The sequence below is a fragment of the Lynx canadensis genome, chromosome D3 (genome assembly GCF_007474595.2).
Source record: "Lynx canadensis isolate LIC74 chromosome D3, mLynCan4.pri.v2, whole genome shotgun sequence".
NCBI classification, from domain to species: domain Eukaryota; kingdom Metazoa; phylum Chordata; class Mammalia; order Carnivora; family Felidae; genus Lynx; species Lynx canadensis.
The window spans coordinates 16,689,704-16,830,963 of NC_044314.2; the positions used below are offsets into that span (position 1 = coordinate 16,689,704).

A 141,260-nucleotide genomic window follows, 5' to 3' on the forward strand; every position below is an offset into this window, starting at 1 on the left:
GTGGGATCTAGCCCCACGTTGGGCTCTGTGCTGACAGCATGAAGCCTGCTTGAGATTCTCTCCCTCTCTCTCTGCCATCTCTCTCTCTCTCTCTCTCTTAAAATAAATAAATAAACCTTAAAAGAAAGGAAAGAATCAAGAGTGTTCCTGCCCTTGTAAGAACAGAAGATCAAATTAAATGGATGAGAAGTTGGTTTTCATAGAACTATCCAACTAATAAAGGACGTAGTGATGGAGTTAGAATATCGCCATCTCTCAGAATGTACCAAACGTGAGACATTTGCTGCCAAAGAAAAGGACACCGATGGTCCCCTTTCATTGCTCACTCCTGCTCCCAGTACCTCTTGAGAGCAGACTGTTTTCCTGCTCTGTGGTGGGTGCTGGGGGCATGTGAGAAGTCCAGTCGAGTCCTGCAGTCCTGGTCTACAGGGGGCGGTGCTGTGAGGGGGAGGACCCCGTGATCAGGGGAATCACAGAGTACACAAGAGGAGCACCGTGGGAGGTGCTCCTGAAACCTCCTGATCAGAGAAAAGCTTTGTGGAGCCAGGCCAGAATTCCAGGCCAGAATTAAGCAGAAGGAGGAGAACCCCAAGGCCCAAGGGTCTACAGGAGGACCTGTGGGCAATGGTAGAAGGAACTGACGATTTTCTGGAGAAGAGAAGCTCCGGAGTTCAGAGGTGAACCCGGTGCACACCGGGAAGGGGCCAGCTTCCTGGGGACCACAGAACTTGGGCAAGTTCGCGAGGTTAAGTGGTAGGTTTGGATAGACAGAGGCCATCTTGCCTGGGCATAGTTTTCACATTCTTGCTTTTGTCATACTTCATTTTGCCTCTAGATGGTTTCGACAGCATTACTTACCATTTACTCGTGGGTTGGGTTTCTTTCTTAATTTTGATCAAAATATTTACTAAACACGTTCTATGTGCCGACAAAAATATCACCAGCTTATCACACCCGATGAAATACTGGATGGGATGGCGGAAAGAATCGTCAGTGCCTTCTCAGAACCAGACCCCATTCGTCTCCTGGTAAAAGGACACATTCCTCACTGCCTATGAACTGTCCTTGCCCCAAATTCCAATGAGACCGGCTGGTGCTTCTGATGGCTCAGCGTTCTTAAAGGTGACCTTTGTGCAGGCCTCAGGAGTTCTCACTGTTTTGCAATAAACCCCTAAGTGGCCCTCCAACATCTCGTGGTCCTCCCATTTCCTCATCTCAAACCCCCAGAGCAATCCATGTAAAATATGTATTTACGTGCGTCTCTCCCCTGGTCTTAAAAGGCCAGTCCCTGCCTTAGGTTGAATTGTATCTCCCCCACCTACAACGAAAGACATGTTCTAGTCCCACCCCCCAGCCCCGTACCTTTGAATGAGACCTCATTTGGAAATAGGGTGTTTTCAGATGTATACAAGTTAAAATGAGGCTATCCTGGGTTAGGGTGGACTTTTGTTTATTTTTAAAAAAACACTTTTTTAATGTTTATTTTATTTTTGAGAGGGAGACAGCGCATGAGCAGGGGAGGAGTAGAAAGGGGGAGACACAGAATCAGAAGTAGACCCCAGGCTCTGAGCTGTCGGCACAGAGCCTGACGTGGGGCTCGAACTCACAAACCACGGGACAATGACCCGAGCCAAAATTGGCCGCTTAACCCGCTGAGCCACCCAGGCGCCCCTAAGTTTATTTATTTATTTTGAGAGTGACAGAAAGAGTGCAAGTGGGGGAGGGGCAGAGAAGGAGGGAGAATCTCAAGCAGGCTCCATTCTGTCAGCACAGAGCCCATGCGGGGCTCGAACTCACGAAACCATGAGATCCCGACCTGAGCGGAAATCAAGAGTGGGATGCTCGACCGACTGAGCCACCCACCAGGGTGGACATCAATGACTAGTCCCCTTATAAAAAAGAATCCAATTGAGACACAGAAACACACAGAGAAGCGGGCCATGTGGACAGAGACTAAAACGGACTGATATAACCACAAGAAATGCCAAAAACACACTGGCAACCACCAGAAGCTGGGAGGGCCGGCTTTCCCGCTCATCTGCAGGGATGACCCCCTCACACTCTGTGTCAGCTGCACTAAACCAATCACAACTCCCCAAGGAAGCTAGGTCTTGCACACCTCTGACCTCTGCACATACTGTCCCCTCTGGCTACAACGACTGCCATCCCTCTCCTGATCTACTCGGATGTCCCCCGGTCTTGGAACCCTCACATCTCCCCCCGGGCAAAACTAAAGTCCCTCTGGGACCCCAGAGCACCTTGTGCCCACCTCTTCCTTTGTGTTTGGCAGGGGGCACTGCAGCTGGTTCCCTACCAGATGTGAGCTCTGCCATCGCAGGGAGAACATCTTACTCTCTCCATGATCCCAGTGCTCTGCCGAGTAGAGGTAACTGTCAGCTAATGGGACCAAGTGACTCCGGGGTTCCAAGCATTTCTCCGAGTCTTTTCCATGCATTGACTCAATTCCTTCTCACAACTCTGAATCGGAATCCCGTGTTTTACAGTTGAGAAAACAGAGGCGTAGAAGGTTAAGTGACTTGCCCCGTTATCACACCCAATAAACGGTGGTGGCATTATTCAAGACCACTCTAGACCCAGAGCTCTCATACTCTACTCCCTCTCAGGACACGGAGCTGTGGCAGGTGACCAGGAGACTGGGCGAGGGTGGAGGACCAATAAGTGAATGGATTTGCCAAACTTCTCTTCACGGGTGTTCATAATCTAAATCTAACCAATGCATGGTTCTCCTGTGCTTCCCATGTTACCAGCCCCAGCATTGGAAACGCAGTTCGAGAATGGGTCTGAGCCATGTTGAATGGAATGACGATCCAACCGGATGGTTTCTGTGTGATCTGTAGTCTACCCACCCCTACATGAATCCAGTTACCAAAATTGACTTTCTGTCCCCAGAGCTCCCTCTGGCCATGGCTTCTAACTCCCTGATTTTTTTTTTTTTTATCTCTTTTACCTTTTTTCAGTTCCTCTGCTCGACCTTGTTGAACTGCATGCTACTTGATTCAGATCTAATTTAGGCAAGAACATTCTAATTTTAGCTTCCAGCAAGTTACTACCAGGTCTGTTAGCGTGTGTTTTCTCAAAGCAATGTATGTGCATTTTGAAGTTTCACTATCCTGGGGCACCCGGGTGGCTCAGTCGGTTAAAGGGTTAAGCAACTGACCCTTGATTTTGGCTCAGGTCATGACGTCACGGTCTGTGAGTTCGAGCCCCACAGCCGACTCTGCAGTGACAGTATGGAACCTGCTTGGGATTCTCTCTCTCTCTCCCTTGCTCTCTGCCCTGCCCCCACTTGCTCTCTCTCTCTCTCTCTCTCTCTCAAAATAAATAAATAAAGTTTTAAGTTTATTGTTAAAAAAATAAAGTTTTACTATCCTGATCATTCATGAAATGTTACAAAATCAAAATACAGTTTCGCAACCACACACTACACCCACGAGTGGCCCTTGAGGAAATACGATCTGATGTGTCTTCCACTCTTATCCTTTACAGTTCTTTTTTTTTTTTTTAAATTACGGTACAACGCACGTAACATAAAATTTGCTATTAGTGACAGTTAGTACACTTAGAGGGTCGTATGACCATCCCCACTATCTAGTTCCTGAACATTGTCACCACCCCTAGCTGGAATCCTAGACCCATTAAGCAGTCGGTCTCCATTCGCCACCACGGCCTTCCCCCACCCCCGCCCGGCCCCTGGTAACCACCTGTCTGCTTTCTGTCCCTGTAGATTTGCCTATCTTGAATGCTTCATATAAATGGAGTCACATAGTATATGACCTAGCGTGCCTGGCTTCTTCCATGTAGCATGCATGACATTTTCAAGGGTCGATTGTATTATGGCCCATATCAGCTCTTCATTTCTTTCATGGCTTGGTAATAATAACCCATTGCATGGATTTGTTTCCCCTTGGCCAGTCAATGGACATTTGAGTTGTTTCCACCTTTTGGCTCTTGTGAATAAGTGCCATTACAAACATTCACGGACAAGTTTTCCTTTGAACACCTGTTTGCAATTCTTTTGGGTATGTGCACTCAGGAGTGGAGTTGCTGGGTCATATGCTAACTTATGTTTGAGTTATTGAACGGCAGCCAAACTGGTTTCCATGACGACCGCAGCATTTCACATTCCCACCAGCAATGAACTAGCGTGCCCACTTCTCTACAAGCTCACCAACACCTTTTTTTTTTTTTTTTTTTTCAATTATCGTCCCCTTAGGAGGTGTGCCTCGGGGTCTTTTAAAATCACAAATACGATCACAGCCGTGCTTCTCAAAGTTTTACCTACACGTGCAGCGCCCGGTGATCTTGTGAAAATAGACAGTGTGGGGGGCCCCTGGGTGGCTCAGTTGGTTGAGCGTCCAGCTCTTGATTTCGGTTCGGGTCATGACCTCATGGTTCATGAGAGAGAGCCCTGGGCTGTCAGCACGGAGCCTGCTTGGCATTCTTTCTCTCTTTCTCTCTCTCTGCCCCTCCGCCACACGGCGTGCACGCACTCTCTGTCTTTCGAAACAAATAAATAGAACTTTAAAATATAGATAGGTGGTAGGTAGATGAATTCCGATGCCCTTGTTCTGGGGTGGGGTCTGCGATCTGCGTGTCTAACAAACTTCCAGACGATACTGGTGCCACTGGTCCATGAGATTCATTTATTGGCACAGATCACAGAGGAAGATGATGGTAGTCCCTTTCTGGAAACACGTCAGTAGCTTCCAGCAACAATTTGAATAAGATTCAAATTCCTCACCGTGTTCAGAAAGCCCCTGCAATCTTCCAGCATCTTCTACCCTTTTCCAACTTCTGACCATACCCCAGTCATTCTTGGTTTCTCTTCTGCTCCCTGAACAAGCCACAGCTTTCCTGTCCCATGGACTTTGCACTATCTGTCCCTTCTGCCTGGGACACTCTGTCCCCTGATCCTCACTTAGCCCCCTCCCTTAGTCCTCAGATCAAATGTCTCCCCATGGTGAGGCCTTCTCACAGCCCTCACCAGCTCACCCAATCCTGCCACTCACTCTCGATCCCTTTCCGTTTGTTTTCGGTATTGTTGTTGGTGGGTGTTGTGGCATTTATCAATATCACAATTTGAAATTTCCTTTTTAAAAAATCTGTTGAGGGGTGCCTGGATGGCTCAGTCAGTTGAGCACCTGACTTCAGCTCAGGTCATGATCTCACAGCTTGTGGGTTCGAGCCCCGCGTCGGGCTCTGCGCTGACAGCTCGGAGCCTGGAGCCTGCTTCGGATTCTGTGTCTCCCTCTCTCTCTGTCCCTCCCCTGCTCGCGCTCTGTCTCTCTCTGTCTCTCAAAAATAAATAAACATTAAAAAAAAAATTTTTTTTTAACCTGTTGGTAGTTTTATTGGCTGTCTCCCGTTATGAGCATGTAAAACACTGAGACCTAAGCCTCCTCTGCCCGGCTCATTGTTCTATCCTTGCTTGGAGCGGGACGCAGCACATCGATGAGAACTACAGATGCTAATTAAATGAGTTACTGAGTTGATTGCAGTTTTAGGCCCTTGTTGTGGTTTTCAGATGTGGCCGCGCATGTCTGAAATCTAACCCAGAGAAGGTTATAAATCATGACCATAATCATAGGTGCAGAGCACCTGCCTGCATGCTGCCAGACCACTTAAACAGTCATCAGACAAATGGCTTCAGTTTATTTCTACCTCCCAGTTGGCTCATTGTTTCTGCTCTCAAATCTACTTCCCCCCCCCCCCCCCCAGTGCTTTTATATCTGTTTACAAATACAGAATGGAAAATACGATGCCCCACCCGAATTGTCTCTTTCCATTTCCTGTCATCTAAGCCTGGTAAGTTTTGGATCGCTTTCTTCTCTCCCGTACTCAAATCTGTCCCCATGGAAGAATTTGCTCAAAGGCGTGCATACCCCAGCAGAGGCTGAAAACACATCGTCCTGGGCGGATGTTCCTGGTAAGGAGGCTGGAGTCAATCTGCCAAAACATCTTCCCTGCTCTTCACCCTTCTCTTCCTTAACCCAGAAGTTCACCACCCCTGCTTTTCATCTGTGCCTTGAGGTAGTGATTACGAGCTGGTACTTTCAATGCCAACATTTCCCAAAAGCCTGTCCTCAAGTGCTGTGGTTTCGTCAACCACCCCATTGGCCTTAGTGATAAGTCATCTTTCTTGTTACTAGCTCTCTTATTACTGATTATCCAAGGGCGCCCGGGTGGCTCAGTACGTTGGGCGTCCGACTTCGGCTCAAGTCACGATCTCATGGTTCGTGAGTTCGAGCCCCGCGTCGGGCTCTGTGCTGACAGCTCAGAGCCTGGAGCCTGCTTCGGATTCTGTGTCTCCATCTCTCTCTGCCCCTAACCCACTCACATTCTGTCTCTGTCTCTCTCAAAAATAAATAAAGATTAAAAAAAAAATTTTTTTTAATGACTGAATATCCAAGAATGTACAGCATCCTGTGTATGCCTGGCTGCATTTATCTCGGAGTTTATGGCACACTTCTGCTTTGCTCACCCGGCACTTTCCCTGGTCTGTGAACCCCTGCCGTCAGATACCGTATCTTTTTTATCTCCAGCACCCAACACAGTGCCCACCTCACAATTGATCCTTAGTAAATGTTTATAGAATATTGACCGAATACACCATGACTCACAAGCAAAAGGGACCCAAAAGCAAGGCAGGAGAGACTGCTCGTGAACACTGACACAGGACAGACAGCTGAGTGTGAGATGTGTTTCAGTAAGCTTTTAAAGGAGGGCAGTGAATGAGCGTTCACGAAGTTGTGCACTCATGAAGTTCATGAGTTCGCGTGAGACTCAGCCTTGGCCACCGGGGAGAAAGAGGTTCCTGAAGGAGTCAGCCAGGTGCTCGAGGTCTCCGCTCCGTCCCGCTTGGGTTTCCTTGTGGGGCTGCCTTTGACTTCCGCATTAGGTCCTCGGTACCCTCCCCTTCCACCTCTACTAACCTGGTCAGAAATCTTAGGGTGCTTATCTGTGCAACCTTATCTTCGTTTTTAGCGCAGCGTGAGATATCAAAGCCTCTGTTGGACAATGCCACCTTTGTCTCCTCTTCCAAAGGTCCCTTGGGCCAATCTCCCAGCCTTGGTGTGGTTACTGAGGCTGCCCCTCTGGAGAAACTAGGCTGTGGGGTAATTAGGTCATAGGAAGCCCTGAAACGGGAGGATTCAGCTGGAGACGAGGCTAGAATTCATAAATAAAGACCAGTGTAGCTTGAATTCGAGAGCAGCTAATTTTAGATCCATAGGCTTGATCTAGCGGAATAGTGACGATTACATCCTTTCTCTACATGTTCAGCCCGCGATGGCTTTTGAAACGTTGGTTTTCTCTCAGGGAATCATTCACTAGCACTATGATTGTTATTTCTATTTCCCTGGCTCAACCGGCTCTGGGAGCCAGTTACCATTCCCAGTTCATTAACCGGCTGGCCTTTGCATTAACGGCCCCTCCCCCGGGGGTTGCCTTGGAGACAAAGCTTCCTGTGGGTAATCCAAGATTATCCAGCTCTTTATCCCGCATGTGACCCTTAATTACTTGCTAAATTAGAATGGTTCTCTGAAAATCACAAGCGGAGGTTAATATGTTCTTCCAGAGCTGGTCAAGCTAAGATGACAGTGAATTCACAGGGAATTCAAGTTACATGATCCCTGAAGGCGTCTCTTTGAGCAAGAAGATGAACTCTCCCCCTGGGAGGCCCTGCCCCCCCATAAAGCCCCTGTCACTCACTGTTCCTCCGCCTGCTTTTCTAGTTGTGGTTTAATCTTCTCAGGACAATTCACTGTGTCAATATTGAGCAGACTCATTCTGGTGCAGGATCCTGCATCCATTGGTAACTAACTGCTTTAAATTTAAGCACATATTTTTACCATAACTGCAGGGTTCTCTATGCATTTAATCTGTGCAATTACCAAGCTTCAGGTGCCCAGTTTGGGACGAGCAAGGGAACAGAAGAAACTATTTTAAAAAACGGAAAGTAAACCCTTTGGGGGAAAAAAAAAAGATGGGGCATTGGCATATCCTCCCTTACATTATGTAGGTCTCAAAGGGAGATTAGTGGAAGGAGGGATCTTTAGAATGCACCTAATAAGATGCCTCTTCAGACGGTTTTCGGAAGCAAAATATGAGAAAATTCAAGTATGGAATGAGAATGATCATGAGAGCATACACTCAAGCATTACTAGGTGTTTATTCATCTAGACTATAATGACACCATTGAGTGTAGTTCTAGAAGCTTAACTTCTAGAAAAGGAACTGTCTTAAAATTTTAAATATCATAAATAGTTCTCTGTGAAAGGAACAGACTAGAAACAGTAGAGACCCTGGAATCTCACAGGTATCCATCCAGGAAGTGTTTAGGAAACTCAACTGAATTGAATGTGTTAGAAATAAACACCATTTGCGACTGGACACCTCATATTCGTTCAGACTTTTGAAGGCGTTGTCGGCAAATTGCTAAAATCCTATTCAATCAGAATGCTCAACTCATTACACATAAAGCTTTGCGTGTTCGTGACTATATTTCTCAGCTATGTACCACCTTTAAAAATATTTAAGAATCTGTTGTGTATAAGGCATCAGAGGCCCTCATTTTGTCCACCTGAAGTGGTCAAAGGAGAAATTAGTAGCGAAATTCTATGAAAATCATTTTATTATATTTGATCATAGCTTACTCATGGTGTGTGTGAAGCATTCAGATATTGATTTTGTCTATGGTATCCTCAGATTAGCCATCAGAGTGAATTGCTTTTAGAGAGAAGTTTGGTAAATCTTGGAGTGGTTATTAATGGAAACAAACAGATTTTCCTTGACTGGATGGTGTGGTAAAGTCCTTTTGTTCAGCATTTCCAAAAGTGTGTTCCACAAGACAGAAGTCCTGCAGTATGTTAACAAGTGTTGTGCAAAAAGGCTCCTGTAATCAAATAACTTGGGGAAATGTCCTAAAACGACATCAATTGGGTTTCACCCCTAGAGGATTTCTATGCATTTTTAACACTTTACTGTGCACAGGAACGTTCGCGTCTCCTACACTTACTTATAAAACTCTTATGCTCCTACTATCTCATAGTATCTCTTGGTACCCGGGGAGTTTTAAGGAGCACGCTCTGGGAAACCCCTTTTTGTCTCTCTTACTCTGCTTTGGCAAATGGGTGCAGAGACAGCTGATTAAAAAGACTGACCACTCAAAACATTCCATTATCACACTCTCAAAGGTAAAAAGTAAAAAGGTAAAAAGTAAAAAGGTATCCTAATTAAAAACCATCCTGAGAAGGATGTCAGCAAGTTGCTTATGGTCTTGCCCTAGCAGTTACACACAGGCCTTGCAGAGACAATAATGACTCCACAAGGCGATCCAAAGAGGGGAGAAACTGTTCTATGCAGAGGCTAGATACGACTCGGTGTCCACCTTCCTTAGAAATGTTACATCTTGGGGCGCCTGGGTGGCGCAGTCGGTTAAGCGTCCGACTTCAACCAGGTCACGATCTCGCGGTCCGTGAGTTCGAGCCCCGCATCGGGCTCTGGGCTGATGGCTCAGAGCCTGGAGCCTGTTTCTGATTCTGTGTCTCCCTCTCTCTCTGCCCCTCCCCCGTTCATGCTCTGTCTCTCTCTGTCCCAAAAATAAATAAACGTTGAAAAAAAAAAAAGAAATGTTACATCTTGTATCCCTGTTGATTAAAAGGATCTGATTATTTGAACTATGGTGTAACCTTGAAAACTCTTTGTTCTTATAATCAGTTGTCATGTCCCCCTAGTGTAGATCCCTCTTTCATTTGCAGCCTTAATCGTCTATAAAAGCTAGGACATTATCATGTTTTTGCCGAAACGTGTGTAGGAGATGCTGCTTCTTGTCTTTCGGTCTTTCATGTCAACCTTCTTTCTAAACAGAACCCCAGCTTTGGTCAAAGAGTCACCCCTCCCACACGTAGCCCAGGTGGCCCAGCGGAGCTGACTCCTTCCCCAGTTCCTGAGGTAGATCATGACGTCTAAGCTGGTGATTCTCACAGTAGGGTTCCCAAACACACAGCATTTAGGCCCCATCCTTGACCTACTAAACTGTGAATGTTGGGGGCGGAGTTCCACAGGTAATCCTGAATCACAGTGAGATTTGAGGGCCACTGTTCTTTTTTTTTTAAATTTTTTTTAACGTTTATTTATTTTTTGAGACAGAGAGAGACAGAGCATGAACAGGGGAGGGTCAGAGAGAGAGGGAGACACAGAATCTGAAACAGGCTCCAGACTCCGAGCTGTCAGCACAGAGCCTGACACGGGGCTTGAACTCACAGACTGCGAGATCACGACCTGAGCCAAAGTCGCACGCTCAATGGGCTGAGCCACCCAGGCGCCCCAAGGGGGGCCACTGTTCTTAACCAAATCTAGTAATGCCATCCTCTAATCAGTAATTGACTCAGTGAGTGGTTTTCCCTTGGCTACTGTTAATGTTCCAAAGACAGGCATGTAACCTAAGTTGAATAAAGAACAGACGTTTGATTCCAACGTTGGAAGAGATATTTTTTTTCTCTCTCCCATGGAATATGAAGAAGAAACTGCCATCTTAGAAGCTAGAGAGAAGCCCAAGGATACAGTCAATACAAAGTAGAGCCAAGGAACTTTCAAAAATGCACAGGGGCACCTGGGTGGCTCAGTCAGTTAAGTGACCGGCTTCAGCTCAGGTCATGATCTCATGGTCTGTGAGTTTGAGTCCCGCATCGGGCTCTGTGCTGACAACTCGGAACCTGGAGCCTGCTTCCAGTTCTGTGTCTCGCTCTCTCTCTGCCCCTACCCTGCTTGTTCTCTGTCTCTGTCTCTCTCAAAAATAATAAACATTCAAAAAAAAAATTAAAAAAAAAAGATGCACAACAGAGCCATGTAACTTCCTGCACTCAGTCCTACCTCTAACTTACAGTTCCATGAGATAATAGTTTTCCTTACTGTTTCAGCCACTTTCAATTGAGTTTTGTTTGTTTCTGTAGCCCAAAGCATCCCCTTTAGTACAATATATTATGGGGGTACCTGGCTAGCTCAGTCAGTAGAGCGTGTGACTCCTGATCTCAAGGTTGTAAGCTTGAGCCCCATGTTGGTTGTAGAGGCTACTTAAAAATAAAATCTTGGGGCGCCTGGGTGGCGCAGTCGGTTAAGCGTCCGACTTCAGCCAGGTCACCATCTCACGGTCCGTGAGTTCGAGCCCCGCATCGGGCTCTGGGCTGATGGCTCAGAGCCTGGAGCCTGCTTCCGATTCTGTGTCTCCCTCTCTCTCTGCCCCTCCCCCGTTCATGCTCTGTCTCTCTCTGTCCCAAAAATAAATAAACGTTGAAAAAAAAAATAAATTAAAAAAAAATTAATAAAATCTTAAAAAAATATATATGTACAAAAGATTAAATCTGAATTCTCTATTGAGGCTGTATGCTTACTACCTGGCCTTTAGGATAGTGGAGTACTCAGTTATGCTTAATGAGTGTATACAAATGAACACATGCACGAATGAATGATCGCACATTGAAGGATCAAGCAGATAATATCCTCATGTTCATTACTCTTATCAAGTATGATTGATTTAAAGTCATTATGCGGCCCCCAAATTGGTTAAGCCATTAACGCAACTAACGAATTGTCACGTAACCTTAGTTTTAACACTATATTTGCTACAACTACGTGAAATTTTTTCCAGCGAGCTTAAATGAAAATGAGGGTCTATTATAAGGTCACTGAAGTGTCTCATGGACATAGAAGATTTTTTTTTTTTTAATGGCCCATAGATTTTTTATCCCCGACTCCAGACAACAAGAATGAATGTCACTGGTAAGGGGAATGTAGATGAATTGATCACCAATTATGGAAAACACCACATTGATCCACAAGGCTACCTCAGTGAGTGGAAAGACCAAGAGGAAAAAACACTCCCAATCTGCTCCTAGTCTCTTCACTCATTTAAAAGCAAAACATCACCATAGGTTTGAAGTTTATTCTACTTTTGAGAGAGACACAGTGAGCCAGTGGGGGAGGGGCAGAGAGAGAATCGCAAGCAAGCTCAGCACAATCAGCACAGAGCCTGAGGCAGGGCTGGAACTCACAAACAGGAGATCAAGATCTGAGCCGGAATCAAGAGTCGGCAGGGCAGGCCGCATAACCAACTGAGCCACTCAGGCGCCCCTAGTCTTACCATAGGTTTTTTAAATGGGATAGTCCTATCAATCTTCCGGCATCTAAGATACTTTTTGCTCTCATAGAAGAGGCATACAACTAGACTCCGCTGGCTGGCTCTTACCAGGAAAGAGTTACAAAGAATCAGTTACCAAAGTGAGTTCATTTCTCAGCCTTGTGCTGGGCTCAGTAGGCTGGGGAGGGCCTTCTGCAAGTTTGACTTAAAAATTGAAATTTCCTCAGGCATTGGAGAGTAGTAGATAATCCCTTCTTGTTGTATTTTACAAAACTTATATATTAAAAAAAAAAAAACATAATATGGGATTGACCTTAATATAAAATATCGTCCTATTGTAAACAAGCCTTCCCATTCCATGACTGATTTATAATTGGTGAAGCTTGAAGAAGGGCTTTTCACATGTTCGACATATTATTTAGGGAAGACAGGCAGATAGTTTGAGCAAGAGGTCTATTTCTTATCAATGAAATAGCTAGGGCAAGGCCTTGATGTTAGATGAAAATATTGGGTTAATTTCCTCCTAAATGAGTAAATGTATGTTTATCACCCTGAATAGTGCCTGATACATGGTACATGTGAGCTATGATTATCAGTTAGGATTGCAGGTGACAAAACCCGGAAATAATAGCTTAAATGAGTGAGGGTCTTATCTCAGAAGACAGAAGTCTGGAATAGGCAGACTTGGGAGCTCAGGACAATCATTAAAGACAGGGGCCCTCCTGGCTTCTTGGGCCATCATTTTTAGCGGTCACAAGATGGCTGCTGCTCTCCAGACATTGCATACACATTTTAAGCAGGAAGAAGGACAAACAGGGAAAGGGACCCCCTTCATCTAGTGAGGTTTTACCTTTTGATTTGGTAAGTGACTCCCTCAGACCTTTCATTAGATGCCCTGCAGGCTGGAGAAATGAGTATTTCAGCTGGATATATTGCCACCCTGAACAAAATGGTGTGTTAATCAGGACAGAAGGAGGAACGGATAGTGTGCAGGTATTTAGTAATATCCAGCCAGGCTATCATTACCTCAACTGAAAGCCAAACCTAAAGAAATACAAGGTGGAGGGCCTGTTGAGGTGGGATCAGGGGAGAAACCGGTAGTCTTAGGTTTTGAAGTTATTCGCTGTCAAGTTCTCTCTCTTGCTTCTTGTTTCTATTGTCCCACTCACGTTTCACTCCAGACACTAGTCACCTCTCGTCTAGGTGTTCTCTTTCAACAAGAACCTGCCCGTTTTTTCTCCTTTAAGGCCATTACAGACACTTCCTACTTTCAATGGCAATATCCAAACCCCCTAGGTTAATATTCATGGCCCTAACACAGGCTGATGGAGCTCAGCGAGCTGGGACCATCATATTGGTACCTATGCCTTGTTTCTGGAAAGACTTGTTTCTGCAAAGTCCACCTAATGAAAAGCAGCTACTGAACAACTGGTATCACAACAAAAAGAAAAAAAAAAGACTTTTTTCTAGTACTGGAACGGTTTATTGTAGGCAGGGAAGACAGATGTGGGGAGTCCACAGGCGTTAGGGCTCGCGAATTCCACCCCTAACGTGTGTTAGGAGGCAGGAGAAAGCTTCTTGCAGGGAAGCGTGTGCGGTGCTCCGCCAACGCTCCCCGTCGCCTGGGAACGGAATGTAGGAGACCCTTTCCAGCCCGGGAGAGGACGGGCGGGGCGCGTAGACCGCGCCGCCTCCAGGCCCCGCCCCCTCCCGCGGGGCCCCGCCCACAGATGCCCCGAGTCCTGCGGCCGCCGGGCTGGCGGAGGCCGGGGGCGGGGCTCACCCTTGCCCTCGGGGTCCCTCGGGCTCCGCCAATCAGCGAGCGCCCTGTTGGCCGTCCGTAGCTCCCGCGCCCCTCCTCCTCCCGCCGGCCTCCGCTTCCCAGAATCCAAGATGGCGGGATCCAGGCATAGGGGTCCCCAGGCCAGAGTTCGGTCTCTTTTCTGCGCCCTGCTGCTGTCGCTTAGTCGTTTCGCCGGGGGCGACGGCATGGGAGGCGACCCCGCGGCCGCTGGTGCCGCGGGCACCGCAGCCGCACCGCCGCACCGCCGTTTCGAGTACAAATACAGCTTCAAGGGGCCGCACCTGGTGCAAAGCGACGGGACAGTGCCCTTCTGGGCCCACGCGGGGAGTAAGCCGGGAAAGAGGGCGGGGGGCCAGGGTCCCCTCCTCGCCTTGCGTCTCCTCCTCTTCACCCTCTCCCCGCTGCATTCCACTGGCGCGGTGGACCCTTCTCAGCAGCCCCTCCTGCAGGTCGGCTCTGGTCCGCAGGGTTCTCTTCGCCTGCCCCCTAAGGCTCCCCCCAACCCCATTCTGCCACCCCTCGTCCTCCTGTCCTCTTTTCCGTGATGTCGTCCGTTCTTTCCGTTCGGGGTAGAGGTGTTTTGTTACTTTCCTACACTTGCAGGCACTCCAACTCTCTTCTAAGCATCGCGTTTCACCCTGATGCCACGTCTCGCCGGGAACGTCCCGCAGCCCCACCCCCGGCCATCCCAACCTGAGACCTGTTCAGGCAGCTTCCCTCCCTCCTTTCCCGCTTCTCCTGGGCCTCCCCTGCTGTCTTTTCTCCGGTGTCAGCAATGGTGAATGCTCCAGGTTGTACCCGGTACCTACTGACGCCTCCGGAGATGGCGTACGTTAGTTTTAGAGTAGTTTTTGAGTCTTTTTTTTTACGTCTGAGGACATTGTTGTGTTACTGGAATACCTTGAATTTGCCTCATAGTGACTTGGTGTGGTCTTTGAGCTTTTCTCTCGTTATTATGTAGCAAGAGTCACGCTCGTCCCTTTAGTAACAGGGATTCTTTTTCGTATTGATTGTTTCTGCACTTGACACTGGAGAATAACAGATGCAGCCTTTTAAAAGATATTTTTAGTTTTTTTTGAAAATTGAAAGTAATCTGTGCTCCGAGTTTTATTCACTCTGTTGTTTGTCACTGTTAGTAGATAAGAGAGCCTTGCTACACATTGACATATGTGGAAGAAAACGAATCTGTACTTTCTAGTGCTGATGTGTCACTGCTGACTAAGGAACCAGCCATAACACTTGGCATGCTGTAAGCTCCGTTCAGTGACCATCAGATGTACCCTTTGAACCAAGTGGCAGATGCCTTGATACGGGGTGAAAAGTCTGGCAGTTTGAGTTCCATCTTTATGTGTCATGAAACAATTATTTATAGAAGGTGTTTGTATGCTTTGTGTTAGATTGTCCAGTGCTTGAAATAAAATATCCCATTTCTAGAAAGTAATGACTGAATTGGAAACACTGTTAGTAAGAGCCGTTTCACTGAAATTAATGTATAAACTCAAAGGTATAAAATTTCAATTTGACTTAATGACCAAGTCATTAAGTATTTGAAGTGGAGTGCTGAGTATTTGTTACTCAGCAGGTATTCACTGTGTGCCCACTCATCAAGGGTATATTGCTGGGCTTTTGTTAATCAAGGTGATATCGGTCCTAATATGTAAAGATGATGCAGATGCGCCAAACACAGGTTTTTGGAGTTTTTGGTTTTGTTTTGGAACGACGATAAAGTTTTCAGTAGTGGTGATGGATTTGTTCCCACTTTTTCACTTCTGCATCTGTCCCTTGCCTGCTTGTTCTGTCTTTGCCACCTAACACCACATACATCAGCCAATTGGGAATGTTAACCAACTACTCAAATTAGTTACCTTGACTTTCTCTACAGTCTGTACTCAACCAAACTTGTCTGCTGCAAAAATGTCCTAGAGAGTACCTGGTGAATTAAAGTTGATGACTAGACTGAATGTGAAATAAGGAGATTAATATTTTAGTCATGATTTTTCTACATACTGACTCAAGGAATCCCTGCTGTGAATACTTCTTGTTTTCATTATCACTGTAATTTTTACAGTCTCACTGTCTTCTTAACTCCATTGATCATTTTTTTCCTTTTTCGTTTTACCCGGAGAGCCATTATTTAAAGCGGTTTTTTTTCAAATAGAGAAATTTAAGATTTAGTTTAAACATGGCCCATTACATTCATCCCCAAATGAAGGCCAAATCGACAGTGTTTCTTTTCTTAACTCTAATGTCCTTTTGTACTGTTAGCACACATCCTGGGTTCATAAGGGCACAAAAATGATCACGACAATTTGTAACCCTTTGTAGCTAGGTCTCAGAGCTCTTTCCCCTTCATTCTCTGATTTGATCATTTGTAAGCAAGGCAGGTGTTAGCTGCTTTATAGATGAAAAAAAACTGTTCAGAAAGGTTAAGGTTCTTGGAAAAGGTTACATAGCTAGTGTCAGTAGAACAGAACACAAATCAAGTTCTTCTGATACTGTGTCCAGTACTCTTTCCATGATGTCTGCCTCACCCTTTTAAGCATTTGAAAGTCATGGTGACAGATAGTTACTGATCTTACTAAAACATCTCGACTTGTCTTTTTGTCAGTTTCTCCTAGCTGTAAAGACATAATACAGGTATTTCCAAGCATGGATGTCAGAACTGGTTAATATCTGAGAGGGTGTGTTAGAATTGTTTGAACTTAGGCCCGATAGGTGCTTTCATAATATCTAGTTCTATTTACAGGACTAGCTAACATTTATTGAAATACTTCTGTGCCCGTGAGGTTGTTAGAGAAATGGAGTAACTTTCGTACAAATAGCTAGCAAGTGGTGCAGCTGGGACTTGAGCCTAGCTTGGAGATGCAGACCACTGTTTTGGGGATCACAATTCTCTTTGAGAATCTGCTGTTACTAAAAAACTGTTCATTGCCTTGAAATTCAGTTGACCCTCTCCCTAGAAGAATGTATATATGCACAGAATTTTGCATATAACTTTTGGGGTGTTTCTGGAAGTGATTGAGCCCAGCCCCTTCATTTTACAGGTGAACATATGGTGAACCCAAGACAGTAAGAGAATTATTTGCTCAAAGTCACACAGCGGAACTGAGACTAGGAATAAGTCTTGATTCCTAGTGGTATGTTCCTTTCACACTGTTTGAGCTTCCTACATTTGTAAATTGGTAAAATCCTTCACGGTTAAAAAAAAAAAAAAGTATGCAAGTTTTTGAGGTACTTGGAAAAGAATATTATGGGAATCAAATAGTAGGTTTGCTTTTTAAGCCATAGTTTCTTCCCTCCTGCCCCTTGAATTTTCAGTGTATGGTTGCAGCTTTAATCTTTCTTTCTTCCTTCCATCCTTTTTCCCTTCCTTCCTTCCTTCCTTCCTTCCTCCTTTCCTTTCCTTTCCTTTCCTTTCCTTTCCTTTCCTTTCCTTTCCTTTCCTTTCCTTTCTCTTTCCAGAGGTATGTCACTGTTCAAAAGATGGCAAGGGAGCTGTTAGAAGCATCTAAAATTTTAAAGTTGAAACTGTCAATGTGTAATTTTTTCCTAACAAAATTTTTGTACAGGTTACTGCGTTAAAATTCGATTTCTATAGGTATATGGAACAGTTTGGTGATGGTTCATTGAGTTTTACCTAATTATAACTTAAAGCTTCCCTTCCCTGATTTTTGTTTTAGATGCTATTCCAAGTTCAGATCAAATTCGAATAGCACCCTCTTTAAAAAGCCAAAGAGGATCAGTGTGGACAAAGACAAAAGCAGCCTTTGAAAACTGGGAAGTTGAGGTGACATTTCGAGTGACTGGAAGAGGTCGAATTGGAGCTGATGGCCTGGTATGAGAATTTAACATCTAAAATGTGTATCAATGCATATACCACTAGCCTCTAAATGCCTCCTGTTATTTATATTTACAGGCAGTTTGGTATACAGAAAATCAAGGCTTGGAGGGTCCTGTGTTTGGATCAGCTGATATGTGGAATGGTGTTGGAATATTTTTCGATTCTTTTGACAACGACGGAAAGGTATGCTTGTTGTCAGGACTGTTACCTGCTTGAGTGTACCTGCTAACAAAGTTAGGCTGTGAGGAATTAGTTTATTTAACACTTTTGTCAGGTTAGTAGTAGAGAACTCTCCAAACTATATTTTAAATTATGATGATTAGTCTTTATGTAGCCAGGAGTTTAGAAATTTAAAGCTATGAGTTCATGATTTGTTGTACATCAACTGGAGGTCATAATGGAGCTCTAACTCTGAGAACTTTGCAGTGACCTCCCTCCCCAGCCCCCTGTGTATGCTTAGTAATTTTGATGGATAAGCATGGGTCATTTAGACATAGGCAGTGAAACCAATAGTGTTTAGAAGATTGTTACAGTCTATTTTCATGAAAATATCCATGTGCATTACTACTACTAGCTCACATATTAATACTTTTTCATGTTAATACTTTCTCATATGTTAGTCACTTCACTTTTTGATCAATTTCTCTGATGCTGTCCTTAGGAGAGCCTAAAACAGTAAGAGCAAAGTCTACTTGTGAATTGGAAACATTAACTTATGTGTTAGCCGCCTTAAAATTGATGATCTTTGTTTCAGCTGGTAGTTTCTCTGCTGATTGTCAGAAGTCATTATTAGCACTTTTAAAGGAGAACTTTAATAACTTCTTGAACGCTGAGGTGTGTTAGTCCTCTGGCTAGTAAGCTCCCTTGGGTCCCACACTTCTCCCACGCTCACAGTGGTTCCTCACATCTGTGTTGTAGTTGATTATTCACACAGGGCACATCATCAGTCTTTCTTGAAGTGTTCGGTGACTCTGTTTTTGAATGATTAGAAGAGTTTACTAAAATTTTTCTAAATAAGTAGAAATCTTTCCTATTAATTATTTTAACATTTTGAGCCCTAGAAGTTTTAGAGATGTAAGAGGCCTTATAGCACTTCTAGAATGATCTAGCATTCTTCGACCTAAGGATTCTTTAGAACAAATGCGTTCTTTTTGTTTTTAGAAAAATAATCCTGCTATAGTAATCATAGGCAACAATGGACAAATCCATTATGACCATCAAAAGTAAGTGTGTGCTTTATATATTATTTGATTTCAGCTTCTTTTTGAAAACCTTGGAAAATATACTGTTTCAAATCTGAACATTTTCCATCCAAGTACTAACCAGGCCCGACCCTGCTTAGCTTCCGAGATCGGGTGCGTTCAGGGTGGTATGGCCATAGACTGAATATTTTCCGGATGAAATAAGATTGTTCCTTTTCTTGATATATTTTGTAACTTGGTGGAAAGGTCTTATTTTAATTTGGTCCTGTTTTAAAGTTCATTCTATGGACCACCTCAGATTTCAAACATAAAAATGTGTTGTTTTATTCAACCTAAAGTTATGTAATACGTTGAAAGGTTTGTAAAAGGTTCCTGGTTCTCAGTAATGCCATTAGTCATGTTTCTTTCATCTTTATCTTTCGAAAATAAAGTTCAAAGTCTTGACCAGACTAGTGGCCAAGCAATTTATGCCACCTTATTCATCCTTCATGTTGCTGTATTTAAAGATTCTCAGCAGGCTACAAAACTTGTGTTTAGTATATTTATGCTGTGTATGAATTAGGTATGGACATTTTTTATTTTTACATGTTTGTTGTGGGAGGAATTACCTTTGAGCCAGTCAGTAAACTATAAGAAAAATTAACTTATCTGCACTTTTTTTTTTTACTGTTTCCTACCTTAGTGATTTTTAATCCTCCTGGTTCATCATGACCACCCGTGGAGCTATTTAAAGTAGAGGGTGCCAAGGCCACTCCTTGTGAGTCTGCTTCAGTTCACTTGGGGAGGGGGGTCTAGGAATCGGCAGTTTTGAAAGCTCCACACGTATTCGATTGGGCCGTAAAGGACTGTGGCTCTAGTCTCGCGTGGGAGGGGTAACTTTCCTCTTAGGGTCAGCACATGGGAGCACTGGCTTCTGACGCTCTCCATGGTTCCAACAGGAATCACGGGGAAAAAAACTCGTGCCTTAACTTTGTGTCTTCTGAATAAATAACTTCAAGTATCCCAAGACTTTGTCATAACTTACTGTTGTTTTATCTCTCTGGACGTTGGTCATTTTAAATAGTGAGTTTTTAAGTATCGGGAAGCTTTGTTACGTTTTTTGTCTGTTTTCCTTTTCTTCATACTGTAGTGATGGCGCCAGTCAAGCTTTAGCGAGTTGCCAGAGGGACTTTCGTAATAAACCCTATCCTGTCCGGGCAAAGATTACATATTACCAGAAAACACTGACGGTACGTAGCATGCACTTGGAGATAATCGAAGGGACAGTATTCCAGCGTGACCTTTCAGGTTGAATCTTTGGTAGAAATCAAAGGCATGTAAATTTGGATATTGTTTATACACTCAGAGTCACTGTGAGAGGGCGGAAGTGGCTTCAAAGTTCGGTGTAAGTGGCGACGTGTTGTAAAACCTTGCCAGTGGGTTTGCCGTCAGCATGTGCTTAAGCATCCGACTTACTGTGTCTCACACATCATATACATACGCAAGCCAGCAAGATAGAAATATGAGTAAGATAAAGGTCATTTTCTCCAAAGAGCATTTAGTCTAGTGGAGTGGAGACACTTCTGTAACATTGCTTTCGCTATGTGACACGTGCTGCAACATGCATGCCATTAAGTAATCAAGGGCATAGAATCTTCCAAACTGCCGGGTGGGAGCGGGGAGGGTCAGGAATAGTTGCTCAGAGTTGAGCTGCACCCGGAAGGGGAAATAGAAATTTCCTAAATGGGGTGCATATACCAGGCAGAGAAAACAGGCACAGGGACTCTTGAAAGATTCGGGAAAGGCACGTAATTTGGCTGGAGGATAGAGGAGACTGTGGGAAGTGGGGTTGAAATGGCGGCGGTAGCCCATCTTGTAGGCCTCAGGTGGTTTGTCCTGTAGGCAACTGTTTCAGGTTCTAAGCAGGAAAGTGAAATGATTAGATTTGCAGTTTGGGAAGATGACTTAGGCGGCTGTGTTCTTTAATGGTATCTGTGAAAGGAGACTCCGACTCTTAGGGGCCACTCCCTGTGCTCGGTCCTTTCCATGCAGTTTCCCACTTATTCTTTCCAGCAACCCTGTGGGGTAGGTATCCCCATCTCATACACGGGGCAATCGAATATGGGAAATTTTAAGTAACTTAGAGTCATACGCAGTAAGTAACACAACTGTGATATGAACCGAGTGCTCTCTTAGTGTAAGACTCCACTTGTGGTCTGAACCGAGGGAGAGGGAAGAAGAGAGGGGAAGCGATTAGGAGGGAGAGACCGCAGGACTTAATACTAGTTTGCTTGGGGGTGGGAGGCTCTGGGGAGTCAAAGCTAGTTCCCGGATTTCTGGCCAGTTGTACAACTAAGCCGAGAAGCAGCACCTTGTTTGTGTTTGAGTGAGGAGTGGAAGACAGAGGGGTGGTGAGAGTTTAGCTGTAGACACATTGAGTCCAGGGTACTATTTAAAGTGGACATATCTAGTTAGCCGTTCCATGATTACTAATATCGTGTGAACTTTGCTTGATAAAGGTGTCATCAATACCTGGTTATAGCATACTTGTAAATAAAGAAAAAAATCCGGCTTAAATTTTGCTTTCTCCTAAATCATGAGCTAGGCTTGCACAGGCTGTTCTTTGGAGAACTTTGTATTGGCTCAGTCTTAAATTCCAGACTAGTTTAGAGATCTCAGAGCAGATGAGGTGTCCGGTCTGTCACAATGGACTTGGACCTGAGTTCCACTGTAATTGTTACACATCCGGTACAGTTTCATTAGGGTCATCAGTAAGTCGTGCTCACCTTCATGTGGCACGACCCAGCCACCAACCTTGGGGGGGGGGGGCAGACCCACACTTTATTTCACAGATTGCCCCGGGGGGCTGCCCACAGACACAGTGCACCGAACCCCACTGACCGTACCCCAAATCGTCCTACAAAACGTCCTCCCGAGAGAGTTCCACATTCAGAAGAGATTGGGCACGACTGTGCATATTAGCTCATTAAAGCACATTCTAGGAAGTCTTGAAACAAACTGTGAATAAACTCTACGTTCTTCAGAATTACTTGTTCACCTAACATCCGTGAATGTCTGTAGAGCTAGTGCTGTGAAGAATACATCTGAGAGAGGGGCGCCTGGGTGGCTCAGTCGGTTAAGCGTCCGACTTCAGCCAGGTCACGATCTCGCGGTCCGCGAGTTCGAGCCCCGCGTCGGGCTCTGGGCTGATGGCTCAGAGCCTGGAGCCTGCTTCCGATTCCGTGTCTCCCTCTCTCTCTGCCCCTCCCCCATTCATGCTGTGTCTCTCTCTGTCTCAAAAATAAATAAATGTTAAAAAAAAAAATTTTTTTAAAAAGAATACATCTGAGAGAGACTTGGCAAGGCACGTGACTGATTGAACGGTCCTAGCCTTTATGTTTGCTCAGTCTCTTCTCTCTTCCTGTAATGCACTCCCTCTTCTCTCTATGTGGCAGAGTCGTGCTCCTTGAACACACTAGGTCACATCCCTGTTCCATCATTATCAGGTAATGATAAAGATAGTAATAATAATGATAATAAATATATGATAACAAATGATAATAAATAATAAAGATGATAAAGATAATGATCTTTCTCCCCAAAACTCTGGTTTTTTTTTTTTCTAGTGCGTAAGTGGCCTTTAAAGTATGTTGTCTTGAGTTACTAGTCAACTGTGGTCTGTATGTCTTTTTTCTCATCAATATGATTGTAAATTTGCCAGTACAGACATTATACCCTGTATTCTTTATAGTCCCTCATATTTTGCTCCTTTTAGTAACTCAGGGGATGTTTATTGAATTGGTACTTATCCATTTATCTTGTCCCACTTGTTTGAACTTCAGAGGGAAAAACAGTAAGGGGAGCAAGAAATGTTGTTAGTGGAGGAACATAGTCAAAACAAGTACAGATTTGTGCAGCGGCAGTACCGTAGCCGATGAGGTTTATCCGAGGCACGATTGTTGCCAATTGAAAACTAAGTACGGCTAGTGTAGTAGTTAACAGTGGGTTGAAACTGTAAGATGAATAAAGCATATGAATGGTACCTGTATAGTCACAGACCTGACGTTCCTCCAAACTCATAGTACGATGAGTTTATTATTCTCTCTCTCTTTTTTTTTTTTTTAAGAAATAGTACTAGACAATAAAGACTCCTAGTGGATTTTCAGGTTGTTGAGGTTCAAGGAAAAAATATTGAAGAGTTGAAAGTTTTTAGGATTAGAACTAGAATGTGATTAACTAACACCTTTGTTTTCTTTATCTCTCAAAGACAAATGTCTTACCGGGTCTTGATTCCGATTTAAAACACTGTAGAGGAGCACTGTTTGCAAATGGTGGAAACTGAAATAGCGTTACTGATCGGGGGGAACAGAATATTACTATTAGTCAACTATAGACGGCAGGTGGTTTTGAAAAATTGGTAGGAGTTGATGTTTCCATTTTATATGATATAGGATTTGCCTTTCATATTGACAAGTGTCTTCTTTTCTTGCTAAAAAATGTGGGCAGAACACTCTAACATTTTACCTGTGTAACTAAATCTTCACTGTCACAAGTGATGCTGGCCTCTGGCAGTAATAATAGAAGTGCCCCATGCTAGTATGACATCTCTCTTCCTCCTCCTTCCGCTCTCAGCCCCTCTTACGTTGGGTTGCTGGGAGTGAAAGGCTCGGCCACTGCTTGATTGGGATCAGGAGATCAGTATCTGTGTGTCAGCTGGGTTCTTCGCTTTCTTGGGATTCCAAGATTCTTTGAAGACATTTTGGGTTATTACTTCCAAAATAGCTTCTGCACAGGGACGTCTGAGTGACTCAGTTGGTTAAGCGTCCAACTCTTAATTTCAGCTCAGGTCATGATCTCACAGTTTGTGGGTTCAAGCCTCATGTTGGGCTCTGTGCTGAGGATTGTCAGCTTGGAGCCTGCTGGGGATTGTCTCTCTCTCTCTCTCTCTCTCTGCCCCGCCCCCACTTGCATTCATTCTCTCTCTCTTTCAAAAATAAATAAACTTAAAAAAATACATTCTGCAAAATAGAAACTTAGGCGTCCTTTTAGTTTTTTCATTTTCTGCCTTTTTGTCAGTACAACTTCTGTCACTTCTGGTGTCTCTGCTAACTTATGACTGTCCAGTCACACCCCCCTGCCCAGTTTAATGAAGAGAAGCTTACGACTTGCTAAGTGAATCTATTTAATTCTCAACCAGCTGTAGTAAAAATTGTAAATTCCTCCTATTCATTTTGGCTCTGTCACTGGGGTTTCAGAGTAAGTCTGATCCCTCTTCTGTATGAACCATTCGAAGAAAGTAGTCATGCTTCCCTAAGTCTTCTATTTCAGAAAGTTTTTCGTGGAATGTTACCAAATATTTCTCTTTAAACCTTTGACACATAGTAGAGTTAGAATAAAGTGAAGTGTCTTGTATAATTATTCCAAGTAAGTGAGGTTAGTTAATGGGCAGCAGATGACCCTTTTTAGTAGTGAGAGAAAACTGGTAGCTTTTTGACAGTTGGTTATTAGACCCAATATAAGACAGTTAGTCACACATTGACTATTTGACATTCATTTTACAATGCCTGTTATAAAAGCTATAGCTGTAGTCTCTCTTTTTAGGTGATGGTCAATAATGGCTTCACACCAGATAAAAATGATTATGAATTTTGCGCCAAAGTGGATAATATGGTTATCCCTCCTCAAGGACATTTTGGAATATCTGCTGCAACTGGAGGGCTCGCAGGTAACTCTTGCTGTCTTCTAGTGTTGAAAGTTTGTGAATTGAGTTTCCTTGGGAATAGTGTGCTGTAGAGACACGCGGACTCGTGTCCTTTCAGCCTTTTAAGACTGGCTGTGACCTTTACGTGGGCCGCGGAGCCAGGGTCCCACTCCCGCTCTGTAGGTGTACAGCTGGCTAGGGCTGCATCCAGGGAGGTACGGAGACCATCAGTTTTATAGTGAGGGAGACGTGCTTAAAGCCAGGCCTGTAAAAGGTTCATTGTCAAGTGGTTTACGATCCTGAAAGTTGTCCCGGCACATTTAAGTGAATTTGGTAGCCTGAGGAAATATTGGGGACTAAACTTTCATCAAGGTATATTTATCACTTTTACCACTTTTTTCCCCTACATTTTGGTGATAAATGAACTTATTTGACATTAATACCATCTTGTGTTCACATGGTACATTGTATGATTTTCTATTATTTTCAAATATATGATTGTTCCTCTCCTCATCACAGGGAAGGAGGGAGCGGATAGATTGTATTTACTCTGTTTTTAAGTTTGCCAAACCTTGGATTAAAGGATATTATAAATATACATGGCCAGTAATGGCCAGACCAAGGCAAGACTTGGTTTGGATTTCTGACTCCTGTGTCCAGTGCTGTATCACACTGTACATCTTCTCCCCAAATGATGTAACTTACACCACGGTGGTACAATATTCTCTTTAATCTGGCTGCATATCGAGATCTCCGTAATAATGGCAGAAAGCATAGAGGTTGCCAGTTGAAATTAATTGCTCTTGCTTTGTGGACGTGACTGGTATCCTAGCCAGGATTGGTAATTTAGGTCAACGTTACGAGGTATGATCTGCTAAGTCCCTGTTTTCAGCTTACACAGCCTGAGATTAATTTGATTTTCAAAATACGATTTTAGATAAAGTAAAATTGTTAATATCTGCTATGTGAGGGAAACAAATGTGAGTGATATTTAGATAGAGTGATCATATTATCTAAATTGGAAAGCTCTGAGAGTAAAAGAAGATGCTATTATAGTAATGCCAGGACAACATGGATAAATCAGGGCTGTCCTAGTAGGCCAGGACAAAGCAGTGTCAAGTTGATAACAAGAAAGTAAGGCGAGAAGTGGTAAGTACTGTAGGAAGGGTTCAGTGACAGCTATGGAAATACATGAAGGACAGAAAATCGTATCATTTGACTGGGGCACAGCCTGTGAAGGAGATTTGTGGGAAAATATGGGAGGATCTTGGTGCCAGTTTTAGGAGTTTGGGCTTGTTTTGACCCTTCGTTCGTTTGTGCATTCCCTTGTCCCTTATTCATTATGATCCTTTATCCCCTTATTTTATCTTGTTTTTCTAATGTTTATTTTTATTTTGAGAGAGAGAGAGACCGAGTATGAGCAGGGGAGGGGCAGAGAGCGAAGGAGACACAGAATCTGAAGTAGGTTCCAGGCTCCGAGCTGTCAGCACAGAGCCTGATGTGGAGCCTGAGCCCACGAACTGTGAGATCATGACCTGAGCTGAAGTCACTTAACCGACTGAGCCACCCACGCACCCCTCTCCCCTTGTTTGTTAAACGTGTTATTTATTAAGCAATGTTAAATATTCTAGTTTAGAATAAAAGAACATGAATTTTAGTTTATTTCTGACGTAAATCTTTCTGGTGAATTTTTATCTCTAAGCTCACAGAGCACCAGTGCCTTTACCAGATTAGAGCTAATATTTGTTATTTTTCATACTGATTATTTTTAAAGCAATAGCTCTCTCTAAGGTAACTTCACAACCATAAAAATAATCTGTTACGGAACTTTCTCATTGTTTTTTGTTTCTGTTTTTTTTAATTTGTAGATGACCATGATGTCCTTTCTTTCCTGACTTTCCAATTGACTGAGCCTGGGAAAGAGCCGGTAAGTATAATTTTCTCAAAAAGTTTATTTTCGCTTTATTGGTAGCTCCTTGTAGCTGAAAACGGGAAGCCCAGCTTAGGTTTGGGTCTTCCTCCTGCCTGTTACTGCCATATGACCTTGTAAACGTTACTCAACTTCCGTTACCACCCCGTTTCTTCCTAGTAAAACTGAGACATTTGTACTGGTCACCTTATGGTGTCGTGAGCATTAAATCAGACCGTTGGACTGCTGGCAGGCACGCGGTAAATGGAAGTGCCTAGCATTATCGTTCTGTTGTAATTATTAGTAGCAAGAGTCAGTTGGCTATGATCTAAATAAGAAATGACATTTTTACGTTAACCTTTCAACTAGTGGTAGAGTAGTTGAAATGAAGGGCAGAAAGTATATGGAGGTTTAGTATTTTCTTACCCTCCTAATTTTTTTTTTTTTTAATGATTCTAAATTCCAAAAAAGCCTACACCAGATAAAGAAATTTCAGAAAAAGAAAAAGAAAAGTATCAGGAGGAATTTGAGCACTTTCAACAAGAGTTGGATAAAAAAAAGGAGGAATTCCAGAAGGGCCACCCTGACCTTCAAGGGCATCCTGGTGAGTTGGAGAAAGCTGTGCTCAGAACCGCACAGGGCTTGTGGCGCATGCGTGCATCTCATCGTTGAGCTCTTGTCTGGCACGTCCAAATAGTTTCCGGAAGCAGTATACGAGCGCGTCTTCTGCCATCACGAGGCTTGGAGGTTGACGTTCCCACCAGTAAGAGTGTGGCTTAGGAGAGCGTGCAGTGGGGGATACCAGGCGACGTGGACGGACGGCGATCCACCGCGGGGCAGGGTCTGTGAGGACAGGGGTTCTGTTTGTGTGCTTACTGCTCTGCCCCCTAAACCTAAAAAAAAAGAGCCCCATTGCTGACCTGGTAGTTGAGACTCAGGAAATATTTATGGGATGAAATCACCTAAGGTGTATGTCTTTCATTTTTGAGTGGCACACAGTACCTTATTATAATAGAGGGATACCACTGGAAAAATGTCAGAAGGCTTGTGGAAGTAATGAGAAGTGATTCTCTGGCTCTCCTTCCCGTATACTGCTTGACAGAACTCTGGACTTTGACACTGGCGAATTTTAAAACAAGTAGTCTTGAGCCAGTGTAAGTAAGAACTCGAGTGTGCTAGCTGTCACAAACAAAACATGAGAAGTCCAAATAGAGGGGCTTTAGAGTATCTGCTAGCTTTTATTTGGATTGTTCCCACCAGCACAGATGATCAAAGCCGTATAATAAAGCTCACAGCTAGCTTTTGTACTCCAGATAGCATGTGATGCTCTAAATCCTCTAAATAATATGAATCAGACTTCATGCAGGTAAAAATGGAAGGTAAATTTAATTCTTTTCTTGGATTTGTTTTAAGTATTACATATGGTTTGTGACTGTGTCCTGAAGCTTATTGTAATAAGTGTTCAAATGAAGTAATCTTATTTTCAGCATAGGTATGAAAGGAAAATGTGCTGTTCTCAACTCCATTTTTTAATTAATTACATAAGGAATAATTTAAAAATAATTTTAATGCACAGATTTTAAGAGCGTAGTTTGACGAATTTTGACAAACGTATACCTGTGTAACTGTCACTCAGATCAGCACGTAGAATATTTTTCTCACCCCGAGAACTTCCCTCGTGCCTCTTTCAAGCCAGCGCCCTCTTCACAGAGGCGAAACCACTGTTCTGATACCCGTTAACGTAGATGAGTTTTACCCTTGCATATAGGTAGAATTATACAGTATATTTGAAAGAATTATTTTTAGGTGAAAATTCAGAACTAATTTATAGTGAGTATTCAACCAGCAGAGATGGCAAAAAACAAATAATAATTTTGTCTTGATTGAATTGATGATCTTGCATGTTTACTGTTGGGGAGGTCATACCACTGGAGTACAACATAGTGGTGACGTATATGTTTTTTTATTACTATTATTTATTTTAGAGAGAGAGATGGAAGCAGGGGGGGAGTGATCGAGGGAGAGAATCTCAAACAGCCTCCATGCTCAGTGCAGGGCCTGACATGTGGCTTGATCCCACGACCCTGGGATCGTGCAGTACCTGAGCCGAAATCATGAGTCGGACGCTCAACCGACTGAACCACTCAGGCACCCCTAATTTTATTATATATTGATACTTTAGTAACTTACGGTATTTCAAAAACTACATGTGTTGGTGAGTTTAATAATTTTAAGTTGCAATTTCCATTTCAGCAGATGAAATATTTGAGAGTGTAGGAGATCGTGAGCTGAGACAAATCTTTGAAGGACAGAATCGTATCCATCTTGAAATCAAGCAACTGAACCGACAATTAGATATGATTCTTGATGAACAGAGAAGATATGTCTCTTCCTTGACCGAGGAGCTCTCTAAAAGAGGAGCAGGAATCCCAGGGCAGCATGGACAGGTAAGCTTTCCAAATATACGTATGAGCCGTAGGTGGCCTCTGATGGAGAAGTAGAAAAGAAAGGTTGCTTGCTATGTAGTGTGTTTGTACAGAACTGGATTCTTTTGTTTTCCCTCCAGATCACTCAGCAAGAGATGGATACTGTTGTGAACACTCAGCATGAGATTCTGAGACAAGTAAATGAAATGAAGTAAGTCAACAAAAGTAATCGCCGAGTGTTAAGTGATAAATTTATCCAAAATTCATGACTTCTCTCTGTATATATGCAAGCACATTACTATTGTAAGAATTCTGCATGGGGATAAGAATCATGTTTTAGATTTTTTTTTAAAAATTTCTTTAACGTTTATTTACTATTGAGAGACAGAGAAACACAAAGCATGAGCAGGGGAGGGGCAGAGAGAGGGGGAGACACAGAATCTAAAGCAGGCTCCAGGCTCTGAGCTGTCAGCACAGAGCCTGACTCGGGGCTCGAACTCACGGACCGTGAGATCATGACCTGAGCCAAAGTCAGTTGCCTAACCAACTGAGCCACCCAGGTGCCCCTAGGTTGTTTTTTTGTTTTTGTTTTTTTTTTTTTTTGATTCATTTTGAAATAGGGGAATGTAAAGTACAAGAACTTTGATATTTAAAAGCTACCAACATCCCTAAATTTTCAAATTGTTCTAAGGCAGAAAAGAAAAAAATGCTTTAGTACTTTTGTGCTTTGTGCCAAAGTGAACACCAGAAAAATTGCTTTAGCATCTTACAAGAAAATATGTTTGTCACAGCTACTTGACAGCCAGGAATATTCATACATTTCTAAAATAACAAGAATATATGTAATGTATAGCAATTCTATGAAAAAATGCTAGAAGAGTAAACATGCATAGTATTGTAGGGCAACAATACAAACATACCTCATGCAGGAACTTTTTTTTTTTTTTTAATTTTTTTTTTTTTTTTTTAACGTTTATTTATTTTTGAGACAGAGAGAGACAGAGCATGAACGGGGGAGGGGCAGAGAGAGAGGGAGACACAGAATCGGAAACAGGCTCCAGGCTCTGAGCCATCAGCCCAGAGCCCCACACGGGGCTCGAACTCACGGACCGCGAGATCGTGACCTGAGCTGAAGTCGGACGCTTAACCGACTGCGCCACCCAGGTGCCCCATGCAGGAACTTTTTGATGGAATAAAAACCATATGGAAGGAAATATGCTGTATGTGACTACCTCTCTTTCACTCCATCTTGTACCCTGAGAGTTGTACCCAACAAAGAGTTGGAGCAGAGAGGAGGTACTGTGTCTGTGGAACTTTGATTAAGTTTCTAAAAAGTATTCACTTAGGCAGATAATTAACAGCTTTTGATGCCTAATGTAGAGAAACAGCCAAAATGTTACATTTCATAAGCTAACACTTCAGAGCACTGCCCCGACCAATACAACCCTTGACAAACAAGAATGTCGAGGTGAGTTCTTTAGCCCTGGAAAACTAAACAGTATTAGGTTAAACAGAGGTGATAATATCTACACCTAGAGATTAGAGGCAACCCAACTTATAACTGCAAACTGGTACTTCTTTCCCTTGTGCTATTTGGCATTTTAAAAAATCTTTAAGTTGCGAACTCATGATTAAAATATTTATGACTCTAAACGAATAGTTAAATTCTTTCAGAAATAGACTGGATCATGTGGCATTATTTTTAAAAGTCTTTAGTTTCATATAATTTTAGACTTTGAACATTGCAAAAATAGTATAATTTCCATATATCCCTCACCCACCTTCCCCTCATGTTGACACTTTACGTAACCATAGCACAGTCAGAACTAAGAAATTAACATCGGTACAGTACTGTTAACTAATGATCTTACTCAGATTTTGCCTGTTTTCCATGAATGCCTTTTTTTCTGTTCCAGGATCCTATCCAGCAACACACATTGCGTTTAGTTATTTCCCTTTAGACTTCGGCAGTCTGAGATAGTCCTTCCTTCCTTGTCTTTCATGCCCATGACAGTTTCTGCAGTGAGCGCTTTTTTGGTCCACTGCCTCTCAGTTTGGGTTTGTCTGGTGTTTACTCACGATTGGATGGAGGTTCTGCACTTTTGAGAAGAATGCAACATCGTATCATGTTCATGATGTCAGTATGTCTCGCTCCTGTTGACATTGGCTGTGATCACTTGATTATGGTGGTTTCTTCCTGCTTTCTCTACTTTAAAGTTACTGTTTTTCCCTTGGTGATTAATTATATTTCAGAAAGATACTTTGAGACTATGTAAGTTTGTAATGTCCTGTTTTAGTTTAAACTTTTGCTTGCTAATTGTAGCCTCCATTGATGTTGTGCCTGAGACAAGAACGAGATGTTTCCCAAATGCTATTTTTTCCTATTTTCATCATTCCTTCCCACGTATTTTTTGGAATTCTGTAAGGACCAGCTTTCTGTTCTTCCCCATTTATTTATTCAATCAATCATTTATTTCATATGGACCCATGGATATTCTGTGGATTGCGATCCAATACTATCATTATTTGTTGCTCACATTGTTCAACTCTGGTAATTAAGAACTCCTTCAGGTTGGCTTCTGTGTTCTTTCAACAAGTCCCATCTTTTTTTTAAAGCATTTCTTTACTTTTTGGTGTTACACTGTGTTTCAGGCACATCTTGTATTTTCTCTGTCCCAGCTCTAGAATCAACCACTTCTTCAGTGAGCCCTGGTTCCTTTTATTGGAGAAAAGTATTTAGAAACCCTAGATCTGGGCACTAGGTGTGCTCGTTACCACTGTGGTGCCACTGCTTCTAGATATCTCAGTAGACAGAGCTCTGGAATATATGAATGTGTAATAACCCACATGTATACGATTATCTTTATTTTTGTACCCATCACTCTACATTTGCATTAAAAAAAAAAAACAACCCGAGATTAACCACACACTTTGGATTCTGGTTGGACCAGACTGGACTGAACATTACAGCCCTGATTTTTTACCTCATCCTTCCTGATTTGAAAATTCTTTCTCTGAGAGGGAGAAACCTGGTTCTTACCTATGATTTTTTTTTACTAATTTTAGTGTGCACGTAACGTACCCATAAAGTGGTTTCAAATTGTCAACTTCTATCACTGTGAGAAACATATTTACTGATGGATTTATGTAAAGTTCCTTTTGCCTCTAGACTTACAGTTTGTAATGCAGACCCTGTTTTCCAGACAGTTACTTAGTTCATTACTCCTCTTCCCCATTCTCTTCAGTGTGGTTAGGATATGCATTTAGAATACAGTTAGATTTCTTTGGTAGTGTTTGTGTTCTTCCTACATCCTGGTTGATTTTCAGTGTGTGTATTTTGGGTATGTGAAGGGAATGTAAATACTATGTTCTGCAAGGTTCTAAGAGTTGAAATGTATGTGTTCACTGAAGTATAGCTCCCTCTTCACCACTAGCACCCATCCCCACTTCTCCCCTTCTTTCTAGCCTTTTCCCACCCACCCCCTGTTGGTCACCTGTCCCATTAACTTCTAGTTTGTTCATCCTGTGTTTCTTCTGCACATGTGTATTTCCTTAGATCCCCTTCTTTCGTATGTGAATGGTGGCATCTTCTAGATACCCTTTTGTGCTTTGCTTGTTTCCCTTAACAGTAGTACTAAAACATCTTAAGATTCAATTAGTGGTCATCCTAGCCATCCGACTGTATTCTCCATGAAGGACTTATTTAGGGTAGTTAGCAATCCTTGTAAATTCCCACTTGCCGATTGAGAACAAATGTCATGCCTACCATAAGTTAGTGTAAAATCTGAACTAGAGTTTCTAAATTTGTCCTCTAGAGTTTTTTCCTTCCGGATTAAGCTTCAGAGAAAAACTGTAAAGAGACAGGAAATACTTGCCTTTTATGGAAAGGGTGATTTGTGTCTTTATGGATTTTCATATCCTTAGAATCGTAGAATTTTTTGAGCAGAAGCATGAGGTACAGTCCCCTTCAATTTACAGAAAAAGGAAAAAAAGCTCTGAGTGATAGAAGGTCACAACAGTCAGAACTAGTTTCCTTATCTCCTTACTTTGAAGTGCTATTTTCTAGCATACTGGAAAGCCTTGCCAATTGTTATTTTCACTTTAGAAATTTTCAAACATACAGAGAAGTTGAGCATGAAAGCCTTCCCTCATATCCCCATGCCCCCAGGTTCAACAGTTATTACTAACTGGTTGGTGTCAGCCTGAGCTATTCATTATGAATTACCCTCATCAATTTCTCCAAATTTTAGTGACCATGATGGCTGGAGCCTAAATCCCTCATTTCCTTAGAGGTCGTTGAAAGGTGGCACTCTCTTCTCAGGTTCCCTGTCCGGTTAAAAAGAATTTCTCCCCTCACTTGTTTGTTATTCTAAAACAGTCCAAGAAAGGCAGAATAAATACTTGACTCTTTTTTCCTTACCATTTTTCAAAATCATGAGTTGGTGTCCTGGCACCGTGCAAGGTTAAATGATGAGGTAGTGAGGGGTGGTTTTCTTTCTTTTCAACCCATGGATTTTAACATATTTTGCCCTTATGATTCTTAGTCTTTACAAGTGATACTCAGAGAGGCTCGTCTTTGGTCACTAGCAGCCCGTTAGCTCCTGTGTCATTTTGAGATAACCCCAGAACTTAGTAGTGTTTGATAGCTTCTTTTCTTTAAGGTATAAGACTTTCCAGGTTTCAGGACACCCGGCTGGCTCTGTCAGTAGACCTTGAGACTCATGATCTCAGGATCATGGGTTCAAGCCCCTCATTGGGCATGGAGCCTACTTAAAAAAAAAAAAAAAAAAAAAAAGAAAGCCTTTTCCATGTTTCTTTTGTACATTTCCATCCCGCACGTGGCAAAAGGCATTTTTCTTTGGATCCCTTGTCTTCTTTTTAAGTTTGTTTATTTAGAGAAAGAGAGTGCTCACATGAGCAGGGGAGGGGCAGAGAGAGAGAGAGAGAGAGAGCGAGAGAGAGAATCCCAAGCAGGCTCCACCGGGCTTGAACTCACAAACTGTGAGGTCATGAACTGAGCTAAAATCAAGAGTCGGATGTTTAACTGATTGAACCACCCAGGAGCCCCTGGATCCCTTTTCTTTTAATAGGAAATGGAGTATATTGTATAGACAGTCTAGTGCTTATTGCTACTGGGTTGTCATTGCTTCTAGACCGTTTTATTTTATATGTTATGTTATGTTATGTTATGTTATGTTATGTTATCTATCTTTTTTAGTGGTAAACTAAAAAATGTGGGCTCACACTCACAGCTCAGATGTCAAGAGTCACATGCTTTACTGACTCAGCCAGCCAGGTGCCCCACTTCTAGGCCTTTTCAATGAACAGAGTTACAAATGCTTTTCAAGCTCTACCATTTGTGTGTTGGTTTGTGTCATCTGTTAATCAGTTATATTTTTTAAATGTTGAATTCAAAGTATAAATGCCCTTTCCGGTGAGTAGGGAGTGTTGAACATTTCACATTTACTTTTACCTAATTTATTGAGTGCCTTTTGCATTCTAGGTACTGTGCTAGGCATTTTTAATTTTTTTTTTTTTTTTTTTATTTTGAGAAAGAGCACGAGCTGGGGAGGGGCAGAGAGAGATGGAGAGAAAGAATCCCAAGCAGGGTCTCTGTACTGTCAACGCAGAGCCCTGTGTGGGGCTTGAACTTGCGAACTGTGAGATGGTGACCTGAGCCGAGGAGATCAAGAGTCAGATGTTTGGCAGACTGAGCCACCCACGCACCCCTTGCATAAATATTTTCACATATTCTTCTGGGACCTTGCTCTTGGTTACCCGTTTCTGTACCTTCAACCTGGCCCTGTAATGCAGTACTTAAGTGCTTAACAACCTTTATTCATTCCTGATCATCACATTATCTCACCCAGGATACTCATCCTGTCCTCGGGCCCTGTAACCCAGGCCCTCCTTCGCCCCCTCCACGTCCCTTTACACCAGGCCCATCCTTAGCTCTGGATCCCCTTCTTTCTACCACTGCTGACCCTTGTCCCATCAGTGATTCTCTGTGTCTTCTACCTTTAACTTTCCTTCAGTGCTGCGGCTTCCATTTGTAAAAGGGTTTGCTTTTCCGGTATTTAAAACTAATTTTAAACTAATTTAATTGACCTTTTTAACTGTTGCTTTTCTTTCTTCTTCCCTTTTATCTGAGTTCCTAAAAGAGTAGACCAAACTACCTGTCTTCACTTCCAAACCACAGTGATTTGCCATCGTACCCCTACTGATCACCTTCCGTCCCATCTTCACTGGGAAGGGCTTCCTGGGGCAGCCGGCGCTTTCCCACCCCTTTCACTGGGGACGTTTTAAGACGTCCCCGTGTAGCACTCACTCTCTGGCCCCTCTGCTTCAGTTCGGCCTTCTTCACTTGTGGCTCCTCCTTACATCCCTCAAAGGGTGTTTTTCTCTAGGGTTCTCCAGCCCTCTCTCTCTCTCTCACTTGACCTGTCCCCTCCTTCCACCAGTCCCACGTCCATGGAACCCTTCTCATCCTTCAACACTCCACTCTCAGGGCCCCGCTGAGACGAACGCCCCTTCTTCGTGGAGCTCTAGACGTGCCTCCGTCACGTTGCTCTCCTGCCAGACCACCAGTGTCCGCAGGGCGGGAACTCCACTTTTCTCTCCATTTCTGTCCCTAAAAATTGCCTGTCTCATAACACGTACCAAATCTATGTTGGCACGGTCAACAGGCGAATGAATGAATGATTGAATGGGAACACTTTAAGTGACTCAGTCTTTGTGTATTAAAGAGACATTTATGTGTAAGCAATTGCATGCTTCTGGGAAGCAATATTCTTAAATGCAGATTCGTGAGGAAGTTCTGTATTTTGGGATACTTTGTTCTTGCTAAGTATTTAGGCATATTAAAATATAATCCTTAATTTGAGTTTTAATGAAAGAGTTTAGACTCCCGTGAGTTTTCTCGAGCATGTGTGCCATTAGGAAATTTTAATCAACATGTGCCATTTATTCAGAAAGCACTTGAGATATTTTACAGCAAGTTTTAAAGTCTTGTTCATATAACTCAAATGTAATTTTTGGAGATTGACTGTACTTAACATTCGGCCTGATAGACTGTTCTTTCTAAGTAATTCTGACATTTGAGTTCCTCTTTTTTTGTTTTCTTCCGGCAGAGCTTTTACTTTTTCTTGTTTTTTATTTTTTTAATTTTTTTTGAACTTTTACTTACATGTGTAAGTATTTCTGTTTTTTTATTAAAAATTTTTTTTTCTGGGGCGCCTGGGTGGCGCAGTCGGTTAAGCGTCCGACTTCAGCCAGGTCACGATCTCGCGGTCCGTGAGTTCGAGCCCCGTGTCAGGCTCTGGGCTGATGGCTCGGAGCCTGGAGCCTGTTTCCGATTCTGTGTCTCCCTCTCTCTCTGCCCCTCCCCCGTTCATGCTCTGTCTCTCTCTGTCCCAAAAATAAAAATAAACGTTGAAAAAAAAATTAAAAAAAAAAAAAATTTTTTTTCTTTCTCCAAAGTTTTATTTAAATTCTAGTTAGTTGACATATAGTGTAACGTTGGTTTCAGGAGTAGAATTTAGTGATTCATGCCTTACGTGCAACACCCAGTGCTCATTACGAGTGCCCTCCTGGATACCCATCATGTATCCAGCCCATCCCTTCTAGTAACCCTCAGTTTGTTCGCTATAGTTCAGTTTCTTATGTTTTGCTTCCTTCTCTTTTTTTTCTCCCATCTATGTTTTGTTTCTTAATTCCACATATGAGTGAAATTATATGGTATTTGTCTTTCTCTGACTCCTTTCGCTTAGCATAATACTCTAGCTTCATCCACATCATTGCAGATGGCAAGATTTCATTCTTTTTTATAGCTAATATTCCAGTGTGTGTGTCTATGTTTGTATACACATACGTATACACGTACACCACATCATCTTTGTCCGTTCATCAGTCCATGGATATTTGGGCTGTTTCCGTAACTTGGCTATTGTTGGTAATGCTGCTGTAAACTCGGGGTACGTGTATCCCTTCAAATCGGTATGTTTTGCACTACAAATACCTAGTAGTGCAACTGCTGGGTCGTAGGGTAGTTCTGTTTTTAAGTTTCTGAGGAACCTCCGTACTCTTCTCCAGAGTGGCTGCACCAGTTTGCATTCCCACCAACACCAAAGAGTGTTCCCCTTTCTCTGCATCCTCACCAACATCCGTTGTTTCCCGTGTTGTTAATTTTAGCCCTTCTGGCAGGTGTGAGGTGATATCTCACTGTGGTTTTGATTTGCGTCTCCCTGAGGATGAGTGATGTTGAGCATCTTTTCATCTCGAAGTCTTCTTCGGAAAAATGTCTATTCGTGCCTTCTGCCCATTTTTTAACTGGAAAAGCTTTTAGTTTTTAAACTACATTTTACTCCAGGGAAATAAGTTAGATAACTTATTTATTCATTTATCCAAATTGAACTATAACTGTCAAAGGCATTGTCAGGAAATCAGAGACATGCCCCCTTTTCTGGGGGAGCATGTGCTCAATGAGGAAGAAAATCCATTTATAGTTACAGAGAAGAAAATGCGTGTGTGTGTGTGCTGCATTTGGCATTGAAGGTTCACGGGAAGGAGACTAGAGGAAGGCGGCCATTTGAACTAGGCTTTCCATTTTAGGATGTTGCTCTTGGAGGGAAGGGTCAGAACCAGGAAAAGCAACATGGACCAGAGGCTTCAAGTGAAAGATATCTTCAGGGACAACAGGAGTCTAGACATAAAATAGAGCATTAGGAAACAGAGTTAGAAAGATGAGCCACAAAGAGGTTATGGAGACCCGTAAGGATTTTTAAAGACTATGGCCATTTTCAAACATACACACAAGTAGAGAGATTAGCGTGGAGACCCCCTGCATATCCATCAGTTTGCCCATCCACTCGTATTTTATCTACCTCACCAAAAAATCCCTACACTTGGAGATATATCATAATACAAATGTTAATAACATAAACTGCTTGCATTTATAGAGCTTTCTAAGTAAAATGACGTTTTCAGGTAACTTGAAATTCATGAATCTTCCTTTCTTTCTTAGTAAATAGTTTTGTTACATTTCTGCCATTACTTAAAACAAACAAACAAAAACCTTTGTAGTCTCTTACTATCGTGTTCAAACTCGTAACCAAGGTCACACTCAGTGTTACAACTCTTTGTCTTACATCTAATAGTGGAAGCACGTCTTACAGGGAAATTGTATTTGAAGTCGTGCATAAAGTAAAATGTCCTATAAGGTCAAAATTACTCTCCAAAAAGACACCACATCAGAGACCGACACACCAGTGTGCCAAACAGCCAGCTTTCCCTTCGTATTTGAAACAGGTGCTTCTTTAGTTGGGTTCTAGTTGAAGTTCTAGGTTTGTATAAAGAGCTATATGAGGGAACTGCGTAGAAAAATAGGTAGAAATACGTTTGTCTGAGGGGTCCCTGAGACTACCCCCAGGTTCTGTGATTTCCTAGAAGTACGCACAGTTGTGATTTATTATAATGAAAGGATATAAAATAAACCCAGCAAAGATGGAAGGCGTATGCCTGGTGTGGAGTCCAGGAGAAACCAGGCACAAGCTGTCCTCCCCCGTTGTCCTCCCCAGTAGAGTTGCATGAACAGTGCTTATTCCTCCCAGCAGCGATGAGTGACACGCACAAAGCTTTGCCAACCAACGGAGCTCACCCAAGCCATAGTGTCCAGGGTTTAGGGGTCAGTCACATAGGCGTGGAGCACGCGTGTAACTGACTTTAACTGCTCAGTCTCCAGTCCCCCTAGAGGTCAAACTGATACCACATGGGCCGCATGCAAACAAAAACGTAAAATCACATTTTTAGCCTAAACCATCTGGCATGGCCCAAGGCTCCCGGTAGAGAAGGAGGCCCTTATTAGGCAAGATATTTTGGGGCGCCTGGGTGGCGCAGTCGGTTAAGCGTCCGACTTCAGCCAGGTCACGATCTCGCGCTCCGTGAGTTCGAGCCCCGCATCGGGCTCTGGGCTGATGGCTCAGAGCCTGGAGCCTGTTTCCGATTCTGTGTCTCCCTCTCTCTCTGCCCCTCCCCCGTTCATGCTCTGTCTCTCTCTGTCCCAAAAATAAATAAACGTTGAAAAAAAAAATTTAAAAAAAAAAAAAAAAAAGATATTTCAAGGGCCGGTCCTAAAAACCTTTGGAATATGCAGGGTTTGTGCAGTCCAGACCTGATGAGTTAATCCTTTATTGCACAACATTAAACACTTAGATCTGAGTCCATGAAGAGTATCACCCATTATTGGGGCGCCTGGGTGGCTCTGTCAGTTAAGCATGTGACTCTCTGGTTTCGGCTCAGGTCGTGATCTCATGGTTCACGGGATCGAGCCCCGCGTCGGGCTCTGCGCTGACAGTGCAGACAGAGCTTGCTTGGGACTCTCTCCCTCCCTCTCTCTCTCTGCCCCTCCCCCTGCTCACGCATTCTCTCTCAAAATAACATTAAAAAAAAAGTATCAGCTGTTACATTATTCAGTATCCATTTACGATACTGGTTTTAACACAAATTATTTAGCGGTGTTCCCTATGTGGCTATTTTTAGGTGATCTGTGTAGTAAAAGAAAGATGCAATGTTAAGTTGTAGTTTTGTAAATTATTTTCCAATCTTGAAGACAATTCAGTGTTTCTAAATATTGATTTTTTTAATAATCTACCATATTGGGCTTAGAAATACATCCAACCACTTGAAATATGTGACTGAAAAAATTATTTTTCTAGCACTTCTCTTGTTTAAGGGGATTTTCTGTTTCAGGAATTCCATGAGTGACACCGTCAGACTGGTCAGTGGCCTCCAGCATCCGGGATCTGCAGGGGGAGTTTATGAGTCGACCCAGCACTTCAATGACATCAAAGAACACCTCCACATAGTGAAGAGGGACATAGATCACTTGCTGCAGCGAAATACGGTAAGCTCTCTTCCTTCTGCTTTTATAGTTGTCAGCCGTCCTTGGTTAGAAAGGGAAAAAACGCATATTCTCTTTTCTTTTCTTTTCTTTTCTTTTCTTTTCTTTTCTTTTCTTTTCTTTTCTTCTCTTTCTTCTCTTTTTATTGTCTTTTTTTAAAAAAAAGTTTATTTTTGAGAGAGAGCACAAGCAGGGGAGGGGCAGAGAGAGAGGGAGACACAGAATCTGAAACAGACTCCATGCTCTGAGCCCGACGTGGGGCTTGAACCCACAAACTGCAAGATCATGACCTGAGCTGAAGTCGGACGCTTTACCGACTGAGCCACCCAGGAGCCCCAGGGAGAACACGTATTCTGCTGAAAATATTTGAACTTTTTACTGAGTACTAATGTTCATTTTTAATATTTAAGGTGAAATTATTCCATACGATCCAAATGTCTGTATGTTCCATGCTCCCACACCCTACTGAATAGAATTTTTTAAAAAACTTGTTATTCCTATCATTGGAGCTGTCGCAGTTTCTGACTTATTTTCCTAGATTCTTTCCGTAAATTTTCCTTTAAAAAAAGGTCTTATTTTCAGCAGTGGTGTCAGGTAAACAGCTTAGAAAAAGTAGTATCTCTTGACCCTTCACTGAGACACAGCAAGACTCACGGCTGCTGAGTAGCCCGTGTCTCCGCCTGGGCTGTGGGAAGCACAGGTCTGACGCTGGCTGACTGTGGCCTTTCTTGAGGCGAGACTCTTCTTTTTTCCAACAGCTTTTCCTGTCTTACTTCGTGCACTTTTTAAAAGTTCTTCTGGTTTTTTTTCGGGGGGTGGGAGGGGTATTTTACTTTCTTAGGCCTGTTTTTTAAGTATAAGCCCCAGGTACGTTTTGAGAGATTGGCCATAACGATGAAAATAGGTAACAGTTTTCCAAGTTGGATGTGCATAAGAGACGACACTGGACGGTGGGCCTGTGGTGCTTGTAAGTCTTTCGCTTGGAAGTTTTTCCTTAACTTCCTTACTGCCCTTCAAACCCCTTATCAAATTCACAAGTGCTTGTAGCACTTGCCGCTTCCTCTTGTGATCCAGTCTCCTCAAAATGACCGACACTGAAAATTCAGTGTGAAACAACCCAATTAAAAATGTGCTGGAGAAATGAATGGTGTTCATGGGAAAAGCTTGTACTGGGGCACCCGGGTGCCTCAGTCACTTAACCATCTGATTCTGATTTCGGCTCCGGTCGTGATCTCACAGTTTGTGAGTTCGAGCCCCGCATCGGACTCTGCGCTCTGCACTCTGACAGTGCAGAACCTGCTCGGGATCCTCTCTCTCTCCCTCTCTCTGCCCCTTCCCTGCTCATGCTCTCGCCCTCTCTCTCACACTAAATAAACAGTTTTTTTTAATCATTAAAAAAAAAAAAAAAGGAAAAGCTTGTACATGTATGAAAAGATGCTCAAGCTACTTCTATAATGAGAGAAATGAATTGGCGGGGGGGCGGTCTGTAGTTTATCCCTCCATTGTTTCTTTTCCTAAGATAAGCAGAAACCATTGTCAAATCTTCCCCTACTCTTACGGATGGTAGCATATACTGTGCGTCTGTCTTCTCCCTGCTTTCTTCCCTTCTCCACACGGCCACAGGAGCGTGCAGAGCTTCCTTACTGCTCTTGTAGCCACGTGAGCCCCATTGTGTGATTGTATCATAGTTTATACGATAATTTTTAACGAGAAGGCTGTCGGTCTTTTGTTTTTCTGTGCCCAATGTGTTTTTTTCTGCTTTTAAGATTTTAATCTAATACTGATTTTCAACAGTTTCATTATGATACGCTTTGCTTTTGTTTTTCTTCTGCTTGGGGCTTAATATCTTGGTTCTATGCATTTATAGCTGTCTTTAATTTGGAAAATTTTTAGCCGTGTTTCTTTCAGGTTTTTTTTTTTTTCCTGTTAGATTTTTTCTTTTCTTTTCTTCTAATGTTTGTTTGTTTACTTTGAGAGGCAGAGAGAATTCCAAGCAGGCTCCCTGCTGTCAGCTCCGAGCCCGACGCAGGAATCAAAATCGAGAGTCAGATGTTGAACCAACTGAGCTGCTCAAACGCACCTCTGTTGGACTTTTTTTAGTTGTGGATCACTTCTCTTGCCACGTCTTCGGGTTTCTTGATGTTTTCTTCTGCAGTGTCTAATGTCCTGCTAATCCCCTCCAAAGTATCTTTTTGTGTGTTAGTCTCTGGAAATTCCATTTGGGTCCCTTTTTTATATCTTCCATTTCCTCATCATGTTTGTATTTTTCTCTACATTCGTAAGCCCAGACATCATGTTTACAGTATGTTTTAATGTCTTTCTTGGGTAATTCCATCATCTGTGTCATTTCTGGGTCTATTTTTCTGATTAATTTTTCTCCTAAGACTGGGTCAAGTTTCCTTCTTTGCATACCTGGTAATTTTTCATTGGATGCTGAACGTTGCTACTTTTATGTTACTGGTTGTTGGATTTTGTTGTATTCCTTTAAATAGTATTCGACTTTGTTGTGGTCTACACTTAAGTTTGGGGGGTTAGTCTGATCTCTTCAAGGTATGTTTTTTAAGCATACCTTTTAGGATGGGTCTGGTTAGGATTTCTCAGCACCGTTGATGTTTTGCACCACAAACTTTTTTTGTGTGGGAAACCGTTCTGTGTGTTACTGGCCTCTACCCACTGGCTGCCAGTGGCACTTCCCAGTCGTGACAATCCAGATGTCTTCAGATGTGGCCAGCTGTCCTCTGGCCAAATGAACTGCCCCTGGTTGAGAACCGCCAGTCTAAGAGTTCATTTCTCCCCACTATAGTGGTGTCTCTGGCTGGCTGGTGGGAAAACACACTGTTTCCGGCCCTTCCCGTGAGCTCTGGGAGTTGTCTGGCTTCTTGCTTGGAGTAGTTCTTCCCTGGCCATGTGGAGTTTTGCACCACGCACGTGCAGATTAGATTCATCCAAAGATTTGAAGGGCTCTTCTGCAAACTTCAGAGACTTCTGTCTCTGCTGTTACCCTTTTTCATATTCTGTCACATACAGCCGCCTTAGCCTCCCTAAAATACAGTATCTGACTTAGCTCAGTAGGACCGCTCGCTTCTCTCTGGGGGCCCTCCCTGTATGCAGAATCTACCCCCGGGCCACTGCCTGTGGCCTGTGTTTGTAAACAGGTGTTTCGTATATTTTGTCTTGTTGTCAAGGTGACAGAGCTGTTCCTGGTCAGCCCTTCAGAGGTGGAAGCAGAAAATGTTCCTCCTATCCCATAATACTTTATATGGAGTATTTATATTAATCTTTCGATAAACTTTTTTTAACTTCCATTTTAATTTCTTTTCTGACCCATGGTTTTGTTTTTTTTTTTTTTTTATTTAAAAAAATTTTTTAATGTCTATTTTTGAGAGAGAGAAAGAGCATAATCAGGGGAGGGGCAGAGAGAGGGAGACACAGAATCTGAGGCCAGGCTCCAGGCTCTGAGCCGTCAGCACAGACCCTGATGTGGGGTTTGAACTCAACAAACCAAGAGATCGTGACCTGAGCCAAAGTCCAGTGCTTAACCGACTGAGCCACTGAGCCCTGATCTATGGACTTAAAGTTGTCTTCCTTTGGCCTTTTTTCCCCCCTAAAATGCTGATCCCTTAATTTCTTGCTGTCTTGTTTGCTGCCTTTGCCTGCAGACAGGTGTCTTTTGTTTTGTTTTTGTACTTAAGAGAGAGCGCGCGCGTATGAGCGGGAGAGAGGGGCAGAGGGAAAGAAAGAGAATCTCAGGCAGGCTCTCTACTCCACATGGAGCCTGCCTCGGGGCTCGATCGCCCAATCCTGGGATCGTGACCTAAGCTGAAATCAAGAGTTGGACGCTCAACCTAGGCGCCCCCAGACAGGTGTTCGTTTTAGATTGGATTTGTTTCTAGGTCTGCCAGTTGTCTTCTGTGAGTTGGTCCATATTAGGTAGTCTACGTTCCTGGAAGTCCTAATACCAGATTTTTTAAAAATATCTATTGTTTTTTAGGAAAGAAAATTAATATGTTAAATAACTTTCCTGAGGTCATTAGCTAGTATGTGGTAGAAGGGAAGAACTTAGGTCTTTAACATGTAATCTTGTCTCCTTTATATTTTTAGATACTGTTTTTCTTAACTATTTTTTTATATATGTCTTGCATATACATATTTTTCAAATATGACTTAATAGTTTTCTTACTGACCATCACCTCTCATCCAAAGCATTATCGCCTATTCCCTTAGCTCCGTTTGAGGTTATTTTCCCCCAGCTTCAGCCTGTGTTGCAATGACCAGGTTGATGCTGTGGATACATATGTACCGAAGAATGTTGGCAACCACATGACCAACCACAGTGTTGGTGCCGAAGAATGTAACCATGTAATTGCCTGAACCAGAACACTTTTGAGAAGGGGATACTGTTGATAATTACTCTAGTACAGCAAGTATAAACCGGATGTGTCCAGGGAATTCGTGGTTTGTGACCGTCAAGAGCACAAAATATTCATCGTCACTGTGATGACGATTCGGGCCAGATGGCAACGAGTTAGTGCCTGGGCCGCGAAGGTGGAGGCCTTCCAGTATCATCTACTCTTTCAGAAAGTCAGGTGGTAGGGGCGCCTGGCTGGCTCACTCCGAAGAGCACGAGACTCTTGATCTTGGGGTCATGAGTTTGAGCCCCACGTTGGGTGTAGAGATTACTAAAAAAATAAATAAATGAACTTTAAAAGGTGGTAAAAGTTACGGGGGTGGAAGATATTTATGGGATGAATAAATGAAATGCTTTAGTTTATGTAGTTCACCATGAATTTTGTAAAGATCGCACATTTACTTCTTTTTCTAAAATACCAATTTGACTAACCATAACACAGAGTCCTTTGCCTTACAGCCATCAAATGAAAGGCCAAAATGCCCAGAACTACCACCATTTCCATCGTGTTTATCTACGATGCACTTTGTTATATTTGTAGTGGTACAAACGGTGTTATTCGTGGGTTATATCATGTATAGGTAAGTCTCTAACATGTAACTGAACATTTTTCTGTACTTGTTTAAGTTTAAATGCTCAGAGTCCTCAGTGCTCATTACAGAGCTTTCAGTACTTACAGAATTCAGTTTACACAAAGCACATGTTGTTTCTAGTCTATTTCAGTCATGTGGGAGGTATAGAATATTCGTATGTTTATCTTAGTGCATCTTCTACTCCAAAAGACAATGTGTATTTCAACTTTAAACAGTCCTGTTCTTTCTAAAGTAAAACATACAGAACTTTCAGGTTTTTTTTCTTTCTCTTTTTCCTTAGGACTCAGCAAGAAGCAGCTGCCAAAAAATTCTTTTGACCACCATTTTCCTATGTGTTCATCATGTATGTGTGTACAAAATGTTGTCTTTTTGAGGGAATTTAAGTATTTAAATTGCTTCGTAGTCTAAATTATTAAATTTTGTATAAAATAACTGTTTAAACCTTGATTTGCGGTAAGAATAAACCTTAAAACAAAGACAACCACATGTAAATTTGTGCATAGTACATAAATCTATTTAAATTTCAGTGAATTTCTGGCCAGTAGAATACAGCCACTGAACAGAATATTGATAAACAAGATGGTAAATAATAGAAACTGGGGGCACCCTCCAGATGTGAAAGTTACCCCTACATCTCCAGTGTTGGAGGTTTCTTTATTTAACATAAATACACTTGCCCTCCTGCCCCCCCCCCCCCCCCCCCCCCGCCAACTCTGTGGTCTAAGAGCTCCCCATCATGTCCATTTTGTAACCAGAGTCTTTTGTTAGAGATCAGAGTTTCCCACTCTGTGACCCAGTCCTGCAGGCCTTTAAATGCAGTTCCCTTTGAAATCAAAGAATATTTTGTCTGAGAGCTTTAGGATCTAGAGAATAGGCTTCAGAGTGTTGAAGTATTTTTCCCTCCGATTATCCATGATACATTTCACTTTTAAAGGGAATTTCGGAAGAAAGTTAATAGCTGCTCTTTGCCTGAAAAACGGTTTAGGTGAAAACGTTCCTCTGATTATGGTTTTTATAGGTCTTCTGCCTGGTAACGTTCATTTCACGGCTGCTCACGTTCTCGAACGCCTGCATTCCAACAGTGTCCGTTCAATATTATGAAAATGATTTTCAGGTTATTTGTAATTTAAGGAACTTATTTCTGGCATGTTGTACAGTGTGTAAATTCAGCTCTGATGGCATGTCCTGAGGGTCAAGTTCACAAAACCTAGCACTACGTTTTGGTTAATGTGACTCCATATCATCTGGTGTCGTTTAAATCGAGGAGTCTGTAGTATAAGCAGTGTTAAGATTTTGAAGGCAACATTTGAAAAATAGAATTAATAGTTCCGATTTCTTTTTTTTTTTTTAATGCCAGAACTAAGGATATTGTGAAGCACTTGTGAGGAAGCTGGACCTTGAAATGTCAGACTGGAAGGGGTTATTGTAGTCTTTGTACATAGTTGTTCTAGGTATTCTAGAAACGGTCGGTAAAGGACATTTTAAAATGCAGACCTCATGTTTTCACAGCTGGCGTAGACCTATTTTTTACTATTTTACTGCAAAATACTCTTCAGTAGTTATCTGTCCTTTGTCACAGAAGCCAAAATAATACTGTGTTACAAAACAGTACTGTTTCATTCTTCCGGACCTTCCTGAATTTGTTCTCAAATGTCATCCACAGATTGGGCTAACTGCCTAAAGTCTCTACGAAGGCTGTGGGGAACTCTGCATTTCAGCAGTACCTACTCCATACTGTATACGCACACAGTCCTAGCCTTGCTTTCTAGATTAACGTTCATCCCGGAACGCTGAACGAGAATATTCTGGTGACTGCCCGCTCCGCTTGGGTCACTTTCACAGAGAACATGCTTCTCTGATGTGTGTCCTTGGTAGCAGTAACATTCTGAAATTCACGTTTCAGAGACATCATCACAGAATTTGCTTTTAATTTGTAGAAAAACAAAAAGACAAAACCCTTCCGAAGCATGTTGAGGTTGCGGGCTGTGACAGTTGGGAGGTCCTCTTGAGATGAAAGGCTGCACGCACACTGTCCAGTGTTACAAAACCGCGGTCACACGTGCCCGGACGTCCGGCAGGAAAACCGGACATGTATGCCCCGCGTCCGCCGCGTGCAGAGGGGCCGTGTGGCCGCTCCTGACCCGGGGGGGGGGGGGGCAGCTGCGTCTACGAGAGCGTGTGCACCTTTTTCTCCTTTACTTAGTAATTTCATGTACTTGAAAATCAGTTAGTAAAGCAGTTCGCAAGGCTCTTCGTCATATCATTTGAAATTCGGTTTCTTTTCCTCCAAATCACAGACTTCAGGTAGCTTCCTTTCTGAAGAAAAATATTCGCTCTGTGGAGAAATCAGTCACTGCCAGGATCCTTTCATTTCTGTACTATTTTGTATAATTGAATTTGTTGACTTCTCTCACACCAGCAAGTATTTTACAGGTGCCTTGGATTAAAACAAAATTGATTTTAAATTTTTAGTGCAACTCATTGTGCTTGCGATGCCACTTTCAAAAAGAAATCCAATTACACCGTGGCTAGTGCTTTTATTTAACGTAGGTACTTGTGCTCTGATTGTTCGAATGTCTTATTCAGCTTGAAACTTCCCTGTGAAGCCTCAGACAGTAAACGATGTTTTGGAGGTATTCAAGGAGGTATTCATCAGCGCCTCTCAGAGTGTGGTCCGTGGACCATCTGGGTCATGGTGTGCTTGCGCAGAATGCAGATTCCGGGGCTCCGTTCTAAGGCACCTGCATCAGAATTCAGGGGCGGGGCTTCAGGATGTCGTGTTCCACAAGCACCTCAGCTGATTCTGAGCGCACTAATGTCTGAGAACCACCAGGATGAGGAATGCAAAAAAAGAAGTCTTTCGTTCTTTTGGTTTAAAGCTGAGCTGAGAGCATAATATAACATTGTCATCATCAATGACATTAGCAAACGTGCACTGATTCTGTTATAATTAACAAGTAATGTTCTTTTTACTAAAACTCTTGGTTCATCAGTAGCCACACGCCAAACCCAGGTTGTTGCCTGTAGCCCTCGGCACTTTGGTTGATGGCTTTTAAACTTCCAGAATCACCAGATCATGGTCAAGCCGTGAAAACTCCCATCTCAGAGTCCGCCTGCTAAAGCCTTTTGCTTTCCTGATTGCAATTTTCGTGGCATTTTATCTCAGACACTTGTACTTTTTGATAACTTGGGGAAAACAGAAATTACTTGAATAAGGGATTGCCTGACCCGATGCATTGCAGAGATAACAATCTTTGTAAAGAATTTCAATAACAGTTGTGAATATTAAGATGTGATTATCTTTTCCTGTTCATGTGCTTACTGCAGGGAGATAGTGAACAAACGACTATATGGGGGTTTTTTTTTATTTATAAGATCTAATGTAAAATCACCACTTGCAACTTTTTAGACCTGTATGTTTGCCTGTTTAATATATTTCTTTTAAAGTTTAAAAGGGTTTTCTATCCACTGTTAATTTCGATTGGATAACATTTTGTCAAGTGTTTTTTTTCTGATTGTTACTTGATGCTAGCTGAAATTCGAGAAATGACATTGACCTTATTCAAATAAAGAAATATTTTAGTAAATTTACTTTTCTCCTTCCTTGATCTCGGGTAATAAGGAGTTACTTCTTTTCCAAGTAGGCCCTGGTTGTGATCGTGTTTATCTGTTGCTCTGTGCTGTACCCTAGGCGGCCTCCCTCATGCAGAATCAACGCACAGAAGCGTAAAAAGAGAAGGAGAAATGAAAATGGGTACAGCTTACCCTTGCTGGTAATGAAAAACAGAAACTAATTAAAACAGTGCATTTGATGCTTTCACCTTTAATAACCAAATACTGGTAAAAGTGTAGTTAAGCTGGAACTCTTAATCGTTACTAATGGCAGTTTTAAAAAGTCCTTTAATCTCCTTTGGCAAGCACCATTTATTTAGCCAAGTAATTCCAATTTTGAGAGCCCGTGTAGTATTAAAAGGAAAGAACAGGGCTTTGGTGTCAGACAGAATTGGGTTTATTTAAAAAAAAATTTTTTTTTTTAACATTTACTTTATTTTTGAGACAGAGACAGAGCATGAACGGGGGAGGGTCAGAGAGAGGGAGACACAGAATCTGAAACAGGCTCCAGGCTCCGAGCTGTCGGCACAGAGCCCGACGCGGGGCTCGAACTCACATACCGCGAGATCGTGACCTGAGCCGAAGTCGGACGCTTAACTGACTGAGCCACCCAGGTGCCCCCAGAACTGGGTTTAAATCTTGGCTCTGCCGCTTACGAAGCATGACCTTCACTTTCTTTATACTTGGCTCCCCGGGTTGGGAGCGTTGTAAAAGAGTCTTCTGAAGTGGTCTCAGAAAATGGTAGACCCTCTTCTGCTAGAACACGCAGAAATACTGGATAGAGTAAACTAAGAGATGTAAATCAATTCGATGGGTTTGAAAGAAATCGGGGGAGACGACAGTCACGCCCGATCGGTATGCCTGCTGGGAGGGGGTGGTCGAGAGCAGGCTATGCACGGATAGACCCCGGGCGCCAGTTAGAGGCTGAGGAGTTCGCTCGGGGCGTTGGGGAGAGTCCTTGCCCGCCTTGCCGTCGTAAAGATTTGGGATTTTATTCAGGTGTGATGAGAAATCTTCGGTAGGCCTACACCCGGCTGTCCCATGTCACAAATCTTGGGATGTTTCTGGAGGAATCAAAAGATTCGACACAGCAGCGAAGAGTTTCCCGGATGTCCAAGTGGAAGGGCCAGTGTACCAAACTGAGGAATAAAAGGATTTTAAAGACATCCCATTTTTTCGGTGGAATTCTCGACTGGGGAGACAATGAGAGATTTGATTTGGTAAAACGCAATACCAGGGCGTGAGTCCCGAATAGTTGCCACGGGTTGTAGCTGCCACCTGAAGGTCTCTCTGTGCTGCTCGATTACCCCTCCCACATGAAAGTAGAACTTGGGGGATTTCACTTTGTGAACCAAACTGTTAACATGGGCCAGATCTGCAACAGATGGTCACTTTTCTTTGGGAAATAGAAGTGGTTTTTAATCTGAAACACTGCCATGTTGTCTAAAGGAGAGCTGCGCTGGACTGGGAAAAGAGACGGAATCCCAGGCAGTGGCTTTTCCCCCGTCAGCTGAAGTGTCCAATACCCCCCTCCACTGAGGAAACGGGTTAGAAATGGAAATGGAGAGGCAGTGGTCCGAATGCATTGAGCTCCAAGCAGTGCATCTAAAAGTGAAAGTGGGGGCGCCTGGGTGGCTCAGTCGGTTGAGCGTCCGACTTCGGCTCAGGTCACGATCTCACGGTTCGTGGGTTCGAGCCCCGCGTCGGGCTCCGTGCTGACAGCTCGGAGCCTGGAGCCTGCTTCCGATCCTGTGCCTCCCGCTCTCTCCGCCCCTCCTCTGTTCACTCTCTGTCTCTCTCTCTCAAAAATAACATTAACATTATAAAAAATTTTTTAAGTGAAAGGAGCCGGTACGAATGCACGTTCTCAAGCCAGGCACTCAGTACGGTTCCTGTTTCATTCCGAACCTTTTGTCAGTCTTCCAGATTGAGACCATTCTGGCAACATCTTTAAATAGGTCAGTAAAAGACAACCCATCTTAGAATATATAAAAGCGAGCATTTTAGGCAAAAATCCAGATCCTACAGTTCTGTATACAATGTAGGGGACCCGTTTCCCGAGAGGCCTCATGCCCACAGATAAAATAATCAGCACAGGTTACAACGAGTCCCCACCTCTTCGCCGTCCCACCTCCTCCTGGAGTGCTTTAATTAGAAAGATACTAACAGATTAAAGCCTTAGCCGTATTCGATTCCTCCCTTGACCTGAAGAAAACCACGGCCATTGAGAATCTGCTGCGTGTTAGAAAACCGTGTCAAAAGTTTTACCCAAGTCCACCAGCGAGTGTAAACAGAGCGTCCAGGGAGTGGGCTGTATGTAAGGGGGAAAGGTGGCCCCGTCACACGGGGGATGATTTAACTCGCACTGTGCTCACCTTCTGGGCTCAAGCCCTGAAAGTGGTGCCACGTTTCCAAGCAGAAGAGTAACACCTCCGGGCAGGAGAAGGCTAAGGTGATGTCCCGGGTCTTCCTTCCAGTGAAGGACCCGCCCACTCGCCCTTTAGACTCGCCTCACCTGGGTGTTTCTGTATGGGACCCGGTAACCACCGAGGCAGCACAGAATTCAGGCAAACCAAAAGGCAAATCCTTGCATAGTACTTAGAGTCCAAAGAGATAAAATGACGGATCAAAGGATTATTTTTGCTTAATGAAGCATTTTGGGGTTTGAGTCTCGCCAGACTCCGCTTTCAACAGGATGTGGTGCTCCGGGGCTGGAATTTGGAAATTCCATTGCAGGCGCATCATCGGTCAGCTCTGATTAATCGGAACGAGACTCTCGCCCAAGCCCTGCTGCGCTCAATGATTTCAAATTGAGAAATGGGTAGATAGCGTGAAAGATTTTTTTTTTTTTTTTTTTTTTTTTTTGCTTCTGGAATTAGCCTCGTGTATTAATTCAGAAAGTGGTCGGTTGCATCCGATGGTGTGCTTTAGTAATCTGAACCATCTGCCTCCCTGTATTAAGGAGTTCATCTCTTTAATCCAGCTTACCGCCCGAGTACCGCTCTTCCCTGCCATCATGCCCTTGGGCAGATGAGGCTGTGCAGAGTCCCTCGCTCTTGAACGTGTTGCCGTCGTTGAGATTTGGAGAGTTTTGTCTTCGTTTGCTTGTTCGTTTGCCTTCGGGTTCTGCCTGAGTTTTGGCTTGATTTTTCTGGAGCAGAAACGATGGCTTTCTTTATGAAAACTATGATCAGCAACCAGGTAAAGAACTTAGGATTTGGTGGCGGGTCTGAAGAAAAAAAAGAAGAAGGAGGGACCTCTGATCCTGCAGCAGCTCAAGGCATGACTAGAGAGGAATATGAGGAGTACCAAAAGCAAATGATTGAGGAGAAGTGAGTACGCGTGGCTTCGTTTCCCTTTAAGAGCCTAAAGCGATGAATTCTGGCCATACCTTCTTCGGGCTCCCCGGTTTCTTTGTCTTTGCTTTTTTAGACGCCTCTTCTCGTGCTGTTTGCCTCTAGCCTTAGGAAGGAATGTTCTTTTCGGGGACCGATTTCCCAGCCTCAGCGGTTACTGTGTCCTACCGGTAGGGATGGCAGTGAACAATAATAAATGAATCTATGTGTCGTTCTTAAAGCGGCTTAACATTTGCTCTGGTCAAGGTTCGTTTTAATTAGCCTCAGCCAAAGTGCTCAGATGACGAACTGTGAGCCTGTCTCTAACGGTCTTGCCCAAACTCGCCCTCCCAGCGCGTAGAAAGCTTTCAAACTGTAAGAAAGCTTTGCTCCTGGAAGAGGCACACGCAGCACAATCTTTTTTTTTAATCTTTTTTTAAACGCTAGAAAGCACAACATGGTGATTATGTCCTAAGACTTGGCTTCCCAAAGACTGTGGGTGATTTTGCGGACTGTTTATTATGAAGATTTTAAAGCTACAGAAAAGTAGACCAGAATGATGAATATCCATATAAACCTCTGAAAAAGGTCAACAGTTAACATTTTGTTATATTTGCTTATAGATGATTAGTTGGATGGATAGAACCATTTTTTAATGGTTTTAGTGTTTTTAATTTTTGAATGCTTTTAATGTTTATCTTTTGAGAGAGAGAGACAGAGCGCAAGTGGGAGAGGGACAGAGAGAGAGGGAGACACAGAAGCCGAAGCAGGCTCCAGGCTCTGAGCTGTCAGCACAGAGCCTGACGCAAGGCTCGAATCACAGACTGTGAGATCATGACCTGAGCCGAAGTCGGGCGCTCAACCGACTGAGCCACCCAGGTGCCCCTAGACAGAACCATTTTTAAAGTAAATTGCCAACATCATGATGCTTTACCCCTAAACACTTCAGCCATGTACCTCCAGAACGTGGCATTCCCCTGGCTATATAAAATAAAAATAAAAAAGTAAAAATAAAACATCAGTAACATTTTAGCTGGGCGTTACGGAATGTGAATCCCACCACCAATTTTTCACTGCTGCAGACTGGTCTTTAAGCATAATCTGTATGTAATTTTTTTAGAATTTAAGGTAGAATCCATTTAAGACTCTTAATAACAACAAAGAATTAAAGCCCGAGCTTGAAGTTAAATGCCCATTTTTTTAAAAAAAGTATTCAGTGAAAGTATTTCTCAGGCGCCTGACTGGCTCAGTCAGTAGAGCATGCAACTCTTGATCTCAGGGTCGTGAGTTCAAGCCCCCACATCGGGCATGGAGCCTATTTAAAAAAAAAAAAAAAAAAAGAATTTCTCATTTAATAAGAGTATCTCTTGCTGCCATCCTGGCCCTTTTGCTAACGATCCCTTACGTAATAGTTGCCTAAGTCCTTTTGCTAAGGTGATTATAGGTGAAAGGTTAATGACTTAGAGGAACCTGACTAACAAGGACAAAGGCCTACATTTATTTATTATTATTTTTAATGTTTATTTTTGAGAGAGAGAAAGAGAGTGTGAGCAGGGGAGGAGCAGAGAGAGAGGGAGACACAGAATCGGAAGCAGGCTCCAGGCTCCGAGCTGTCAGCACGGAGCCCGACGCGGGGCTCGAACTCACGGACCGCGAGATCGTGACCTGAGCCAAAGTGGGACGACGCTTAACTGACTGAGCCACCCAGGTGCCCCTAAAGGCCTACATTTAATGGAAACCTTGTCTACTGAATTCTTTTTTGAAAGAAATCGTAGCTTATAAGCTACCTAGAATGTATTATGCTGGGCTCTGCAGTTAATTAAAGTCAAAGAAATAATAATAAACGCCACCGCCACCACGGTGTTGGCACTGAGATGAAGCTCAGACCAAAGAAAAGCATCCCTAGAGTGTAGGCTAGATTCGCCTGCGGCGGGGGGTGGGGGGTTGGGGGGGGTGGGGGTGTGTGGAGACAGACAAACATGACACAAGGATAATGAAGAAACAGAAGTAGAACAGTCGCACCTAATGTTCTCAGCTCAAGTGAGCTAATACAAAGCAACCTGTCAGAAACTTAGACTAGACATCTGATCATGGAAATAATCATTTAAGACGTCCAAGCAACAGGCCTGGTCACAGACTCGGCATTTGTGTGTTAACTCATGTCCCGGTGTCCCTAAGTTATCTGGATAGAGAAAAGGCCAGAATGCCCGAATGGTGTGGTCAATCCCGTGGGTTGGGTTATTTGCCAACTACGTGGCTGTGTGTGTGTGTGTGTGTGTGTGTGTGTGTGAATATCATCCATTTATGTAGTCGCCCAGTTTAAGAAATGGTAGCAGGCCAATGGGGCCAGCCTGCTTCCCTCTGGCAAGAGGCACGGCTTCCGGTCTGTTGCTTGAGTTTTCTTTTTTTTTTTTTTCTTTTTTTAAATTTTTTAACTTATTTTTGAGATAGAGAGAGACAGAGCATGAGCAGGGGAGAGGCGGAGAGAGAGGGAGGGAGACACAGAATCCGAAGCAGGCTGCAGGCTCTGAGCTGTCAGCACAGAGCCCGACACGGGGCTTGAACTCACAGACTGTGAGATCATGACCTGAACCGAAGTCGGACACCCAACCGACTGAGCCACCCAGGCGCCCCTGTTGCTTGAGTTTTCAATAGCTTCATCACCTAGAACGCAACAACAGTCCATTTACCCCCCGCAACCCCCCACCATCTCTCTCAATAGTAAAATGTCCCTTTACCTTTGTTGTGGTACGGTCATCTCTGTGCGACCATTTGTTACTCGAACTTTGATAGGCATCACAGAACTAAATATAACAGCTAAAATCATAAAGCACTTAGGAGAAAAACAATATCTTTGCAACTTGAAAGTAGGCAAAGATTTCTTAAACAGGACTCTGAAAGCAATAGCCATAAAATTTTAAAATGATGTGGGCTTTATCAAAATTGAAAATTCTTGTACATCAAAAGACCCCATTAAGAAAATATTTATAGGCAAGTCACAGACGGAGAGAAAATATTTGCAAAACGTATCTGACAGAGGACTGGAATCGAGAATACATAAAGAATTTCTTGGGGCGCCTGGGTGGCGCAGTCGGTTAAGCGTCCGACTTCAGCCAGGTCACGATCTCGCGGTCCGGGAGTTCGAGCCCCGCGTCGGGCTCTGGGCTGATGGCTCAGAGCCTGGAGCCTGTTTCCGATTCTGTGTCTCCCTCTCTCTCTGCCCCTCCCCCGTTCATGCTCTGTCTCTCTCTGTCCCAAAAATAAATAAACGTTGAAAAAAAAAATAAAAAAAAAAATTTCTACAACTCAGTAATAAAAACAAAACAAAATGGGCAAAAGAACAAACACTTCACAAAGATTCACAAATGGCCAAATAGTACATAAAAAAAAAAAACCCCACCTGATCTCATTAGTCATCATGAAAATGAAAATGAAAATCACACTAAAGTACCACGACACACACCAGAATGGCTAAAATTAAGAAGACACAATACCAAATGTTGGCCAAACTGCAAGTCCGTTCACGGGAGAATGAATAAACAAACATGACATATTCATATAGGACAAATGCACTCAGGAATGAAAAGGAACAATCCACCGCTAAATACCACCACCTGGATGGATCTCAAAAGTTTTTTATGCTCTGCCAAAGAAGGCATAGTATATGGCTCCATTTATAAAAAGTTCTAGAACAGGCAAAACCAATCTGTGGTGGATAAAGGACAGTGACTGGGGAGCAGGTATTCGCTGGGGATGAGAGAAATTTCTCAGGTGATAGTAATGTTTTTCATGTCTTAATAGGGGCTTGGGTTACACACAGAAACGGAACCAACAGGAGAAATATACATACACATACACACACAGGTATATGTGGGTACGTGAGATTGATTATCAGGATTGGCTCACGTGATTACGGAGGCTGAGAAGTCCCACCATCTGCTGTCTGCAAGCTGGAGGCCTGGGAAAGTTGCTGGGAGGACTGGGAAAGTTCCAAACTCTGATGGTGTAAGTCCTAATCGAGGGCAGGAGAAGATTGAGATCTCGGCCCAAGCAGACGGACGGAGAAGGAGAGAACTCTCCCTTCCTCTGCCTTTTTGTTTTAGTCAAGCCCTCCATGGATTGGATGCTATCCCCCCCCACCACGCCAAGGAGGGCCAATCTGCTTTATTCAGTCCATCAATTCGAGTGCGGATCTCTTTTGGAAACACCCTCCCAGACACCCCCAGAAACCACGTTTAATCTGGGCACCTTGTGTCTCGAGTCAAGTTGCCACATAAAATTCACCAGCAATCAAGGTCTGTGCACTTAATTGTAGACAAATTTTACTTAAAGGAAAAAAAAAAAGAACTACCAACAAATGCATAGCTGTAGTTAATGGCATTGCGTGCTGAAGTGTTTGCAGGAAAGAGTACCGACGTCTACAGCTTTGAAATGTACCAAAAAATAAAATGGGTAAATGACCGGGTAGAGACAGGGATGAGTATGTAATAAAACATGTATAGTAGGGGCGCCTGGGTGGCGCAGTCGGTTGGGCGTCCGACTTCAGCCAGGTCACGATCTCGCGGTCCGTGAGTTCGAGCCCCGCGTCGGGCTCTGGGCTGACGGCTCAGAGCCTGGAGCCTGTTTCCGATTCTGTGTCTCCCTCTCTCTCTGCCCCTCCCCCGTTCATGCTCTGTCTCTCTCTGTCCCAAAAATAAATAAACGTTGAAAAAAAAAATTAAAAAAAAAAAAACAACATGTATAGTAAGATGCTAACTGTAGACTATAGATGGCGAATATACGCGTTTCGCCGTAAAACGCCTTCGACTTTTCCGTACGCTTGAAATTTTTCATAGTGAAATACTGGGGAGAAAAGATCTGCTTCTGCCCAAGCCCCGGCTCGCGGATCTCTCGGGCAAGTCACTTATCCTGTTTCCCCCTCCAAAGGCAGAATACGGAAGCCTGTGTTGTCGGGTGCCCACCCTGGGCCCGACCTTTGGAGACGGGCAGTGAGCTCAGGGAGGGCCTGCGCCCAGGGCCCGGTGGTCAGTCGTTTAATCGGATGGCTTCAGATCAGCCCCTCCTTCAGGCCGCCTTCTGTGTGATGGTTAAGATGATTTCCAAACGTGAAGGGAAGAAAGAGAAGCCAATTTAGCCACCTGAAAAGGGAAACAGAATTCCTTTTCGTGCAAATAATGCCTTACCCCGCCAGGCCTCACACGGGCCTAACCTAGGAACCAGAATGAGGTGGGAAGCCAGCCACGAGCTCTTTCCTGGCTCCTGCCGTTGCCCCTGTGGCTGCCTGGCTGCTCTGTTCTTTCTTCTCAGTGGTCAGCTCCCCCGGGGCCACCCCGACCGGGTGGACTGGGGACAATGGTGGCCCATGGCCTCCAAGTTCACCTGTTCCAGCCACACTGCGAATGTGTCTTTCTCAGTCCCAGAGATCCCGGAGAAAAGATTTCACTTACTCAGCTTGGGCCAATTCAATACGGTCAGAGAGCAGGGCCGGCGTATAAATGTAGCCCCTAGTGATGCCCGTCTCTGGGCAGCTGGGAGGGGAGGCAGTCACCGTGAGCTTTGGAGACATCCCCCAAACCGGCTGCTTCTGTCGAGGTCATCCTGAGCAAGGAAGTCCATTTCAAACCAGCACAATCCCAAGTCCAAGTAGGTGGTCCCCGGAGCATTGTGGAAATCTACCCTACCTTATTTGGGGACGCCTCCTTCCAAACAGGGAAGGGAACGCTGTACAAAAATTGGGGTCCAGAAGGGGTGACAATGAAGGGAAATGGCTTTCTATAGATCCCTAAATCCCACGTGCCTCTAAGGACCCCCCCAGCCCAGGATTCTGCGACGCTGTTTTCACTTGAAGAAGGATCATTCAGGGAGCTTGTTGAAAACATACATTCCCCTCATCTGCGCCCCCAGGGATTCTGAGGAGTCAGTGTGAGATCAGACCCAGGAAGCTGCATTCTTAACAGGCACTCAGGTGATTCTGATGTTCGTGGTCCCAAGTCGTATCTAGAGCAGCACCTTGAGGTCAACCATACACTAGGCATAACCACTCTGCCCCTCTCTGGGCTGCATCCTAAAGAGATTCCCAGAACCAAGCTGCCGTTGGGATTTAGGGGTCTGCAGTGAGTTATGACAGTAGAATGATGATAGAAAGAGAGGCAGATGTTTGGGGGCGTAGGAAGGTTTATCTCCGTGTCTGGTGGGAATGTCCGTAGCTCTGTCTATCCTTTGATGGCTTGTTCTATTCTTTTACTTTTAGGATGGAAAGAGATGCCGCATTCACACAAAAAAAGGCAGAGAGGGCATGCCTCAGAGTCCATCTCAGAGAAAAGTACAGGCTCCCAAAGGTGAGACGCTCTATACACAGTAAGCATCCAATAATTTCTGAGATACTAGCACATGGAGAATGTTTGATTATCGGCAAAGGGTCACATTCATGAACACACACACACACACACACACACACATTTGTTTGTCTTCGTTGAGGTGTTTGATGTCGTGAAAGAGCGTTGAACTTGGAGTTCATGAAAAGTAGATTCCAATCATTTCACCTCCATAAACGTCCATTTTGTCTCAACCAAATGGAGCTAAAAGCCACAAATGCTATTTTTATGTAAATTTATGTAAAGATTATAGAACTTCTCTGTGTAAATACACAAGGAGGAAATCATCACTGGTATTTAATATCGCTGGTATTTGATAATACAAAATAATGTGTCACATGATAATGTTCTATGGGCTGCGTGCATATCAACCCATTTAATCCTTGAACAGTCCTCTGGGGTGGTTCTATTATCACCTCCGTTTTATGGTAGAGGAAGCAGAATCATGGAGAAGGTCAGTCCGTCCTGCCAAAGGCCACACAGGCAGGAAAGGCAGAGCCCAAGACCTTCTACCATATTCTGCCTGTATTTCAAAGGAACGGTCTGTTCCTTCTTTATGGAGGTGATGTCATCACCCCGCACTAGGCGTCTATCCATCTCGGTGCTGGCGGTGAGAACGAACGCCTGTAGATTCTGGTCAAGTCCTGGTTTACGGATGGGAAGAGAATGTGTGGCCATGTTACGGCAGGCTCAGATGCACGGCTCCCATGGGTCCCCTGCGGGTCCCCCGAAAGCTGACTTCAGAAGCTACAAGCACTAATCGAAGGGGGAGAGAGAGCTTGGCTGTCCCTGCAAGGTCAGTGCTGAAGTCACCCAAGAGTTAAATTTAGCCCCAACTCGTGGGGGAGACTGGCCCCTTAGATGCCCTAGGAACCATGTTCTGCTCTCACAGAGGGAAGGAAAACTCACAGTGAGATTTAAACATTTTCACAGCAACCATCGAATTTTGAAAAGCACGTCTTTGCTTTTTGCCTCCCTGATTCCGGCCTCATGCTTTTTTGCGTTGTGCTTGCATCTTGGAAGAGTGGGGCACTAGACACGGTCCCCGCCGCTCCCATTGTCTAGTGGATTACCCAAAGCTCCAGGGACAGCACTGGCCGTCTTGAGGAGAACCGGGTTTTAAGTCTGGTGCAACTCAGATGGCTTTTTAAAATATCTGGGCCTCAGTTTCCTCATCTGTAAAATGGAGACAATGACACCTGCTTCACAAAGTCTTTGAGCTAACATCGCGTAAAGGACCTCGTACAGCCACCTGCCTAATGGAAAGAGCTCAACAGAGGACAGCTCTTATTTCGCTGTAATTATCTCTATGCCCAGAAGTCTTATGTCTTCCTAATAAGAGCCGGGGGTCTCAAAGACCTCGCGGAAGCACACTGATATGTGCAAACGGTGCAACAACTCGAGGTCAAGAATCTGAGCTTCTGCTTGTTTTCTCCCCACGGAGGTCTCAACGGCCTTGCTCATTTCCAGAGCCTCAGGGATGAGCACCTCACGCAAGGCTCAGCAGCATGGCCCTGACGGTGTTCAAAGAAAAAATAATTCCCAGATCCCTGAGTCACGCTATCCCTTGGGACAAGAGCCTCTCCCAACAAAAGCTATAAAAAGAGGACAGAATTATAAGCCACGAAATGTGCACGTTCATATCCTCTCTGGAGAGAATCAGGCCCAGGGGAGCGGCAGTGACTATATCTGCACAGGCTTCTACTCCCTGAAACCAGCTGGGGGTGGGATGCGGGAGCGAGAAGAAGTCAAGAAATTGTCAACAGTGGAGTCCAGGATCTTTCATTGCGTGGTTTACCAAGGCTCATATATCCCCCTTTCCCATAGCTGCTTCAAATGTATAATGTGTGTGAGACCCCACCTGATTTTTTTTCTTCGACCCCGAGAAAGACCTTTGAGCTCACCTAAGAATCTAATGTCACTGTCTCTTTTTAGACATGAGGGAACTGCGGCCCCGGGGGGGCGGGGGGGGGGGGTCAGGTAGCTTGGCAAAAACCCACAGCTACTGACCGACGGAACCGGGATGGGAACGTCGGCCTCTCAGCCACGAAAAAAGCGTGCCTTACGAAAGGGTTTGAGCACAGCTCCCTCTAGCCCCCCAAGGTCTCTGCGATCGCTACTCTCAGCCTTCAAGGTGTCCCCAAAGTTTAAGCGCAGTTTTGTGGCTTAAACCTGCGTGAAGGCTTTGGGGGCGGCCTGTACTGCTCAGGAGTTCAGTGAATCCCACCCAAAGCCCGGCAGACACCCGGCCTCTCCCCCTCCTGGGTCGTCTGATGGCTTCACCCGGGACCTGGGAGCCGCTACTAAATTCCAAATACAATCTGAAGAAATAGATGAGAATATCCCTTGAAAGCGTTCCACACTTACTCTTTCCCTGCAGTTTGCTTTCGGATGAGGGCCTCCCTGGGCCTCTTTGATATTATGGCTGCATTTTGTGAAAATGGACTGATGCTGCACAACGTTGCGAGGATAGGCCTGTGGTGTGAAAAAATGCTAAAAATACCAGCAGGACAATTGCCTGCTTTTCGCACAGCACGTGGAAATTCCAACCCAATTACACTGCCCATAAAACAGTAATCAATAGAAAGTGTATCCTACAACCCCGCCGCTCTCCTCTTCCGCTTTGTCCCGTTGTCGCCAGGTGTGACAAACGCCCCCACGTCGATGCGGCACCTTACCCCGTGAAGTCCAGCCCCACCCTTGGACACCCCCTCCGTCTCCCGTGGCTGTTACAGGTCACACGTTCCCCTCGCACCCGCCCCATCCGGGCTCGGGGCGCAGCGGACCTTCTGGACCCGATCCCCTGCCCAGGGTTAGAAGGGAGCGCTGGGGGACAGACGCGTTTGCCAGGCTGAGATCAGCCCCTGGCCGGCAGCTTCCTGTCCGTGCAGAGCGGCCAATCCTTTGGTGACAGGAGCCGGGCCCCGCGCGCCCCCTGGTGTCCCTAACGCAGCGCGCGCGCGCGCAGCCGCAGGGACCGGCCCCGCCGCTCTGATCAGTTCTTCCGCGCGGTCTGTGGGTTGTAGCAGGGTCTCTGGCGGTGGGGACAGAAATAAATGTATGGACGTGAACTTTTTTTGGGGCGGGGGGAGTCTATTCGGTTGCTACTAAGGACCAGATTGTGCATTGTATTGTGAAGCGGTTGCTGTGCTGGCGCCCCTGGAAGGGCCTGGTGGGCTCTCCAAGGAGCAGCTGTCACAAAACAGGAGGTGGCAAGCGCCCGTGAGGGGCCCCGTGTGGGGACAGGCTGGGAGGGGAGTGTCCGAGCAGCGGGATCCTCCCGCGGTGCGCCAGGACAGAGAGCCGGAAGACAAACTGGTGTTAGCCGTCTCCACGGTCAGCAGGATGGAGAGGGATTTTGAAATGCCAGTGACTGAGGGCGAGGAGAAGGCATTGGAATATTCAGCCCTGACGTCGGGGAAATGACCACTGTGGGAGGCAGTCCTTCCCTGGGCCTTGAAAGCCACGCTTGGATTCTCCTACCGGACCAGGCCAACTTATCTGGAGGGGCCAGGGCTGCTCTATATTTGGAGCTGGATGTAACTCTTAGGTGTTCCTTGATTGTGCAGAAGGACTCCCGGAACCTTTAGAATGCCACCCAAAACCATAATGGGGCTTGGAGTTTCAGGTCTTTATCTCCTGGATGTTCCCATGAGGAGCAAGGAGGCTCTGGAACCTCCGGCAGTGCCCACGGGCATCGCTGTGATTGGGAAATCTCCAGGCCACGGCAGTGTGTCCAGTGACCCAGGGAAAGGAATGAGGGGCCGGTGGCCAGCGCCACACCCTTGGAGCCGCAGGGGAGGCCCGGCCAGGAGCTGCCAGGCTAGAGATGGGGCAACAGACCCCCTAATCGTTATGTACATCCTCTTCGTGGGGCTTGGCATCTTGATTACTTCACTTAATTAATTACTTATCCGAGTACTGAATTAAAATCAGCCATCCTGCTGTGTGTGTGTGTGTGTGTGTGTGTGTGTGTACCTATATATCATTCAGCTCTAAAAAATGGAAATCTTTCCATTTACAACCACATAGATAGGCCTGGAGGGTGTTATCCTAAGTGAAATAAGTCAGACAAAGACAGTACTGTATGATCTCACTTGTATGTGGAATCTTTTAAAAAAAGAAGAACTCGAGGGCGCCTGAGTGACTCAGTCAGGTCATGATCTCGCAGTTCATGAGTTCGAGCCCTGCGTCGGGCTCTGTGCTGACAGCTGGGAGCCTGGAGCCTGCTTCCGATTCTGTGTCTCCCTCTCTCTCTGCCCCTCCCCTGCTTGCACTATCTCTCTCTGCCTCTCTGAAAAATGAACAAACATTAAAAATTTTTTTAAATAAAACTAAAAAAAAAAAAAAAAAGAAGAACTCATACAGAGAAGAGATTGGTGGTTGCCAGAGGTGGGCGGAGGTGGGGGTGGGGCGGGTGAAATGGGTGAGGGTGGTCAAAGGGTACAAACTTCCCAGTTATAAGTCCTAGGGATGGAAGGCAGGGCATGGCGACTGTAAAAAAAGGTCATCAAAAGACATTGGTAAGGACAAATCCTACCAATTGTAGGATTTTACTCATTGTTGTTAACAATCAGCCATAACCTCCGGGTGTGGGACACCTCCCGCCTGTCCAAGCTCTCCTTCTGGAGCAGGTGTGGGCTCCTGGACCGCCCCTGGTACTCGGCTCCTCGACCCCAGTGTCTGAATGGTATTTCTATTTTCATTAAACTTATTTTTCACATATCTGAAAAAGCCCATGTCACTGCATAATCATAAAGCTCATTTAAATCAAGGGACTTGCCCAAGGTCACACCTCTTACTGTGCCACACAGACCTCCAGCCTCCTGATTCTTCTACCCAGTGCTCTCTGTGTCCCATGACCCCTCCACCGTCTCGAAACCGTATCTCCGCCCGGGAGGGTGGCCTTGAGAACGAACACAACCGTCCAACAAGAAAGCAGTGCTGGGCAGAAAGCAAGAGGCACCAGGACCTTCCTGAGCTCCTAATAACAACCTTTCCCTCCCCTCGAGGTGCAGACTGCTAAGCCCCGTGTTGTCTTATAAAGTCCATATTGGGTAAGCAGCCATTCTAATGGTATTAGCGGTCCACGGGGAGCTGGATACATTCACTAGGTCTTGCAGCTAACGAGGGATGCCCCCTGGGTGCCTCATTCACAATTCCCCAGGGTCACCGGCACAGGAGTCACACAGCCAGCAGGAGGCGGTTCTGGGCCCTTCCCCTCACCAAGGCCCAACGGAGAGCAGATTTGAGGAAAATGTCTTCCCGGGAGCTGTCAGATCTAATGAGGATAACTATGTCACATTTTGGAATTAGAACCGTATTTTCTAAAGCAACTATTTGGCTGGCGTTTCCCGTGAAAGAGTTTCACTGATTGCTGACTGGTGGGGGGAGGAAATGTGGACTGGGAAAAGGAGGAATGTGGGCCCAGCCCCCCAGGGCACAGTAAAAAGCCTCCTCTCCCAGCTCATCGGTCACTGCTAATGACAATGCCATTTATTGCGCCCGGGTCTTGGGACGACCCCTTTTATTATTATTACTTTTTTAATGTTTATTTATTTCTCAGAGAGAGGGACAGAGAGTGAGTGGGACAGGGGGCAGAGAGAGAGAGGGAGACACAGAATCTGAAACAGGCTCCAGGCTCTGAGCTGTCAGCACAGAGCCCGACGCGGGGCTCGATCTCATGAGATGTGAGATCGTGACCTGAGCCGAAGTCGGACGCTGAACCCACTGAGCCACCCCGGCGCCCTGGACGATGATTGCAGGAATCACGGAAGCAAATAAGTGCAGTGATCAAACTGCAGGAATCCGAGGTATTCATAAGAAACTGCCCGCGTGTGCACCCTGTGGACACGTCCTCCGGCTTTCAAATCACAGGTACCCCGAGGACTCCTGGCGCCCACAGGAATCCATGATGCTCACGTTAGGTTTGGGTCTCGCTTGGCTGATCACCCCCTGTTCTGTATCTTAAGAGGTGTCCTTTTTCCATGTCTGTTGTCTCTCCTTTAGGAAGAAGGGCAAATCTCTCCCAAGGAAAACAAGCAGCTAGCACCTGCTGAGCAAACAGGCCTTTCTAGGTACCTTCCCCGAGTCACTGGTTCCCACAGCTCCGCTGAAACCTTCCTCCCTCGGATGCTGGGTAGCCTGTCTGGACGCAGCAGGCGGCTCTACCGTTTTCTCGGGACACCTCTGTGTTTCTCTTCCCTTCCTGCCGCCTCGGCCAGCGCTTCCTCTGGAAGCCCTCTCTCTCCTCAGCTTCCAGGCCTTGCGCTGCAACTGTTTCTCCTGTGTCTTCTTCGTGGCTTAGCCTTCCCCTGTCTGCCGCCCCCCCCCAACCCCGGTTGTGGAAGATTCCAGGTCTGCTCTTTTTCCCACTGAATCCGCACACTCTGGCCAGGGGACGGCGTCTTGCTGTGGCCTTCAGCGACCAGCTGTCTGTGTGGGACGACTCTCAAAGCCATTCCTGCAGCCTACCTCTTGTCTCTACATTTCACTGCCGCGTCTGCCCGTGGCTCATATCCAGAACAGACCAGCCAGCTCTCCCCCAGAGCTGCTCCTCCTGGAGGCCCCATCTCCACCGACGCCCCCCTCGCCACCCCCCGCCCCCCACTTCCAGCCAATTCCCCAGGTTCAGCTCATCCCCAAGGGCAGCCCTCGTCCTTTCTTTTCTTCTTTCTTTGTATTTTGAGACAGTCAGAGAGACAGCATAAGTGGGAGAGGGGCAGAGAGAGAGAGAGGGAGACAGAGAATCCCAAGCAGGCTCCACTCTGTCAGCACTGAGCCCGATGCGAGGCTCAAACCCACCAACCGCCAGACCACGACCCGAGCCAAAACCAAGAGTCGGACACTCAACCGACTGAGCCACCCAGGCGCCCCAGCATTTCTCACCTCTCTTACTACAACAGCTCACCGATGGCTCTTCCCCTCAAAATGGCAGAGTGAGGTTTCCAAGATGCAGATCTGACCCTGTTTCTCCCCTGGTTAAAAAAAAAAAAAAAAAAAGCCTTATCCTAACTTCCGAGAATCAAGTCCCCATCCCTTGCCCTGTAGGCCATTAAGTGGCTCCTGTCTTTCCAGTCTCGTCTCTTGCAACTCCCTGCTCGGACTGGACTTTCCTCCTGCTTTGCTCCCTCCACTCTGCTCTCCACAACCCCTTTCCTTCCCGTGTAAGACTTTGGTCTTAGTGCCACTTCTTCTAGAAACTTCTGTGACCCTCTTCTCCCCACTGCCCTTCCTGTCGCGCTCCCATCATCCCCGAGTGCACGTCTCTTACGTGATCTTACCACCCTGGGTAGTCTCCCCTGCTGGACTGTGTGCCCTTTAACAAAGGGGCTGAGCTGTTCATCTCTGTCCGCAGCGCCTCGCACGGTGCCTGCCGTGTAGAAATTGCGTGTGCACACACACCTACACACACGAAATGTTTGCCGAAAGCCGGATGTTATTGGGAACAAGGGGGAAAAAAATACAGAGAACCAAGTATCGAAAACAGCAGAAAGAATTTATCTGCTGTAAGAGTTACATTAAAAATAAATCTTCCTGAAAAGAACAAGTCTGGGTTAGACATTCTAACTGTATAAAGTACAAAGTCTGTGTTATAATTCAAATGCCACACGTCTGCAAAGAGAGGAAGTAACGCGTTTGAAAGAAAGCCACACGATGCTTTCTAAAAACAAATGCGCCCCTCTCCCTAGCCAATTCAAAATGTATATGTAAGTCAAGCCAAATTAATAAGAGAAAACAGTTCCACAATGAACCCTAATCCTATTAACGGAATTGTCAATCTAGGTTAGTCATTGAAAAATAATGTTGTGCCCCCTGCTGAGCTATATGATTTGGTTACACCTGGTGTTGGTCTGCTCTATTCAGGGCATCATTCATTTTGAATAAAGGTGAAGATAGGAGAAAATCTATTGGTGGACTTATCTTTAGACTAATGTCATGTTGGAGGCTCCCTTGGAACGGAATTTAAAATTTGCCTCTTAAAAAAAGAGAGGATTCTGTGGACCTTCCTTTGTCCGCCTCCTCCAGATCCGGAGCCCTTGGGCTGCCCAGCAGGGTCTGAGACACGGAAACCCCCCCCTGCTCCCCAGCAGCTGTTTCTGGGGGCGGGGCTGGAGGCCATCGAGGCCCTCCCTTCCTTCTCCTCCCCATCCTGTCCCAGCTCAGTTTGCTCCGTCTACTCGTGCCCTTGAAAGAGCCACGGACTGAATGTCCTGCGGGGACATGGGGAAGGCAAAAAAGAGCCAGGGGACACATGGGTACAGCAGCAATGTGGGACACCCCACTCTGCCATGCCGGCATTCTCCGGTGGTCCTGACAGCCCCCACCCCTGTAAGGGAGGTAGATTTATTTCCCCTTCACGGATGGGAGCCCTGGTGGGGAGGGCGGTGGGCGGAGAGGAAGAGGGGTTTCCCAAGGTCACACCGCCTGTAAATGGCGAAGCAAGATAAGACCCCAGGCCGATGTGACCCCACCGGCCACAGCAGTGCAGGCTGCTAACCCCTAACCAGCTGAATGACATTTCTGCAAGTTTCTTTATCCCTCCGGACCTCAGTTTCCTCCTCTGTAAAATGAGAGGCTTGGATGGTGACCTTTAGGAGCTCCTTGAGCCCCTCGGCAATGCCCTTGTAAGGGATAGAAGTGGAAGGCACACAGCTGGTGTCTAGAAATTCCCATTCCGTATGGGTCCTATACGTGTGCACACTTTCGACCGAAGAAGTCAGATCCACACCCTCTGTGCAAGTGGCTGAGGAGGGAAGACGTTGGTGCAACGGACGTAGCAGCTAGCAAACCCCAGACAAGATCCCCCACGCTGCTCAGATACGAGAATCACCCGGTAAACATTTTAAAAATGATATCGCCCAGAAGTACCTGGGTGGCTCGGTCAGTTAAACATCTGACTTCAGCTCAGGTCATGATCTCGGTTCGTGGGTTCCAGCCCCGCGTCGGGCTCTGTGCTGACAGCTCGGAGCCTGGAGCCTGCTTCCGAGTCTGCCTTTGTGTCTTCCTCTCTCTTTGCCCCTCCCCCACTCGCGCTCTGTCTCTCTCTCAAAAATAAGCATTTAAAAAAATTATTTAACAAATGATATCGTCAAAGCCCCTGCCACGGACCATTGGAGCTAATCCTCTGGGGGTGGGTGCTAGCCATTTTTCTAGTCACACGGGATTCGGCGGCCCAGGGAGTGTTGAGAACCACTGTTCTAAGGGATAAAACATACACTTGGCTCTGACCTTCAGCGGCAAATGCTCAGAACAAGGATGAGCGAGTGGGTCTGCTAGAGTCTGGCCCCCCGGGCCTCACGCCTCCCTCCCTCCTGGTCTGGCCCGAATACCCCTTTACCTTTGGCAAAGCAGGCCATGCTCACTTTAATTTTCCATGGAGGTGTTTGTGGACTGGCTGTGCTCTTTAATCTATACCCCGCTCCCCCAGGGTCTCAGGTTCCGGCAGGACAGGAACGAGGGGTGGCTGTCTCCTTGCCTAGAAGCCAGTACAGCCCCTCTACCCATACCTAGGCCAGTAAGAGGAGGTTTGTAAAGACTGGCAGCCAGTGGTCCTCACAGAGATGGAAATGTCTAGTGTTAGATCAACTCGACAAAGAAATCCATTAATCTTAGCTGTTTGGAATTGTGTAGACCAAAGAGAAAGAAACAAACCGAAACCGAAATAAAACCTGGCTAGAATCAAACAGGTATTTGCTATATATCCAGGTTTGATTGACTAGATTATTTTTTAATGTTTATTTATTTATTTTGAGAGAGAGAGAGAGAGAGAGAGAGAGAGAAAGTGAGTGGAGGAGGGGCAGAGAGAATGAATCCCAGGCAGGCTCCACACGGACAGCACACAGCTGGACGTGGGGCTCGAACTCACAAACCGTGAGATCATGACGGGAGCCAAAAATCAGGAGTCAGACCCTTAACCAACTGGGCCACCCAGGCGCCCCCTGATTGACTAGATTGGAAAAATGTGGTGAACGCTCAGCTTTTTGACGATTAACTGTTGAAGATACGATCGTTTGTCAACGTATCTCCAGTTTGGTACAAGGTGAAGGCCAGTTTGTCAAAATCTAGGGCGCAGCGTGAATCCAGGGTGGTGCTGAGCCTTCAGGGAAAGGCCAGAAATCAGTCACAGGGTGTGGGGCTATTTAAATAATGGGGCATTCAGCGCTGGCAATTAAGATTATAAATCTGGTTAAAAACCAAGAGATTAAAACTGCTTCTGGCCAGCCGGCATAAAAATAATTAGCTTTTAACTGCATTAAACGATATCCCAAATTGATAAGATTTCTAGAAATGAGAAGACCTCTGAGACAGAACCTCTGGGAGTAAAGTATAGCTTGTCTGGCCCCTAATGGTCGGCTGGTTCACTCACGCACTCGCTCGCTCACTCGTTCACACCGTGGTTCTCAGGTTCAGGCTCCTTCCCTGCCTGGAGCTGATTCATCCCGTCTATAACTTGCATCTGGGGGTGTGCGGAGGCATTACTGTCTTTCCTTGATGTGTCAAAATATCCCTGGTCTCCCCAGGCTGATTTGTCAGTGGGCAGCAGAAAGTCTGTGGAAGCCATTCGTTGCTTGGATTACAGACAAGGCCGCGTCATCAGGGAGGTTCATTAGGCCAGTAGACAAGGCCGCACAGGGGCCTTTCATTTATTCTTCTTAATGGCTTGCTCCGGCCCGGATCTTTCTCTCCAGGGCCGATACTCTCCCCGCTCTGCGTCACCTTCCATGCCTTGTTTATCGTGGGGACCCTTTCAGCAGGGATTGTGAGAGCAAACTGTCCTTTTTCTCAAAAATATTGATAACCACAGCCACCCTCGTCCAGGGCTTTGAAGCTTAGGGGACCGTGTCACGGCACGTCTCCTTCGATCTGCTCAGTAATCCTCTAGGGCCCTTCCCCCGGGCATCGGAAGCGGTAAGGTGACTTGTGAAAGGTCATGGAGCCGGCAAGTGACAAAGCAGGAACTCGAAGCCAGGTCTTTCACTGTCATAGGTGGCCGCGGTGGGGGGAATCGTGTCATTCCGCCACAGGAGACCCCTTTTCACACACAGGACCCTCGCCCTTGGCCTGTCCTAGGTCTGGGGCCAGCTCACGTGGTTAGGACCCAGCACTAATGAGGCCGGGGCCCAGGCTTGGTTCCCAAGGGCTTCGTTTTGTCCTCTAGCCCCTCCCGGCCCCACCTGGTTGTCCTACCCTTAGTCGATTACCCAAGGAAATCAATCCCAGGGCTGGAGTCGTCACCTGAAGCAACCGTGCTGCCGATAGACGGTCAATAGCATTGTCCTTCTAGAAGGATGGTGACGATAGCCGTTGACGACACCGAATACTCCCTTTAGACTGGACAATCGGAGCCACCCGCCTTGGGCGCCATGCTTTAGAGGGCTCCCCTCTGTCCCTTGGACTTCATTCTTTCACATGGGGTGAAAAGTCTCTAGGGCCAAAGAGACAGGCCCGCCCAGAGCCCACGGCCCTCTTTTAGACCACACTCGGGCTGCCCGGGACCCCGAATTCCCGGCCTAAATGTATTCTGGATCCTCTCAGGCCCCTTCACCAGGCCTGTGCCCCGGAGAGTGCAGTGAGCTCCTGGGCTGGGTCCTGCTAAGCCTGATGAGGAGGGCATGAGGTCCAGTACTGGGAACCTGATGGCACAAGGTTCCCAGCGAGGGATGGAGCCAGGGATGGGGGGAACGGAGGGCTGGTCGTGAGCCTGGAACCTCTTTCAGTGCTCACCCGCCGGCTCCCACACACATTCCCATGGGTCTGGCAGAGGGTGAGAAGCCCGGCAGCTTTCTCCCAGAACGGAAGACATTGTGCAGAAAGGGAAACAAATAGGCCCAGCCTTCTAGGAAAGTGACTGTGGAACGAGAGCGGGGGGCCATTTCTAGGCCAGAGGGAAGGTGCGAAGAGAGCAAGGGCTCTGATAAGGCTGACCGCCATAGGCAGGAGTCACGGTTATCCGACGCGAATCTGCAGCCCACCCCTGGGAGTTATCCTGTTTATGAATAGCCACCCCCGGTTGACTGCTTAATAATTCAGATGTCATCTAATTAATCCTCTACAATTCTAAGGCAAATAATAGAATCCCAATTTACAGATAAGAAAGTAAAGCTCAGAGAGGTTGTGTAAGGTGCCCAAGGTCACACAGCCTGTAAGTGGTGGTGGTAACCCTCACGCTCAGGCAATCTGATTCTCAAGCCAACAGTGGACCTCCCGGCACACTGGCCCAACGGAGTGGAAAGGCAAGTCAGCAGCTATGAAAATAGAGCTCTTTACGGCAAGGCAGACCTGTGCGTTTAAGGATTGTTAACGCTGTTGTAGTCCCTGACCACAGGCTCCTTGAATCATCCAATAAACATTTACTGTCTGTGTCTACATGCCAGACACTCTGCTAGGTTCTGAGATGTGTAGATGAGTGAGTCACAGTCCTGTCTTCAAGGGAAGGAGAGTTCTTAAACTTGAGCAATGCACCAGAATCACCGGGAGGGCAATTGCTAAGTTGAAGATTGCTGGGCCCACCCCCACAGCGGGTCTGGGTGAGGCTTGAGATGCGCATTTCTTTCTTTCTTTTTTTCAATGTTTATTTATTTTTGAGAGAGAGAGAGCGAGCAAGTTTGGGAGGTGCAGAGACAGTGGGACAGAGGATCCAAAGTGGGCTCTGTGCTGACAGCAGAGAGCCCAATGCGGGGCTCGAACTCACGCACCGCGAGATCATGAGCCGAAGTACAACGCTTAACCGACTGAGCCACCCAGGCGCCCCAGGGGGTGTACATTTCTAACAAGGTCCCGGTGCCGAGGCTGCTGGCCTGGAGACCCCACTTTGAGAAACGCTTTGGTAGAAGGTGCCAATCAAGAGCCCCTCTGTGAGTTGTGAGGCAAAGTCAAACGCCACTGCTTGGCCTGCCCCAGGCAAGAGGAATGAAGAGAGAATAAACCTGAAAGTACTCCCTGAAGGAAAATCTGTTCCAAAGCTTCCCCCCCCCCCCCCGAGGCAGCATGACGAAGTCGCCGGGTGAAAGGAAGGCAGGGAACACCACCCTCATGCACCGGCCGGCTCTCTGAGCACCCACTGGCCAGCCCACCCCGCTTTGGTCCCTCTAGCTACCTGTCCCTCCAGGCCACAGCGGCTTCTCCAGCCAGTTTTGACTCTGGTGACATCCACAGAGATCTCATTCCCAACCAGAGGGGCGGGGGGTGCCAGCATTCCCAGGAAAGCCTTTTCAAATCACTCTATTTTATTTCGGGGTGCGTAAGAGAGGGGAGAGGTCATGCATTTCCACGAACTGAGAACGGCCAGGCTGAAGTCCTGCCTTTCCTCTCCTCCCCGCAAAAAACGCCCAGAGGGTAATTAGCAAGAAAGGCAACTTCTAGAGTAGGTAAATAAAAAATAAATAGAAATGGAGGACTGGCTGGGAGCCCCTGCGGATTAACTAACTAATTAATCCCCACAACAGTTTGACGAGGAACTAATTAATCCATTAAGCGCTTTGAGGGGCCAAGGCCTGGCCAAGTGCAGGGAGAGGCTTCTCGCCCTTGGGAGGCTGCGGCCTAGAGCGGCTCTTCCCAGAGGACTTCAGGGTGTACCCCCAAAGGGCACGTCCTTTCTGCACCCCAAGTCAGCCTCTCAAGCGTCTCTGCAAACCCGGCTTGCCATCTCTCTGCCCAGAGACCCACCAGAAGAAGGAACTCGGAGGGAGCCACGGGGCCCTAGAGCTGGAGAAGGCCCAGGAAATCCACTTTACCGATGGAGCACAGAGCATACACCTCACTCTGGCTCGCTCTTTGTACCCGGAGACAACCGATGTCTGTTTACAGTCGTTTATTCTCAGCACCCAGGCGAGGGGAATTCAGTCTCCTCAGGTGTTGACCTTCACGCCATCCGGGAAAGCTGCAGGTGCCAAAATCTTTCTAAAATCACATCGGTGAGGTCTGATGAAGACTAAGCGTTCGTGGGGCGCCTGGGTGGCTCAGTGAAGCGTCTGACTCTTGAGGTCGGCTCGGGTCACGATCTTGCGGTTCGTGAGTTCGAGCCCCGCGTCGGGCTCTACGCACCGACGGTGCAGAGCCTGCTTGGGACTCTCTCCCTCTCTCTTTCTCTGCCCCTCCCCCATTTGCTCACGCTGTCTCGCGCTCTCTCTCTCAAATAAAGAGAGATATCCTTTAAAAAAAAAGACCTAAGCGATCATTTCATCTTTGTGTGAATTTGCATGCCCTTTGGTCACCGCCCGACAAGGTGGGAGAGCCCCAAAGTCTGCTGAGCTCTTTCCCATCCTTCGCTTTTCTAATGCTCTGTAATCTTCTGGGCCCCTGGCGCCCTGTGTGCCTCCTGTTACAACCTGATCTCAGAAATCATCGGATACAGCCATCTGGGCATAGAAAGTACCCTCACCCTTCCCAGGGAAACTTCGTCTTTGGATTTTTCTGTCTACTTAAGACACAAAGGCCCCACAGCCAAAGGGGTAAAGGAATGTCTACGACCGGGGGGGGGGGGGGGGGCACGCACTGTACGTCGCTGCAGAACGGCCCCTCGTGGAGTCACAAAAGGAACCATGTAAGGCAAACTGTGACGGTCGCACAATAGGATGTGAGTACCAGCCGTGACACAGCCGATTCACTTAATAACCAAGGGCTATGTGGCAGACATACTTCCGGGTGCGAAGGGGGGAAGGTTGAATTTGACGTGATTCTGTGCCCAGTAGAAGAGGGGGAAGGGTCAAAGGTCAAGCAGAAGTTGCTACGGTGACGGTGACAGAGCCGGGTCAGGCCGCGGTGAGCCCAGCCCCCACCCTCCAGGGTGGGAACAGCCAGGGCCACTGAGTCACAGACTGCTTAAGCTCGCAAAGCCGCCCTGAGGCAGAGTCTACGAGTCGGTCTGTGATTCTCCGGCTTTGCGGGCACCGCAGGACAAGGAGGACTTCTTAAAACCCGCAAGGCTGGGCTCCACCCAAGAGCTCCTGATTCGGGGGGGGGGGGGGGTGTCTGGGGCGGGGCCCCAGAGTTTGGCTTTCTAACAGGTTCCTAGATGATGCTGATGCTGCGGGGCCCGGGGACCGCTGCTGTGGGACGCGTGATCGGCCCAAGTTGCAGCGAAAGAGGGAGGGGCACGGCGACCAGCCCCCCCCCCCACCAGCCCCCACGATTGCTACCGAGCCCAGGCTCCGCGGAGACACAGCCGAGCGTGCCATTCGCGTCATTCATCCCCAGCGGAGGGTCTTCCTGCTGCTTTTACTGTTCGTTCGGTGGTTCGGTTGCTTCCGCGTGGTTTCTTGAGTTCCGCGTTTGTGTTTTTTGCACAGAGTGAAATGGATGAGAACCAAATCCAGATGGCTGGAGATGACGTGGATTTGCCCGAAGATCTCCGGAAAATGGTAGACGAAGACCAGGAGGAGGAAGAGGACAAGGATTCTATTCTCGGGCAGCTCCAGAATCTCCAGAACATGGACTTGGACACCATAAAAGAAAAAGCCCAGGCCACCTTCACGGAAATGAAGCAGACAGCAGAGCAGAAGTGTTCTGTGATGTAAGGGGCAAGGCAGGGGACGGGAGGGACCCGGGTCGAGGGGGCGGTGACCACTGTCCTATGGAGCGTTTCGAGAACATATACTTACGTGTAGCGAACACAGAAAAATCCATGTCGATACACTCTCCACAGACCCATAGACAACAACTCGATGTTCTGAATGTTCCCTGTAGAGCGCTTAGCTAGCACCTTCCAGGAGGGAACATACTTTCCTTTTAAGTTATAAAGTGTGGCCCAGGGTGACGTTTCATCCGTGAGCGACGCCGAACACAGATCTGCTTAAAGGTCTTTGGGACAGCCAGGAGGAAACAACGCAAATGGCACTTCCTCTCCTCCTTCCTTTCTTAGAGGGGAGGGTCTCGCCCTCTGCCACCACTAGCATGGCTCCAGGCCCCTTGGGAAAAGATGTGGGAGGTCAGGGAGCCCCCTGGGATCCCAGGCTTCAGGCTCAGGAGCAAGCAAAGACCTCGTAACCTCTCACTCCCGGGCAGCCGGACACTGTTGATGCTCCCCATCGACTTTGGCCTTTGGACACTTCAAGGCCAAGGGGCAGAGGCAGGGACGAAATGAGACAGGAAGGTGGAGAATAGACTTCACCAGCCCTTTGCATCATTCTAGAGGCCACGTGAAGAATAGACTTGAGGGGGTGACGTGAGAGGCAGGGGGGCAACTGGGAAGGCTGTGGCTATTTCCACGTTCACCATCATCACCCTTTGCCTGAACTTGGTGATGTCATGGGAACAAAGTGGTGGATGAATAAAGAGCCTTGAGACATTAAATCAATCTGTGTGTGTGTGTGTGTGTGTGTGTGTGTCCTCTTTTTTCTTGCCTCCCCTGGGTCTCCTCCTTCGTCTTCCTCTCCTGTCACTCCCATCCCTCCCCCACAGACTAGCTTCCAACAAATCATGCTGTCGTGCTGTGCCACGGTCTTCCAGGGCGTACACGGGTTCCTTTCTCTTAACGCTTGCTCCCTTTCAAAGGGAAGTGCTCCAAAGACTTAGAATATTTACCTCGGAAACACTTAGCGCTCTTTAACTAAAGCCAACCAAACCAAAACAAAATACTAGCCTTTCAAGGAATCCGTTCATTGAAGAAATGATGCTCAAAGACAGCGTCTATCAAGAGGAACTGCCCCACCAGAGGGAAGGGGAACTAGGACCACAAAGTTAGGGACTAACCTCTTCTATAACCGGAGCTCCCGAACGTGCCGTGGAAGACAAAGTTTCATGTCACAAAAATATGCAAATAAAACAAGGCATTAGGGTTTCAGGACCTATGATCCTTGGCAAAGTTTAGCCCCGCTTGAAAGTCCCTGGGAGAACATTGGTGCAATGTTGGAGGTTGATTAGTCTTGAAGTCCACTGTCATAGTCCATCCTGGCTGCTGCAATAATACTATAGATTGGGTGACTTATAAGCCAAAAAAACAGACAAACAAACAAAAAAAACCACGTTTGTTTCTCATAGTTCTGGAGGCTGGGAGACAGATGAGGACCCTTTTCTAGATTCTAGAATTCTCGTTTTATCCTCACGCTGTGAAAGGGGCAAGGAAGGTCTGTGGGGTCTCTTTTATAACAACACTAATCCCATTTGGGGGGGGGCTCTGCTCATGACCTAATCACCTCTCAAAGACCCCACTAACAATATCACCTTGGAGGTTAGAATTCAGCATGTGAATTTTGAGGGGGCACAAATTCAGGCCGCGGCATCGTGAGTTCGAGCCCCGCAGGGGGCTCCCGGCTGGGCGTGGTGCCTGCTTGAGATGCTCTCTCTCCCTCTCCCTCAACGCCCTTCCCCGCTGGCTCTCTCTTTTTCTCTCTCCCTCAAAACGAAACAAAACCATGCTTGTCTTTCATCAGCACTGGCATGTGAGTTGTGATTTGTGTTATAGCAGAAACTTTAAAATATTCACCATTTGTAAAGCTCCAAGATAATGGATAAAATGTGTTTTCAGTCCAGGGCCCGACTTTGCCCCATAACTCATGGAGTGAGTGAGACGGACGAGTGACGCATGTGGCCCTGTGTTTATCTGCTTCATTGTGGTTGCCAAATCAGTCCACAGACTAGCTACAGAAGGGCACAGAAGACCATTCTGCTTTCTCGAAAAATGCAGCCAATGCTGACAGGGAAATCGCTAAATTGGCATTTCACCTTGACCATCAAAATTGCTCTAGTGCCCTCCCGGGCGTGTCTCAGCGGAGCTGCGTAACCACTAGAAGACTCCACCGTGGTTGTCTGATTCCTTAAAAAGAAAAATACAAACCACAGGGGTGCCTGGGTGACTTAGTCGTTGAAGCGTCTGACTCTTGATTTTGGCCCAGGTCACGATCTCCCAGTTTGTGAGTTTAAGCCTGGCCTCAGGCTCTACGCTGACAGTGTGGAGCTCTCTCTCCTCTCTCTCTGCCACTCCCCCACTCTCACTCTTTCTCTCAAAGTAAACAAATAAACTTAAAATGCAGACCACATACGTATGGGGTGGGGGCTGGGAGGGCCTGTGTTGGCGCATTCGGACGGCCTTTTCCCCCTCTAGATGTAGGTGGTATCTGTGCCTTGTGATGGTCACCAAAGGGTCTCCTGTCACCAGAGAATCCAATAATTGTAAAGGACTAGGAGGGAATCTGTTCTAAACTCCCATAAGTAAAGGAACAACGGAGCCTCTTCCCTAAAGCCCAAACTGAGCCTTATCTGGAAGCCTCCAGTGTACAGAATTTACTGCCTACCTCCCCAAGAGAATTCAGCCACTAACCCTTCCATTTGTGGACACTCTTAATTGTTAGAAAACCCTTCCTTGTCTTACGATGAAATTGGCCGCCATCTTGGACCCATTTGTCAAGGTTCTGTTGTACAGAGCTGCACAAATATGCCTGAATCCCCACTCGGGGCCTTTGATGATGTCCCCCCTCAGTTTTCTTTCTTCCAGGTTAAGACATCTTTGGTTCTTTTCATCAACTCACACCACACGGCGTTGATACTGTTAACCCACCAGGTAATCCTGCTCGGTCACTGTCCACGACTGAAGCCAGCCGTGCACAAAACGGACTCTGTCACCTTCTACCCTCTGCGGCCACCGGACTCGATGCTCGCAGCCATTCCTTGGTGCCAACTGGTAGTCGAGAAATAAGATTCGAGTTCCAATCCTGCTAGTGTGTGACCTCGAACAAGTCATTTATCTTCCCCGGAAATTCATTTTCTCAGTAGTGAAAATGAAGAGGCTGGATTACTTTACCTTCTGCGATTTATTCTATGGCTTCAGGGTGGTCAGTCTCAACGATCTCTTTTCCTCGTGAAAGAGAGCACATTAGCCCATTGTTTCTGTCACAGAACTAGGTTTCTGTCCCTTTACTAACTCCAGCTGAGCAAAGAGACAACAGGCCCCAGGGGTAAAGAGAGGAGAGAGGCTTTTGGTAGGTTCTAGAAGGGAGAAGAAAGAGTCAGACACCTAGAGGGCTGTCCATGAAGAAAAGTCTAGAGGCCCAGGGAGCATATCTAGCCAGGTAGAAGGCACTGTAATGACCCCTTGGGAGAAGGGCTGAAGAATGAATTCCAAGAAGACAAATTCAATGGACTTTCCAATTTTGTGTAGAATTACTCCAGTCCTCAATTAGCCAGACACCTGTATAGCAGAAGGAAATAGGTGTTCTTTTGAAAAAAATATTGACATAGCAATCTTGGTTATTCGGGGACCAAGTAATCCAGTTTGTGAGTTCTAGAAGCACTTCAGTGCCCCTCCTGACACTAGAAATCCGGCCAAACCACCTCTTCTTACAAACAGAGCCATCAGAGAGACAGGGAGAGGAGTGAGATTAAAAAGGAACAAACTGTGTGCTTGCAGCTTGTGATAACGAAGGATTAGCTCCTCGTGGATTAACCCCCCCTGCAGATAACAACTTTAAACTCTTGACCAAATACAAAGAAACAACAGCCTGAAGGCACCGGAGAGCAGCCGAGAGCGGGGCCACACTGGAAGGGAATTGACTCTACACTTGGAAGAAGGAAAAAGCGCCAGTGAGTTTTCCTTTGTTTACCGGTTTCATCCGGAAGGCAGACTATGGTGGAGCCAGGGAAGACCCCTCAAACTCTGAAAACCTGCAACTGTATCGCCTCAAAAAGCCGGCAGAATCTGGGGTGACCCGCAGTAGCCATAAAGTGAAGGAGCAATTCCTAGAAGGGACAGAAGCATCATGGGAGGATGGTCCTAATTCTGTATGTAAAGTCTATTCAAGATCCTGGCTAATCCCCGATTTGTGGATTTGTGCGTGCATTAGCAGACTCCAGGCAGCCCAGTTAGGGTCAAACAACTGAACTAAGAATTCTATTCCTGCCCACCTAGGGGAAACAGTCTGGGGTTTGCATCTAGCCAAGTTTGCTGAAGGTTGAACAAACAACCCAAGATACTCTTCGTGAAAACATAACACAGCAGAGTAAGTAGAAGGGAGGAAACACTAACTACAAGAAATCAATGAAATAAAGCAAGGAAAGCAGACGATTATTTTTTTTAAGAAAGCCCAAAAGTGAGTTTTTTAAGGGGATCAACAAAATTGATAGGTGCTAGACAGATCACTCAAGAAAAGAAGGAAAGAACACAAATTATCAACATCAAAACCAAAACACGGCATACACCTGCAGATTCCTACAGATGTTAACATGTTAATAAGGGAGCGTTATAGAGAACCACCTGCCCAAACATTTGACGACTCAGTGGTCTCGGTTTGAACTTGACAAATTCTCGGAAGAAAATACACTTACAAATCCTGACACCAGATGAATAGAATAACCGGGTATCCGAGTTCAGCTTCTTTACCCTACTCTAAACTGCTGCTCTCCTGGAAAAACTGTGTTGTCAACCCCGTCTATAAACTGAAGACCTCATTCTTCGATGGTGTCAAATTCCTAGAGCTGTAGAAAGATAGCGTACACGCGCAACGTGATGCTTGCTTGCTTTCTCAAGTCATTCCAGAAAACTTTAAAGATCTCCCAGTTGTCTTTCTTTAAAGCTCATTCCTCTGAGTGACAATGCACACGTCCTTTAGTAAGTGCGGTAAGTTCCCGACAGCTGAATGAAGACACTTCCGGGGAGCGTCTTGAAAACCCTATGGAAAGCATCTGGTGGTTCAAAGGGGCTAATTAGATTGGTCAGGATATATAAGATCAGCATTTTTAAGGCTCAAGGGGTCAGAGGAGAAAGTACAATAAAAATTTGCGAACAAATGTCTATGACGTGGCGGGGGGCCGTAAAAGTAGAGCACAGCTAATAGTCCGCGGGACCGTTGCAGGAGCCACTTTGGAAAAAGAATGGCATCCTTAGGATGGGGCACCCCGCTAACAGAGAAGCCGGGGGTGGGGGTGGGGTGGGCCTGAGCCTGGTGGCTGCGGTGGCCGTGGCCTTGCATGGAGCCTGTCTCCTCATTCGATGAACACTCACATCAAAGACAGGGGAGGAAACCCCAGGCCGCGCTGATGCTAACAAGACTGGAGTGGCCTGAACTGACTTTTGAAAGCGATCAAATGGTCTCTGTTGGCTCTTTAGGAAGGAAAGCAAAGCAGTCGGACGTTTCCCAAACACCTGGGAAATAATTACTCTTTCAAAAAGTTTCCGATGACTGATCCTCGGAACGTGCAGAAATATCTCCTTGTGCCAATTAATAGCTGGGTGCAATCAGACAAGTTTCTTAACCTGTTTCCTCATCTGTAAAATCTAGTTCCTTGCTGTTCTTCATTAAATCAACCACCGCCATGTGTCGCACGTGTGCAAATGCTAGGGCTCCAACAGACGAGGTCCCTATTCTCCCGCAGCTTACATTCCAATGAGGGGAGACTGGTACCAAACAACTAAACAGATAATAAATAAGATAGTTTTGGAGAGTGGAAGGTGCTATGAGCAAAAATAAAATGACAAGAAGGGTCATGTGAACATTTGGGGGAGAATATTTCAGACAGCGAGAATAGTCAGTGCAAGGGTCCTGAGGCAGGAAGGGGGCTTGGAGAATTTCAAGAGGAGGCAAAGACCAACGCGACTGTAGTTCCGTGAGCAAGTTGGAACAGACAGGAGAGTGGCCAGAAGTGTTCTATGAGAGGTGTCACGTAAGAAGTGGGGAAGGGGGGAGTCTTGACCTCATAGGGTGCTGTGAAAATGAAATCAGAATTGCCTTCCTGGTAAACTGTCCTTTCAAAAAGAAGAGGGGAGGAGAATCCCGGAGATGGCCAAACTGAGTGCGCGCAGGTTACGGCTGCTGCAGAATGGGCATCCTTGGATTTGCCTTCTTAGCACTCTAAAGAGGATTGATGGGTTTCAAGACCATCATCCCCTTGAGATAAATGTCTCTGTGCTTCCCCTAGACACTCTGAATTCAATTAGTTTAATTAGAAAACAAGTAAAGAGGAATTATCCTAATATAGCTTTGCGCCTAACAACTCCAGAAAAGCCCATTTCTCCGGCAGAAATCCAAGTTTCCCTCTCTTATTTACATATTCGGAGATAATGATGCAGATGTTCCATTTTGCTGGCAAGAAAGGTGGACATCTCTTACCCAATAGATCATATATTAGCTTTAATCATAATAATACTTTCTGACTTCTTCGCTCTTTAATGAAGTAAGAACATTGGTATGTGAGCGAATATTTTGAACCCACTAATGGGGGCTGGGGGAAGAGGGAGAATGCCTGGATTTTCAGCGTTTGCCAATTTCTGTGGTGAAAATATTCCCACTATGACTCATTTCAAGCCACTAATATGACATCAGTGAACTCAGAGCTGGGAAGGAATACTAATCATCTGCTCTCACAAGCCACTGGAGCCTGAAGCTAGCACGCCAGTGGACAGTTGTTTGCCCAAATGGCCTGCAAATCTATTGCCAAGGGAATTTTTTTTCCTCTCTTACATAGAGGCTACTTGGATTAGCATCAGCTGCAAAAGTAAACTGAGGACCCAGGCCGAGGCAGTTGGGTTGGTAAGTGATTAGGGAGTAGTATGAAAAGTAACTTCATTGCGTTTGTTCAATAAGCACGCTCCTCCAGGATTCATGCACGGGCTCACTCGACTATAAGCGTGGGACTTCCAGGTGCGGGATCCTGAGAGCTTAGCGTGCCGGAGAGTCATAGAGGGTCAGGGAGTCTGGAGACTGGCCCCCAGTCCAAGCCTTGCCACAGCCCTTCTGTCTCATCATGGGCAGATCACTTCCGGTCTCTAGGCCCTGATTTCCACATCTCCAAAGGAAAGTTTGGGGCGAGGACTGGGAGAGCAGACAAGGTAATCAACTGAGTTTTTCCTCCTAAGTCTTAAACATACGATCTTCTGAAATACCAGAAAACTAAATCAGAAACTAATCTTAAGTGCTGGTGTTCCTAAAAATATCGTGATTGGGAAACAACAGAAAGGCCAAAGGACAGCCTTCTTGCTAATTAACGGATGATCTCCAGAGAGCTGTGGTCTCTGTTCCTTCACATAAGGAAGTCTTTCAAACAGCCTGTTACCCCCGGGAAACTCAGCAGCTCCCAGCTGCCCCTTGGTTTCACCTTGCGATTGGGTTAAATGTCTGTTACCGTCTGCCCATCTCAGTTCAGCCAGAAATGCCTAGATGATGCCCGTCGTTTCATTGGTATGTGTCTTTTAGCTACAAGTATATGAGGGAGTTATTATTCGCCGCAGGATCCTTATATCAACATTTGCTTCAATTCAGTCTGAAAATCGTAGAAAATATTCAGAGTGCCACATTGAGTGGTAAACTGACGTATGGGACGTGTTTATCATCTGTGCCAATGTGATAAAAGTGTCCAACGATAGTCATTATTGGTTGTCTACTTGTAAAGATGGGTTTTCCGACAAGCATCTCTAAGAACATTTTCCTGACTTTCCTTCTGTTGTGCTTCAGGTAGGAAAATATTTCACTGAGTAGAAGATTTGGCAGTGAGAGAGGAACCAGCACCGAGCTGAAGAGAGAGTTGGGTGATTGTCTTCTCCACAATTTTCAGCAGCTTGCGTCCTGTGCCCATGACATACAACGTACAGTATAGCATAGCGGAGAATTCACGACATCAAAGGCAGACAAAGTAAATGGCACAGGGGTTGATGCTTAAAAATATATTTTTACATTAAACACTGGGAGTGAGTTGGAACTCTGGAAACGGAGCGAAAATTTCCCCAGCTTTATGGGACAACCGTGAGAAATTGAGCGGTATCCTTTAATTTTTTTTTAGCATACCTGTCATCATTATAATTGACCAAATAAATTGTAAATTGCCCATCACAACTTTTTCACTCACACGTCCTCCAAACCCTGAACCACAACGTTCCTATATCCTCTGACTACCAAGTGTTCTTTTTTTTTTATCTGCTAGTTCTCTTATAGCCACAGGAAAATTCACAACGCATGTCATCTAAGCTGACCATATTGGGAGGTGGTTAGATGGGCACGTTACTGAAAAAACGCTTACGTCCTGATTCCACCCGAAACCAGTTGTGCAAACTTGGCGAGTGATTTAACCTGTATTTCAGACGCCTTGCCTATAAAATGGAAATAATAATATTGTCTACCTCATAGGGTTATTGTGAGGACTAATTAGGTAATCCACATAAAGTACTCAGAAGAGTGCCCACTGGCATATAGTATTCAAAAAATAATAACTGTTATATATATTTATATATATATATATATGATTTGTCATATATATGTATATAATTTGTTGAATTTCAGTGTGTGTGTGAATTCAGTGTTGAATTTCAGTGAATTTCATATATATGTATATAATTTGTTGAATTTCAGTGTGTGTGTGAATTCAGTGTTGAATTTCAGTGAATTTCATATATATGTATATAATTTGTTGAATTTCAGTGTGTGTGTGAATTCAGTGTTGAATTTCAGTGAATTTCATATATATGTATATAATTTGTTGAATTTCAGTGTGTGTGTGAATTCAGTGTTGAATTTCAGTGAATTTCAGTGTGTGTGTGTGTGTGTGTGTGTGTGTGTGTGTGTTTCATGTTTATATGAGTTTGGGCTACCACTAAAGTGAAGTTGCCTTCCCTGAAAGACCGTGTATGAGCTAGCAGGGGAGATGGTCCTCCAGTGTGGTCCAAGACAAGTGGAATTATTCCAGGCTAAAAATACATCCACTAAGGGAACAGTCAGTATTCAGATGATAGAGGTGATTTCATGCACTTTATGAAGTGCAACCTCAAACATCGCTTCAAGGTGAAATTACTAGAGGCTATGGGCAAATGCCATTAGCTCGCCGTGCGCACAGGCCACCTGCTCACCCAGTGCCCAGGGAACTCACTCCTCAAATGTGCATTGCTCGAAAGAGTGTTTTGGGGGAGGCAGTCCGCCTAGAATGCTTCCAGACATGGGTCCCCGCACATGCATCCAAGATAAAGGAGTCACTTTGGCCTGCAACTTCCCATAATTGCTGGTTACATTTAGCTTTCATTGTCTTCCTGCTGGCCTGTCCCCATTCCCTTTCTCCTCAAAATCTCCCCCCTCCTCCTCCAATTATTGTCCGATATTGTCCTTCCCACATCACCCGGAACCTCCCACTCTGAAGACCCTCCCAAGCCCCCGACCACCCTCACTCTCCTCACTTCTGGAAATGTTTCTCTGGGCCATGCCAAGTTTAAAGGGGCTTTATCTGTGTGTAAGCCCATGCGGGCTGGGAGGAGGGATTTTTCTTTGATCCACCTAATGAATTAATGAATTAAACAGAGGTGGAGTTCAGAAGGCAGGCTCCTTACTTTTGCTGAAGTTGGGCTGATTTTAAGCGGGCCTAACTGCTGGAAAAAATGCTGCTTCATGCTAGAAGAATTAGGGACATGGCCGAGTCCATTCATCTTCCCTAATCGAGTTCTTGGGAAATACACATGTAGATTAGCCCCTAACAATGACCCCCGGCTGATTGCTTGGAGTACTCCTCCATCGTGCCCACAAGGGTATTGACTAGCTCTTTATGTCCTGCACAAAGGAAGCCCCAAGTTCCCCTTGTCCTGCTTTGCCCTGTTTCTCCAAAGTCCTGGCTGTTGAAGTCTTTTCTGCTTTTCTCTCAAGACTCTGAAATAAACAGTAAATAAAAGTTAACCTCACCTGGACCTATTAGGGGGAGCTGGGCAGTCCCAGAGAGAATTAACTTTGGAAAACAAGGCTATAAGCCCCTTAGCGTGTGGGCAGAAGCTTAAGAAAACACTGCCGATCTTTGTTTAGCAGCGATTATAGAAATCAATTTAATATTGGGGAAGTTTACATAAAAAGGATTCTTGGTCACAGAGGAACCGGCAAACACCAATCTCCTATCCCCGTGGCTGTCCTCTGGTCACCAAGGCATCAGAAGCTCAGTCACCCGGTCTATGTAATTGGCCTGTGGGACATTGTGGGGTGCCACCAGGCTGTTAGGAGGACACTGCCTTGGACAGTCTAGAAAGCCTGAGGGCCCCAGGGGCAGGCTTTGCCTGGACCGTGGTGGGAACCTTTCAAGGATTTGTTCGCTAGTCCTGGACACCAGCGCCCAAAGGCCACTGTCCACAGTCTCTGACTTCGTTTCTCTGGGAGGCTAAGCCGTCACCATCTCAGCCTCTTAGATGCAGCATTCGGTCTCCGGGAAGGATTAAAGATGGAGACTGCGGGCTCACATGTGCTTTTATTCTTCTCATAAACATCACACCCTCCACCATGTATTACAAGTGAGCTGTAGGCAGAAAACACTGGACAAAGAGTCAGGTGGTCTGAGTTCCAGTCCTGACCCCTCCGTTTACCAGCTGTATCAGGTTGAGCCTCAGTTTCCTCTTCTATAAAATGGGGACGGGGGGGGGCGCCTGGGTGGCGCAGTCGGTTAAGCGTCCGACTTCAGCCACGTCACGATCTCGCGGTCCGTGAGTTCGAGCCCCGCGTCGGGCTCTGGGCTGATGGCTCAGAGCCTGGAGCCTGTTTCTGATTCTGTGTCTCCCTCTCTCTCTGCCCCTCCCCTGTTCATGCTCTGTCTCTCTCTGTCCCAAAAATAAATAAACGTTGAAAAAAAAATTTTTAAAGGGGGACGGGGGCACCCGGATGGTTCAGTTGATTTAAGTGTCTGACTTCCAGTCATGGTCTCTCGGTTTGTAGGTTCGGGTTCTGTGTCAGGCTCTGTGCTGACAGCTCAGAACCTGGAGCCTGCTTTGGGTCCTGTGTCTCCCTCTCACTTTGCCCCTCCCCCACTCGCACTCTGTCTCTCTCTCTCTCTCAAAAATAAATAAACATTAAAAAATATTGTTAATAATAAAATAAAATAAAACGGGGCAAACATATTTGTCCCCCTCACCTCGCTTGGTTTCGAGGATCCTGTGATGTGAAGAACGTGAAAAGGCTCTGACAACTATAAAGAATCGTGCAGAAACTATAAAGTGCGTATTATCATTAACGTAGCTTTCTCTTAAACCACAATTTCTCACTTGAATCCGAAGCTCCGTTTCTATCTACTGCAAACTCACCTGCTTGCTATTTTAATTTACCTTTTTATAGGCCTACTAAAAAAATAGAGCGATTTGTGTAATGACCACCCCATATGCCCATCGCAGACAATTCATCATTCCATGCTCCTTAATATAGTCACATGTTCTTTTGTGACTTTGGGGGCGCCTGGCTGACCAGCGAGCAGCTCCCGTTGGTATAGAGGTTGCTTACATAAATAAACTTAAAAAAATAAAATAAAGGTGAGGATTGGAAAACAGGTGGGTTTTTTTCTCCCTTGTTTCTTCCTTTGTCTTGTCTCCCAGGCTGGACGTTAAACTCCTCAAGGCCAGCGCCTGGCTGGCCTTTCTTTTCTTTTGAGGTTCTGGCATGGCCCACGTCAGTGGGGGACCCTCGGAAGGGAGGCGGTAACCCCTCATCCGAATGCAAGCAGAAATAAACTAGCGGTGGGCATGGGGGTGGGGGGAGACGCCCCTGCGTGGAGATCGGAGCCCCCATTACAGAGGAGATTTTAAGAAACTCTATTTTGTGTCTGTATGAGGCGACGGATGTTAATTAAATTTATTGTGGCAATCGTTTCACAACAAACGTAAGTCACATCATGATACTGGCCACCTTAAACTTACACAGCGCTGTACGTCAATTATATCGCAATAAAACTGGGGAAATGAAAAAGAATAAGAATCTCGAGTTCCTGAGATTCTTGGGAAAACATTTGGGTTCACGTTTCCTGCCAATAGTTTGGCGAAGGCCGACGGGCGTGCCGGGTCTGGCATCAGGTTTGAGAGGTGACAAGGTTATCAGTGGCGACCACGGCGATGGCGGATGTGAAAAAAACACTTGCCTGCAGTAACCATCATCCCACTTTGCGCCACGGAGGCCCCGTGGGGCTCCCCAAGTGTCAAGATATGCATGCAACAGATTCCGCCTATAACCGCACCCCCCCCCCCAAGGACGTGAGAGGCCTGCACCCCAGACGAGGGTCCTTCTCCAGCCAGCCTGAGGCTGGGCCTTCTCCTTGGCCTGCAGATTGTTTGGTGGGGAGAGGGTTCTCCAGGAACAGTCTACGAGGGTGAGGGACCCCTGTCGGGTCTTCCACTGGGCCTGAGCCTGGCGGCGTGTCCGACTCGGGGCCTCCCAGCCTCCTGCTGGGCGTGGGGCACTTGAGGTCACCGGGCGTGCAGGCACAGATGGCCCCACCGCCTCCTGGGGTTCGGAGGGGGCCTGCCGGCCGCGCGAGTCCGAGGAGACAGGAAGGAGTAGTTAAAAATATAGAGACAAACAAAATAAACCCGAAGACCGAGGCTTGGGCCTACGGAGCCGAAAGAGGAGTGCCCTTGGGAATAAAAAGAGGGCGAAGGAAAAACTCAAACTGAGAAGTAGCGTGCGTGGACTAACTTCCTACGCCCCAGAGCCTGGAAGCGGTACGCTCCGTCTTTCCAAAGGTCGCCCCGGGCACTCTGCCCGGGCCCAGGAAAGTGTGCCTGAAGGCAGAGGCGAGTCTGGGGTCGGGGGAGGGAAGGGGGAGGGAAGCCCGAGCAGCGAGGCAAGCCCACCGGGTGGTGGGGGAAGGTGAGGCAAAGGGCGTCGGCCCCGTTGAGGCCAGACCGGGGGGAGCGGGCCCCAGAGCCGGGTCCCCAGGCCTGTCAAACATCCCACCGCACTTCCCTCGGGGTTGTGTGTGGAGCGTTTGGAGCGGATCGAGAGGTGGAGGGTGGAAAGTTCGGCGCGGCGGCCCCGCCCGGGGCGGCGGAACGAGGACCCCGAGGCGGGCGAGGGAAGGACCCGCCTCGCTGCGGGGGGAGGGGCCGAGGGAAGAGGCCGGGGCCGGGGCGGGAGGGGAGGAGCCAGGGCGAGCGGGCTCGCCGCCTTTAGCACCCGGAGCCCCGGCTGCCCCGAGTCCGAACTTCAGACTCCTGCAGAGACCCCGGCGGCCGCCGGCCGAGCGCTCGCCCGCCTCCAGCGCGCGCAGCCGGGGCCCGCGTCGCCCGCCGAGCTTGACCTTGGGTCGGGCCCCCGCGGGTGGGACCGCCGTGCCCGGGAAGCGGCGACTTCGAGCCTCTTCTCTCGGTCTCCCGAGCAGGCTGCGCTGCGAGAGCGCGGGCCGCGCCCTCCCGCCTCCTGGCGCTCCCCATGCACCTGCCCGGCTGCGCCCCCGCCATGGCCGACGGCAGCTTCTCGCTGGCCGGCCACCTGCTCCGCAGCCCGGGAGGGAGCACCTCGCGGCTGCACAGCATCGAGGCTATCCTGGGATTTACCAAGGACGACGGGATCCTCGGTTCCTTCTCGGCGGAGCCGGGCGCTCGGGGAGCGAAGGAGCGGGATAGGAGGCCGGGCGCGCGGGCCGCTTGCCCCAAGGCGCCGGGGGGAGGCGCCGAGCCCTCCGCGCAGCCTGCCCCGGTGCCCGCTCCCGAGTACGAAGGTGAGTGCGCACCCCCGGCCGCGGTGGGGCCCTGAGGCGTACCCAAACTTAGGAGCTCTGCAGGAGGACGGAGCCCCTGCCTCGACTTTTATTAAGGCATTTGGGCGCGGGATTGGGTTTGGGGGTGTATATAAGCTTCCAGTTTGCGTTCAGAGAAAGCTTAGAGGCCCCCCGGAGCCTTATCCCCGACCTCCCGGTCCAACGCCCGGGAGGAGCCCGCGTCCCGCTGTCGGCGTCCCAGGGTAGGCCGACTGGGCCCAGGGATACTCCGGGGAGTGTCCCTGACCTTCTGGGGCTTCTTCGTCCCAGCCCCTCGACCCTATTGCCCCAAGGAGCCTGGGGAGGCGCGGCCGAGCCCAGGGCTGCCGGTCGGTCCCGCCACCAGCGACGCGAAGCTGTCGGACGAGGAGCAGCCCAAGAAGAAGCACCGGAGGAACCGCACGACCTTCACCACATACCAGCTGCACGAGCTGGAGCGCGCGTTCGAGAAGTCTCACTACCCCGACGTGTACAGCCGCGAGGAGCTGGCAGGCAAGGTCAACCTACCCGAAGTCCGGGTCCAGGTAAAGCGCCCCCGATCGGTCCCCGGGAGGGTCCCAGGCCCAAGCCGCAGCCAAATGCTCCCTTGAATCCCGGCGTCTACGCATGTCACGCGGGACGCTTCCCATTGGTCTTCCTCGGCTCCGCTCTCGCAGAGCCTCGAAGGAGCGTCGCAGATCTTCCTTGTGCCCCACGACCGCCTCCGGGTCATTCTGTTCCAGTTTGTGGTAGCACCTCCCTGGGCCGGGGGGGGGGGTCTCCCTCTTCTAACCTAAAGAGAGGTATCAGAGATGGCTGGCAAGATGAAGGGCGACAGTTTCGTAGACGCAGCCGGGATTGGGGCGGGCGGCGGTGAGTAGAGAGGGGATGTAGGCAGCGTGGGGGGGGGGAACGGATTGGGGCCCCGAATGCCACCTCCTCAGTAACTGCGCTCACCCTGCTGAGAAACGAAAGCCCCCGTCTGCCTGCAAGGACCCTGGCGCCTGCAGTTGAAGGTTTTGGTGGATTTGTTTCAGAAACTGACTTTTGCTTCTTTGGTGTACATCCAACCAAACTTCCCGCTGCTGCAGAGGCCTTCTCTCTCTCTCTCTCTCTCTCTCTCTCTCTCTCTCTCTCGTAAAGGGGTTTTCGCTTTAATTAAAGCTGAATTATCTTTAATCCCTGATCATTAAAATATTTGAAAGCCTTAAATATTTGCTAGTCATCTGTGAAAAATCTGGGAGGATTTCCAAATTAGGAGACTTTGCAGAGGCCTGAAAGGGAGTCATTGGGAACAAATTTCACTGCATCTGAAAGGCGGTGGAACTAAGATGAGGTTTGTGCGTGTGTCTGATGAATTAGATTTCCAGGGAGTGAAGATATTCAGACCTTCGGGGGCTTTTCGCCTTACCTTAAGAGTAAAAGGGGCCAAGCTTTTGCCTTTTGTCCCTTCTGCTCATTTAGGAGTTTCAAGTCATGAGTAAATATCATGGTTTTCAAAACTAGTTCCCTCATGTGACTCAGGATGGCAAGGGCCCTTCTGTTTCTCTTAATTTGGGGACAGTCGAGCTGCAATGGTTTCATTGAAGGTGTGGACATTTTTGCACCTGCTTTTCGGGGTGGGGGTGGGGGGAAGAGGGTGGGGGAGGGGGAGGAAAAGAACACAAGTGAAAGATGAAGGAGAGGAGAGACAGTCTTCCAGCCAGGGGCGCCTTCACACCTGACATCACCTCCGTCCTACCTTCCTTCCTCCCTCTTTATTCGTTTAGGGATTTGGGCTCTTCCTTTAAGTCATCAGCTTGTTGAGAACGGTGTCTGCGACTTCTCTGTGACCACAGGGCCAGCACAGTGCCCAACATATGGCGGGTTCTTAACACATGGCTATGATGTAATCAGATGGGGGGGGGAGTCTACTCTGGGCCTCCAGCTGTGTGGAGGGCAGCAGCTCAGCCCTAGAAGAAAGGACGTCCCGGTCCTTAGTTCTCTGACTTTGAATACTGGGTGGGAGACTAGAGCTGATGTTTCTGGGGCTAGAGTGGGGCCTGCAGGGAATTAGAGGAGGCCGTGGGATGAGAGCCCTTCCCATGTTGATGTTTCTCTTCTATTATCAGCAACTATCTCATGTTTCTGGGGGAAATTAGGGCCTCGGCAACGTAGATGAATCTTTTGTGAGAAGAGGACGAGGTTACTTACGTTACTTACGGGTTTGTTCTTTTTCTCTCCCCCGCCCCACCCCCAATCCTAACTTTGCAGACACTTGCCCTGCTCTGCCTAGGTGCTGGGGAACTGTTTCCTCAGTGCTTCTAGAAGGTCCCCTCCCCCACTGACTCAAAGCTGCCTTCTCCCTTCTGAGGTCACAGCTATTCTCCTATTTCCCTCTAGAAATATATCACTGAGGCCACCAGTTTGGCCAAAGTTCTTTCTGATTCTCTACTAAACTAGACCAACGAAATCTCTGTTCTGTGTCCAAGGGTGGTAACTTGGTGGTGACACCTTCGTCACACCTTTTCTTGTGCCTTTACCTAATCAGAAATAGACATTTTATCATTAAGAGATCAGACTTCACTCTTGGTGTGGACTTTCTATATGTAAAGAAAAAAAAGAAAAAAAGGAAGGAGGGAGGGAAGGAAGGAAGGAAGAGAAGGAAAGAAAGAAAGAAAGAAAGAAAGAAAGAAAGAAAGAGGAAGGAAGAAGAAGAAAGAGAAAGAAAGAAAGAAAGAAAGAAAGAAAGAAAGAGGAAGGAAGAAAAGAAAGAAAGAAAGAGGAAGGAAGAAGAGAAAGAAAGAAAGAAAGAAAGAAAGAAAGAAAGAAAGAAAGAAAGAAAGAAAGAAAGAAAAAGACAGACAGGCTTCAGGCTTGAACTCACTGAACTCATCTTAGAGTAATGTCAAAGTTGACTCCGAAAAGTCAACGTAAATATAATAAACTTGAGCTGTTGTAATCATTGGAAGCCATTTATAAGAAACACCAGAAATACTAAAGGGATACTAATTAAATAAGAATGAAGATCTTTTTAAAGCAGCAACTCAAGCTCGGGATAAAACACCCCCTCTTGCTTCCACCAGTCACCACAACCAGTAATTCCTGGAAATGGAATTTAACACCCAGTGTGGCCAGTTAGGGTACTTAGAGTATTTGCGTATGCGTATGTTTATAATCGAGCCGAAAGGTAGGCCAAGCACAGAAAGCCTGAGCGGAAACCAGCCACCGAGAGCAGTACCATCGAGGGAGGAAGCAAAGTCTAAACCAAAGTGCCAAGGGGGGCTGCCAGCCACCAGGTCACCGAAATCTGGTGCCATGTGGTTTCCGAAATCCTGGGTTCGATCGCCAAGGTTAACTTCACTTTTTTTCCTGAGCACCTGCTGTGTGCGGCGAGTGGGAAACAGATACAGCCACAGCTGTGGGTGAGGTAAACAGGGGCCCGGGTGGGACACGGATGAGACAAAGACTCTGAGAGGAGGGAGGAGGCAAAAAGGGGAAAACGGGACGCAAAAGGAAGGAGAGCGTAGGGGTGGGGTTTTCCTGGGCGGGGGGCGAGGGGATCGTCCAGCCTGGCGCAGGGCGGGGACGCGTCCCCACGCCTCCGCCGCAGCCCGACGGCCGCTGTGCTGCCCTCCGCAGGTGTGGTTCCAGAACCGACGGGCCAAGTGGCGGCGGCAGGAGAAGCTGGAGGTGTCGTCCATGAAGCTGCAAGACTCGCCCCTCCTGTCCTTCAGCCGCTCGCCGCCCTCGGCGGCCCTGGCGCCCCTCGGGACGGGCCCGGGCGGCGGCGGCGGGCCGGCGGGGGGCGCCCTGCCGCTCGAGTCGTGGCTCGGGTCGCCGCTGCCGGGCGGGGGCGCCACGGCGCTGCAGAGCCTGCCGGGCTTCGGGCCGCCGGCGCAGAGCCTGCCCGCCAGCTACACGCCGCCGCCGCCGCCCTTCCTCAACTCCCCGCCGCTGGGCCCCGGCCTGCAGCCTCTCGGGCCGCCGCCGCCCGCCTACCCGTGCGCGCCCGGCTTCGGGGACAAGTTCCCGCTGGACGAGGCGGACCCGCGCAACAGCAGCATCGCGGCCCTGCGCCTCAAGGCCAAGGAGCACATCCAGGCCATCGGGAAGCCGTGGCAGGCCCTCTAGGGCCACCGGGGACCACGTCGGGCCGGACCACCGCCCCGGGAGCCGCCCCGGAGCCGCACGCGCGCCTCCCTCCCTCCTTGGGGTCCCCCACTGTCACTCTCCCGAGCCGTCTGAAGCTGCAGCCAGGCGGGGCTCTAGGACGCGCGCGTCTGTCCCCGGCGCGCCGGGGAGGGCTGACCACCCGGCCTGCCGAGGCCCTCCGGCCACCCCGGCCCTGGTGCCGGAGGGGGAGAGGCGGCCGGGCCCCTCGGGGTTCAGCCTGACCTCGGCGTGGCTACCCCCAGAAAACGACAGCTGGGAGGACGGGGAGGCCGAGAAATAGAGTTCGAGGGACTGTTTGTACGCGTAGTTTGAAGTCCTGGGGAGGAGAATTAAAGGTTGCCTTGTTTTGGTTTGACTCTGGTTAAGGGCGCTCAGGCCTCGGTGGCGGGGAGGGAGACGCGTGTGCCCGAGTGGGGGTACGGGAAGGGCCGCGGGGACGCGCGGGGCGGCTCCGCGGAGGACTGCGCAGGAGCTGGGTCTCCCTCCTGCGTCCCCTGCGGGGGGCGCTGTGCTGCGGCGGAGACTCGGCTCCCTTCACCAGGGCTCCCCTGCCCCGGCGCGTGCGGGAGCGGCGTGTGTGTGGGGCTCGGGGAGTCAGGAGCCCAAGGCTCACCCCGCTTCGCGTTCCCAGGCCCTCTCTATGTAGCCCAATAGCCCAGCCGCGGCTGCTACTTTGAAGGCTCGACCCCAAGAGGAAGCGTCTACATCACCTTCCCCAGGGTGAGCGGTGCAAGACCCAAAGCCTCTGTCGGCCCCGCCCCTCTTTTCGGCGCGCCACCGCCCAGGACCCCTCTAGGATCGCTGTCCGGGTCACGGGCTCGGTGCCAGGACTGATGACATTAGTCCTTCAAAGACTGGGGCAAAGCGACTTTTCCTCTTCTCATCCGGGCGCCTCTCTCGCTTCCCCAAGTCGCTCCTAACCCCCAACCCCCGCGGTCCTGTTGAATGCTCGTCCGGTGAGCGGCGGCGCTCAAGTACTGTGTCCCGGGCACATCCCGGGCTGTGTCCGCTGTTCTCTGGCGCCGGCTCTGGGGCGGGAGGGAAGCCGGAGGTCTCCCCCCAGCTTCCGGAGCATCCGCGGTACTCGGGGGGGTCCCCGGTGAAGGAGGGTCGGGGACTCCCAGCCTGAGCAGCCGCGGTATCCGCAGTTGATCCTGGAAGCTGGGCCGCCTCGGGAATGACCCGGATTCCCCGAGCGCAGGTCCTCTGGGCCTCCTTGCTCCGAGCGCACCCGAAAAGACGCGGCCGGAGCCTTGGCTTCATCAACCCACTACTGTTTGTCGTTCGTTAGCACGTTCGTGAGCCACCCCAGCCCCCTTTCCTTGTCGAAATGAATTCTACCTCCCTGGGAGGTGGGAAACATGCAATGATGGACTGTAAGGCTTTGTGTGAACTACCAAACCCCACACAAGGCGCTACACAGTGTGATCCCGCCTCTCCGATCCCACAGTGTCCCTGCTCTGGGGTTCCTGAAACCAACTTGGAGAGCGGATGACTGTCCTGGGGCTGGGGGTAGAGGGGGTGTCATCGCGGGATTCAGGCCTTGCCAGGAGGGTCCCGAGAGGCTATAGCACCATCAGGAGTGTGTACCCCTAGGCCCTCCTGCGGTGCCTTGCATATAGCAGGCCGCTCAGTGAGGTCATTTCGCCCAAGAGGTAGGAAGTAACACCTGCACGTCGTGGGGGAAATGAATGGATTGGCCAAGTGATACCAGACATTGGCATGAAAAAAAAAAAAGTGAACAGGATGAATGTGTAAGTAAATTTCTTTCAAGGTGGACTATTCTCTTTCATCCTGTAATGCCCTCGTTTAACCGGGAATGATTTATTCAGAGTACTCCCACCTTTCCTGGTGAGTACCTGCTCTGCCTCCCTTCTCCTTCCCGGGTCCTGGGCACCCCTGATCTGGTCCATCCTATCACCAAAATCTTCCTTGGTTCCCTTAAATCACTTCCATGATTATTCATTTTGCGTCTTTTTTTTTTTTTTTTTTTTGAGAGAGACAGAGAGACAGAGCAAGCAAGGAAAGGGCAGAGAGAGAGAGAGAGAGAGGGAAAGAGAGAGACAGAATCCGAAGCAGGCTCCAGGCTCAGAGCCGTCAGCACAGAGCCTGACGCGGGTCTCGAACCCACAAGCCACGAGATCACGACCTGAGCCGAAGTCCGCCGCCTAACTGACTGAGCCACCAGGCGCCCCTCATTTTGCCTCTTTATGCCATGTTTCTTCCTATTCTTTTTTCATCGGCACCTTTGCATCACTTCTTTCTCCTCTTTTATACTACTTAGTGTGAGAATGAATATTCTAAACCCTCTCTTTGGACACCCGACAGAGTGAGCCCTGCCTGGACGTCAGGGACACATCCTTGGAAAATGATCAAAATACTAACAGCTAATGATTGTTGAAAGCTTACCACAGGCCGGCATTCCCGCAAGCAGCTTACGTCGATTGACTCATTTAAGCCTCACAGGGACCATGCCAGGAAGATACAATTAGCCTCATCTTATAAATGAGGAAACTGAGGCACAGGGAGGTAGCGTCAGTGAATACTGCTTGTAAGTAGAAAGGCCCAAAGCTCTGGTCAGTTCACGACCACAGCGCACTTGTTCCGGACACACTTGCTGAGTAAGCGCTCCTATTTCGATTCCCGGGAACAACTCATTAGGCCACTTGGGGAATTAAGGTCCTGAGGTGTGAGGGGTCGTTCCTGGGCTTCCATCAGCCCCAGCGCCCCTCTCCACCCCATTCCTGGGGGCTGCCTAGGAGCTCCAGCAGTAGAGGTGCAGAAGAAGTGGGAAGCCAGGACTTAACTCAGGCTGGAGGTGAGAATGACTTTCGCTAAAGAACATTAAGCCCCAGACGACCCCGAAACACGGGAAGCTGCTCGAGTTCCCGGCTGCAGAAAGCACTTTGCGCAGGCGCTGGCCAAGGTGGAGCCCCGGCTTCCGAAGCTAGACCGTGCCGGCTCTGATTTGGGGCGGGCACGAGTCCCTCCGGGACTCCGGGGAAGGGGTCTCCTGCGCTCGAAAAATGGTTCCTGAGCCTTCCGTGATGAGGCTGCGGGTTTGGCTGCGGAGAGCTTCCAGTGTCCCCCGAAGGGGAGCGAGAACAAGTTGGGAGTGGGTCTACAGGGTTTGGGGAGGAAAGACACTGCCGCCCAAGCACAGCGGCCTGGGTCTCGAGGCAGACGCTCATTCGGGTTGACTGCATTCAGTCAATCTAAGAGGCAGGCCTTGGGGGCTTCCTCCCCAGAAGACGACCTGGGCCGTGACCCGCCGCGGGAGGAAAGCAGGTGAGTCTGCTGCAGAATCGCTCCCTCGTCCCTGGCGCCGAGCCGCGCGGGGCGGGGCTCCAGGCCGGGGGGCGGGGCTGGGAAGGACGCCTCGGATTGGGCCACTCCGAGAGAAGGGCGGAGTCGAGCGCGGCCTGGGGAGCTGGGGCGCTCCCGGGCGTGTGCGCCGCGGGGACCCAGGGCCCGGAGATCCCCGACGCGCCGAGCCTTGCCGCCCAGGCCACCGCCCCAGCGTCGCGGGGCGTTTCACTTTTCCCGTTTTCCCCATTTTGGAGGCGTCTCTTCTTGCCCGTGGGAGGGTCGTGATCATACTGCGTGCGTGGGCTCCGGCTTCTGGGTGGCGACTTTTCTCTCCCGCGGGGACGCAGGGGACCGAGGGTCACCCGTTTCTGGAGCCACGGAGTCCCCGGGCGGCCGCGGGGCCCTCCTTGCTCCGTGTCCTCCACGCTGCGGCCCCGGGCCCGTCCAGGCTTTCATCCGGGATTGGGTGGCTTGGGTGTGCCGCTTTGCGCCCCGCGGGCCCGAGTTTTCACCCCTGCCGCCCGGGAGGGTGGTCGGGAACGGTGTGGGTGACACAGGATGGGAGGACTGGGAGAGACCCCCTGAGAGGGGCAGGCTTCGGCCAGAGGTCAGCAATTGGCCTGGGGTGGCCCCGATGTATTGACTTATTTTAAACAGATCCTTCAAGTGTGGGAGATGGGAAATCCCTTCCCGCCCCCCACTCCCGTCTCCGGTTAATCCAGAATCCAAAAAGCGGAGACAGGGAATCCTAATCCTCCCCTCTCTCGGCCAAGTTCATCGGTTAATTGAAAGGCTTTGCGGCCAGATTCTGGAAGCGGGGGCCGCCCTGGGCTCCGCTCCCCGGGAGCCTCGTCCGTCCCGCGGGCGGTGTCTGGTGGGAACGTCAGGAGTGCGGACTCAGCCGTCCCAGCGACTTTAACTTTGGACGTCCTGCCTCGCGGCTCCCGCCACCTCCCCGCCCCCGCCCGCCAGCCTCGCCGCTTGCGCTTCCCAGTCTCCATCCGAGCGCTCCTTTTCACCAACAGAACCTTAATACACGAATAGCATCCAAGCCTCCAGGAGCCCAGCAGGAAAAGATTTCCGGGGAGGATAAAATTAATGAAAAAGCCTGCACTTCCTCTCTGCACAGCAAGCGCGAGCTGCGCACCAGCCCTCGGGGCTCGGCCTGCGTCCTAACTGGCCTGGGAAAGGCGCGGCCCCGCAGCGCCCGGCGGGCGCGCCGGACCGTTCAAGAGGCGGATGGTGTGCTTTGTGGCCAAAGTCGTCCCCTTAATTGGGAACTGGCTCTAATGATCTGGCCTCAGCTTGTTAACTGTACAATAGTGGGCAGAGTTAATGACTCATTAGTGATTAATTCTTTAACTGTGCCTTAATTACTCACTGTAACCCCCCTTTCGTAAAACTGGATTAAATCGTCTGGATCCTTGGCCACGTCTCTCACAGCTCTGGAAGACCCTTGGAGAACGCCAAGTTCCCCCCAACTTCGGCGGGTCGGCTTCCTAAAAGCAGGTGCAGCGGCGCCGCCCCTCAGCCTGAAAGTGGGGCGATCTGTGGGTCAGCGTAGCTGTGACATTGCCTGGTCGTGACCTTCAACCCCCGTCCTTCACACCCCCCCCCAGAGCTGGATCTCCAAGATGTCCCCTCCTCCCTCAGCACCTTCCCTAACACGCCTGAGATGTAACACCTCATTTTAGAAGAAGTTTTCCTCTGCTCAGTACTTGGCGTGGGTGTGTGTTCACAGTAGGTTTTGAATGGATGGTGTACAATGGTGCCTTTCTTCAAAAGTTCCCTGAGAAAGTTCTTTCCAGGGCTAACAGTAGCTGGAGTCTAGATATAGTCTCTCCATTGGTACTTTTATATATTAAAAAAATGGACCTTGAATTTTTTCACCTTCTGAATTGTCCTGCAATCTTGATCTCTTCTGGAGACCCGTAAGGCAAGGCAGGCATGTAGTGATGGACAATAAGAATCTCCACCCTCCCCGACAATGCCCGCTGTTGGGGGGGGTGGCGCTCAGTCACTTGAGCATCTGACTCTTGATTTCCGCTCAGGTCATGGTCCCAGGGTCCGGGGTCGAGCCCCACATAGTGCTCCCCACTGAGTGCGGAGCCTGTTTGAGATGCTCTCTCTTCCTCTCCTTCTCCCCCCCTCTCCCACTCACACACACTCTTTCTCTCTGATAAATAAAAATAGATAAATAAAAAAATTTTTAAAAAAGGATCTCCATCCTCAAGGAGCATGGTCTCAGTAGAGGAACGGACCCATTTCCTCATATGTTTTCAAGTACCTACTGTTTTTCTCCATTTGGTGTTCCAGAGGCCATCCAAAATAGATTACGTTCCAAACAAAACTTACTCATCTGTGCTCTGTGGCTTCCAATAAACCTCCTTAAAACCCTTCTGTCTTCATTCCTAGCCACCCAAGGGATATGAGAATCATTCTTGAAGCCTTGGGACAAGTTATTTTCCATGTCCTTTCCACCTCTTACTTTTCTCCGCCATATAGCCTCCAAATCTTAGCCGCCCAGAAGCAAGACACCTCCCGGCCTTCCTGCCAATTAGATATGATTAAGTCTATACCAGTGTCCTAGAAGGAAGACACTTCTAGGAAGCACGCTCTTGAAGGTGACCAGCCCGCCCTGCCCCTGCCCCGTTCCTGAGTCTGCTGCCCCCAGGCAGGTGTGAAAGGCCGGTGCCGGAGAACCCATCTTGGACCATGTCATGAGGCCATGTGTTGAGGGGGTTGAGTAACAGGACAGAAGGGACCATATGTGCTAAGTCCCTGACACCGGAGCACCATTAGTAGCTCTGGATTGCTATCAGGGCGATTTGAAGTCTATTTTGTGTCACTGTCAGCCACACCCAGACCTAATTCACCCATTCCTTTAACGCCTACCTGCAGTTAATTACTTAGCTGCGTTGCTCTTACTTCAGACAGAACACCTCCACATTCATCTGTCCTTGACGTTCTCTGCCAGTTCTCTAGTTCGGGGCTTCATTCTCTCTCCCCCAGGCAGCGTTTCTCTTGCGGCACTTACCACATATGCTCCGATGTCATGGTGGTTTCTTCATGATTCATTTGCAACCATTTATTGAGTTCTCTCTTTCTCTTTCTCTTTCTCTTTCTCTTTCTCTTTCTCTACTGGGCTCTGGAGCTATAAAGATGTGGCTTCCATATGGATCTGCTTGGCAATCAATCTTCAATCAACCCTTCACACTATAGCCAGAATTAGTATCTCAAACAATTCCTCTGCTTGAAACAATTCCTTAAGGCCAATGGGACAAAAGCTGAGCTCCTGGTGAGCATGGCCTCTGAGGCTCTTTTGAATCTGACCCGACCCATCTTTCCAGGCTTGTCTCTGGCACGCTTCCTCTTTCCTTGCCTTCCTCTTTCCCTCTTTCCTTTCTTGCCCTCCGTTCAAGTGACACCAGAGTACGCGGCATCTCACTGGCCCACCATGTGCTTTTTCACTTTGTGGCTCTGAGCACAAATGGTCCTTCTGCCTGGAAGGACTTCCCACCCTCCCGCTCCCGGCAACCTCTGTCAGGACCTGACTCAGATGTCACTGCCCTCTGTGCCCCTGGCCTGCATTCCTGCAGCAGTCATTTCCTGGTTCCCTCTTCAGCACACACCCAAGAGCACTTTGTCGATGTCCACTTGAGGCTGTTCTAGTACTTATCCCGTAGTGTTGTCTATGGTCCCCGGCGAAACTGTAGGATCCTTAAAGGCCGCTGTCAGATTCTTCTCAGAATATTCAGTGCCTGACCCCATGGAAGCACCCAGTAATTGATGAGCAATAACTAACACAAGGGGTGTGTGATCCCAGAGAAAGCGCCACATTCTATGACACCTTATCACAAGGAAAGCTGCCTTAGCCTGTGAAGTCACGAATCACGGCAGACTTCCCGGAGGAAGTGACAGACTGAACCCTGAAGGGGAAACAGAAGAAAACAGGGAGGAGTTGAGGGGTACAGGAGGTCACCGCGTCGGCAAAGGAAGAGGGAGCAGGGCTTGTCTAAGGCTCTCAAACGAGGCTGGTCTGGCGGGATCCATTGCCAAGACTCATAAAGTGGGGGATTTCCCAACATAGGAGAACCCAAAACTAACTCACGGCCGCTGCAGGTGGTGACACGGTCATGTCCTATAGATCATCCTGCCTATATAGCGTGGAGAAGAGCTTGGAAAGAGGGAAGAGAAGGTTCTAGAAGACCAATCAGAAAGCTATTGCAGTAACTGAAGAAAAATGGAAGCTCGGCCTCGTGTGGCGACAAGGCGGCCAGGTTGGAGGTTGAATGAGGAGATTGTCAGTTCAGTTTTTTGTTGTTGCTGCTACCCCTGGTGTGTGTGTGTGTGTGTGTGTGTGTGTGTGTGTGTGTGTACCATTCCTGCAATATGGGGTCATGCGCAGAGTGAACACAGCAACCCGTATTCCCTCTCCCTGCTCCCCAAATCCATTGAGTATATTGTCTTCAGCTCCAGGACCTATCAGATCTTAAACTGCTAAGAACAGATACTACTTTGGCTCGAACTTGGCCAAAAGGCTGAGAAATGATTTTTGTTTTTAGTTCAGTGTTGGTCAAATGCGTTTGACTGAAGACAACTCCAAGTACTGGTTTGGGGCTCAGGGGAAGGATCCGGGCGCTGAGCTCGGGCAACAGAAGATAATTGAAGCCATGGGCATACAGGAGGGAGGAGGAGGGAGGAGGAGGAGGGAGGGGGCCCTCCAGGGGGAGGGGGCCCAGGGTAGCGGGAGGACACCGAGGTCAGAGCCTTGAGAAACGCCAGCATTTGGTGGCCAGTGTTGGAGGAACCAGGGGAGTGACAGGAGGAAACCGGGGAAGTGTGGGGGCTCGGAAACTGAGGAAAGAGGGTTTCAAAAGAGAAAGAATCGGCAACAAAAATCGTCATTATTGGGGCACCTGGGGGGGCTCATTTTGGTTAAGCGTCTAAATCTCGATTTCCGCTCCGCTCTTAATCTTGCAGTTCATGAGTTCAAGCCCCACGTCGGGCTCTGTGCTGACGGTGCACAGCCTGCTTGGGATTCCCTGTCTCCCTCTCTCTCTGCCCCTCCCTCACTCGCATTCTCTCTCTCCCTCAAAAATAAATACACTTTAAGAGATTGCTGTCATTTTTAAAACTGAAAAATTAGCCAGGGATGAAAAGCACAAGACCCCATTCTTGCTTCCTACAGGGGGCCGGGATGCAGCTGTTTCGCAGATGCTGCCAAGTATCTCCTGCTGCCTGGAAAGTAATCGGTGGCGGCCCAGCCCCCACCGGCACCTCCTCTCGTTCCACATCTAGGAAGAAAGTGAAACAACACAGCGTCCTAACCGTGGCACCCGATGATCTGAAACTCGTTTAGTATAAACTTTTCAGTCCTTTCTACCCTAAGGCTCCAACTTCCCTTTCTCTGTCACGCACTCTGCTCCCCATGCCCTCTGCTTTTGCCCACTCGGCTCGCCCTTGAACTTGTCCTGAGCTGTCCCACCCCTATGCCTTCCCCCAAGCTCTTCCCTCCACCTGGAGTGTCTTCCCCCGTAGAAAATGCTTTAAGGTGAAGGAAAATTAAGGTGCAGTATACCCGCATTTCTGGGTTGTAGCTAGAGCAGGGCTTAGAACGATGTTGAGCAGCAAATTGCCCGCATTGAGAAGGCCTGAAATCTACAACCTAAGCTTCCGCCTTAAGACACTAAAAAAGAAGGTCGGACGAAACCTGAGGTGAGCAGAAGGGAGAAAGTAACAGACATCAGAGGGGAAATCGATGAAACGGAGAATCGACAAGCAAGAGAGAAAATTACACGAAAAATACCTGATACGCGGGGTCACCAGGGGAATGGAAGACAAAAGTGCCACGAGACATCCCTCCACGCCTATCAGCATGGCTAGGATCAAAAACTCAGCAGCCAGGGGCGTTGGTGAGCATGTGGAGGGGTCAGAACGCCCGTGCGGCTTGGAGGGCATGATGTTAAGTGAAAGAAGCCAGTCACAAAAGACCCCATACCACACACGTGCAAATTCATGTGAAAGTCCAGAATGGGGAAATCCACATAGACAGAAAATCGATTTGCTGCTGCTTCGTGCTGGGGGACACGGGCATGGGGACAGAGGGGGCGATGGATAAAGGATTTCTTCTTGAGATGATGGAAATGTTCTAAGATGGGCTGTGATTATGGATTACGGCACGTATCTCTGAATATGCTGAAAACCATTGAACAGCCTACCGTCAGTGGGTGAAATCATAGCGTATGTGAATTATACCCCGAAGTCGTCTAAAAAACACAGCACGGTCTTTCCGCTGAGCTCTTGCCGCTTCCATCCCCTTCAGGCACTTGTGTTGGAATAATTTCCCTAAAAAGCGTCTTCATTTTGCTGCCCCCTTGCCAGGTGAGCCTGGCCCCCGGTGCTTCTCCTGCAAGTTTCAACTCTCAGCTCGTCTTTGCCCTTCTAGGCTCACCCTGCGTGCCCCACTCACCCATTTCCTTCCCCGTCGACCCCTTTTGGTGGCAGAGACCCTCGGCTCTAAACAAGCAACCTGGACGGCATCTTGTTCCCCCCAATTCCGTCTCCATTTTATTACTCAAGGTGGGCAATACCGTTTCGTCCCAAATGACAGACCAGCCGAAAATGCCAGCTCTCTTGGAAAGACAGCAGTCCCTTAACTTTATTCTGTGATGCCAAAGCTTGGCTGGAGAGGACCTTTTCTGCCCGGGGCCATTCAGAGAGGTAGAGATGGGGCTGGGGGTGCCTGCGAGCATGAAAAGAGGGAGGCCCGAGGCCCAAGGGAACCAGGGTGCCATTTGCACAGGGCCAGGCCTGCTGACATGTAGGATTGCTCCTGCTTTCTCACCTGGGCGCATGCTAACTGTCCCGTGTCTGTGGCCTTCTCTCCTCCGTGTCTAACCCTAGTTCAAAGCTCATCTCCCCCAGGGATCTCTCTCTGGTTTCCCTGGCCACAGTCTTCTTACTTCCCCAGGATCAGTCCGTCTTGTTGCATCCGTGAATTCCCCTCTTTTGTCCTCCCCCTCTCCCCTGTGAAAGCAAACGAGCCCCCTGTTAATGTGACTGCCTAGCATTTGACCAAACAAAGCCTCTGTTCCAGGCTCCAGGGTTCGCCCGCAAGGCTTTGTACTCAACTCGCAGGGCTGTGTGAGGATTCAAACGACTCTCCTCTGTCTTTTGTGGATTTTGTTTCATTCGGGGTGAGAAGCGCCCCTTTAAAAGTACCGTCACAGAGAGATGACTGGATTTCTTGTTAGGAGGGCACGGGAACCTCATTTCCGCCACCAACTTGATATGTGGCCTCAGGCAAAGTAGTCTGTTTGCCTGGAGTTCCTGGGCTGTGAAACAAAGGGGGCTAGACCTCAGGGCCTCTACTGTCCTCCCAGCTGCAAAGTTGTGCCCAGCTAATGCACTTATTTTCAGTAATTTGGCTGAGGGTGCCATCTGATGGCCATCTTGAGAACTTCACCTGCTGATCGCGCACTAGAAGCTTCCTTATACTGGAATGCTTCCTTTCCAGCAGGGCCGGCAATAAGGGCCGTTTAAAAATGTTTCGTTATTTGTTATTTGCACCGCAGGGTCAAAATTACAAATTTTAAATACTGTTGTGCACTCCCGAAATCAATACTCCTCTATACGTCATACGTTAATTAACTTGAATTTATTTTTAAATTTTTTTTAATGTTTATTAATTTTTGAGAGAGAGAGAGACAGAGAGTGTGATTGGAGGAGGGGCAGAGAGAGAGGGAGACACAGAATTCGAGGCAGGCTCTGGGTTCTGAGCTGTCAGCACAGAGCCTGACGCGGGGCTTGAACTCACGAACCGTGAGATCATGACCTGAGCTGAAATCAAGAGTCCGACTCTTAACCAACTGTGCCACCCAGGCGCCCCTCTAGCTTCTGGAAATTCATTGGCTTGTGAGAGCATAACCCCTGTCTTCAGATGGCACTCTCCATGCGTGTGTGCCATCCAAATGTCCCCTTTTCATAAGGACACAGTCGTATTGGATTAGGGGCCTGCCCCACTTCAGTAAGACTTTAAGTTCCCTCATTAATAATGAACATGATTTCCAAATAAGGTCACATTCTCAGGCAGGGGGTGGGGGGTTCAGGACTTCACTACGTGAAAGTAACAGCGTTGGGGACTTGCTGTCGTTTCGTGTATTTATACACTGGCTAGTAAGGAGACTATGGAGACCCAAGGCTGGGTAGTATCTGATAACCAACCCCAAGTGACTTGGCCCCAAATGGGATCCGATGACACACACAGCTGGGCTGTGCTTGAGGGACGGGATACGGTACCGAGGGCCGCCACGTGAGTTGGAAACTTGGAAACTTATGTTCACACAAAAACCTGCACAAGAATGGTCGCGGCGGCTCGGAACCAGAGTCAGCCCACAAATCCGCCCCCCTCCCCCCGCCTCGCAGGTGAGTGGCTGAACAAAGTGACTCACAAACCACAGAATCCTGTTCAGCAAAATAGAGTCACATGGACACATGTGGCAATTCAAACGCATCCCCGGGGAATCATGCTGAGGGAAGAAGGCCAATTCCAAAAGACTTGTGTTCTCTACACTCCCATTTATATACTTTTGAAATGACAAATTTGAGAAATGGAGGACAGATGAGTGCTTGCCAGGCGGAGGGTGATGGCAGGGCAGAGAATGAAGTACAAAAGGGCGTCAAGAGGGACAGCACAGTGTTGAAACTGCTCAGTATCTTTTTTTTTTTTTTTTTTTAGAGACAGAGAGAGCATGCGTGAGCAGGGGAGAGGGGCAGAGAGAGAGAGAGAGAGAGAGAGAGAGAATCTCAAACAGACTCCATGCACAGCGTGGAGCCTGATGTGGGGCTCAATCCCACAACCCTGGGATCATGCCCCGAACCAAAATCAAGAGTCAGATGCTCAGCCGAGCCATCCAGGTGTCCCCAAACCGTTCCGTATTTTGATGGTGGCGGTAGATACACGAACCTGCAAAGTGCTAAAAGTGTGTGGAGCCCAAAATGCACACACACACACACACACACACACACACACAAGCACAAATGGGTGCAGGCGTAACTGGGAAATCTGAATAAAATCAGATGACCATTTCAATGTCAGCATCCGGGTTGCAATATCGTACTACAACTTTGCAAAGTATTACCATTAAGAGAAACTGGGCAAAATGTACAAGGTATCTCTCTGTATTATTTCTTGCAACTACATGTGAATCTATAATTATCTCAGGGTTTTCAATTAAAAAAGGAAGTTTCACCTACTTGGGAGGAGTGGTGATGAAAGGGATGGGTTCTCTGAGGAAGTGACATTTAAGTCGAGACATGAATGTAAAGGGGGGGGGCAGCAGAATGTGCAAAGGTCCTGCAGCCGCAAAGAGCTTGGTAAATCCATGGAACTAAAAAGGAGACCAGTGAGACCCAAGTGGGGAGAAGCGAGGCTGGAGGCAGAAGCCAGACCAGGCAGGGCAACAGACTGTTCTAGAGATTTGACCTTCCACCTGAGAATAGAGAGAGACCATGGGAAGTTTTGAGCAGCAGAGTTCCATGATTTGTCATGAACTTGGGAAAGCTCACCCAGGTGTGGGTTGCACCTGGGTGCAACCCAGGGATGCACACAGAGAGACCACCGGGGCCATGGGGCAACAGGAAAATCATTTGAACATCCATCGAGAAGGAGATGGACTGAGAGACCACGTGCGGACGAATACTGGGCTTCACGGTGGGACTTCTTTGTTAAATTTTTTTTTTTCAGCGTTTATTTATTTTTGGGACAGAGAGAGACAGAGCATGAACGGGGGAGGGGCAGAGAGAGAGGGAGACACAGAATCGGAAACAGGCTCCAGGCTCTGAGCCATCAGCCCACAGCCTGACTCGGGGCTCGAACTCCCAGACCGCGAGATCGTGACCTGGCTGAAGTCGGACGCTTAACCGACTGTGCCACCCAGGCGCCCCAAGGTGGGACTTCTTAATAAAGAGTTTGGGGTGTCAGCCTTCTGGTTCAGCAGGAAATCTAAAACCTACGGACGGATCCTGGTGGGGGTCTACTAGAAACTAAAGCCATAAGTCACCCCAGCCACCACGTGAGGCCAGAGATTTCCTTCCCTCGATTACTCTGGAAGCCACAGGCTTACCCAGCGGTGCCAGAAACGCGGCCACCTCGGAGTCACTCTGGTCGTGCACCGGGGCCACAGGCGGCATCCTCCTGCCACCCGCCTCGGCTAGGACGCCTGTGACCCATTTCCTTTAAGTGTCAACCGATAAATGGCTTCTCGTTTAAGGGGCAGGTGGTTGAGATCGCATTGTTGGGCTTTCGGCCAACCCAAAAGGAAGAAAGTCAGCCCCAAGGCAGAGAATAAGTCAAAGGCGGGGCCCAGGCCTCGGCCCCTGCGCGAGTGAGGAGGGAGGAGGGGGGAGGGGGGAGGGGAGGGGGCGCCACTGCCCCGCCGGGGTTGAAGCCGGACGTAGACGCCTCTTGACATCTTCAAATTTTGAGAGAGGTGCTCACTTCACATGACTCTCTCTCTCTCTCTCTCTCTCTCTCTCTCACGCACACACACGCACACACATGAAGAGCCACAAGACTATTTGAAGCAGGGGGAGGTCAGACGGGGTGGGTGCCACACAGACCAGAGTTCTTCATCAGGATTCCACGTAGGGTCTTGCTGTTTGGTTTGTTTCCAGATACAGTGAGAGCCTCACAGAAGAATCTCTGGGGTTACATGGTCTGGTCCTGAGTTCCCCACGAGATTCGATTCCAGCTCGGTTCACTCACCAAGGACGTTTTTTACCAGCAGCATTTCAGAGTGAATGGCATTGTTTAGTGATTTTTCCTCTTTTTTTTTTAATGTTTATTTATTTATTTTGAGAGAGAGAGAGAGAGAGAGGGAATGTGAGCAGGGGAGGAGCAGAGAGAGAGGGAGAGAGAGAATCCCAAGCAGGCTCCTCACTGACAGCACAGAGCCCCATGCGGGGCTCGATCTCATGAACCGTGCGATCACCACCTGAGCCAAAACCAAGACTTGGACGCTCAGCCGACTGAGCCATCCAGGTGCCCCGATTTTGCCTCTCCTTAAACAGACTTTCTTACTTTTTCCGGCCACCGGCTAGGAAGGGAGTGAGTCTTCAGAATCAGTCGGGACAGCAAATGGTATGCGGTAAAACCCTTTCAAAACATTGCTCACACAACTAGAGAATCACAAGCAGGGACAGGAATTTAAACGATATTGTTGAAAAAGGCGTGGAGTAGTCCCCTTGCCCCCCACATACCTTAAACCGGGATCGTAACCTCCATGCCTAGAGTGGGTAGGCAGGTAACGCACCCAGATAAGCAGGGAGGGGTGGACGTTAACGTGTGGTGAGGACTGTGGCCAAGTGGACAAGGTGAGCCCTGTCCCCGGGGACAGCCCCAGGCAGCGATGGCCTTTAGGGAGAGCGGGATTTTGCAAGAGCTTGAGACCTGGATAGATTTTTAAATCTGTGCTACAGATCCTAATTTTTGAAGACACTGTTCCGGTGAATAGCATGTCTATAGTAGCATCTGACCAAGAGGTGGCCAGTTCCAGTTCCTGACGACTAACTAAATTGTTTTTCACATTAGTCCCTTTTCTTTTCTCCTGCCGACCCCAGGAGTTAAGCGCGAAGAAAGGAGCCGTCTCTACAATCTTGTCTGGACTTTCCGGGGTTTTTTTGTTCTGTTTTGTTTTTTGTTTTAATTCGAGACCAACCCCCAGCCTGCCCATTTAGGCTGCTTCTAGCTGGGGCGTCTCGGGAAATTGCTGGGGGGAAGAACCAGTTTGAAGCTCCCTATTTCCTTTTCATTTCTGTTTATTTCGGTGGTGGAGTCAGAGGGGCATTTATGTTGTTACCGTGGTGGCCATCTGTCTTGGGGGGCCAAGAACGCGGTACAGGAGGGACGCCTGGACTGAAGCCAGGGGCGGCCTGTCGACTGCAGTCCAACATCAGTGCTTCAAGCAACAGCAACGGAGTATTGCCCGCTCGTAAAGACTCGCGGTCTTATAACGAATGGGAGGCCTTGGCATGAGCATTTTGAGAGCGGACTAAAACCCAGCGAGTCTGTCCTTGCTAGGAGGGACTGCCTTTTGAAATCGCTGTACGGATCCAACCGGGGTTGGGTGAAGTCGCGAGAAGTGAGGTTCATGCTTGCCGCGCGTTGGACATCCATCCCAACTCACTTCTGCCATCCATCCCAACTCAATTCCATCCTCCTTCCTCACCGAGAGAGTCTTGATTTTGTTAAGCGTCCTGCCCCTCCCGCCGCGTGACTCATCGGTAAATCCTAATCAGGGGAGGTCAACCCTAGTGGTCGGATTCCCTTCATCAGTGGCAGGGTTAGATCAAGGCTGTGGCCCCGTTGGTCACTGAGGTGAGGGATTAGAGACCTCCGGGAAAGGATTTATCACTATTAATAATGTGCCGCCTAAAAAAAGATGGCCTCTCTTCTTCCTTTGGAGGTTGTCATGTCTGGATGTGACACCTGGAACTCCAGCAGCCATCCTGTGACCATGAGAGAAGGCAGCTTAAGGACAAAGCCCAACTGCCAGTGGCAGAGTGTCAAGATGGAAAAACCCACATCCTTGGGATCTGTTTGAGTCCCTACATTAAATTGAACTAGACAACCTTGAATCCCACCTCCCTGTGGAGTTCTTGTATGTGAGAAAATAAGTCCTTTTTTCTTCTATGCAAATCTGAATTAAAGGGTTTCTGTTACTAACAGCCAAGGTGTCCCGACTGGCACAATGTTCATTCTCGAAGGTCTACGGTAAAGTCTCTTTTCCCTCTAGAGTCAGGTGGAATCGTTCATTCATCATCCCTTAGTTAGTTTAATGAGTCTGATCACAGGGCAAAGAAAAGCCTGGCCACAGGTAGAACCACCACATGATCCAGCAATCCCACCTCTGCGCCCCCAAAGGAAATGAAATCAGCGTCTCGAAGGGCTATCTACACTCTCATGTTCGCTGTGGCATTACTCACAATTGCCAAGACTGAAATGTCTGTGGTTGGATGAATGGATAAAGAAAACGCAGTGTTTAGAGGCGGTAGAATATGTTTCAGCCTTAGAAAGAAGGAAACCCTATCGCTTGGGATGATGCGGGTGAAACTGGGGGTCCGTAAGCTAAGTGAGATAAGCCAGACGCAGAAAGACACAAACTGCACGGTGTCACTTATAAGTAGGACCCAAAAAAGTTGAACTCAAAGCAGCAGAGTGGAATGGTGGCTGTTAGGGCTCAGGGACAGGGGAAAGGGGAGGCGTTGGTCAAAGGGCACAGCATTCAGTTTGCAGGATGAATACATTCTGGAGATCTAATGCACAGCATGGTGACTGTGGTTAATAATTCTGTATCGGATATTTGAGATTTGCTGAAAGGAGATCTTAACTCTTTGCATCAAAAAAAAAAAAAGAGAGAAAAGGAAAGGTGACACAAAGTCAGGGCTGTATTAACTAGCTTGATTGTGGCAAACATTTCACAATGTGTATGTGTATCAGCATACCATATTGTATACCTTAAATAGACACAATTTTCGTCCGTCCGTTATACCCCCCGAAAGCTGAAACACAAAACAAACAAAAAGGCAAACAGACCAAAAAACGAGGCTCTGGGCTCCCTTCTTCCCGTTTGTTTACCAAGTCCTCCCGTTCCTGAAGGAATGTGCGCGAAAGAGTGCAAATCTACCTCTCTCTCTTTCTCTCTCTCTCTCTCTCTCTCTCTCTCCCTCTCTCTCACACACACAAACACACACACACACATCCACGTACAAAGACAGGTGTGATGCAGTCGGAAGGGGCTTTTCCATGCTAATAGGTATTTGGAAAGGATCACATCTTAGGTTTACTTTTAGCGACTAAAGATAACATCCAACCCACAAAACATCATGTCTATTTCAGTCCCTTGTTTTCAAAGATGAAGGATATATAGGTCGGGCCACAGAGAAAGTATACTGTCTAGAAGTCTTCCGGTCGTGTCAGTGTCACGGCCCACTAACTCCATCCTGAAATCCAATCCTGTCATAGTCTGACACGGCAAATACTGCCTACCCAACATCCTCCCTCTTCTTTTCTTTATTAGTATGAAGGGGAATGTGGCTGTTGGGGGGGGGGGTGTGGGAAGGGCGGGTGGTAGCAATGTCCCCAGCTGGAAAAACTACATTTCTCAGCCTCCTTTGTGGCTGAAACTGGCCAGTTCTCACTCAAAGACAAAGGCTGAAGATTTCAAATAGCAGGGCGGGCGTGTTTTGTGCCCGAATATCATGGCCCCTGCAGAAGTGTGGAAAGGTAACATCCGTTCCCCCAAGGAGTGAGAGCGTAGTCGTATCCAGAGAGCGTAGTCCTATCCAGAGTCCTATCCAGAGTCCTCCGGGATGGACTCTCCCGGGTCTCTGGAGACAGAGCTGGGGGAGAGCCACCAGAATGTTCTCTGGTGGAGGAGTGAGGCAAGAGCAGGGCATGATTACTGCAGCTGAGTGGAAGGACCAAGAACATTCTCATTCTCACCTTGGAGACTGTCTCAATCCACCCGTGGTTAGAGCCACCTCTGTTGGTATATGTTCTGTAAATTATGTGGGCTGGGGAGAGCGGAAGGAAAGCCAGAGGGGAAACGGAGAGATGTTTCTGTGTTTTATCTGGGTCTAATTAAGGAAGTGATTAATTGGAAAACACAAGGCCCCAAGAGGCAAAGGTGAGAGCCCTTTCCGTGATGACCATGGTGCTTCTGCTTTGGGAATGGCAATCGTTTGTCACCGTGGGTTTCCCTTGAAGAAGCTCTTTCACGGTGTCTGAATGAAGCGGCCTTTGGTCGAGGCGATAAATAACGTAAATTCCACAATTTACTTCAATGACTGCCTCCTCATCTGAGCTGGGTTAAAATGCTTTGCGATGAGCAAGTAGCCCCAGGGGGAACTGAAAGGTGGGCATTGCGGGGCTGGAAATTGTACTGCACAGCTTGAAATGCCTGCTTGGTGTGTTACCGAACCTCTGATGGCAAGCAAAGACTGCCAAATTACCCTGAGCAATCTACCCTGTACCACTTAAAAAAAAAAAAAAAAAAAAAGACTGTGTTTCCAAAAGAACGAATTTGAAGGAGATTATTGCTTTCTTCCCTTCTGGATTCTTCCTTCTATTTATCCTGCTTGGCCGCAAGGGCTTCTAAATATTGTCACCTCTTAAAAGCGATCTTCTCTTCTTGCTCTATGCACACACACCTGGTCTGTGTGCGGTAGAAAACAGCCACCAGGCTCCTGTGTCCCTAGAGTCTCCCGGATGGATGTTAACTGTTCTCTAAAAGAGGATGGGCAGAAATCAAAGAGGGAATTCTTTTTTTTTTTTTGAGAAAAAAAGGAGAGGGGGGACATGTTATCTGTCTCTGACCATATAGTGTGAACCCCCGCTCCTTTCTTTGATAGCGTCCCATGGTTTTAGTCCCGTTTTCCCAAGCTAGAAGCCTCAAAACTACATTTCCCAGTTTCCCTTGCGGCTCAATCCAGACACGTGATCTGGGGTCCACCAATCAGACACAGACGTTCAACACTCGACTGTGGAAGTCAGCCAAAAAGCTTTGAAGGAGCTTTCCGAGGGGGCACCTATCACTTCAGGCACAAGGGGCGGCAGAGCCAGTGGAAGAGAGTGCCCGCTCAGGCAGTTCTGCAGAATGCTTTAGGGCTAGCGGGGCATGCGCGCGAACCACCTCATCGCCCGGGGCAGGGGCGTGGCTTTGATCCTGGACGCTGCTGGTTTAGCCTTAAGCCCGTTTCTCCGTCTTCCCTGCCTAGTATGTTCTCCGAAAATTTCCTTTCCTACTAAGAGGAACCGGGGAGGATGTTATTTGCAGCTAAAACTTAACCCTACCCAGCGGGGAACACACTATGATATGTGATAGGACTGCGCTTGCAGAGGAGGGTTCAAGAAAGCTCTTCTGGAGGCGCCCGGGTGGCTCATTCTGTTAAGTGACTCTTGATTTGATTTTGGCTCAGGTCATGGTCTCATGGTTCATGGGAGGGAGCCCCCAGTCGGGCTCCGCGCTAATGGCATAGAGCCTGCTTGGGAGACTCTCTCCCTCTCTCTCTCTCTCTCTGCTCCTCTCTCCTGCTCTCTCTCTCTCTCTCCCCCTCAAAATAAATAAATAAACTTGAAGAAGAAGAAAAAGAAGAAGGAGGAGGAGGAGGAGGAGGAGAAAGCTTTTCTAGTAGGGAAAAGTGTATCTCTTAAATAAACGGATCCTAATGCTAACTTGCCTTGGTACAGAGGAGCCCTGCAAGGGTCAGGAGATTTGAGGGAGCTGTTCTTGTGTCTTGGAACACATAGAGAAAAAATAATTGCAGCCCAAACACAGGACCACATCTACTTTCACGACACAAGCAAAGAAGGGACAGTCTAGACGGAGTGGTTCCAGGAGTATAGCCTTTCTCTCCCTGCCTGAAAGGTCACCGTTAGAGAAAGCTCCCCCTAGGTCTGGAACACTGTTTCCATCTTCACGAGTGTCCTGTCGGAGGGCGAGTCCTTGTGATCGGGCTTACCCCTTGATCAACAGCTGCATGGCAGACTTTAGCTGACCCAGTTCTTGGGAAAGACACCAGAAAAGCCTCAGGAAGAGGAAGGTGGCCGGATGTTGACAACACATTGCACGTAGCTCCCCAGATCTGGCTCTGTTGTAAGTTGTGAGTCAACACGGTTTTAAAAGAAATTAGAACGAAAACATCGCATCTTACATGGTTCTTTGACAATCAAAACAAGAGCGAGACAAACCTCTCTCCTGTTTCAAATGTGATTTCCCTAAATGAAGGAAATCTAAACATATGGCACAAAGCTTTAAAATCTGTTCATGTGTGAATGTCATGATAAATTTGGAACCGGTGAGTGTTACCAACCACCAGGCCGTGTCCTCTGGAAATGGAAGGGAATCTCCCGAATTCATCTTCTCCTCTTGCTGTGGAGCTGGCTAAATCTGTCGGTGGTGACCACTTTCCTCCCAGATTGGCCATGAAGTTTTGAGGAAAGAGCCCTATTTGCTACGCTTAAGTATACTGAAGGGGAGGTTAAAAACGAGACGATGTGGGCAAAGTTGAATGCTGCAGAAAATCTGGTGCCTTTGGATGTTTGAATCCTACTTCCATCTACTATGTGACCTTGGCTGAGTCACTGGACCTCTCTAATGCTGTTTCCTCATCTATTACATGAGAATGCTCCTTCTCAGCTTATAAAACTGTTATGAGGAGAATATTGATAACATTGGCCAAATACGCAGTCATGGTAAAGGCTGAAGAAATGGGAATTATTAAGTGACAAACAGGCCTCTACCTTCAGCCTAACCCATGTAATGGCAAGGATAAGGGAATATGAGCTTCTAGTTGAAGCCTCTAGAAAGGTTATAAGCCAACTACAAGGATGCAGTAAGCGGCCTTCGGAGGGGAGAGTTAAAAATGCAGCCTGCCTTCATCAGTGAGCACACAAGTTCATTATCAAATTGTTCATTAATCTCTGCCACAGCTTTTCATTTGGAATTGAAATAAGAGCACGACCGGCCCTTTGGACATCGTGCTTACGTTTTTATTGTGAGTGCTAACAGGCTGGGGGCTAGACGCTAATGGACAAATAGCCCAGATGTAAAGAGCGTTCACTGGAAGACTCTTAATGGACAATTAATTATGCACAGCAAACAAGTTCAGAGCAGAAGATGCCACTCGAAAATTGTGAATTTAGTCCAGGTTGAAAGATACAGGAATGGGTAAGTGTTTTGCACACAGGAAATCTGGTTGGCGATCCAGTGGAATTGATGCGTGTAGAACACAGTCTCTTAAGGGTTTTGCTTTGCTTCTTTGAGAGAGGCTGTTGTTGTCTGTCAGTTCATCTGGGGGTCCCTTCCGTCACGTTGAGAATCTGGAGCAGAGAGTCCACCAGCTTGAAAAATACGAGAAAGAGTTAAGCAAACATCGCTCGTGATACTCAAGTTCTAATGCTAGAAGCAAACGCATTCCCAACAAACAAACCATCAGCGTCACTCGGGAGCTTCGTAGAAAAGCAACTTCCTAGGCCTACGCCAGATCTACTGAATTGGAAACTCAGGGTGGAGCCCAGCGATCCGGGCTTTCCGAAATCCTCCAAATGATGCTGAGTACATTCACGCTGGAGAACCACAGCCGTCCCCCCCCAAGAGAGAGAAACTCACTTCCTCTTTTTCTGGAGCCCCCTACCTCTTTCGGCTCTTTTTAATTTTGAAATACGTCTTTGTTCCCGTAGAGCACCCTCTATATGCTGAGATGAGAAAACGCTTTTCAAAAAGAGCTTATTACACTTGCCAAGATTCTCAGACAGTTCAGGCTCCCCAATGGTTAGACCAGCCATTTGTTTCTAGTAAAGGAATTACTGATATTCTCAGACCAGTTATTACCTGCTCTGTGGCTCAACTGTTTTGACCAGGTGCTAATGAGGCCAGGGCCTGGGGTTCAATTCCCACACCGACCAATTAGTTTTGCTCTTCTCCACAAGCCCAGGCTGCACTATTAAGGGTTCGCCAGCCTGCCTGACGATGCTACCATCCATCTCGCAATATGAGCCACGGGTCATAAAAGGGGCCAGGGGAGGGTGAGGGGAAGAATCCAGGAATCCCCTGCATTGGCTCAAAATATTGAATCTGAGCTGTCTGGCTCAAGGGAATGGAAGTAAAGCTACAAGGAAAAGAGGAATTAGTAACCTAGGAAGATCAACGCCTGGAGGCGGGGGGGGGGGGGTGTCCGTTATTGGGGCGGGAGGAGCTCTCTTGGAGGTGGGGGGTAACTTCACTCTGCTGCCTCAGAGCAACTGTCGGGGCAATCGGAGAATTTTTAGTTATTCTTCAGGACATGTTGCTGCCTCTCCTGTATCTGGAACTTCCCTTGGAGCGTTTCACATATTACAAAATAAAACCTTTCAATTCTCTATGTTGATTTGATGGGGCAGTGGGAGTCATCCCTTAAAAGTGAGGGCAGACTTGCCTTCAAAAAGTTTCCTTCCTTGGGGCGCCTGGGTGGCTCAGTCGGTTAAGCATCCGACTTCAGCTCAGGTCACGATCTCGCGGTCCGCGAGTTCGAGCCCCGCGTCGGGCTCTGGGCTGATGGCTCAGAGCCTGGAACCTACTTCCGATTCTGTGTCTCCCTCTCTCTCTGCCCCTCCCCCGTTCAGCTGTGTCTCTCTCTGTCTCAAAAAATGAATAAACGTTAAAAAAAATTAAAAAAAAAAAAAGTTTCCTTCCTTTCTGTAACACCCTCTGCAATGCACTCACAGGCCCTTTCAGGTCCACCAAAGAAGAGAAAAAAACTAAGGCTGCAGAGAACATTGCTGTAGGTCCGGCAACCCACAGGCCAGCTTCAACCTTCATTGAAACTCAAGACATTCCACAGACACATCCAGGGCTATGGATCAGGCCCTCGGGCTGACCTGAACATTGCTTCGTGTGCTAGAAACCATAGGGTAAATGTTCCATTATTTTTTTTTGAGATAAGGTACAGTTAAAAGATTAAGGTTGGGGCACCTGGGTGGCTCCGTCGGTTAAGCGTCCAACTTCGGCTCAGGTCATGATCGCTCGGTTCATGAGTTCGAGCCTCAGGTTGGGCTCTGTGCTGACAGCTCAGAGCCTGGAGCCTGCTTCGGATTCTGGGTCTCCCTCTCTCTCTGCCCTTCCCCCATTTTCTCTCTCTCTCTCAAGAATAAATAAACATTAAAAAAAAAATATTAAGCTTAACCTTGAAAATGATTGGCCATAGTTACTAATAAAGTTCTGGAGCTTATTTGCCAGGATAGAGTGGTCTAGATTCAGTGCACATTTACATAAATCTTTTCTGAACTAAGTAAATAACTTTGTCACCAAAACATAGGAAGATGCTCAGAGTTTCTGACTACAGCTCTGGGAGACTTGGCAAGAGGACTTGATGCTTTATTACCGAAATGGGTGAGGAGAGCATATGTGGATAGAATTTAATTTTAAGAAAAGTCCTTCAGTCCCTGAAAATTCCGGCTGCTACCTTCTGGCAATGGTTGGCTAAGTTATTAAACCTCTTTCTAACACTGAGTGATGTATGGATTTCTAATAGATCTGTTCTCGTGGTACTCCCTCTTTGTGAATAAGATAACTGTAAGGTGTTTTCAATTTGCACATCCACATTCTTTCACGAAGATGGAATTTCCAAAGCAAGGAGGGTAACAGACTCTTTTGGTCTAGGCAACAACGACTCCAGCCATTGACTTTTTTCATATCGCTGGGAAATGTATCCAAAAGAATGGTACCCACGTGTGCAATAGTTAATTATTCAACCTAAGGTGGAATGAAATGGAATGGGCTTTCTAAACTTGTAAAGAAGACCAAAACATAAAAAGATGTAGTAGAAAAGCGAGGCCTGATTATAAAAAAGATGATTTTTCCCCCTCCGGTCACATGAATGCTGATAAACATTGTCCCCCCGAAACACTCACTGTCTGTGACTGCCCACTCAACCCACCCTGTACTACGACCACTCAGAGATCTCTCTAGACCTATTCTTTCATAATTGGCTTCGCTGCTTACAGAATGTTCTTCTGAATATGGCAGGAAAATTTTGATCTTTAAGGACAGAGCTGAATTTTTGTTGAAAACCCTCCAAAGTTATGCAGGGCCGGGTTTGGAGGAATAAAGCAACTCAAAGGGATGTTTGTTCAAAATGAATGTTTCGTTCAAAAATGAATGAGCCGGGGGGCCCCTGGGTGGCTCTGTAGGTGAAGCGTCCGACTTCGGCTCAGGTCACGATCTCGCGGTTCGTGGGTTCGAGCCCCGCGTCGGGCTGTGTGCTGACAGCTCGGAGCCTGGAGCCTGCTTCGGATTCTGTGTCTCCCTCTCTCTCTCTGCCCCTCCCCCACTCATGCTCTGTCTCTCTCTCTCTCTCTCTCTCTCAAAAATAAATAAACATTAAAATCAAATTAAAACAAAATGCATGAGCTATGAGTGTACGTCCATTTCAGCGTCTGTGAAATTGCTTTGGAGGGTTTTGTGATGGCAATTGTCATTAGTCTTCAAAGGAGAAGGCACTGCTGTTGGGACATCCAGCCACAGGAAGTCCATAAAGTCAGCTGACCAAGAAAAGGCCTCAGCCAGGGGCTGAGAAGTCAGTCACAAAGCCCCCCAAGCCCTCGGGGCCATGTCACCCCCCCAACAAAGAAGGGAGCCGGTCGTGACACCTAGACCGCAGATGTGAGCGAGAGCATCACTCAGGACTTTGTGCAAAGTTGCTACTTATTTCTGTATCCGTTGATTTAATCCAGATTTTCTTTGTGAATGAAGGCTACTAGAGTCTTCCTCCCGAGGTCCTTCACGCTACTTCTGTAGCCTGCATCCTTCATATTTGAGGTCAGCGAGAACCAGCCGGTCCCCAGGAGACGTCTCACATGGTAGCATACCGTCCAAGGGACACAGCGCCAGCCCCTGCCCTGCTCTCGCCGCTGAAGAGCTATGTGCCTACTCTCTGTTTCCTCACCTTTAAAATGGAGAGAACAGTAGGATTTTCTCGAATCTTCCTCCGAAGGCTGCTGTGAGCATTCACAGAGAAAATGCGGGCAAACTGCTCGGGCCAGTACTTAGTTTAAGGTACAAGTTGCCCATCACTAGGATTGCAAGAATTTCAGTTTTATTATTTTTGCCGTTTATATAAATTTCACGGACACTTCTTCAAGGGTGATGACAATCACCTCATTTGCCGTTGCCTTGCTTCCTCTCTTTACAGCTTCTTCTCCTTTCCATCCCATTTCCTGTCTTTGTATCTAAGCAACGCCAATTTGGTATGATTGTTTTCACTTCCCTTCTACAAGAGTGCCACTTTGCGTAAAAGGTCGCAAACCAGAATGCTCTCTTCTAAAAGCCTGCGTGAAGCGCCCCTCCCACTAGTGCTCACCCAAAACAAACATACGAATTGACTCAAATAATTTCTGGCCTCACCATCAAAATATTCTGGGAGGGCCCGGCGGGCTGAAAAAACAAATCTCATCAGGGCACAATCGCTATTAAACACAGTAATTAATAAAACTCCTAAACTGGAGTATGGAACCAATACCCTTCTGAGATGCAAGGAGGAAACATCGCCTATTCTGGTGGAAAGAACACAGAAGTGTCTGCTCGTTTCTCAGCGTGTATGGATGTCTGCCTAATTAAGTGGCTGCGAAGGCCTGCATCTAAACAATTTTATTCTTCTCTGCTCACACCTAACTCCTTCTGACTCTCCCCAAACACCCCCACCCCACCCCACTTCCCCAGCACATTGTACCTTTACGTTTTGAACCTACAACTTTAAAGGCGCTGCCATCCTGGGGATCCCAAGGGGACTGGCGGATGGCCAGGAGCTCCCTTTGAGGTGGCTGATAGCTTCCGGTCCCCTTTCCTTCCATGAGGCTGAGCAAGTTCCTTGCAGCTTCTTCCCAAAGAATATACTGCAGCTGCTGCTTCAGACTCCCCCCTTCATAAACATACGGGGACTCTCTCGTGCTCTTTTTCCCCATCAGGTGCCCTGTAAAAAGAAACACAAAAACAGAATGCCACCGACTGAGCCCAGGGGAACGAAGAAACCAGAAATTTCAAAGGACCCCCCCTTTAGGTTTGTACTGCTTCCTCCTAGGTGCAGAATAAACAGCATTTTATTACCAGAAGTTAGTTCTGGCAAACGTCTGGCGTCTTCTGTTCCCTGTTCGAAATGTGCGATCAGCTGGACAAAATTTAAAACTGCAACTCAGGGGACCTTGGTTTGGTCCCAGCACCTCGGCTAACCGGCTAGGTCGCCTCTGCCAAGTTACTGAGCATCCCCGGGGCTCAATTTCCTCAGCTATCGAATGAACAGGTGGGACTAGACGAGGCCTGAGGAACCTTCCATATCTAAAGTGCCACTGCCGATTCTGTGTGCACCGACTCCTGTTCCCACCCGCGTGACGGAGGTTCAACATCTTCCTCAGTCAGTTGTGGACTGCTACCGAAAAGAAAAGCCTTGATGCTTTCTCTCATGTGATGAAACAAGATGTTGCTCTCCTCTTATCTCTAACACAACTGCACCAAAGGAAGTTTTCATTTCAACTTTCTTAGAATTTGGGCTGAGATTGAATCCAAGAAAGGTGGCTCAGAAATTCTCATTTGTTGGGTATGTGATGAAAAAAAGGATTCGAAACAGGTTCCGAGCAACACGGAGCAGCCCCGTACGTGCAGATTTTTCTCTGGGATGTCTACAAGACTCCGTGAAAGTCTACCGATGGCTCCAGGGATGCGTTCCCGCCACATAAATGAATAAAGGTTGCTGTGCAGGAGGCCAGGCCACTAAAAACGTGGCAATTCATGTAGGCAAGTGGGGATAGCCATAGCGTCAGATGTGGGTATGGAATCCAAGGTCTGCTCTGCTTGCTAACACCTTAGCCCCGTGCTAATAATACTCACATTATCTGACTTTCGTCAGTGCTCCCCTACCCCCATCTCTCTGCAGTGGGAACTTATCGGACTCTCAAACTCCTGAGACTAGGAGACCAACGATGCCTTTGACTGAAAGGTCGCAAGGAAAGCTCTTTGCGGTTCCGATGCTGCCCGGCCTTAGAAGCATTTAAGGTAAACGGCGTGGGAATAATATGTAACAGACCCCGGTCAGTGAACCTGAGGAGAGCTCTGTCCGCCAACAGCGACGGCCTTGCTGTGACTTTACGGCAGGTGGGTGTTTACAGGACGTTTCGCTCGATCTACCCCACAATAAGTTGGACGAAAACGAGACTTGTCAAAGGTCACCCACGCGTAAGCGAAGACCCTAGGATTAAAATCAGCTCACAGTCTAGACTCTACCACATGACTCTGCTTCGAAGCGTCTTTGAACTTCCTGAAAATACAAGGCAGGAAGAAATCAGTCTGGGGTCTGGAGAGAAGGGTAGGGCCTACAAAAGGCTGATGTTAGAACGAGGAACCGGGGATCATATATCGGTCGATCGTGACTCCTTAGGTGACTCGGAGACGTTAATTCGGTGGGTATCGGGGAGCCTCCACAAGGGGTTTTACTGAACTGCCGTCTGAACACTTGCCAACCCACTTAGGACATGCCACCCCACACAGTTGGGACGTGCTCCCGACCGAACGAGTGGAATCCTGAAGGCCTGGCACCTCACTTATCTGCTTGGTCACTGGCGGGGGGGGGAGGGGGCCCGGGTAGCCACGAAATAACCTTGCTCTTAGCCCTAACAGTGATTACGGGGCACAACTGCTCAGGAAGCAGCGAAGCATTTGGCTTTATTTATATGGAGGAAATTGAATCACGATAATGGGAAGGCAGGATTAGAACCTGAGGCTCCAGTGATGACCTCGGTCCCTCTTGCTCTCCCTCATTGCTCTCATCAGGATGCTAGACCTGAGAAAGGTGTGACTGCCAATGAAGCGGGGGGTGGGGGAGGGCAACGGAGATGTTTTTACAAATAGGAACTACATTGTTGTCATGCCCGAATAATTTGGTGGACTGTTCTGAAACGGGAAATTAAAGCAATCCTCCCTTCTGTGGCTGATTGAACATAGGACCTTGTGACAGTGTGCATATTTGCACGTTTGGTGGGTGGTGTTCAGACTCCTACCCCCAGATCCACGGTCTGCTTAGGAGGACTGGAAGTGCACCATCCACAACGTCCCAGGGAAGCACACACTCCTTGGGTCCTATTTCACTTTGGAGCTGGCAACTACCAACGAAATAACCGTCTCCATGGCAACGTGGATATGGATGACCCGTCCACCTCTATTTCTCCCATCACCGTTTGTTACGTGTCCATATCATAGTAATAGAGACCTCAGCATAGACAAAAGACAGGCCCTTGAAAACAATAAAACCTTGCCCAGAAGTAAAAAACAACAACAACAACAAAAAAACCCAACTTTTGTTCCTTATAATCGCTTAAAAATACCACTAAAATAGCAGGTTTGAAACATAAAGCAATTTTCCTGAGCTCCAAATTTGACGATCACCTCAACTTAGGAAAATATCCATTAAGACATAAAGTGTTGAGCACTTCTAAGGGCTGGGTTTTTTCTGGAGTGATCCTTAAACTATATCTCACAGTTTCTGGGGCAGCCCTACAATGGAAAGGCACCTGCAGCTGAACCCCGGTGTTTCCGAATGCAGCCTGCCAGGACACGCTTGGGCATCAAAGTGAGAGCCACTGCCAGGAGCATTTCATGGGAGCGGAGGGGAGAGTTACCAGCGTCGGTGTGGACCTCTATTTTCATCGCACAAACAAAACATTTCCATAAACATCAAGCCACATAAGAATTTAAGTTTTCCATCTGCTAACTTGCTTTCCGTTGCCACACCATGCCTGTCTCAGCTGCAAGAAGCAATTCCCTTAACAAACCTGCAAATTGGTGCTGACAGCTTCCTCATGGACAGCAATATGTAGCTTTCGTTTGATATAATTAACATGAAACTGCAAGTCTTCAGGGATTGAGGAGGACAGACATTTACTTATGGTAGTGGAGGGCTAAATTTAAAACCTAACAACACCATTCATGCTTATGAGTGCTCAGATTCCCACGGAGAGCATGTCTGTCCAAAGCAAACTTTCTCTCAATCACAATGTTATTTTAGACCCAACTGTGATTTTCTACTTCACCTCCCTCTGTCTCTTGTTCTAATCAGCTCTGGCGCAGCCAGCCAAGAGAGAAAAAGAGTGCATTCGAGAACAAATAGGAAAATAAGAAAATTTGGGGTGGCCGCTGGTCAGTATGTTCTAGGAAAGTTCAAGCACCACCAGGAAGGAAGGGTGTTTAAATGCCAGACACCCTAAGTCCCGGGGGGTGGGGGGACAGATGTGCTGTGGGACTACAGCTGTGGAGGTTGGCTTGCATCAGAAACGACCTGACTCTAGCTTCCCAAATAACTCTCTTGTTCTGCTTTTAGCCTGCAAGGGTTACCTAATAATAAGCCTTTTTTTTAGTACAAAAATATGGAGGAGCAAAAGGAGATTGGAAATCTGAGAGCGCACTGGCTGATGGCTGGACTGGACGGTGGCCACTCCCTCTAAATTCCCAGAAGCCCCTTTCAAGTATCAATTCTAAGCTTGGCTTCTGTAATGCCTTGCAAATATCCTTCTCTCTTCAAGGGTAGGGGTTTTTCACCTTCACCCATCCCGGCCTCTCCCCTCCACGCCTGCTGGGTTCCGGGTGTCCCTCTGAGATCACAAACACCTTCACCTCGGGGCTGCCCAAACTTGGCAGACAGTTCCTGTAGCCACGATGAAAACGAACTACCCCGTTGCACATCCCCCACCCCCACCCCCCGCCGAGTTCTGGATTTCTCTGCCGGCACACCCAGCCCTGGAGCTGAGGGCGTGACAGTTCCAGCCTCACCTCTTCCCAGAAATCCGTCCTGGTCCTCACACCATCTGTGAACCGCCCGATACTTGGATTAGCAAGTGTCTTTCCAACACACCCTCCCACACTCTGAGTAGATGGCTAGAGAACTAGGGAAACACACACACCACCACCGCCACCCCTTAAACCTCTTCGGGATGGACCAGCTTCCCGGGAAGTGTTGGGGCTGTCGGAGGTGGCCCTATGGGGAGGTGTCTGAGGAAGCTGGACGCTACGTATTGGCCAGACGGAGCCTGTGGTTGGCGCGGCGGAGACCCCCGGGGCGACGCTGGGCCAGCGCGAGGCTGCGGGATCGCTACCCTCCGGCCGGTTGCGGGGAAAGCTGTGAGTGCGCGCCCCGCCGCCCGCCCCCCGGACGTCGCCGGCCCCACCGCCGCGCCCGGTCCTCGCCGCCGGGGTTCGGGACCGGGACAGCGCACCTCCTGGCCCGGACCCGGAGGCCGGGACGAGTGGGCAGCGGGAAGGAGGAAGGAGCTAGGGGGCAGGGCGAGGTGGCAGGTCTGGGGAGGCGGAGGACAGCGGGGTCTCGGGGGACGGAGAGGCCGGGATCGGCGCCGGGAGCGGGCGCCGCGAGCCTTCGAGAAGGGAGGGAGGGAGGGCCGGCCAAAAGGGCAGAGGAGAGGAAGCGGCCGCCGCGACAGGAGGACCGAGGGAACTGGAGAGAGCCACGGACACGCGGCGGCGTTCCAGCCCCGCGCGCTGAGCAGCCAGGGACCCCAGGACGCGCTCCCACACCTGTGGCTTCGCTCGGCTCCGGCGCGCAGCCCGCGTCCCGCTCCCGGCGGCCGGGGTCCCCAGGGCCCCGGGACGCGCTCGGGGACCCGGCTCCCCACGTCGTTCAAGGACAGGCTGCGACGGCGCGGGTCAAAGGAGGCGTGGGGTCGGCGCGGAGGGAAGGCTGGGCTGTTGGGGCGCCGCGCGCCGACCCGGGTCCCCGCGGGGGAGCGGGAACAGAGCGGGAAAGGACCACCCGCCCGGCCTGAGGCCGCTCGGGGACGTCTTCCCGGGACGCGGAAGGCGGTAGGGGGCGGGAGGGGGGTGCCGGGCTGGAAAGGTCGGGGCAGACCCTCCCCCCCCCCCCCCGCCGCCCAAAGCCGGCGCCCCAGAAACGCCGAGGGCTTGGGGAGACGGGGCCCGGGCGGCCGCGGTCCCGCCGAGGGCTGCGGCGCGCGGGACACTCACCCACGGCCCAGTGGTTGCCGCGCGGGTACATCTTGTCCAGCGCGGTGCCCGTGCCCGCCGGCAGCGGGGCGGCGGGGCCCCGGGGCGCCTGGCAGAGGACCAGCGCCAGCAGGACGAGGGGGAGCTGGCGGCGGCGCATGGTGCGGGCGGGGAGGCTGGAGTGCGCGCTCGGCACGGAGCGGCGGCCGAGGACCCGGACTCGCAGAGCGTCGCCGCCGCCGCCGCCGCCGCCAGGCCCCGACTTTATACGGCGGCGCGGGCGGGGGCGGGGCGGGGGGCTCCCGCGCCGCGGCCCCGAGCGCTCTGACGTCTCCGCGCGGCGAGCCGAGCCGGGGCGGTGGGGGCAGCCGTCTCCAGGGACCATCCGTCTTCCCGCCGAGGGGGAGGGCAAGGCTGTGTCCGCCCTGCCCCTCGCCGCCTCCCCCCGCGCCCCGACCCGGAGTCGCGTCCGCCCGGCCCACGCGGGATTCATTCTGCCCACCCTCGACGCCTCCGCTCCGACACGATTTCCCGAACTCCTCCCCGGCGCCACCGGGGGGTGGGGGTGGGGAGGGGTCTGCCGTGTTAGCTGCCTTCGGATCCTGCGAGGGGGGAGCCGCGACCCCAGGCCGGATCGCAGGGGCGGGGCGGGGAGGAGGGGGTAAGCCCCCGGAGGATGGACGCTTCCAGGCTGGGCTTTACTGGGTCGGGGGCGGGGGGGAGGCTCCAGGAGAGCGAGGGACTTCTGATTCTCACGCCTTTCCCCCTCCGTGGAGCAGCTCCCTCGTGGCGGCCCCAGTCCAAGGACCCTCGTCTCCCTCTTAGGGACCCCCCTTCTCACCACCGCCACCAGCAATAGCCTCACCCCGCCTGGGGTTTCAGAGCCGCCCTTGCCCGCTTGCATGATGAACTGCAGGACGAGCGGGGACGGGTGGGTTGTGGGAACCCAGCTAACGGTAATGTTATTATGCACCTGGCCCCTCTCATAAGCATATTGCTTTCGTCAAGAAGCCGCTTTTATGCCGAGGTCCCTAGGCTGCGTCCACCAGAAACCAAGAGCTGCCCCTCACCCGCGAGGCACACACCTCTCCGGAGTAGCTCAACTCCCCTCTGCTCCTTGTGTTCTCAGCTGTGAAGAATGGTTAAGGGCGGGACTCCCGTCCCGATGCCCCGGACACAGAGGGGGCGAGCGCCCTAGCAAAGCCACAAGAAACAGAAGCTGGTAGGGTGCTGCTGCACGTTCGGGCTGCCAGAGCTGGGGGTTCGTTTGCGTGCTCCTGCACGAAGTGCGGGTGTTCCTCGCCCGCCTCTGGTGTGGGCGCCGATGAAGTCGAAATCCTACATTTTCCTCCACTGGTGATTCGCTGTATTTGTGCGGTTCTTAGAGGGCTTCACGTGCATGTGGCACCACTGACAATCCTTGGGCTTGGGCGAGTATTTCCATGCCCGTGTCTGGCTATGAGATTTTAAAAAAATGCTAATTTTACGATCGCAGTGATCAGCCAAGGAAAGACAGTACTACCATCCTGAGAGAATGACCCAGTGAAAATCCGGAGGAAAAGCCCACGCTTGGTCTTGGCCTGGACTCCCGTCTCTCCTGGGTCCCCAGTCTCCTCAACCCATCAGTAAGCAGAGGTACGACCGTCAGGTGGTCATCCATAGGCTGGCTACCTCCCACTTGGCCGTGACCTTTACTATAAACACAGGGACTTGGCTTTGTCCGCCTGTGTTCCTGAAGAGAACCTGGATCCTAGTGGTGTCCGATGCGTACTTGGTTCACAAACGACTAACCTAAGAAATGTTCAGGTCTAAACGCCCTCGACAACCCTGGGTCTTAGGTGGGGGAGCGTGGAACTTTCATCTTTCCAGATTAGGTTGTAGAAGAATGTCCCTTTCTTAGTTTAATCAAGATTATTTTCAGATTTTTACAGTTTTTTAAATGTTTATTTATTTATTTTTTTTTTTTTTTAATTTTTTTTTCAACGTTTATTTATTTTTGGGACAGAGAGAGACAGAGCATGAATGGGGGAGGGGCAGAGAGAGAGGGAGACACAGAACCGGAAACAGGCTCCAGGCTCTGAGCCATCAGCCCAGAGCCTGACGCGGGGCTCGAACTCCCGGACCGCGAGATCGTGACCTGGCTGAAGTCGGACGCTTAACCGACTGCGCCACCCAGGCGCCCCTGTTTATTTATTTTTGAGAGACACAGAGACAGACTGCGAGTGGGTCAGGGACAGAGAGAGAGAGAGAGAGAGAGAGGGAGACGCAGAATCCGAAGCAGGCTCCAGGCTCCGAGCTGTCAGCCCAGAGCCCGACGACGTGGGGCTCGGACTCACGAGCTGTGCGGTCGTGACCTGAGCCAAAGTCGGACGCTCAACCCACTGAGCCGCGCAGGCGCTCCTATTTTGAGATCTTTAAATGATGCTTTTCTCCCATGAGATCATGGAAGAACGCTGTAGATACACGAGCGTGAGGGACAACGGTACCGAAAGTGCGACTCTTCTACTTCAGGCCAACTACTGTTTCTTGTGTCGTTTGCAGGCCAGGAAGTACCTGGGTGCCCCCATTCACTTCCGGCCTTCCTCTAAGCATCCCAGCGCACAGGCCGTCTACACCCGGTCTTGGGCCTGGACTCGTGAGTTGCTTTGCCCTTATGAGTGATAAGGGCAGCGACCGTGTCCGTCCTGCTCAGGGCTGTGTCCACAGTGTCTGGCCCGCTCCTGGGCGCAAGAACAGATCCGACAGATCCAGTTAGAGAAGGAAACCATGGCATGTCTGGTTCAGCGAGGATCGTGAATGCGACCTAACAGATCCTGGCTGAGTACCTTCTCCGATGCCTTTTAAAATCTTCACCACAGCCCCGCCAGGTGGAGATGGTTAACTCTGCCGACTTAGGGAAAAGCTAAAATGCTACGAGAACGACATCTCACCGCGCAATGCCACATTGGTAAGACGGGTCTGTTTCTCTTTCTCGTTGTAGCCCGGAGCGGGTGTTCTCGGTTGGGAAGCCGCTCCGTTGCACATGGATGTTCGGGAAGCCGGGTGCGTTCCATCTTGTACCCGTACCATTCCCCGGTGTGGCGCTGCTCACAGGGCTGTTCTGCGAGGAGGCAGCGGAGCCGGCACCAAGACGTAAGTCAATGCACTGCTTCCTTCATCGAGAACATCTTACCACGGGGGAAAAGCGTCAGCTGAGCTGAACAGTGTGTTAGTGATGGAATTGCATTGCGTTCCGGCACGAGCTCTCTGTCGTGCTGTAGATGAGTAACAAACGAGTCAAGGATGAGCCGCTGGGGCATGGACCACGCTTCGTTAGTACCGGCCTAGCGTACTCTCCTTGACTCCGTGGCCTGGGCTGCAAGGCGGCAGGAAGGGGAAAGTGAGGAGGCATGGCCCTCTCCCCATACGCCAGCCCACACGCAGCGATTCCCTCTTCCTGTCCTATCTCATCGGCAAAAATGCAGCCCCAGGGTCGCGGGGAAGCGTAACAGAGACTGGGAGTTGTGACGGTCAGCTGCTTGGCCCCGATGGCACCTCGGTGGACGGCCGCCGGAACCAGCCTAGTGGACCTCAGGTGTGAGGAGAGCCTTGCAAATTGTATTTAATAAAGTAAAACAAAATCCTACAAGGCTGGCAAAAAGGGGAATCTCTCCATGGACAGGAAAGACTGGACCTGTCGCCCAGCTCCTCTGCCCCAAGGATCTAGATCCCTTAGGGAATCTCTTGCTATCTACTATGATCAGCACCCTGGAGGCTCAATGGGGTGCGATACTCTCACTCATCACTGGGGCCCAAATTAGGAACATTCAATCTAATCTTTGCAAAGGGATCTTACCACGTAGCTACTTGCACGGAAGTTTTGTGCAACAAAACAGGCACAGCGTTTCAGTGGCATTAATTTTTCACGTGTGTGCAGGTGGGCCAGGGCAGCTCCGTTGATCCCACGTCGGCCCTGCTGGTCTTGGCTCCTGGCCAAGGTTTGATTTCATTCTTCTCCGCGTTTCTCTCACCCTCTGAAACCAGTGGGCTAGCCAGAGTATATTCTTCCGGCAGTGGCGGAGACAACCTACAAGCTCTCTTAATGCCTAGACTTAGAACTCACACAGTCATCTGTCTACCCGGCATGCCATGGGTCAGAGCAAGTCCCAGGGCCGTGCCCAGTGTCTAGATGCAGGCAGGCCCTGTTCCCCAGGAGGCAGCGGTGTGAGTGTGGATGTAAAGAGTGGGACCAGGGCTGCCCGGGTGGCTCAGTCGGTTAAGCCTCCAACTCTCGGTTTCGGCTCGGGTCACGATCTCATGGTTTGTGAGTTCAAGCCCTGGCATTCCTGTGGGAGACGGGCAGGGCCACACCCCTGGGTGCTCTTCTCTCCACCCCCAGCTGGCATTTTCCAAGGAATTCCATGGCTGTTTTCCCCCAGTGGGCTCGCTACTCCACAGGGGGTGAAACATACGTCTAGGTTTTATGGGAGCTAGGACTAACCCCAATCCTAGAGCCGCTGCCCATGAAGTATTCCCTCCTCGCCACTTCCGTTCCATTCTCCATGCTGTGGACTGACATTCCTGCCCACTCATGGGTCACCATTCCCATGCATCTTCCACCCGCTACGAGAGAGTTATCCGCCACCGCCCCCGACCCCGACCCAGCACCTGCTACAGGGGACAACTTTTCACATGGCCTCCTGTCTTCCACCTCTGCTAGAAACTGACTCCACCTCTCAGTTTCCTGATTCCCGGTTTCCAAGAGAGAAATGTGATCAACTTGGCTCATTATTTGATCCAGCCACACCGCTTCTAGAGGAGTGTGTCCAGAATGTCCAGGCAACTCCTGTCAGGGGCTAGGAACACACGGGGACATCGGTGGCAGGGTCTGCGTGGAGCAGGGCAGTGTTCCCTGAAAAGAAGGGAAGATTAACACCCAGCGTGTCATACACCATGACCCTTGTCCCCAGGTCCTTGTCCCCAGGTCCTCAGGTCCACGTTGTCTTGTGCCTAATATTCCGTGATTTGTATTTTTCCTTTCAGCTTAGTGACTCCCAGATATTTCACCGCCATGGGCATTTTTTCTTAATTTCTCCCATCGAATTCAGATTTCGAAGCAGATCACATTGTCAAGATTTCCCATTTTTGGGGCGCCTGGGTGGCGCAGTCGGTTAAGCGTCCGACTTCAGCTCAGGTCACGATCTCGCGGTCCGTGAGTTCGAGCCCCGCGTCGGGCTCTGGGCTGATGGCTCGGAGCCTGGAGCCTGTTTCCGATTCCGTGTCTCCCTCTCTCTCTGCCCCTCCCCCGTTCATGCTCTGTCTCTCTCTGTCCCAAAAATAAAAATAAAAATGAAAACGTTGAAAAAAAGATTTCCCATTTTCACTCATCGAGGGCATAGGAACTGTCCATCGGAATTTCTAACCATGTTGATTGACATAAGCAGTATTACCACACAGAATCAACGAAATTCCAGCCTAAATCGGTGCAACGTTAGTTAGTTAATCTTTTCAGCTTCGTCAAGAGTCAAGGTGTGTTTTTAGGGCGACTTTTTGGAATACGGAAACAGGTCCCATCTCTTTCATTGCCCCTCCCCCCCACTGTCCAGGTTGGGAGTCTCTTCTTAAGGCGTAGGGGCTACGTTTGCTGTAACGGGTCACGTACATATTGGTGTCTGTGGCAGGCTTTGAGGGCAGATCTTGCTGCGGTGAGATGCCCCAAGATTTCCAGGCCCAGGGCCGAACGACGGAAGAAGGCTGAGAGGCGAGATGGCCAGCAACAGGGCAGTTGTGTGCCCAGCGCGCGTGGGTTCTCATTCAGCCTCAGCCACGCAGGAGCCACTATGTGACCTCGGGCCAGTCACCTAGCGTTCTTCATCTGGAAACTGAGTTCTTGTTAAGGGGGTCAAGTGAGGTCATGTGTATCTATCGACGGGCAGCTGCTGATTTATTTTGATCATGGAGAAATATAATTAGGGCAAGCTAATTTTTATCTTACGTCGTGAGCTTCAAGGAAGCATTAACTTCCTTGTTCAGGGCCTCACCCGATCTCCCGTGCTATTTAGATCCCTTGAGGGGGCAGGTAATCATAGAAGTGACAGCTGCCACTTAGTGGACACCTCTGATGGGCCAGGCGTTGTGCCTGGTTGTGTGTACCTTCGCTCGTGTGGCCTTCACAGCTGTCCTGTGACACAGATGTCACTTACCCCGTCTTACAAATGAGGAAAGTGAGGGCCGGCAGAATGAAATGACTTGTCCAATGACCAGATGGTAATTAGCAGAGCCAAGAGTCGACTTCAGATCCATCCTCTAAGTGTGCTAAGGCTGGTAGAAATGGATTTCTTTGTAGTTCCAGAACTTTCCTGGGCTTTGACAAATTTCATCACCCAGAAGGCATAAACAGCATCCTGAAAATAATTTTAGAAGAGACGCTGGGGATAGTTTTGAGAGGCCTTTGGGTGAAATCTCACCGCAGACTCCTCTGTTTGCTTGTCAGCTGCCCGCCGTCCCCCCGCACACCCCGCCTCTAGAGTTTTGCACATCGCCTTCCAACTTAACGCGGGGAAGTAGGCAGAAGCGGTGGGAGCATACACACTTGCTTTCTGGAGAGGCTCGGAGTTTTGGCTCCAGCAGGGACGGCCGGAGTCTCAAAAATCTAGCCCACCACGTCTGAAACCGAAGATATGTTTCTGAGATTTTTCTACTTGAACATACACACTACTGGGCGATCCTCCTTGAAATCCAGATATTCCTGGCATTTCACTGGTCACCTTCCGCGGTCTCCCGGGCCCCCCGGACAGATGGGGCCCTTACCCCAGACTCCAGACTGACAGTTTATTTGCTCCAGGGTTTCTCAACCTCGGCACTCTTCAGACTCGGGGCCGGATAACTCTTTGTTGTGTGGGCCGACCTGGGCCTGGTAAGATGCCCATGAGATGCGAGTACCATCCCTCGGTTGTGACAACCAAGGTACCTGTAGACATTGCAAATAGTCCCATCACAGGCGATAATCATCGCCAGCTGAGAACCTCGGGTCTAACTTAACTGCTCCCTCACCTGGTGCGCCTCGTGTTCCCACTTGAACACCTCCAATGCTGGAGAACTCACGCGATCTCCTCTTTGGAAAACTCTTCCTTATCGTGAGGGTTTCCGGCTCCGCCCCCCATCACGTGGTCCTATTCTGCCCTGCCCAGTCCTTCCGACGCACCCTTGCGTGCTTCCCAAGCTCATCAGGCCTGCCCTAACTGTTCCCCACACGGGATATTCCCTGTGCCACCCATAGGCCCCAAATGCAACAGTTGCTCCTCCCCTCCCCAATCCTCACTGACCTGGACATCCTCCAGTGTGACTGTGTCCCCTTTAAACGTAAGAAAACGCCAGACAGAGGTGCTGCTGAAGGAATCACTTGCTTAGATCAGCCCCAGAGGGAGCTGAGCATCGGTCAAGGGATGTGGTGGGCAAGAGGCACTCTTTTCCAGAACTTTCCATAGATACATGCTTACGTCACTTGGCCTCCTAGGGAAATGAAAGCCAGAGTATGAGATGCTGCCCGTTTCGGGCCAACTCTGGCTGGAAGGCGGGGGGGCTTCAGACGTTACCCCCCCACATACCGCAGACTGTGTAGAGGTGAGCACTGAGGCTGTAGGAGGGAAAGTTCTGAGCCTGAGCAACTCCGGCTCTTTCTTCTAAGCATCCATCCGCAGAGGCTATGCTCCCCACCCTGTCTCTCCCCTGGGATATTTGTAAGGACAACAATAAAAAAGACCGTGAATGTGAAAGCGCTTTCTAGACAATGTGAGAAGCTGACCGCATCAACGTAGAGCATAGTTCTCTCCGAACCATCATCCCCCCGCCACTCCCCTCTCCCCCACCCGCTGGCTTCTCCTGGTCATGGTCCTTCAACTCTAGCCAGGCAAAGTTGCAACTGAGTTTAGTAGTGAGTTCCTAAGAAAAATATTATTCAGGAAAGTCTCTGAAATGCTATTAGCTTAATCTGATTTGACTTATCAAATCAAGGTACATCTATCTGTCTCTCTTATGCTCCTTCTCAACGGCGCCTAGCTCTGTGGCACCCAGGTATTCAGACCAATACATCACAGTATGATGGGAACAAGGGTGCCTGGTGGGTCAAGTGCACACACGGAGCCTACCCGCACGGCCTCTTGGGAACGCCGGCGAAGGAGTGGGGCCTGGCGCAGAACCATGTCTTGTGGCTTGCATGGCGTTTCTGGAAGCCTGCTGACCACAGTGATGAGGAGAATAACATCAACTCAAATGAATTAGGTGGAAGCTACTTAAAATGATTGATCACAGCACCTAATATTATAAGAGCGTGAGGGTCCTTTCTGCCAAAATCAGAACTCTAATTCAAGTTTAAACTAGTGTTGGTCCTCTTCAGGTTCAAATTGGGGCCACTTTGGTCATCACCTAAGACAAGGGGGGGGGACACTACGTAGGTATCCAGAGACAAAGAAAAGAGAAGTGCTCCGGAAGTCAGGAGGCTTAACTCTGTGTGACCCTCTTGTAGACATGGTATTTCCGATAAAGCGAGCGTTGCTTTGTATTGATATCTCATTTAACTCTTATTAACAAGTAGATGGTTTTATTTTTCCCTTTCTTCGGGAGGGAGAGCCTTAGAAAATGCACACAAGCGTCCATGGTCAAGCAGCTGGCATTAGAACCCTGGATATGGTACAGGCCCTCCCTGTTAAAACACAACTCTTCGTTGCTGACCCTGGTGCAGCAAGCTGTACGTTAAGGTTCCAGAGCTTTACCTAATTTCACACCTAATTTCTACCTGTCTGCATTAGTCATGGTTCTCCAGAGGGATGAACCAACAGGATATGTATATATATGAATATATACAGATTCTCTATTATCTATCTATCTATCTATCTATCATCTATCTATCTATCCATCTATAGATTTTAAAGAATTAGCTCAAGCAGTACTGGAGGCTTAAAAGTCCCAAATCTGGGGCACCTGGGTGGCTCAGTCTGTTGAGCGTCCGACTTCGACTCAGGTCATGATCTCACGGTCTGTGAGTTCGAGCCCCGCGTCGGGCTCTGTGCTGACCACTTGCTTCAGATTCTGGGTCTCCTTCTCTCTCTGCCCCTCCCCCGCTCATGCTTTGTCTCACTCTGTTTCTCAAAAATAAATAAATGTAAAAAATAATTTTTTAATAAAATTTTAAAGAAGTCCCAAATCTGATGGCCTCGGCCAGCAGGCTAGAGACTCAGGGCAGAGTTGCAGGGTCCAAAGGCTGACTGCAGGTAGAATTCCTTTGGCTGAAGGGAGATCAGTCCTTTTCTACTAAGGCCTTCAACTGATTAGCTAAGACCCGTCCGTATTATGGAGAGTCATCTGTTTTGCTTTAAAGTCTACTGATTTGAAAATGGAGATTTTTTTTAATATAGACCAACTTTTTAAAAATATAAACCAACTTTTTTTTTTAACTTTTAGAGAGAGAGAGAGAGAGAGCACACGAGTGGGGAAGGGGGCAGAGGGAGACAGAGAGAATATCTTAAGCAGTCTCCATGCTCAGCAAGAACCCAGAGGCGGGGCTCAATCCCAAGATGCTAGGACCATGACCCGAGCCAAAATCAAGAGTCGGACCCTCAACAAACTGGGCCACCCAGGCGCCCCTAGACCAACTTTACTGACGTATCATTGACATATTAAAAGGCACCTGTTTTAAGGATACACTTTGTTGAGTTTTGACAAGTGTGTACGACCACCCCGATCAAGAACTTTTCCGTCCCCTCCGAGCGTACCCCCAGCATCAGTAAATCACTGTGGCAGTTTCTGTTACCACAGATCAGTTTGTCTTCTCTAGAATTTCGTATCAATGGCATTCTACAGTCGATAATCTTTTGCATCTGGTATCTTTCATTTACCGTAATGCTTTTGAGATTTAGACACACGGTTGCATGTATCGGATGTTCGTCTCTCCTGATAAATAGTCTTTCATTTGTGGCTGTCTTTCCATTTGTTTCCTTATTCGTCAGCTGACGGATATTTGGATTGTTTCCAACGGGGCGGGGTGGGGGGTTGTTTTGTTTTGTTTTGCTCTGTTCTTTGTTTGTTTTTTTAACGATAATTAACAAAGCTGCTGTGAACGCTTATATCTTTGTGTAGCAGGCATATGTTCTCATGTCTCTGGGGTAAGTACCTGGGAGTGGAATTGCTTGGTCGTATGGTAACTAGGGAAGCATGTGTTTAAGGTTCTAAAAAACCGCCCACCATCATCTCCTGGTACAGAAGCCAATCCTCCCCATTTAAGTGATCCATCAAGTTATTCCTCTATGTTTGGAGGGCCTCTAATTCTACTTTATTTACTGCCCAGAAATAAATGCCTGCCAGACCTTTATTCCCGTGAACATTCAGACTTCTTCATGGATGTTTGCCCCTGCAAAGGGATGGCTTTCCAGAAGCCATTTCTACAGATTTGTGATTTAAGTTCCTTCGAAAAACTCTACTGGAAGTGAACTATTGTGAACAGGCACGTCTGAGCGCCCTACTGACTCCCATTTTAGCTACAGCACGTCAGCTACTCAGATCAAGGCACTGCAGGAATCCGGTTGTTTGGCTGAAGGGAAGAGAGGAGACGAGGAGGCTGTTGTAGATCCATTGAGTGGCTTCCCAATGGCCATTTCCTTCTGTCTTGCTATTCCCCAGCCTCCCGTGATGGAGCGTGGCCGCTTCAACTCAATCATGGCCGTCCTGCTTCCTACTTTCCTAGTCTCTCCGGGGGCAGGAGTGGCTGTGTAACCTATTTTGGCCACTGGGACTTACGTGGAAGTCAGCTTGTGGCTGTAGGAAGTCTTCTGCCATCATGAGAAAGGGAATGGATACGGAGAGCACCAACCTTCCACCTTCTTCCTGCCTCGTTCCACCCAGTTCTCCCAGCCATCTTGTGACCATGGCAGAAAGGCCCGGAAAGACACAGAGATGTCAGCCCCGGCATGGCTGAAATGGGACACCATCACTAGCATCTGTCCACCTCCGTTTCCTTGTCACGTGTGACGAATAAACCCTTATCTGTTTAAGCCACTGTTAATAAGGTTTTTCCGACCGCCAAACAAATCCCTCGGCAATACAGCCAGATTCTGAAAAACGACATAGGAGCATATCAAAGGCAAATGTCAGGTCTCGTTGACCACAGCCAACAAATAGAATTTACCTACAACTAGGGTCGCATTCTTTTCTCAAATTTACTGGGAATCTTCTAGGTTTTCTCACTGATTTCCTCCTGGTGCAGTTTGTTCCCCAAGGAATATGGGTTGTTAATCCCTTCTTCCCCATTTACATGTGACTTTGGCCAAAGCACTTATCTGCTCAGCATCTGTTTGCTCTTTTGTAAGGGTTGTTGTGAGCATTAAAAAAACAAAAACAAAAACAAGCCAACTAAAAAAAAAAAACAACCCGACTTAAGCATTTTATTTTATTTTATTTTATTTTATTTTATTTTATGAAGCTTAATTAACATGCAGTGTTGCAGGTGTACAACAGGTTCAGGGGTACAATATAATGATTGAAAAATTCTATACATTTCTCCGTGCTCATCAGGATAAGTGTCCTCTACGACTTAATCATTTTAAAGTGCTTTTTAGATTATTCAGCTATCAGGAAAAGAGAAATCTCTTCCGTTATGCCAATCTTTAGCTTCCTGTCTCGTATGTTCTCTCGAGTGCTCTTTTCTTCAGTATGCCTGTGTTAAAGCACGTGTCAAAGTAGCAAATAGATGTTCACCAGCCTTTGTTACAGATTTTTGTAAAGCTAAATCAAGCTCTTCCAACGGAGGCTGGGCTATCTGTAGGGACTCAGGAGGTGGTGGTATTGATGATGGCGATGATGGAGACAGAATGATGGTTTGAAAGCACCGGATCCCCTTGTAGCCAGATGAGGGTCTGGACCTCACCAGAGTTCCATTTGCTTTTAGGAAAACTCTGCACCCCTGAGTGTGGATTGCGGGGACAGCAGGTTTGTATCTGCCGTTCCCACGTCCTCTGCTGCAAAATCTCCTTAAATCACGATACACTAGGGGTGCCCGGGTGGCTCAGTAGGTTAAGCGTCCAGCTTCTGCTCAGGTTATGATCTCGCGGTTTGTGAGTTCGAGCCCCACGTCTGGGTCTGTGCTGACAGCTCGGAGCCTGGAGCCTGCTTCGGATTCTGTGTCTCCCTCTCTCTATGACCCTCCCCCATCTCTCTCTCTCTCTGTCTCTCAAAACACAAACAAACCACAATATGCTGTTATGAAGCCAGCCTTCCAAGGTACCTTGGAGGAAAGCCAAGTGTCCCTTCAGCTTGTCCAGCATCGCCCCGACCCCTCCCTCGCGGGCGCTGATTACTCAGACCGTCAAATGTGATCAGACCCCACGGTGACATGCTTTCCCTTTTCTCGTGCGCCGCCGTCAGCCGTCTCATTTAGCTCCGACCAGGGTTCTCAAATGTCCAGTTCCTCTGGTAATTTTGACTTGAATGTATCTTTTGTACTTGCCATGAGTGTCACTCATTTTGCATTATCTGCAAATTTAATCTAAATTGAAAGTCAGATTTCCTTTCTCCTCCTGGTTGTTAATGAGCCCGGTGTATTGGATAATACAGCTTCCTGTACGGAGGCGAATGGGACCCTTGACTCTTCAGTCACATTCAGATCTAATTTAAGATGCCACTGATTGTTACTTGCCCTGACCATTTGTCAGCAGAACTCAAGACCACGTTCCGTCAAAACTTCCAGGCTCTCCTTCTTTAATTGCTCGATGAATTGCCTGGGTCAGAGGTTTCCTATCAAATAAATATTTAAATGATTTCCACTGAATTCCCCTGCGGGGTTGCAAGGCCGTAATTGTGTTCAGAAATGGCTGCGCCGGTATTAGAGAGAATGATTTGAGGCTTTTGAATCCGCCTAGCTTGTTGCTCGTTCGATTCTCTTTCACCATGTGTGGACAGATCAATTTTCTTATTAAGTGTCTTAAATTCTTACCTGGAAGAGCAGGCAGTTCATGAGAACATTCATTTCCTGCGTCATCGTGTTGATGAATATTCCTCTGCTTCTGGAGTTTGGAATCCTACCAGGTGCCAAGATTCCTGTTCTCCTCACAGTGGGTGCAGTGGCTTTGAGTACCCCCCAAAAGCCTGAAGTGTCCCCCACGTCCGTTTAAGCACCGGAGCTTAATTACCCCCTCTTTACCTGCTTAGTAGCCAGGCGTTCCGTCATCTTCTAAGCCAGTGGTTTCGGACCTTGGCCAGTTTTGCCCCCCACCCCCATCTCCAGCTTCCATCCCCCCACCCCGAGATATTTGGCAATGTCTAGAGACTCTTTTAGATGTCACAACTCAGAGGCAGGGGGCGGGGGGTGGGCAGTGTCACCGTCATCACCTCCTACCGGAGGCCAGGGGTGTGGCTAATTATCTGAAATGCATAGAAAAGTCCACAGCAAAGAATTTTCTGGCCCCAAATGTCAATGGTGCTGAAGCTGAGAAACCTTGTGCTATCTAGGCTGTTCTCAAAGTTGGCCCTCTCTTTCACCATCACCACCACCCACCTGACTGAGGAGTAAAGAGACCTCCTCCCCACTAGCTAGTCCCTTACCTGACTGGACCACGGCCCCTCCTCGCTCAGTTTAGGTGAGGGTGGGGATAAAATTAGAGATAGTGTATTTCTAAATCCCATTTCAGAATCCTTCCTTTATTCCTCCTTCCCTCCCCCTCTCCTTCCTTTCTTCCTTAAAAAAAATTTTTTTTTAACATTTATTTATTTTCGAGAAGCAGAGAGACACAGAGCATGAGCAGGGGAGGGGCAGAGAGAGAGAGGGAGACATAGAATCCAAAGCGGGCTCCAGGCTCTGAGCCATCAGCACAGAGCCCGATGCAGGGCACGAACCCACAGACCGTGAGATCATGACCTGAGCTGAAGTCGGACGCTTAACCGACTGAGCCACCCAGGCGCCCCTCTTTTCTTCCTTTTGTGAACAAATATTTACTGGGTGCCATCCATGGGCCCAGCGCTTTCTTAGACACTGTAGACAGTTAACAAAAGAGACAAAACTCCTGTCCATCGGGAGCTGATGTTCTAGCTGGAGAGTCAGATCCTAGAGGTGACACTTCAGAGACCAGTAGGTTCTATGGAGAAAAGAAGGGAGGGTTCTGTGCTCTGTTCAATGACCACCCCTGTTTCAGGGGCCTGAAACCCAGTTTTGGGGGAATAAGGCTGAACATTTTACTACAGAGATGTGTGTTGTTGCTATCATTGTAGTAAGGCCATTTTTCGATGACGTGTACTAAGACCACCTTCCATGGAGAGAAAACTGTCTAGAATGAACAGGGAATTTAAGCTGTACCTCACATGCGTGCTCTCATGCTTTTTGTCTTAGCTGTGCAAAAGCTTACCGAGACAGGGGACACTGAGTTTGACAGCCGGGTTTGCCACTCGCCAGCTGTGTGACCTTGATCAAATTTCATAATCTTCCTGAGGGTTCGATTCCAAGAAAATAATGGCACCTACCTCATAAGGATTGCTCTGAGGGTTTCGCGAGATGCAGTATATTGAGAGCTGAGCACATTTCCCAGTACTTTGCAAAGTACTCAGGAAAGGAGCTTTTCAAATGTTCACACGGGGGGGAAGAAAACTTTTGCACATTTCATTTGGCTTTTGCATAGTGAGCCCTCACTACCTTCTTCTTCCTCCGCGGTTTACTGGGAGGCAGAGATTCGGTAGATACCATTTGGGTAATTCCCAAGGCCTCCTTCCTCTGTGGTCATGGCTTCCTGTTGGACCGTTCCCCCCCTCACCAGTGGTGTCAAAGAGACACAGAGGCAGACAGCTGCCAAAGGGAGTGCAGTAGGGGAGAGCCCTCGGTATAGAACTGAAATAGAAGGTGGGAGAATGTTTACGCTTGATCTTAGCCAAAAGCCCGAGAAACAAGCGGGAGAGTTTTTCAACACTGGGTTGTGCTAAAGGAGAAATACTGAAGGACATGCTCGCGGGGGTCAGTGTGCTCAGGCCATCCGTGTTTGCTATTGGGTGTTTATCCAGTGGAGAAACACGCTTCTCGCTTCTCGTATCTTTACGACCGGAGATAGTTTGCAAGTTGGAAGGCGCCCACCAAAGTTGGGCTCCTACTCTCCCGCAGGACTGGGAGTCAAGGAAGGGGTAGCCCCGGACGCCTGCATTTCGTGGAGGTGACTCCCAGATCCTGGAGGACACATTTCCGGGTGGCAGAAAACTGACATCTCAAAGGGGCAGAGAAGGGATTTATAATTGCAATGTTTCTAAGGTAACCGCTCCCAGAAAAGAAATGCCGGGGACCTATGGTCATGTTTTAGAGGGAACAAATAGTAAATTCTTTTGACAGCGTTGAGCTTTCTTAGATTGGCATTTTAAGAGAACTAGGGTCATCCTAGGGACATGGTTAGGGGCTGATAGAAAGCTCCCAGAGTTTGGTCACGCCTCGAAGTGGGGGGAGGGGAGCAGGGGCTGGAGAGAGTCCTTTGTGCTGCGAATTTTGCGCTTTTCAATGGGCCTGGCTTTCCCCAGGACCAAGGCCTCCGTCACCTAGGAGCAGCTCAGTGTCTCCAGGTCCCGGATAAACATCTTCACCCTTCGTTAATCCTCAGTCCACTGAGTCTGTGGCAGGAGCAATTGTCTGTTAATAGATGGCCTCTAGTTCAGAGGAAATGTTTTTAAAAGCCTGTTTAAGCGAAACATTTAAAAAAAAAAGGGGGGGGGAAGGGGGGAGCACCTGGGTGGCTCAGTCAGCTAAGCGTTTGACTTCAGCTCAGGTCATGGTCTCACGGTTCATGAGTTCAAGCCCCACGTCGGGCTCTGTGCTGACAGCTCGGAGCCTGGAGCCTGCTTCGGATTCTGTGTCTCCCTCTCTCTCTGCCCCTCCCCCGTTCATGCTCTGTCTCTGTCTCAAAAATAAATGAACATTAAAAAAAAAAATGAAAAGTCTGTTTAAGCATTCTTACAAAGAATGTAAGACAGTCTGGAAGCTCACATAGTAACCATTTCAATCCCCTTTTCTTCCAAGTCTAGCTGCCCGGAGTTGCTCGTTACTAATAGTGTGATACTTTGTCTGTTGTGTGTTTAGGAGGCTGGCACTTTCATTATCCCCATTTTGCAGATGAGGAGACCAAGGCCTCCTTCTCACGCTCAGGGTGACCGGCTGGTAAATAATGGAGCTGGGATTCGAGCCCGGGCAGTCTGCCTGCAGACTGTATACTCTCACCCACCATGGTACACGTCCACGTATTCTCCTTTCTCGGGGATCACATTCTATTCCGAAGCTTGCTTTATTCACTAGTCAGTATGCCGAAGGTTTTTTCCCTGTCTTCTCCTTTTGCAGGACTATTGCCCCTGCGTGTGAACGGACTGTCACTTATTTAACCTACTGCCACTTGGTGGTCATTTACGTGACTGCCTTGGTGTCGCAAACACCACTGTGATAAACATCCGAGAGCATGATCTTCGTCGGCATTGATGAACATTTCTGCGGGGCCCCGTCCTGACAGTGGAATTGCTGTACCTGAATATGTGCACATTGAGGATCTTCTGGTCATTTCCCAAATCCCAGAACCCGCCTGTATATAGCGCTGTGTCACTGGGACCTGGGACTGCCTCATCTGCTTCGCTTCTACCTGAAATAATTGGGCCTCTCACCATTTAAGGACTTCTCAGGGACAACAGCTCGTTGCTGACTGTCAGGAAATTAGCGTGCTGGGTCCAGGGTGCCGAGGGAGGCTCTCTGGAATGCCTGCTTGTCCTGATTTTGAATTGAAATTAACTGTTAATCCTGATGAACGGAGTGAGGGTTATAGACCCAGCTTCAGCTTGGCTGGAGGGGCTCCCAGGCACCTTCTATAATTTTTGAATCGAGGCGTAAATGTAATCACAACTCAGACTCTAAGTCTCCTTGGTGTTGAGCTTTCATTCTTCATCTGAGGCTTACATATCCTAAAGAAGCAGGTTGAATTAACAGTAGAGTTGGTTCATGAGGAAATTCTTTAATTGGAGCCAAAAAAATTCACGACCTCTTAACTTTCCTATAGTCTGAAGAAACCAGATAAACCAGTTCCAGTTGAATTAAGAGTATGAATATCAAGGAATATCCACCCCCCCCCCCCCCGAGGTTGAAGGAAGATGCTTTACTGTTTTTGTTTTTTCCAACCTCAGACAAAATGATCCAGGAGTGAGCTTGGGGACATCAATGGCTTTCATGCTGGCAATTTCATTGCTTTGCCATTAAAGTGGTATGTAGGGAGATGACAAAAACAAAAGATGAAAACTGCCACGTGTTTGTCGTCATTCAACTTACAACATCGTAGCTACAGTGACTTCCAAAGGACGGGGATGATACGAACTGAATATGCGTTAAGGAACACAGTTGTCTACACCCGCTTGATGCAATGGAGGGAAAGAGCCACAAAATGGAGTCAGACAACATACCAGGTCAAAGTCTTTTTTTTTTCCTTGTGTAGACTTATTGTCTGATTTCCCAGAAGTTTGTGATCTTTATGGAGAGTTGATTGATGTATATATTAACATATAAATATGTATTATATATATATTAAGTTTATTTACTTATTCTGAGAGACAGTGCAAGTGGGGAAGAGGCAGGGAGAGAGAGGGAGAGAGAGAATCCCAAGCATTCTCTGCACTGTCAGCGCAGAGCCCAACGTGGGGCTCAATCTCACGAACTGTGAGATCAGGACCTGAGCCAAAATCAAGAGTCAGATGCTTAACCGGCTGAGCCACCCAGGTGCCTCCTTATCGTTGTTATTAGCTGTAGAATTTGTTCTCACTTTATTTTTTTTTTATTTAAAAAAAAATTTTTTTTAACGTTTTTATTTATTTTTGAGACAGGGAGAGACAGAGCATGAACGGGGGAGGGTCAGAGAGAGAGGGAGACACAGAATCTGAAACAGGATCCAGGCTCTGAGCCATCAGCACAGAGCCCGACGCGGGGCTCGAACTCATGGACCGCGAGATCGTGACCTGAGCCGAAGTCGGCGGCTTAACCGACTGAGCCACCCAGGCGCCCCTGTTCTCACTTTAAAGAGCAATCAGGAAACCTTCCACTGCACCTGGCCCTTCCCCACCTCCACCTTCCTTGACTGAAGTGCCACCTTTTCACCTGACAAGACCCCTGCCCCATCCTGCGTGCTCCCCGAGCGTGTCCTGTCCTTGTGTTTTCTGAGGTGGTACCTCGGCCCAGGGGGAACCCTGCTTTGACCTTCCTGCCCCTTCTATTCTCTCAGCTCCTTCCCCGCCCCTCAGGAGACCAGTGCGTCTCCCCCATACCCCCAGGAACCTGACTCTGAGCTGCCCCTTGCCAGGATCTTCGCTAGGTTCAGCTGGGACGGACGTGTCCCCAGCACCCTGAGACACAAGCAACTTCATCCGGGGGCAGGTCTCCCCACCACTGTTCAGACTCCCCCTTATTCTTGCTGTTCTGCCCACAGGAATGCTCTTTCCATGTGCTCCGGTGCTACTGACCCTACTCTCCAAGGCTCAGCCAGAAATGCCACTCATCCTGGTGGCCTCCCGCTGTCCCAGCCACAGGGCCCCTGCTCCCAACGCAGGGGGCGAGAGTCCACTGCACCTTCCCAGTTCAACCTGCTGGTCTCCGTGTTCGGCCGGTACTTGACTTCCCCACTCTGACGGC

The 141,260-nt window shown here is 48.2% G+C and overlaps 4 protein-coding genes and 2 non-coding genes across 9 annotated transcripts; 4 read left to right on the forward strand and 2 right to left on the reverse strand.

The window, feature by feature from the left end:
* The first annotated feature begins 14,035 nt into the window (after nucleotides 1–14,035).
* On the forward strand, nucleotides 14,036–48,504 carry LMAN1 (lectin, mannose binding 1). Of its 2 annotated transcripts, none has more exons than XM_030336293.1 (13): nucleotides 14,036–14,288; nucleotides 17,642–17,796; nucleotides 17,878–17,985; nucleotides 18,964–19,025; nucleotides 20,134–20,233; nucleotides 24,585–24,708; nucleotides 26,553–26,611; nucleotides 27,065–27,197; nucleotides 28,847–29,040; nucleotides 29,160–29,230; nucleotides 39,766–39,919; nucleotides 44,784–44,905; nucleotides 45,198–48,504. In XM_030336293.1, exons 1-13 carry the CDS (start codon nucleotides 14,051–14,053, stop codon nucleotides 45,232–45,234), a joined length of 1,557 nt encoding a protein of 518 aa, XP_030192153.1. In that variant the 5' UTR covers nucleotides 14,036–14,050; the 3' UTR covers nucleotides 45,235–48,504. The 2 variants fall into 2 exon arrangements, with proteins under 2 accessions (XP_030192153.1, XP_030192154.1); XM_030336294.1 differs by having other exon boundaries at nucleotides 28,850–29,040.
* LOC115498898 lies at nucleotides 22,889–23,032 on the forward strand. The gene has a single exon (XR_003964005.1). It is a non-coding gene; the product is annotated as a U4 spliceosomal RNA (small nuclear RNA).
* Nucleotides 48,505–51,694: 3,190 nt separating the features above from the next.
* On the forward strand, nucleotides 51,695–74,517 carry CPLX4 (complexin 4). Its single transcript, XM_030336297.1, has 3 exons — nucleotides 51,695–51,861; nucleotides 58,115–58,202; nucleotides 73,529–74,517. Exons 1-3 carry the CDS (start codon nucleotides 51,695–51,697, stop codon nucleotides 73,754–73,756), a joined length of 483 nt encoding a protein of 160 aa, XP_030192157.1. The 3' UTR covers nucleotides 73,757–74,517.
* A 12,793-nt stretch (nucleotides 74,518–87,310) lies between these two features.
* RAX (retina and anterior neural fold homeobox) lies at nucleotides 87,311–91,730 on the forward strand. Its single transcript, XM_030336296.1, has 3 exons — nucleotides 87,311–87,599; nucleotides 87,909–88,162; nucleotides 91,239–91,730. Exons 1-3 carry the CDS (start codon nucleotides 87,311–87,313, stop codon nucleotides 91,728–91,730), a joined length of 1,035 nt encoding a protein of 344 aa, XP_030192156.1.
* Nucleotides 91,731–99,444: 7,714 nt separating this feature from the next.
* On the reverse strand, nucleotides 99,445–99,634 carry LOC115498885. The gene has a single exon (XR_003964001.1). It is a non-coding gene; the product is annotated as a U2 spliceosomal RNA (small nuclear RNA).
* Nucleotides 99,635–112,613: 12,979 nt separating this feature from the next.
* LOC115528525 (gastrin releasing peptide) lies at nucleotides 112,614–122,777 on the reverse strand. Of its 3 annotated transcripts, none has more exons than XM_030336710.1 (3): nucleotides 122,639–122,777; nucleotides 117,370–117,590; nucleotides 112,614–112,986 (listed from the first exon to the last, which is right to left on the reverse strand). In XM_030336710.1, exons 1-3 carry the CDS (start codon nucleotides 122,775–122,777, stop codon nucleotides 112,933–112,935), a joined length of 414 nt encoding a protein of 137 aa, XP_030192570.1. In that variant the 3' UTR covers nucleotides 112,614–112,932. The 3 variants fall into 3 exon arrangements, with proteins under 3 accessions (XP_030192570.1, XP_030192571.1, XP_030192569.1); XM_030336711.1 differs by having other exon boundaries at nucleotides 112,614–112,965; nucleotides 117,351–117,590; XM_030336709.1 differs by having other exon boundaries at nucleotides 117,351–117,590.
* Nucleotides 122,778–141,260: the final 18,483 nt, after the last annotated feature.

Coding starts and splice junctions, on each gene's coding strand:
- LMAN1 (XM_030336293.1), top strand. CDS start 14,051: ATGGCGGGATCCAGGCATAGGGGTCCCCAGGCCAGAGTTCGGTCTCTT. Junction 27,198..28,846: donor TGACCTTCAAGGGCATCCTG/GTGAGTTGGAGA, acceptor TTTCCATTTCAG/CAGATGAAATATTTGAGAGT. Junction 44,906..45,197: donor GTGGGTTATATCATGTATAG/GTAAGTCTCTAA, acceptor CTTTTTCCTTAG/GACTCAGCAAGAAGCAGCTG.
- CPLX4 (XM_030336297.1), top strand. CDS start 51,695: ATGGCTTTCTTTATGAAAACTATGATCAGCAACCAGGTAAAGAACTTA. Junction 51,862..58,114: donor AAGCAAATGATTGAGGAGAA/GTGAGTACGCGT, acceptor TTTTACTTTTAG/GATGGAAAGAGATGCCGCAT. Junction 58,203..73,528: donor AAAAGTACAGGCTCCCAAAG/GTGAGACGCTCT, acceptor TTTTTTGCACAG/AGTGAAATGGATGAGAACCA.
- RAX (XM_030336296.1), top strand. CDS start 87,311: ATGCACCTGCCCGGCTGCGCCCCCGCCATGGCCGACGGCAGCTTCTCG. Junction 87,600..87,908: donor GCCCGCTCCCGAGTACGAAG/GTGAGTGCGCAC, acceptor TCTTCGTCCCAG/CCCCTCGACCCTATTGCCCC. Junction 88,163..91,238: donor TACCCGAAGTCCGGGTCCAG/GTAAAGCGCCCC, acceptor TGCCCTCCGCAG/GTGTGGTTCCAGAACCGACG.
- LOC115528525 (XM_030336709.1), bottom strand. CDS start 122,777: ATGCGCCGCCGCCAGCTCCCCCTCGTCCTGCTGGCGCTGGTCCTCTGC. Junction 117,591..122,638: donor CGGCAACCACTGGGCCGTGG/GTGAGTGTCCCG, acceptor TTCTTTTTACAG/GGCACCTGATGGGGAAAAAG. Junction 112,987..117,350: donor TGTAGGTTCAAAACGTAAAG/GTACAATGTGCT, acceptor GTATTTTTCAAG/CTGGTGGACTCTCTGCTCCA.